This window comes from Aethalodelphis obliquidens, unplaced genomic scaffold (assembly GCF_003676395.1).
Source record: "Aethalodelphis obliquidens isolate GAN/ISIS:26980383/991018 unplaced genomic scaffold, ASM367639v1 scaffold17, whole genome shotgun sequence".
NCBI lineage: Eukaryota > Metazoa > Chordata > Mammalia > Artiodactyla > Delphinidae > Aethalodelphis > Aethalodelphis obliquidens.
The window spans coordinates 167,049-294,770 of NW_020837961.1; the positions used below are offsets into that span (position 1 = coordinate 167,049).

Consider the following 127,722-nt stretch of genomic DNA (forward strand, 5'->3'; position numbering starts at 1 on the left):
CTCCTCCCAACTTGGGCTAATATTGTCATACATTTTATTTCTACATGTGTTATAAAGCTCCCAATGATGTGTAACTATTATTTTTGCTTTAAACAGTCAATTATATTTTAAAGAGATTTAGAAATAGAAAAAATATTTTATTTTCATCCACATATTTACCATTTCCTCTGCTCTTTATTCCATTGTGTAGATCAAGATTCCATCTGATATCATTTTCCTTTTGCCTGAAGGACTTTTTTAACATTTTAATTTATTATAGTTCACGTCTACTGGTGACAAATTTGTTCAACTTTTATATATCCGGAAAAGTCAGTTTGGGGGCATTCATTTCCTAAAGATATTTTTGCTGGATATAGAATTCTAGTTTGACAGTTTGGGTTTTGTTTTTGGGTTTCTTTATTTTTCCCCTTTAAGAACTTTAATGACTCTGTGCTACTTTTTCTGACTTACATGGTTTCCAATGGAAAGTTCTGCCATTCTTTGCTCCTCTGTACCTAATTTTCTTTTTTCACTGAAGGCTTTTCAGTTCTTCTTTTAATCACTGTTTTAAGTCATTTAATTATGATGTTCCTTGAGATAGTTTTTTTCATGTTTCTTGTACTTAGTACTTTGAACTTCTTAGATCTGCATTTTTATAGTTTTCATTAAATTTGGAAAATGATCTGTCCTTATTTCTGCTCCCCACCTATCTCTTCTCCTCTGGGGACTCCAATTAAATATATTTTAGACCAAGTGTATTTTCATCTCTCATATTGTTTTTTCCTCTCTAGAAGTTTTAGAGGAGTGTTTTTTTGTGAGTTTTAAATATGTTTTTGGTTTCTCTTCAACATGTTTCCTCTACCTTCCTGAATATATGAAACAGAATTATAAGTTTACATCTACTAATTCCATCATCTGGGCATTTGTCAGTTTTGTTGTTGTTGTTGTTGTTGTTTTTGCAGTACGCGGGCCTCTCACTGTTGTGGCCTCTGCCGTTGCGGAGCACAGGCTCCGGACGCACAGGCTCAGCGGCCATGGCCCACGGGCGCAGCTGCTCCGCGGCATGTGGGATCTTCCCGGACCGGGGCACGAACCTGAGTCCCCTGCATCTGCAGGCGGACTCTCAACCACTGCGCCACCAGGGAAGCCCCAGTTTATTTTTATTGATAGATTTTTGTCTTAGCTATGGATCTGTATTTTTCTGTTACTTTGTATGTCTCTCACTTTATTATTGATATTATTTTCTGTGCTAGATATTTTTGTATTTCTATCAATATTCTGGAGATGTGTTCTGCAGTGCAGATAAGGTCCTCCAAAACAATTTTAAACTCTCAGTTTTCTTAGGTGGGCCCAGTGTAGCCTATAGTCTAAGGCTAATTTATCTTAGTATTGAGGCAATCCTCTCCTAAGTAACATACCTTGTGGATGAAAAAAGCCTCCCTTCTCTGGCAGCTGAGAACAAGCTCTTCTCAGCAATTTGGGAGCTCTGAGGGTCAGGAGTGGTTATTCCCCCGTATCCAGTAAAGCCCTCACATGCATGACCTGACGAGTATTCAGCCAAAAATGAGGAGACGCCTCCAGCCTCTGTAATTCTCATTCCTTCCAAGGCATCCCCAGGTGCCCGCCTGTCTGCCCAGCCTGGGGAGACCACAGGACCCTCTCCTTCTTCCAGAAATCACTCCCTGTGCTGTCTGATCTTAGCCTCTGATTGCCAGTATTTCATATACTCTCTTCTGTGTATTGGTCATTTCTGGTGGGAGAGTAAATCTGGACCATCTTATTTCAATTTGGCTGGACCATGTATGGTTTTCAGAGTGTGTTTTTAACACTTCGAAGTAATCTCTCCCTATTTCACTTTATCCGACCTCTATAAGGTGTTTAAAGGGAGCATAATTATATTCACATTGAACCTTGAGGAAATCCATACTATCTATGATCACCCCACTCCTTTGGTGGAAATTCCTGCTCTAGAACCCAGCTCCCTGCATCCAACCACATGTTTTCTCTAGACAACCATGTCAAAAAATAGCACTTGTACTTTGAAAGTAAATAGCTTTGTATTTTTTTTAAAAATCATTTATATATGAGGTGATTATATGCATAACCTTTTCTTTAATGCTTTTGTTAAATTATTTCTTCTAAACACTGTTCCCATTTTCTTTTCACATCAAAGATTGAATCATACTCATCTGGAGCTAAAAATTTCCAAATGAGTTGGAAGATATATGAATATAGAATTGACAGTATGTTATTAATGTCATCTTATCAAACACACCGTTCACTCTGAACTTTCTGCAGCTATTTTTTGGATTTTTGGTGTATAAATCTACTGCTATGGTTGATGTACAAAAATCAGACAAAATTTCCAAGGTCAATTTTAAAGGAGGAATTGAAAAGTAAGTTTGCCAAAATATTATCCTCAGTAATGTTTCAGGAAAAGCAAGTGATTTTTTTCAACAAAATAAAAAAATATTATTATAAATACAATGCATCTTGTTAAAAAGATTAGAAAATACAAAATAAAAAGGAGAAAAGACTAAAATTACCCATAATTTCAGAATCAGAAAACTATCACTAACATTTTGGTATATTTCCTTCCAGTCTATTTTTCTCTATTGTATAGGTCTTTGTATGTGTACTTTTATTATAAAATAATGTAATTAAATTGTACATATTTTGTAAACTTGCTTTTTCTTTTTCTGTTTTAACTCAGTTAACAGGCTTCTAATAGCTTCAGTTCTCCCTTTTTATAATTTAATAGCGAAGTTATGCTTGCATAAACATCTTTCCTTTTTAAAAGCTAGATGTTTATCACTGGCTAATATTACTAAGCCTAACAACTGAAAGGAGCGAGTCAAAAGTTTATAAATAGAAAAGTCATTTTTATTTACAAAGAAAGAAACAGACACAGTATCCAAAATTTTCATCTGCATTCCAAATAAAACATTCAGGATGAATATTTACCTTTGGGTAGTTATTTCTGGAACCTCTTTGTGGTGGACAATTTTTCTAAAGCTTTGTTTCAGGAACTTGCCCTTTTGGGTTTTTCACAAGGGGCTGGTAAATGTGTTAGGCCTGCCAGGGCCCTGGGAGATGTCACTCATAATGACAGCTCTCGCTGTGAGTGCCAAGTGTCACAAGGACTGAGGCAGGATCCAGGTGGCAGCAAAGCCTGTCAGAGCCCATAAGTGTCCCGACTTTACAGGAGCGAAGAAAACTCCTGTTACTCGGTAATGCGTGAAAGAAGACAGTATTCACCACATGCTTTCCAGCACAGATGGAGAATGAGGTATTCTCATAAAGAGAAATACACATTCTTTGCTTCTGTGTTTCCCAATCAGCCTGACCTAAGTAGTCAGCTGGGGCCCTTGTTACAAATCCAGATCCCTCTCTGTTCCAGAACCACTGAATCCAAGTCTCCAGGGAAGATTCTACCTTTAACAGATTCTTCCCCAGGCAACTCTAAAGATGTGGCCAGTTTGGGGGGGGGGGAAAGCAGCACTCTATATGAATCTGCTTTTCTCAAAGTATTAAACTTCAGCAAATAATGTCATCCTAGAGCTGTACTGAATGCATTCATCTCTGCTGAGCCAGAAAAGGCATTTCACAATCCTGCTGGATTCCTAAGAGCAGCAATAAGAATACACGTTACAAAACTCTTGCAAGAATGTGTTTTATGTTACGTGTCTTTTGGCCACAATAAAAAAAAGAACATACATTATGATGGAATTTTGTAGGTTATAAGAAATAGAGTGTCCTGTTCACCAGGTATTTTTAATAGAAATTCCACGTAAAAATGCTGTTCAGGTGACTTCGGGGTGTCCTGTAGCTGTCACACTTGACTTGATGGTGAGCAAACACGGTTGTTATCAAGCTCTAAGTTAGCTTGTGTACATTTATTTGCAGCAGTGATGCGAATCATGCATTTTGTTTTAGCATCTCAATTATTCCTGCCATTTCTTATGAAATAGCTCATTACTTTCTTGCTGACTGAGTCAAAACTCCTTCAGGGAAAAGCCAGTTTCTCTATAAAATAAGGAACCCCTGAAGAGAACACCATAATCAGATTTACCAAGGGATGGAGACAGTGGCAGGGAAAGTAAAAAGGATTTGCCAGGGCTTCCCTGGTGGCGCAGTGGTTGAGAGTCCGCCTGCTGATGCAGGGGACCGGGGTTCGTGCCCCGGTCCGGGAGGATCCCACATGCCGCGGAGCGGCTGGGCCCGTGAGCCATGGCCGCTGAGCCTGCGCGTCTGGAGGCTGTGCTCCGCAACGGGAGAAGCCACGGCAGTGAGAGGCCCGCGTACCGCAAAAAAAAAAAAGGATTTGCCCATCGGGGTAAGGGAAAGGTACAGAAATACCTGTTGTGAGATAAACACCTCACAATAGTGAATATGTACAATAAGAACACAGGAAAAATGTTCTCTCCCGGGAGAAATTTGTCTTCTTCTAAGGCTCCCAGATGGTGGCCTTGGAATATCGCGCACCGGCAGCCCAGAAATCTGGACCAGCTTGTTGCTAGGTTGCCTGGTTACTAACAATTCAGGCAAGCCCAGTAATTCCCGACTGCAATTCACTACTTTTCCTGTTTGAGGATTTTTGGGGTTTTTTTGACCCTTTAATAACCTTACCTATTCCTACATTTTCGTCCTTACATAAGATTGTTTTCCATTCCAGCCCTTTTAATAATTATATGTCGATATACAATATAGTAATTAATAAGTAATTAGTAATAAGTGATTGGTAATGTTTTTGTTAAAATTTGCTCCCGTTTATTTTTTAAAGTGCATTTTACTTCATAATACAAAGAGAGAAGAGCGTAGCCGATTTTTCTTCCAGCAAGGAAGTAGCTGTGTGGATAACAGCATTGGTGCAGAGCAGGGCAGGGTCTAATCTGTGTAATGTGAAATGAGTTGCCAAATTTGGGGACACACGCTTTGAGCTTTCCTTCCTTTAATCAGTAAATTGACTAAAAAGCAAGCGCATGTATGGTCCTTGAGATAAGCCTTCGAAACACTGCAAAAGAACAAGGAAGACAAATTCATTAAATGTCATTTCTTTCAGTCTGGCAGACAGACGATAAGATTTCTGTTTTCATGAATTATAGAGCATGTGTCCTGCTCTTGGTTTTGGGAGCCTGAAACAGTCAACGCTTCCTCTCCATGAAACTTTATCCTCATCCTTAAATATCCATGGTTATTTTCATTACCTGTTTACTTTCTTTCATCAATTCTTTCAGTGTAATAGCATCAATGACCTCAGCAGCTGTTTTACATATAATGTACATCAGTACTTGTTACATTGTTATATTGATACTTAGTATATACACTGGTACATGGTCCATTCTCTCCCATTGTTTCGGGGTATATATTTGTGATATGGTGACTTATAAGAGGAAATATATATTTAGCATTTTGTCACAAAACCTTCGGGATTTCCTAAGTGATAAGAGCAACAAAGTTGTCTTTTATTTGTTGATGAGGTGGGTTTGGGACTGACCTTAGGTAACCTAAATGTGAGGACTGGTGGCCAAGAAAGCCACCTTGGGCTTCAAGGACTGGAACTTTCAGCCCCACACCCTGGCCTCCAGGGAGGACAGAGGGCCCGGAGTTGGAGGGCACCAACAGCCAATGATCTAATCAATCATATCTATCTGACAAAGCCTCCTAAACACTCAGAAGGACGGAGTTCAGAGAGCTTCCAGGCCAGTGAACACGTGGAGATTCCAGGAGAGCGCGTGCCTGGAGGGGTGTGGAAGCCCCATGCCCTTTCCCCGAGCGTCCTGTGCGTGTCTCGCATTGGTTGCCCTAGGCTGTATCCGTTTATAACAAACCGGTAATCTAGTAAATGAAATGTTTCTCTGAGCTCTGTGAGCTGCTTTAGCAAATTAATTAAGCCCCTGGGAAGCTCTAGGTTACAGGCAGTCGGTCAGAAGTACAGGTAACAACTTGGGCTTGCAGCTGGCAACCTGAGTTGGATGGCGTTGTGGGAACCTCCAGTCCGTAGCCAGTTGGTCAGAACACAGGTGATGATTTGGGCTTGCAGTTGGTGGCTGAACTGTGTGTGTTTTGGGGGTGGGAGGCCTTGTAGGACTGAACCCTTAACCTGTGGAATTCGATGTTCTCTCTGGGTAGATAGTACCTGAATTGAGCTGAATTGTAGGACACCCAGCTGATGTCCAGACCATTGCTTGTTGGAAGTTCCCCCTCGCCCACCTGTTGGAATTTGGGTGCAGAGCCATTTTAGTATCAGATTGTGCTAAAGTTTTCAAGGAATTCTTATTTTGTCAGGTATAAGACAAACCCTCGTATATCATTGTGACGGCACATTTTCTGTCAGGAAAGGACTACACAGGCATTGAATCCGTTATTTCTACAAAGCTATTTTGCAGTATTATGCATCGTAAATTTTGACAAAAAGTAACTCGCCAAACTCAAATGAAACTAACCACATTATTGACCCATACTGGTCCCCAAAGCCTTCCATAAACGTGACTGGTGGCCAGGGTGGGGGTGAGAGAAGTGAGGGAGGGCTGGGTTCCTACAGGGTGAACTGTGGAAGGACCACTAGTTATGAATTCACCAGCAGACCCTTCCAAACACTGCCTCACCTGCGAAAGAAAACTCATTCTGAGAGATGGAGATCATTCCCGCTTTACTGATAAAGTTACCAAGCGTAAGCGAAATCAGATGTGGCAGTGCGGGGAACTCTTCTGTGAGAGGGATTGGATCACAAAACTCTCTGCCTTGCACTTACCCATTTTACCAGATCACACTCAGGACGTTAAGAAGCACTGTTTTCTTATCAAGCCACGGTTATTAATATCCAATACTGCCCCTCGGTCTACATTGTGAAATACGGCCAGTACCATTTAACGCTCAAAACGTAGGCTCATTCATTTCCTTAATTAGGAAAGTGACTCATCCTATCATATCATGAATTACAAAACCACAAATTGGAGTTGGAGTTGACATCTCCAGTAGCAAAAGTTGATACGGCCTGCCATGTTTTAAATAAAAAATAAATTAATAATAATATGATATTCACTTCTCTATGTAAAACCAGTATGGTTACCTAGCAGACATTCGTATTCAGTGGCATGGTAGAATTACATTATATTACGAATTGAAGTTTGTAATTTATTTCTATTAGGAATTTTTAGGCAATAGCCTTTTACCAAAAGCATCCAGGTTAAAAAAAAAAGACTGCCTTGAATATAACTCTGAATTTCTTTACATGAATCATCCTTAGATAAAAGGCACTAGGGTGAATTTTAGATGTAAGTCTTCTGAAAGTCAACCTAGCAGCGTATCACAGTATTGGAATTCTAGGACTGTTTTTGAAGATATTCCTGGTGAACTTTCCTCCAGATTTAAAGAATCGATTTCTACCCTGGCTCAACTCACAGCTCCTGGAGGGGCCATCTCAAACACATCTGCCCTAGCCCACCATGACCGCGGACCCTCTGTACCCCCTCTCCCACTGCTGTCTCCACGTTACCAGGCTTCAGCCGGGGTTGCCCTTTTCCCTCTCCCACCTCCTTCTTCCTCAGAGACTTTTCACAGGCTGTTTTCTCTGCCTCTAAGGCTCTCTCCAGGATCTTGGTAAGGCAGGCTCCGTCTTGCCATTTGCACCTTGACATCACCTACTCAGCAAAGCCATCCCTGACCGCAACCCAGAGAATCCCACCATTATTTGTATTACCTTGCCCAGTTTTTTTCCTTCACCACACCTGACTTCTTAACAATTCTTTACAGCAAATCTTCACAATATTTCCCAGGAGTAGCAAAAGGTCATAACAGTGTCACAAAATGTAAGAGCTGGAAGACATTATCTACATCAAAGACCTCAGTGTCAGGTCACGAATCTTAAAGTCCTAGATGCAGAAGTAAGTAGGTAATCGAACCTCACTCTGTTGGTCAGTGTCAGTGTCAGACCAGCAACCAGCCTGCTGCCTCGCCTTCGTATAGAAAGCGCTGAAGAAACTGAAGCTGCTCTAAAGGGAGAAAAGGAGAAACAGCCTCTGATGTAAACTCTGCTTCTTCTTCAGTGGTTTGGCACTTAGAACACCCACCCAAAACCCATCAGACCCTACTTATCCTATTAGGAATCCTCTAACCTGTACAACTAGGGGAAAGGGAGGGATTAAAACCCTCAGGACTGTTAAAAACTGCAGATCATGCAAATGATATTGAAGAAAATATGAAGACTGGAAAACAACCAGCTGCTCCAGCTCTGAGTGCTCACAGACCTCAGGAGTTACAGAGATCTGTCAGCGTCAGACTGGAAGAAGGAGAGGGTCGGGACCAAGAGAGAGGCGAGAAGTTTCCTTCCTTGCCAGTAACCAACCAAAAACTATTTTTAATCAATAGAGTTATCAGGTCATGGAAGAAAGTATATTTTCAAATGTATATTGTGTTTGCGAGGTATATTGAGTATCACAATCACATCTACAGCTTCAACCTTTCATGAAAATAAAAATAAAACTCAGAAGTGGTGCACACGCTGATTCCTGTCATTCAAGACTTTTCTGCCTAATTAGGCTAAGTTGGAATCGCTGGACCAGAGTCCACTCTCATGATTTTGTCAGTGATGGGCGAACAGACAGGTGATTCGAGGGGCAGTGGGTGACGAAAAAGGAGCAGCTCAGGCCGAGGTAAAACGGGAGGTCCAGGTCCAGGAGGCGCAGAAGGGCCAGACTGGAGGGCGTGAGCACGGAAGCTGTGTTTGGACTCCCTCGTGGGCGGAGGTGCAGAGGGCTGGGAAAGTCCTGAGCTCACCGTTCTCCAGCGCTTGCTACCTGCCGTGGTTATTCTAGGTGCTTTACGGTTCTCTCTCACTTATCCTCACAGCAACGCAGAGAAATGGAAAACTCAAGCTCAGAGGGCTTCAGTCACCTGTTTGAAATCCCCCAGGCTGAAAGTGATGGAGCTGGTGTTCCAATCCAGTGGGTGTTCCAGTCTGGTCTTGTGCTTCTCTATTCAACACTGTCTCTCAGGAACGGAACCAAGAAAGAAGGTTGGATTTTCATGTCCTCAGTGCCGACGCCAACATGGTCTCAGTCAGCAGCCACTAGAAGAGGAAGGAAGAAAGGAAGGCAGGAGGGATGGACGAGGACGTGCGGCGAGGAGAGTTAGGGAGAGCCTGGCAGAACCATTCGGGCAGCACAACCCAAGGCAGGGCCACACGCAGGCCCGTCAGGTCATAGCTGCTTTCCCACGATCAGGACTTCTCCTCTGGGCCTTAGCTTGCAGATATGTGTTGTTTCTTGCAACATTTATTTCATTACAAGTCCCAAATTCGTGATTTTTCTAAGTATCTCGTTCCTTTCACAATTATTAGTTGGAATACTTTAAAAAAAAAAAAAAAAAAAAGCAAACCAGCAACTGGTACTATTTGGTAACTGGAACCTTTTGAAGGGGAAAAGCAGAAGAAGCTTAGAATTTCGTGCTTTCCAGGTGACTGGCCCGGGGCAGTGGGTGCTTCCCGGGTCCTTTGACTAAGCAGACCCCTCTGGCCACCACTCCAGGGAAGCCACTGCGGCCCACCCAGCAGCCCCAGGGAGTCACATCTCTGACTCAAGCCACAGAAGCTGGGCGTACCCCTAAATACGCCTGAGGTCTTGAGGCATGGCGGGAGGCGCCGTAACTTTGTATAAAGCAGGCAGAATAGAGGATTGTGGAAGAGCTGAGTAAACAGAGAGGGCTTAAACATGCTCACCTCCCCGTGAGCCACCCTCATTCTGTGACGCATTCATCAGAGGAGCCCCGCACTCTGGTGGCCCTTTGGGAGGGCACCTCAGTCTAACCCTGAAGCCCAAATGGGACCCAGTGATGGGTACGATTTCCCCTTCTCCAAAATCTCCACGTCGACGGAGATGAGAAATGCAGGCCTCCCCTCATCTGTGGAAATACACTTCCATCATGCCTTAGCCCCAGCTGTCGGGAAAAGTGAGACTCCTTTTGTCCTAACAGGACCCAGCGTCTCTTTCTGATGCAATCCCTGTCATTCATAACTGCCGATTCACGTGGACCTGGAACACCGTTTACGAGATGACAGCCTTCTTTTCTGAGTAGTGCTTCTGACAGGAGAGAACGCAAATCCAGCGTCTCACCACTGACGTTAGAATCCTTAAGTCACGCCCTGCTCCCCCACCCGACTCTTACCGTCTACTTCTGTGTCCGTCACTGGTTATTTTGAAATAATGAACTTAATCCAATGGATCTGTTCTCAGAGATGACACTTCTGGCCAGAGATGATTTTGAACATAGCTTCTGTGTCCTTGGTATTAATAAAAAAGTAAGCAATTCACAATATTTAAATATCATCCTAATCTTTTAATTTGAATACAAATTTCAGATGTGGAATCATTAATAATCAAAAGAATGTACAGGGATGTATTTTTGGTGAGCCATCCATCTGAATTCTTAGTAACTCCATGCACAATTTGAGGACCTAGTCCAAAATCATGGAGCAATTGTGGTTCGTAGACGTTTATGTTATTTAACATCTTTAGTTCTCAGTTTCCTCACTTTTAAGATAAAGAAAGAGAATCCACATTTCCCATGTAACCATGACTCTGTGATCCGCCTGATCTTATGAAAAGCTTATCAGAAGCTGCATTTTGTATCTGGGCTTAGATGACTATCGTGAAGGAAACGCGAGGTATCCGTTTATGTGGTCTGTTCTCAGAATTAATGGGAAAGACTGAAGGTGCTCTCGTTACTCGCTGGAAAGCAAAGGACACTTGGCCTCACTTTTCTGTGCCTGTAGGTCCATGCAGGCAAGAGGGTTGTTGTTCGCAGTACAGCGTATGCAGAGAGGACAAGAAGGTAGATCAGCACCTGTCAGTAAAAGGCTTTGAAGGGAAATGATTTGGGGAAGATTTGTAAGTCCTGGTAAACACCGTATAGTTTAGGAGACACACACAAAATTCATCCTAATATGAGTTGTCCATGAAATCCAGACGGCTGTGCTTGCGTGGGTGGTCGCAATGTCTCGCTGAAGTTTGAACATGGGCACAGACGGAATTCAACACTGCCATGCATATGAGCTGTTACCTTTCTCCTTTTTTTAAATGTTATTTAATTTTATTTTTTTATTGACGTATAGTTGATTTGCAATGTTGCGTTAGTTTTAGGTGTACAGCAAAGTGATTCAGTTATATATATATATATATATATACATATATATATATTTAGTTCAGATTCTTTAAAAATGTACGTTTACTTTTCCACATATTATTTGCTTAAGATTTATTAATTTAAAAAAGGCCGCACGTAATGACTATAATTTAATGTCATTAAAAAATTTTTTTCCTCGCAAGAACTAATTACTGTGAGAAACTTTTGTTAATGCTTATCAGTAAATCAGACTAGACGAGAATGTCATTTTTTTGCTCGCCAGTGCCAAAATTCCGGATCGTAGATACATGACAACTGTTATGTTCTTATGCCAGAGTTTGAAAATCTTCTGTTTATTTTGTTTTCTCAGACTGATCAAGGCCAAGTTCTTCATGCAAGAATAAAGGCAACTTGCCGATGATGAGTTTTGGATCTAATGTGTTTTCCTGAATTTGGAAAGACCTTTTATGGACACTGCAATGCCTACAGCACAGAAGTATAGATTATGGATATCCATAAGTGTGTTTTTAGTTCTTTACTGTTAAATCCTTTTAAGATGATTATGAATATTACACAAACCACAGTAAAAATGAGATACCTTTGCCGCTCGTTTGCAATTGCCTTCTCCTCTGCTTTTCTCCAGAAAGGGACACCTGACACGTGAGGGCAGACGGGAGGGCTCAGGTCTCAGCTCGCGCTCTCCTTGGCCATACGAGAGGTTTCCTTCTCAATCCAGCAAGGTTCCTGGCGACGGAGCACAATCTTTCAGCAGTGCTGCAGCATACCTGTTCAGCTTGAAACATGCCTGTGAGGTAGGCGCCCAGACCTCGGGGCCCAGGACAGAAGGCCCCTGGGGAGGCAGCGCAGGCAGAGACACCCAGAGGGCCTGGGAGCAGCCATGTCATCACAGGAAGGGACCAGCCCCCAGGGGAGAGAGCACAGCTTCAGCCCACAGACAGCTAACCACTGGCGTCTAACCGCGCGCGGCCTCCTTATGCTTCTTTCTTTCCTTTCCTTTTCTCCTTTCCTTTCTTCTTCTATGCATTTTCTTCTTCCAGTTCCCTTCCCTTTCTCCTGAGCACTCGTCCCTTTCCTCTGGCACACCTCCTGAGCGCTTCTTCTCTCTTTCTACTCCTGCTCCAGCTTAGTTTTCTCCCTCACAGCCAATTTTCCCTTTCCTTTCCTTCTCTTCTCACTTCACCCACTGTGGAGAAGCTTATGTCTTTCCAGAGACCTGTGGCTCCTCCCAGCAGGCGCAACATGCCCAAAAGACATGCTTAGGGTGTCCTGATGTTTCAGTGTGGTTACTGAAAATTAACGGTAGGAGTCAGAGGATGTAAAGGGTAGGGTTCTAACTGTTATGTTCTGCTAGGAATTTGCTTAGTCCTTTTTAATTTTTAACATCTTTATTGGAGTGTAATTGCTTTACAAGCGTGTGTTAGTTTCTGCTTTATAACAAAGTGAATCAGCTATAGATATACATATATCCCCATATCCCCTCCCTCTTGCATCTCCCTCCCACCCTCCCTATCCCACCCCTCTAGGTGGTCACAGAGCACCGAGCTGATCTCCCTGTGCTTTGTCCTTCTTACTCCACTAGGTTACTAAAGTTTTCTCCACCCGATGCTATGGGACCTTCACCTTAGAAGCAAATCTGAAAGACATGGGCCATGACTGTTTCTGAGGGTCTCGAGGTTTTCCACCAATAGGCAAGTCATAGAGACCCATCCGTCAGAAGAAGAATTGACGCGGTCTGTTAACTTTAAATTGCACATTGTCATTGATACCTTTGCTTAACAAGTCAAGGTATTTCCAACAACAATGCACTGAAAAATTAAACTACAGTTCACCCTTGAGCAACATGGGCTTAACTGCAGGAGCCCACTTATATGTGGACTTTTTAAAGTAAAACAGTTCTTTAGATTAACAAAGTGGCGGGGGGTAGTCTGCGTCTGATGAGAGATCGCAGTAAGTGGAATCAAAAGAACTAGGGTTTGAGTCCTGATTCTAACCAAACCGTTTCAGCTTCTTGCCCTGGGGCGAGTCCTTTATCAATTCCTTTGCTTTTGAGGCAGACACGGAAGTTTGCACATTTGCACCTGTGAGGGGTCAGAGCCCCTAATCCCCGGTGTGTTCAAGGGGCAGCTGTATGGTAGTTCCATCTGGCACTGACATTGGAAGAGGATCGGTGTGTATGGTCAGAAATGAGATTCAGAGACTGCAAGTTCAAAGCTTCTAAGTGAATAGTTTCCTTTACCGGCTTCTGTGTATTCAAGAACAAGATAACAGCTTCATGTTTGTCTCAAATTTTCCATTTAAGGAATATCCTGTTTTAGCACTGTCACCTGCCTCAATATAACACCTACTCTGTGTTGTTATAAAGTTTTTTGGTTAAAGTTAATGTTTTGTTTGTTTGTTTGTTTGTTTTTGCGGTACGTGGGCCTCTCACCGTTGCGGCCTCTCCCGTTGCGGAGCACAGGCTCCGGACGCGCAGGCTCAGCGGCCATGGCTCACGGGCCCAGCCGCTCTGTGGCATGTGGGATCTTCCCGGACCGGGGCACGAACCTGTGTTCCCTGCATCGGCAGGCGGACTCTCAACCACTGCGCCACCAGGGAAGCCCAAAGTTAATGTTTTTTAACTCTGTCTTGGCAGAGATTTTAATGAGGAATAGATATTACTCAGGTGGCAAAGAGTTGTTTATACTTCCTTCTAAAGAAATTATATTTTTCACAAGAACGAAGTAAGAATGCAAACCATATAGACTGATTTAATTTTCTTTGACTATCATTCAAAGTACATTTTGCCTTTTGAGGCTTAAATTCCTATACTGACTGAGGATTATTATTTCTTTCTATCTTTACAAAAATGACAAAATTAGAAGTCAATTATCTTTTAAACCCTATGTATGAAGTGTATATAAATGAATTGTACAAAATCAACACACAAAAAGGAAATTGTCAGTCAGATTCTCTTATGAGTTTCACACCTGCTAGAAGAAGCAGCATTCTCCTTTTAGAATGAAAACAGTCCCACCTTCTGTACTTTTCTACTTGATAAGAGAAAAACAGATTCCAGACAGTTAACTATAGAATTCACCACATTACTTTTCTTCTCTCCACCTAACTAAAATTTTGTTTCTTCCATTTCTCTTAACTGAAGTTATTAATTACATCTAAAAACATCTTTATACCAGAGTCAATGAGTCCAACCTGAAATTGTGCTATATGTATTTGAGGCTAATTGTAAAAAGTCAGATCTTTTTGCACCTTTTCCAGAGCAGTGACACGTGAAGCCAAAATTAAACATACTGAAGGAAGATTTTTAGTACGAAAGTGCCTGGCATGTTCCTTCGCATTAAATTGTTGACCTAGGGTCTAGTCGCAGCTCCACACTCACTGGTATTTCTGTTTCCTAACTCATGGAGAACAAATGACAGGCACCCGCGCTTAGCAAAGAAAGAAAACATATCCAATCCTTTCCAGAAACATCCTGAACTTCCTAAAGTAGGCTGAATGGTCCATGGGGAAAATTTATTTGCTGTTGGTCAAAGGAACAATTAATCCAAAACAGATTTAAATCAGGGCAGCTGTAAGGCATTGGGCTGGAAAGAGGAAAAGGAAAAGAAAAAATTGTTTTATGTTTCAAGAGAGTTTAGGAGATTTCTCTCAAGTCTAAAAATCACAACCCAAAGAATACAAAGCTTAACCAAAAATAACAGCATTACAACTCTTGGCAAAGAATCAAGACTTTTTTCATAAAATAATCAGTACATCTGAGCGATCTACTATACCAACAATCCAGTAATATCTATATTGATGTTGCAATATGGAACAGTGTATATACTGGACCAAAGTTGTTTTAAAATAAGGCAACACAGCACATGTCTGACCACAGAGGAGTTATTTTACAGTGTAAGCTTCCATTAATAACAACATACATGCATATCCTCAAACTGACACTCGACGTAAATGGAGCAATCGTTCCCACAGTCTGGTTTCAATAATTTCATATTAAGTGGTTCCATTTTAAGTCAATTTCCTACTACACAAGACTATCAAATTAATGTAATTTCAAGTAGAGAACATATTACATATTTTATTTTATTTTTGAATCGTCTCTAAAGATTCAATGAAACCATGATATTGTGCATGTATAAAAATGCATTAGGGGACTTCCCTGGTGGTCCAGTGGTTAGGACTTCGCCTTTCAATGCAGGGGGTGAGGGTTCGACCCCCGGTCAGGGAGCTAAGATCCTACATGCCTCCACGCCAAAAAAACCAAAACATAAAACAGAAGCAATATTGTAACAAATTCAGTAAAGACTTTAAAAATGGCCCACGTCAAAAAAAAAGAATCTTAAAAAAAATGCATTAGGGGCTCTTTGTGTAATGGATATCTTACGTTTTATCTGAAAAATATGATGTCTATAGAAACCATACAAATGTTTGCAAAAATATCTTCTAACATTAACTTTTTTTACTTTGTAAATATCTAAACCATTTGTAAGAAAGAAAAAACTTCTTTGTGTTTTATAATTATCTATATCAGAATTTCCAAATTAATAGAACAAAATAGGAAAAAAGAACTTGAAGCCATAAGTTATATTTAGTTATTCGTCAAGAAGCCAGATTCCATTGGTTTTGAATATCTGACCCTTTGGCATCTTCCCACATAATCAACCCTTTAACCCAGACTTGGAGTAAAGGGAATAACAGTATTTTTTTCCCTTCTCTGTTTAACTTGGCTTAACTTTCTGTAGAAACTCCTCTTTCCCACAGCCTAATTCCAAACAAATTGTAATGTTAACAATACCCTTACCGTGGTTATTTCTGTCATTTTGCCAGTTAACCTGATGAAAGGCCAACATTACATCATTTCCTTTTTAGGTGAGAAAGTAATTGGGAATTTCAACCTACGATTGACTTGTATTCTTATTACTGAATTTCCTTTTTTTTCTTTCATTGCTTTTGAGCAAAAATTTCCAGTCATGGAGAGATCTTAACAAAAAAATCATGAGGGAGATAATATCAAATGATCTAGAAAAATATACCTTTCCCTTCCCGAGTAACCAATAAGTAATAGAATGCTAGAAAATGGGCCACAGACAAATCTTTGAAATGGTCATTTTTTCCAGGGAAAATTTGAGAGGGTCAGATGTCGTGTTGCTGCTTTTGTAAGCTTTAGAGAGAAAATATACAGATTTGAGAAATAATTGTTTTCTAAATCAGGAAAGAACAACGTAAAAAAAAAAATCTGCGATGCTTTTGATAGAAATTAAATAGCTGGGGGCTGAAGAATAAGCCAGTTTCACCCTATGTGAGGGGGTGGACGTGACCATAGGGACAGGTTATTTCAGCTTTGTTCATCTGACAGAAAAGCAGGAACCAGGACATATGAAGAAAGTCTCCCTTCCCGGGGCCAAGGGCATTCCAGGGGCTGCAGAGCTGCTGCACACGACACTGGGCCAGCAGCTGGCTACTCTGCGTCCACGTTTTCTAGGCCAGGGGTCACTGGGGCACTACGGCCCCGCCAAGCGTTTACAGGATGGCCACAGTGGTAGGGACGGAAGGTCGGGGTAGCAGCGTTAGTGATTACATATGATTTAGAAATGCGACTGATGCATTCATGGCTTGAACATTCAGTGTTAAATAAATGCTTTAACTTCATCTAATCCAGTGCTGCCCACCTTGATTTCAGTAAAGAACTTTCCCTTCTGTCCCTCGCAACAGACACACACACACACACATGCACACACACGCACACACACATCATCTTTCACAAACCAGAGGACATAGGTGTCCTAAAAAAATGCGTTTTAGTCAATGATGGTCTTCACTGTTACCAGTTGTCTGAACAGAGGGTTGGGCACATTGGTGAAGATGTTTGAAAATACCAAGGACTTTGGAACTCCCGGGACATATATTCAGCCCTCCTTACCCACGGATTCCTTGTCCTCAGATTCAACCAACCGTGGATCAGAAATATTTGGGGGAAAAAAATTCCAGAAAGTTCCAAAAAGCAATACTTGAATTTACCTTACACCTGGCAACTATTTACGTAGCATTTACATTGTATTTGGTATTACAGGTAATTAGAGGTGATTTAAAGTGTACGGAGGTCGGGTGTAGGTCACATGCAAATACTACACTGTTTTATAGGAGGGACGTGAGCATCCATGGATTTGGGTATCTGATGGGGTTCCTGCAGTCAATTCCCTGTGTACACCGAGGGAAGACTGTTTTCAGTGGTCTAACACTTGATGAAGGCTAAGCTCAAAGGACTGAAAAATGAATCACGTAGGAGCTTCACATTCAATCATTTAGAGTAGTCTGTGCCGACCAGCAGGAAAAAGGAATCTTTTTCTTCGTTCTGTGTATCTAAAACAGGCATCTAACAGTCTTACTCAAGGTTGAGTAGACATGGGGACCAGTCTTTAAAGACTTTTCTTCCTTCCTTTGTTTTTATAGTTAGTTGACTTTAAGATCTCCTCAGGCATTAGATACTTTCTAGAACTGTAGTTCCTCTCCTTTCCCATAGAAAATTAATTTTTCTCATTTAGATAGGATCATAAGAGCAAAACCTAACCCTTATTTCAGTCATGAATATTCTTGAATGCAATTGACGTAAGTGGCATTTTTCGTTTAATAGAGTACATAAAAATGAAAACCCGGCCCTAGAAAGATTTATTGGATAAATCTTGCCTCTTCCTACACACTGTAGGAGGAATAAATGTCTGAAGAAGGAAGAATTGGAAAGATATTGAAGATATTATGATGTAAGGAAAAGTGTAACCCATGAAATCTTTTGAAGGACTCCTCTGACTTGGAAGTAAAATATTTTATTGCTCAATCCTGTAGCTTCCAACAGTTATGAAATAGTACATCCATAAGGTATTGTTTGGGGTCATTTTATTTTTTATGTGATCCCTATACTCTGAAGATCTGCAATGTGTCTAGGAAATAGACGACCCTTTTACTAGTAACAAAAGTATCCACTCTCTATTGGTGTTGGGGGAAACCAGGGGAAACATACTTAATGTCTTTCTCCACTTAATATGATGACCTGAATACAGCAGTCCCTTAATGATACTGTTACGATTGTATTCCATTGCTGGAAGGTGCTAGGAGGCTACACAGCATAAAAGAAGAAAATAAGGTGCATATAACGAACATTTATTTAGTAGGACTCTGAGTATTAGCCCCTGATTTGTTTCTCTATTAATTCTGCAACTGATATCAGGTCAATTAATCCTTCTGACATTCTGACATTTTCTTTCTGGACTAGAGATAATATCTCCCATCTTAGGACATGTGGTCTGTGGAAATTTCATCATGATGAAACATATTTTGAAAAATGCAAGTTTCTATATCTCTTAAGATAGTATTAAATCATGGCTCTTCCACAAGTTTAGAACCACACAAAACGGCACTTTTTCCTTTCCCTCCATTTTTCTCCACATATCTCTTGACTTAGTTTGGTCAAATGATATCACAATTTTTAAAATATTCAGTTCTCAGAGAATAAAAGCTTTTAAAGGATGTAAAGAAATGTGTTCAGTCTCAAAATCTTCAAAGTCACACATTTCTTTAGGTATAGGGTCCTGGGTCATTAAATGGTAATTGTCACGTACAAAAACAAGTTGCTATTATAAAAATTAGGCTTATTCTAAGATAAGCCTTTCTTGTTTTTTAAAAAAAAAAAGCATGGCTAATTTTATTAAGAGCCTACAAGAACCTTAAGCAAGTTTTTTTAGCTTCAAATATATTTACAATTATGTGTGTGTGATACTATATATATATATGTATATATATATACTAATGCCCAAAGCATCCTGCTAAAAGATTAGCAATGCATGCTAGGTGCAGAGATTCTTAATGTTAGTCTGTTTGGTAAACAAATTTCACAGTTTTGTAGAGATAAAGAGATCATACTCATTCCATCCCTGGAATTTTTGTATAATGAGTTGAAATTATAGAAAAGGGGGCTTCCCTGGTGGTGCAGTGGTTAAGAATCTGCCTGCCAATGCAGAGGACACGGGTTCAAGCCCTTGTCCAAGAACATCCCACATGCCGCGGAGCAACTAAGCCTGTGCACAACTACTGAGCCTGCCCTCTAGAGCCCGCGAGCTATAACTACTGAGCCCATGTGCCAAAACTACTGAAGCCCACGCGCCTAGAGCCTGTGCTCTGAAACAAGAGAAGCTACCGCAATGAGAAGCCCACACACCGCAACTAGGGAAAGCCTGCACACAGCAACGAAGACCCAACACAGCCCCAAATAAATAAATTTTAAAAAATAAAAAAATACATTAAAAAAAGAAATTATAGAAACTAATTACATATAAGTCATGTAATGAAGCTATTTTCTAAAGCTACCATCTACCCATTCATTTATTCACTTACTCACCAATATTTATTGAGAATTTCACGTGTGCTGAGGACAGAATGGTGAGCCTTTCAGAAGGACTAGGGCTCCACGAAGCCATGGAATCCACTCTGTGTCTATGTCCACATATGTTAACCTTTCTTGTCTAGAAATTAGCTGAAAGAATTAATGTCCCCTTTTAGGATTTGCTTTCTTGTAGACTCTACATTTGATAACTTACTTTTTTATATTCCTTGGACTTTAGAGTGTCCTTACTTCAAATTAATTCAAACTATATTTGAAACATAAAAGCGAGCAAGGCTCTTCATGGAATTAACAGCAACGTTTCACAGATTTGTTGAAAGCTGAAGTTTGCTCGAGATCCCACACACAATATGGCTGATTTAGCTGTGGTAACAGCAAAGGAAGAAGATGAAAGCTATTCTATATGTAATCATATTGCCTCGAATGCTATATGTGACTAAAATATGATTTCTGATGGAAAAATAAATGAGGTCTGCTAAAATGTCAAGAAACCTAATCATTGCATTAAATAATGATTTTCATACACTAGTTGGGCATATTTCTCTAATCCCACACAGGGGGTTTCCAGATGTCAAAAGTGTTTCACAATTTAGGTATCTGGAAGAACTGGTAAAAATTACCCTCTTAAACAATAATTATCCTGCTTTCATTGATGTTTGGGTTATATCAAAAATAGGTTAATGGGAGCAATTAGTTGACTTTTTCCTGGTGTAATGTAATTTATCTCACTTGTGGTATTAGTACAAATGAGGAAGATGATAGTAAAACCCATCACATTAAAATTTAATGTGTGTAACTTACTCTATTTGCCTCAGCGGCTATAATGCTTCTCTCTCCACCTTCGGTCACCCCACTCCCACCAACACACTTTGTCATGTGTTTGGTTGATTTACCCCAACTCCGCCGTGCTCGATTTTCTCACAGTGATGTTTGAACCCCACCACTCATACATGCACACCCTCTCCATAACCGAACTTGAAGACAATAATAATTTCAGACTTTTCAAACTCGTCTGTATTATGGCCTCCTTTAACTCACCAGCTACTCATTCCCTGACCCCTACAATGTAACATCTAACCTTCCACAGACCATTGAGTCTGACCCCCTTAATATCTTCAAAGACCTTTTCATCTTTAAATATATCCCCTCCTCCATCCTTGCCACCCCCAGTGCTACTGGCAGAAACCATACCTCTCTAGGCTCCTGGAAATAACAGGAAGTCACCCTGCGTGTCAGACAAGGTGTTTTGTTGCAACAGAAACTGGCACTGGCCATCTTCAATAGAACAGAGAGGTTGTGCACCGTGATCAAGTAGGATTCATCCCAGAGATGCTGGGGTGGGTTGACATCTGCAAAGTAGTCCATGTGATGCCCCACATTAACGAAGCACAGTGTAAAGATCATACGATCATCACAAGAGATGCAGAAAAAACATTTAACAAAATTGAGCATACACTGATGATAAAAACTCTTAATAAAGCAGGTGTAGAGGGCAGGTACCTCCACATCATAGAGGCCATGGCATGGCCAGGCCACTCACGAGGGCTGCTCTTGTTCTCTGTGCATCCCCTGCCCGACCAGTCCCTGTCTGATCCACACCCACTCACATGCCCGACCCTCCCTCTTAATCACAGAGCCCAATCAGTAGCTGCCTGTGTGCTCGCCCCACCCTTCCTCCCAGCTAGTTATTGATCCACTGTGATAGTCTATCAAAGGGAAAATATCTGCCTATGTTGGTCCTTACTGTGAGGGCTACGAGGGACATTTCCCTCTGCTGGTTTCCCTGGAAACCCATGAGCCAACCTGATGTCAACTTCCCTTATAACTGGTAACCTCCCTCTCCCCCCAGTAGCAAAGACTGCTGCCATGTCCTGTCCTGCCAGCCCGTCCACAGCACACTGGGGGGTGTCGCTCCAGGACCTTGCTTCATATGTGTAAGATCCCCTGTCCAATAAACCATTGATGTTTCTGTCGCTGACTCTGGACTCTTTCATTGGTCTCAAAGCTGTGCTTCCAGGCCTGCGGGGTGCAACCCAGCTGTCATAAGTGACAAGTCCACCATTAACATCATTGAAAACGAAGTATCAGAGAAAAAAAGATAACAATCTTCTTTACATTTACATCCAAAAAACAAAGCAAAATACCTATGAATAATTTTAACCAAGGAGGTGAAAGACATTTATATTGAAAACTAAAAGACGTTAATAAAAGAAATTGAAGAAGACACAAATAAATGGAAAGATATTTCATGCTCATGGGTTGGAAGAATTAACATTGTTAAAATGTCCATACTACCCAAAGCAATCTACAGATTCAATACAATCCTTATCAAAATTCCAACGTTGCATTTTTAATGGAAAAATAAGAAATAATTATAAAATTTGTATGAAACCAAAAAAAAAAAAAAAACCCAAATATCTAGGAACTAACATAGTATGTTACTGGCATAAAAAAAGACACATAGATCAATGGAACAGGAAGAAATCCCAGAAATAAACCCACCCATATGCGGTCAATTAATTTACGACAAAGGAACCAAGAATATACAATGGAGAAAGGACAGTCTCTTCAATAAACGTTATTGGGAAAAACTGGACAGCCACGTGCAAAAGTATGAAACTCGACCACTATCTTATGCTATATACAAAAATTAACTCAAAATAGATTAAAGACTTGAATATAAGCCCTGAAACCATAAATCTCCTAGAAGAAAACATAGGTGATAAGCTGCTTGACATAGGTCTCGAAATAATTCTTTTAATCTGATAGCAAAAGCAATAAGAGCAAAAATAAACAAGTGGGACTACATCAGACTAAAAAGCTTCTGCACAGCAAAGGAAACCATCAACAAAATGAAAAGGCAGCCTACTGAATAGAGAAGATATATGAAGAACACATCCAACTCAATAGCAAAAAAAATAAACAATTTGATTTAAAATGGGCAGGAGATATGAACAGACCTTTTTCCAAAGACCAACATGCAGATGGCCAACAGGTGCATGAAAAGATGCTCAACGTCATCCATCATCAGAGAAATGCAAATCCAAACCACAATGAGATATAACCTCATACCCGTTAGAATGGCTCTTGTCAAAAAGACAAAAAAAAACAACCGTTGGTCAGGATGTGGAGAAAAGCGGACCCTCATGCACTGCTGGTGGGAATGTAAATTGGTGCAGCAACTGTGGAAAACAGTATGGAGGCTCCTCAAACAATTACAAACAGAACTGCTGTGTGATTCAGCAAATCCACTTCTGGGTATTTATCTGAAAAAAATGAAAATACTAATTTGAAAAGATCTATGCACCCAATGTTCACTATAACACTATTTATAATAGCCAAGATATGGAAACAACCTAAGTGCCATTCGATGGATAAGTGGATAAAGAAGATGAGGTGTATATAGATATAATCAAATATTATTCAGACATAAAAAAGAATGAAAGCTTGCCATTTGTGACAACGTGGATGAACATGGAGAGCATTATGCTAAGTGAAATAAACCAGACAGAGAGAGACAAACACCAATATCATTAAGATATCTCTTACATGTGGAATTTAAACCAAACAACAACAACAACACACCCAGGGTCCTAGATACAGAGGACAGACTGGGGGCTGCCAGAGGCTGGGATGGGGATGGGAGAAATAGGTGAAGGGGTTCAAAAGGTTTAAAAAAAGTAATAATGATAAGGTCAGATAAAATAAACAGATAAATCATTCATATACATTACTTGTAATCTGCCTTACAAGTTACGGAGACACACCAGAATATTAAGTCCCACAGAAGTAGAGAACTATTTAATACAAAACTCAGATTATTATCAGTCTTATCCTAAGGAAAAACAGTCAATTTTTAGCAGACAGGGGCCCCATAGGCAATGGGAAGCTGACGAGCACAAGTCCTTGTGGCTAGAGCTGCTCTCATACTGCAGACACTGTGCACAGTTCCACCTCCAATCTTCTGCAGGAAGACAGCAAAGTCTTCCTTCTTCAAATAAGAGCGAACCTCTCCCAGGCTACCTCTTTTATCAACCCGGACATTTCTTCTTCTTCTCATCTTTTTTTTTTAATCTCCACTGCTTGACAGATGTTTCCACTTGGATGAATTACTGTCATCCCAAATTCAATATCTTTAAACCGAAACGCATACTCTTCCCTCTCCTCTTTCCTAAAAATCCTTAATGCCACCTTATCCCAGGCACATCTGTACTGTCAGCCTTTTACCAGGCTGAAAACCTTGAGTTATTTTTAATTCTCAGTAAACTCCTACTCTGGTTCCTATGTTCCCATCCAACTTGTCCATCTGAGATATCAGTTTATTTAATTTATTCTCCACTAGTGACCCCGTGTACAGAAAGCCCGGGCTTTGCAACAGGTCCCCTGCTAGGCTTCACTTAAAATGTCAACAGCAGTAAGTCCAATGAGGCTCAGAAACTATTTGAGAAATAGTCACTGTTAATAGAAAGAAAGGAAGGAGGAGGGAAGGAAGGAAGGAAAGGAAGAAAAGAAAAGATGAGATGGCATAAATAATAGAGCACTCAATAAAAACTTAGGAGACCTGGGTTCTACTTGCACACTTTCCACTAATTAGCTCCAGTAAACCAGTAAACCATTAAACATGCCTTGGTTTTCAGAGTCTTCACCTATGAGATGAGGTATTTGTCTGTGTGGCATGAGATCTTTCCTACTCCTGACACTTTATGACTTTTCTTCAGAAATGCCTGTTTTCCAGGTTGTCACATTCAAGCTAAACTATCAGAGAGCCCTGAAGTCAAGTAGAGATCCCAGCAGGACTCCAGAGGTGCTCAAGGCTCCTGGAGGGGAGCCATGAGCATGTGATTCTCCAATTTCCCCTCCTAAGAAATCAGGACCTGAAATGTTGAGCCAGGTCCAGGTGCAGTATCTGGGAGCCTGGGTCAACTACAGTACAGGACATCTCTCACTTGTGGACTACAAGGTGTGGTGCAGAAGGGTAACCCAAGACATCATCTTAGGAAGACTGAATCAAAGCTGACTGGACCACCCAACAAATCAGCAATCTAAGGGGCTTAGGCACCAAGACATGGAAACAGCCTAAGTGTCTGTGAGCGGACAGAGAAGATGTGGCACATATATACAATGGAATACTACTCAGCCATAAAGAAGAATGACATAATGTCATTTGCAGCAACATGGATGGACCTAGAGATTGTCATACTAAGTGAAGTTAGTCCGACAGAGAAAGCCAAATATTGCATGATATCACTTATATGTGGAATCTAAAAAAATGATACAAATGAACTTATTTACAAAACAGACTCTCAGACATAGAAAACAAACTTATGGTTACCAAAGCGGGTGGGGAAGGGTTGGACTGGAAGTTTGGTGTTAGCAGATGCGAACTATTATATATAGGACAGATAAACAACAAGGCCTGACTGTATGGCATGGGGAACCATATTCAATATCCTGTGATAAACCATGATAGAAAAAAAAATTAAAAAGAATATATATATATGGCTGAATCACTTTGCTGCACAGCAGAAGTTAACACTACATTGTAAATCAACTATACTTCAATTTAAAAAAATAAAGGGCTTATGCAGACAAGAGAAAAATATCAATGAGGCAGAGAGAGATTCTAAGAAATTTCTCTTAATAGAATTTTGTCATGGGATGATCATGACCTCACGTTAAAACTGTGACCTGGCTGTGTGTGCGTATGTGTGTGTGTGTGTGTATCTGTCTCTGTGTGTCTGTGTGTGAATGTCAGTTTGAATGGAGTCTGAAAGGTAAAAGATAAAAAAGCGATGGGCTAAAATGTGAATAAGATATTAGAGAATGAATGTGAACAATGTAAATTATTCTGCTATTGCTTTCAAGATGTTTGATAGTGAAGGGAAAGTCTAAACAATAGTCAGAGGAGAGTATAGACTGAAAATAAATATTTGTTGAGAACCTACTGCCTGTATGTCACTAAAGAGTCGGCAACATATAATGCAAATATGCACCTCAAGCTATGCAGTGGTTTGAATGTTAGACTAAAATTATACTGTCTACCATCCTGGATAAAAACACACATGATGAAGAAGGAAGCGTGTCCCTCAGCCGAGGTAAGGAAGACTGATTTGCCGAGCCTCCTTGCCTGCCTCCGGTAGGTCTGCCTTGGCATTTGTGCTGGAGGATAAACTGCCCACCGAGGCCGTGGGGTCATCACGGGGCGAGACTGCAACAATGACATCGAGCACGTTCAGGGGATTCATGGGACAAAAGCGTAGCTGAGGCTATAGTCTACGAATAAAACTTTCCTCCCAGCTCTGTACTCTGCAAATGTGTGAGAACAGAGAGTGAGGCTAGTGCAGGTGAGAGGTCAGTGATGACAGGTTTTCTTTTAGCGTTCCGTCTGTCACTGCAGCAAAAATCCCCGAGTATCATTGCTGCTCAGGCAGCTCTGAAGCTGAAAACCTTCCACAAGATTTGCATGTGAGAACCAGTTTACTCTTTCTTTGTTGTTTTGGGTTTGTTTTTTTTTTTTGAAGTATAGTCGATTTACAATATTGTGTTAGTTTCAGGTGTACAGCAAAGTGATTCAGTTATACATACATATATATCTATATTTTTCAGATTCTTTTCTTTTACAGGTTATTACAAAATATTCAGCAGAGTTCCCTTGGCTAGGTCCTTGTTGGTTATCTATTTTATATGTAGTAGCGTGTATGTGTTAAACCCAAACTCCTAATTTACCCCTCCCCACTTTCCCTTTGGTAACCATAATGATACACATGAACTTATATACAAAACAGAAATAGACCCACACAACTGGTTTACTCTTGACTACTTTTCCTCCATTTATTTATTTCTCATTCATTCATACAACATAGCTATTGTGGAACACTTATGCACTAGGTACTAAGAGGTGGAAATAAAGTGGTTAAGAGCAAGAAAGGAGCTGTTCCCACAAAGAGGCCAGTGGGAAGCAGCCGCATAGCACAGGGAGGTCAGCTCGGTGCTTTGTGACCACCTAGAGGGGTGGGATAGGGAGGGTGGGAGGGAGACGCAAAAGGGAGGAGAGATGGGGTTATAAGTATATGTATAGCTGATTCACTTTGTTATACAGCAGAAACCAACACACCATTGTAAAGCAATTACACTCCAATAAAGATGTGAAAAAGAAAGGAGCCCACCATCTAGGAGGGGATACAAACAATGACAGAATAACTGCGATGCAGTGAGTGTTATTGTTATGCGGAGTACACAGTGCTATGGAAACATAAAAGCTGTACCCAATCGAGGACTTAGAAGTAGATTTGGAGAGAATGACATTTCACGTGAGACAGTGAATGGGGGGAGTTAGCTGAGCCAAAAGGAGAAGACTCTTGCAGACACGTGCGTCACTCAAGGAGGCTAAATCATGCCGAAATAACAGAAAAGACCTCCAGGTCTCTGGGCTTTATGTGTCCATCATGGGTTGGCTGTAGCTCTGAGACAGGCTGGGACCTGGGACTTGGGACCCTTTGCTGCACTACTGGCACCTGGACACACCTCTCCTGGAGCAACAAAACACAAAGAAACCATAAGGGACTAAAAATAACTGCGTGCATGTGCACTTGGGGCAAATTATGGACAACAAGATACAAAAAGATCAAAAACCCAGCCGCCACTTCTGAAGAGCCAGGAGCAAGAACAGGGCACTGCACACGCCCCCTGCACTCAGCACCACCTAAGGGGTGGGCGGACCACCTAAGCCCCGCCTCCTGCCCAACCCCTGGACACGCCCCTGCCCTCACCCCATGTAAGGAGGCAGCTTGCCCCGCCTCGGGGGGCGGGGGGGTGAGCAAGGGCCCCTGTTGCTTGTTCTGGCTCCCCGCTCCTGCAGCAGCGGCCCCAGTTAAGCCTTGCCTGAATTTCTTGTCTGGCCTCTAGTCAATTTCCTTCTTTCTTTCTTTTTTTTTGCTTAATTGGAGTATAATTATTTTACAATGTTTTGTTAGTTTCTGCTGTTCGGTGAAGTGAATCAGCTATGCATATACCTATATCCCCTCCCTCTTGTGCCTCCCTCCCTCCCCCCATCCCACCCGCCATCGCATCCATCTAGGTCACCACAGAACACAGAGCTGAGCTCCCCGCACTATACAGCAGGTGCCCACTAGCTATCTGTTTTACACAAGGCAGTGCACATCTAGTCCATTTCTATTGATTAAGGAGGCCAAGTACCCCGTTCGGTATCAGCTCTGCTGTGCTCCCTGCCTTCTCTTCTCCAGGACACAAGTTGACAGGTCATTCTTCATCCGGGACATCGCCTGTCTTGTGGCAGAAGGCAAACATCGCGTTGAAGCACAGAGCTGTCATCCCAAAGTGACACGTGCCACTTCTTCTCACATCTCACCAGGCAAAGTAAACCATACGGCCAAGTCCACCAGGCAAGGGTGTGTAATTTCCAAAGGGCAGGGAGGGACACCACATTGTGAACTGGACTTGGTAGCAGAAGAGTGAGACCACCCATCAATGTTGTAAACAAAGCAATAGAACGAGGATAGAAGTTGGAACAGCCTCAGACTTACACTGATTGCAGTGTTGAGTGATCTCAGATGGTGAAACAGAAAGGGACAAGGATGAAGCCGGGTCACGTAGGCTCTACAGGCCACCTTAAGGAGGGAGAATTTCATCACAGATGCACCAGGTAAGATTTGCTGGGTGATTGCAGTGTGGAAACTGGATTGGGGAGAAGCCAGATTGAAGGACGTGTGGACCTTAATCCAGGTGAAAATTTATGAGACCTGAATAAAGGCAGGAGGAAAAAGACAACAGAATTTAAGAGGTGTCTGGAAAATTGAATCAGCAGTGGTTGGGGAATTCTTGTATATGAGGGATTAACAGGGAAAGATGTAAAGATGCAGCCAAGTTTTGGTTTTTTTTTTTTAATATTTATTTATTTGGCTGCACTGGGTCTTTGTTGCTGCGTGTGGGATTTTTCGATGCGGTACGGACTTCTCTCTAGTTGTGGCATGTGGGTTTTCCCTTCTCTAGTTGTGGCTTGGGCTCCACAGCATGTAGGCTCAGTATTTTGCAGCACGTGGGCTCTCCAGTTGAGGCGCACGAGCTCAGTAGTTGTGGCGTGCGGGCTTAGTTTCCTCGAGGCATGAGCGATTTTAATTCCCCGACCAGGGATTGAACCCGCGTTCCCTTCATTGGAAGGCAGATTCTTTACCACTGGACCACCAGGGAAGTCTCCCAAGTTTTGTTTAGTTCCGAGAAGTAAGGTGTCAATCCCAACATAGAAATACAGAGCAGGGTCAGGTTGGGGAAGAAGATGGTGAACTCCATCTGGGGAATTTTGAGTCTGGCTCTCCTGGAAGCCATTCCAGCAGAGGCATCCGGTAGATGAGTATATACTTAGGTCTAAAGTTATGAAGGAAGGGAGATCTGAGCTAAAGTTGTATGTCCGGGACTTATCAGGATGTAGGATCAAACTGAGCTGAACGATTGATGTCATCTGGGCGATGTGTGAAAGAAGAGGGGAAAAGCTGAAAAGATAAGGCAGCACAACAGAACCATTTTTCCTGCCGAGATTTTCTTCGGCCTTTATTAAGCGCATACCTCCCCCTATTTTTATTACTCTGTCCTAGAGGAAGGGCGATCGTTCCCGAGGAAGAATCCCAGGTTTTCCCACCGCCCTCAACATAACATGGTCAGAAGAACAATTAAATCATGAGTCAGGCAGCTTGGGTTTCAACTTCCACCTTCACTCCTAGCAACCATGTGTCTGTGGAAAACCCCTCAATCAGCCGTGTCTTAACTTTCTCACCCTGAAACAGGGGTGCTAACACCTCGACTCCCTCCCTTAGGAGATTGTCAGGGCTGGGAAAACTGCATGCTATGGGTGAAAGCTCTTTGAAAACTGAAAGTATCTTTTAAACACAAGTTGGTATTACAGTGTTCACCCTAGGAGGGGAAATTCCAAAATCTATTTTGAGATCTCATAAAATATGAAGAAAATAGAAAGCCCTTTGCCAAATCTCATAAAAGCAAAATTGACAACATTTTTGACATGACTCATTCTCTCTTTGAAAACCAGCTATCAGATAAGGGTCAGCTCCGTTCAAAAAGAAACTTAAGGAAAATAGAACTTGTTGGAGTGAGACTGTTGTTTTTCACATTGATCATTTTCAAGGTGTCTATCATTATTAACATATGAGTTAGCCTGTGGCCTTAACTCTAACCCTAATATATGTATTTTTCCCTTCAGGCAGATACATTTAAATTGTGGAAAAATAGTTAAATTTTCCAATTGGATTTCAGTGATCTTTTTTATGGAGCTCTCGGTATTAACCAAAAGTTCTGAACCTCCACATACTTACAAGAACATTAATTCTAGAAGATTTGTCTAGAGATGAGAAGCCAGGAATCAGAGCGTTGACACTGCCAACGGTCCAGTGACTCTGTTTTCTATACCTTACAATTTCAGACAGTAATTATGATCCCCTTTCAAACAGTTTTTACTTATTTAAGATTAGAGCCAACCTTCATCGTCATTGCTTATGTGTCTTGCTCTTGTAAACTCCAATTTAAAATCACTCTAGTGCCCTCTATCCCAGCAGCTTATGGGAAATTTTGGATTATTGGTTGTATGTCAAGTGTTATTGTAAATACTTTGTCAAGAGTGGGGCTTGTGCTTTCAGCTTTACTACGTTTGTTTCATTTTATCTTCCCAACCAAAAGGCACCCCAAACACGAAAATGTTATAAAATTTATCATATACCACAGAAAGTACCAACTATGATTTAGAGATTAAAAGAACTTAAACCTTCACCGCACATTTAATTAAATTTCTTTAAGTTTAAATGTTGAATATATGTTCAGGGGTATATAAGTAATAGAATTAGTTTTGTCTTTGAATTAATTTCTAAGCTATACAACCTCTAGGGGTAATAAATATTAGGTATATGGGCCATCAATCACCACACTCACCCCAAACATCACTATCATTATATACTTTCTCAGTCAGTCCTCAGAATCTTTCTCAACACAATGCCCCAGGAAGCCCCTTCAAATCACTTACCTGTTTGCCACCCTGAGACCAGCAGTCTACATAGGTGATAAATACCAATAATCAAATGTATTTCATCCTACTTTATCTAAAGGAGATGTATCTTGTCCATAAATTTTATCTTTGAACGTAAAAAATCTTCCTCAGAACTTAATTTATGCTATAAGCACTAAAGCTATAGGCAACAACCTATTTTTTTTACAGGTATTAACACTGCTTATGGAATGATAAATTATTATTGTCCCACCAGTACTCTCTCTGTCACCCTTCGCTACCATCCAAGAATAATGAAGTGTTTGCTAATTGTGAATCACTAAATGCTTATTTAGCAATTATTCCTACACTCATTTCAAATAAACTGTTAATTTAGGAAGGAAGGAGTAAGGTGATTTTAAATCTTATGCAAACGTTGTTTTATCACTTCCATGACTACAGCCTATTTTCTCATATCTCAGCTAATCTTTTCATCACTGTTTTTAAAGCAGTAATAAAATGGACGTTTATTGTGCACTAATGTGGAAAGTTATCATTATTCTTCTAGAACACATCCTTTTGCCTCTTACTGAAAGGGATTTTCCTCTTTTTCACATTCTTTTGGACTCTTCCAGAGGAAACTTCACTAATTGTATCGTAAAATCGCACCATGTAGCTTTTGAGACCACGCAGATGTGTGTTGACAAAATAGCTATTTCAAACTTTGTACATGGCCTTGAAAAAGTGTTTTAATGACTAGGAAAGGAGATTTGTTCAAGTCAACAAGTTGACAGTAAGCAGCTGTTTCTGTTTTATACATTCCGTCTGTTGGACCACATTTTATATCTGCCCCCTTTTCAAGTCAAATTTTCAACAGATTCATCTTAGTTATCATGTAACGGTCGGTGTCTGGGCGGCTCCAGTTCTGACGCTTGTCGTGAGCTGCTTGGTGAGCATTGCACTGTATCCCCTGGCTGGGAGCCTTTGGCAGCTTTACTGTGGTGCACGGTTCTTAGCAAACAGCATGGAATCGATTTCCAACTGCCATGGAAAAATTCAGTAATGTCTCATTGTCTATAGCACTACAATGTGAGATCTTAAAACTACAGCTCCGGTAAAAACACATCTGAAGGACTTCCCTGGTGGTGCAGTGGTTAAGAAACCGCCTGCCAATGCAGGGGACGCGGGTTCGAGCCCCGGTCTGGGAAGATCCCACATGCCGCAGAGCAACTGAGCCTGTGCGCCACGACTACTGAGCCTGCGTTCTAGAGCCCGCAAGCCACAACTGCTGAGCCCACGTGCCACAACTACTGAAGCCTGCATGCCTAAAGCCCGTGCTCCACAACAAAAGAAGCCACCGCGATGAGAAGCCCGTGCACCGGAACGAAGAGTAGCCCCCGCTCGCCGCAACTAGAGAAAGCCTGCGTGCAGCAATGAAGACCCAAATCAGCCAAGTAAAATAAATAAATAAACAAACAAATAAATGTATTTATTTAAAATATAACACCTCTGAAAATATTGGCTTCAGAAGCGTGTTTGGTACCGGCACATAATATGTCTCTTTGCAGAGTCCACACTTAAAACTCACTTTGAATCAAGTTAATAAGTCTTTGATGGCTAATTATAAAAGCCTCTTTATGTTAAAAAAAATTGCTATTTGTTGATTTTGTATTGTACATGTGGTATAATTGTGACTGTATAGTCATTAAAATATATTTAGACTACACAAGTCACTAATTACACACCTTGAATAAACTTGTAGTTTCTACCATAGAAAATATTCTGCTGGCCCAGAAAGGCTCCCAGTTCACGGGCTAGATCATAGCACTGTCAATCTCTTCTGAATAACCACATATTTCAAATGAGAATTAAAATGACTTATGCTAGAATTGTGTGGCCTTGCTGACCACCAGAGAGCTTAAGAGGCGTAACCTCTGTGACTGAAGCGTACTGGTCGGGGAGAATGAGAGTTCTGCCCCTGGAACCAGAAATCAATGATTTGAGGTTTTCTAAATTAATTATATGACATGCTGTTAAGATTTTACTAGATAACAATAGAACTATTAAAATGTCACTCCACAGCAATCATTTAAACAAAGAGCTATTTAAAATTTAGAAGTTTTAATACATTCACAGATATATATGGGTAGACCATAGCTGACAATTTGATTTCCTCTCAAATAATATTGTCATCAAAAGACCACAGAAAACTAATCTAATGAATGGACTTAGAAACATCTGGAATGCACTGTTGGTAAAGCAGTGATCAGTAACCTGGTATTGACACATCACATCCTCCCCTAGGAAGAAGCCACAGAGACTCTGCAACCCTGAGTTAAACCGTACAATTGAAGGCTACGTGTGACTGGGGTTCTGGAGCTGTGCAGGGTGCAACTCTCACGACGCTTGGAGCCCTGAGAGCCTGTAAAGGGCTTAATATCAATCTTTGGATCAGTAGTTTTGAAGATTGAAAATGGGATAGTATGACTATGATATGACTCTCAATTTTATGTCAAGATTGTCCCTCAGTTTGTTAAGAGAAGATTTACTCAGTCTCATTCAGAGAACTTCTAAGTCACGGTTTGTCAAGATCAGCTTTTTATTTTTTTAAAAACTTTAAAGACATTTATTTTATTGAAGTATAGTTGATTGACAATGTTGTGTTCATTTCTTCTGTACAGCAAAGTGATTCAGTTATACATATATATACACCTTCCTTGTCATATTCTTTTCCATGGTGGTTTATCACAGGATATTGAATAGTTCCCTTGTGCTCTACAGTAGGACCTTGCTGTTTGTTTATCCATCCTATAGGTAATAGTATGCATGTGAAGATCAGTCTTGAAGTGTGTTCAACATTTTACTTTTTAGTAAAGCACTCAAGTATGTGCAAGATTTTCTTGAAAAATAAGTGACAGTAGACCCAAGAGTCAAGATTCTCCCTACAGCGGTGTCCCTTAATTCGTGTGGCAGTGTTTCCTTGAGCGGGAGATGAGGAATGACAGCACCATGAGTGGCGTAAGGCTCTGTGAACCGTGTCCTCGCTGGTCTCAACCTCATCCCTCCTAGACCACGAGTGTGTGGCTCGGGGCGCGTCATTCTCCGTGTGGGGCAGACAAGGAAAAGCATCTCTACTCCGAAGAATAAATTCCACGCTCAAATTCAGACCAGTCAAGGGAGCTCAGACCTCAAAGAACTTGTAGTCAAGTAGTGCAGACAGGGGTGTACAAATGCTGCAATAAAGCAACTAAGTCCTAAAAGCTCATATGAGCAAAACAGACAAGACGCAGGCTCAACTTGTGTTCAGGCTTTGGGCTTCAAAGGGGAAGACCTCACACATGAAAGAAGTGAGAGCGGGCGAGGGAGCTGGGATCCAGGACGGTGTCAGCACCACTCTTGGCCTGTCTGATCTCTGGAGGGTGGGAAGAAGCCTCCATGGAAGGGTCCGCAAGGCGCTGCAACTGGGGCTGCTTGCAACACATCTAGGAGGTGGAGATGCCTTCTGGGGAGAAGTACAGATGTATAAGAGAACGGAGTACAAGCAGGGTCCAAAACGGGTGTGGGAACAACAGAACGTGGTCTCTGACTTCTCCCTGGACCACAGATTGAAGTCAGAGGATGCTGTTCTCATGCATTGCCTAGGCCACCATTTCTCCATTCGGTCTTTTGTCTCTATTCCTTACTCCGTTCTAGTCTCGGTTCTTTATTCCTTTCAGCCTCCACACCAGCTACATTCATCTGCTTTCAGTTCTCTGACATGCTGCACTTCCTGTCCTCAGGGCGCTCGCGTATACCGTTCCCTCTGTCAGAAACACTCTTCCTTCCCCGACACTCTGTTCTGTTCCCACACACCCTCCATATCTCAGCTCCAGCTTCACCCCCTCTGACCACTACTCCACCTTCCACCTGCACCTGCAAAGATCAGGTTCTCCTTTTCTCATACTTCTCTGCAATTTTTTTTCATAGCACTTGAGCTGTTTTTAATTGTATGGCTGTTGCTTCCCATCTCACTAACTATGGAGCAATCGGCAAAGTATTGAACTGTTTTGCTCACCACTGTATTTTGTTAATGTGTACCTGGTCTCGACTTTATTTAATAAATAAAAATTATCACTGACTCAATCTGAAAAAGTTATCTTTGACACACTCCTCCCCTGTGTCTCCTGTGATATTCCCCGTTTCTGAATCTCAGCATGGAATGCTCAAAGCAGATGTTTTAGGCCTTTTCCACTGCACCCTCTGTTCTATAATCTCAAATACCCAAAGGGAAGCGATCTTGGCTTTTTCAAGAGCAAGACTTAAGAGAAAAATCCTTAGTGTCCACTTTTTCATCTTTGCCGTTCTTTTGATGTATCTAACTTGACAGTGATAAAAATTTTCTTCTGACAAAGACAAGCGCTCTGAAGCGCAGGCCTTTCTAATGTGGGGCGTAGGAAATCTCTGTCATAAACAGAGGAAGTCAGATGTTTCCTTTTCCATAACTTCTAAGAAAATTATTATTGTTAACATCTATTCTCACCTAGGAATAAAAGTAATTTAATACAAATCCAAGAAAATGCCTCATCACAGAAATTGGTTAGCTCCATCTAGAGAAGCAGATGTTAAACCACAGTCTCAACAGTTTGATGGGGATATTTGCAGTTTGCACACAAGATAGACAAGCATAATTTACTTATTGACAAGACTGTTATTTTCTGATAACCCAAGGACATGATTTTATATTTATCAAATATTTGGATCTTGTAATGATAATAGATAGTGAGTCTCTGCAGATGAAATGAAGGCATTAAAGTCAAACACTTTTCCAGGGCTTTGTAACTGCAGGTGCTTGAGTCTTCTCATATAACTTATAGTCCAAACCAAGCACTTTTGAGAGTGCAAGAGGATACTAAAAATAACTGAAATTATATAAGTTTTGAAATGTTCATTTTTTTCTAATAAGACAACTTTTGTATGTTATGAAGATATGTATTTTTTCAAACGATGTCTATTTTCAAAACATTTTCTTCTTAAATTAAAAGTAACATATCTGGACAAACTAAAGAAGAACGGTATTTTTTTCTTTTGTATATTGACTATCTTGACTGTAACATAAGCAGAACTTTCAGCCTCAGCTCTGACAGCTCTAAAGAACTTAAAAGTTATCACTCCCGTCTTTTCAAGAAGAAAATGCTGACCTGGACCAGGGTGAGTCCACGGTCTTCAAAGGATCCCCACGCTTTCGTGGATTTCACATCTAGGAATCCTGTGAAGTTCCAAGGAAAATGTCCTCCCAGCTGTGGTTGTGAAACACGTCCGGTGTCTTCTCGAGGGAAAAGGGTTCACCTGCTCCTTATCTCCTCTGGAGGAAGGGCATTCCTCTGACTTCCACCTTCCGGCATAACCCAAGGGAGCAAACAAAAGCTGTGCTGCTGGAGATACACTTGTGCAAGTCCCATCCCGCTACGGGGCTGAGATTTCACCCTGAGATTATAGAACACTTCTCCTCTCCCCCCACTTCACCACCACACCAACAGGGCTCTTGTACAGCAAGAGTGGATGACAGTTGAGATTTGCTGCAACATGCAGCCCAGAATCAAGAGGAGATAAAAACAAGAACGCTCAAGGAATCTGAAGCCTCTGGCACCTACAGCTAAAGCAAACATCAAGAAAACCCCAGTGTTTCTCATAACATAAATCCTCACACTAAATGCCTGTTTTCTTCTGTTTCTATTACTCAGTACAACATGTCCAGCTTTCTCCAAACAATTACAAGGCATGCCAAAGTCAAGAAAAAAGTCGGGAGAAACAAATGAAGTATCAGAAGCAGACTCAGATATGACACAGATGTTGGAGTCATCAGAGCAGGAATTTAAAATAACTAAAATTAGGACGTTTAGGTGTCTAAGGAAGAGGGGACAACATGTAAGAACAGGCGGGTAATGTAATCAGAGAAGTGGGAACTCTAAGACAGAATCAAACAGGGTACAAATGAACTTATCTATAAAACAGAAAGAGAGTCACAGATGAAGCAAACAAACTTATGGTTACCAAGGGGGAAAGATGGTGGGGAGGGATAAACTGGGAGATTGGGATGGACATATGCACACGACTACATATAAAATAGATAATAATAAGGGCCTACTGTAGAGCTCAATACTCTGCAATAACCTATATGGGTAAAGAATCTAAAAAAGAGTGGATACATATGGAAGTATAACTGATTCATTTTGCTGTACACCTGAATCTAACACATTGTAAATCAACTATGCTCCAATAAACATTTTAATAAAAGGAAATTATAGAAATCCAAAAGAGTGTACCAGAAATGAAGAATGCTTTTGACTGATCTATTAGTAGAATATGACTTAGCCCAGGAAAGAATCAGGGAATGTGAAGATTAGGTCAATGGGATCTTCACAATGTAAAGGCAAAGGAAGAATGAACAAAAAGAATAGAACTTTTAAGAACTGTGGGGAGGTTTCAAAATGTGTAATGTGTGTATAATTGAATGCCAGAAGGAGAAGAAAGAGAGAACAGAGCAGAAGAAATATATGAAGTCATAATGGTGAAGAACATTCCAGAATTAATGACAGACACCAAATCACTGATACAGGAAGTTAGGAGAGCACCAAGCAGAATAAATTTCAAAAAACTGACACCCCGGGGCTTCCCTCGTGGCGCAGTGGTTGAGAGTCCGCCTGCCAATGCAGGGGACACGGGGTCGTGCCCCCTTCCGGGAGGATCCCACATGCCGCGAAGCGGCTGGGCCCGTGAGCCATGGTCGCTGCACACTAGATAAAACAGAAGGAAGGGCCAGTGAGCTGGAAGGTGGGACAGTGGAACTCATCCAGTTAGAGCGGCAAAAAGAAAAAAGCACGAAAGAGTGAGGATAGCTTAAAGGACCTGTGGGACAAGGTCAAGTGGTACAGCTCGAAGCCCTTGAAAATATTAGAAAAAATAGGAATGCTCTTTGCCTGTTTTAGAAAATACAATTAAAATAAAATAGCTTTTTGACATAAAATACAGAATAAATGTAAATTAAACTTGTTACATGCACACAGATATAGAAATATTTTCTAGCCTGAACAAAAGGCAATGTTTATCCAGTGCTTTCTTTACCTGTTCTCAAAGAACTAACATCAATAACTGTGTTATTCTTCTGTTAAAGGTGTCGTTTTTGAAGTTTTACCCTCTTTTCTTAACCTAACTTTAATCAAGGTTAAGTTACAGGTATTTGAGCTTAGAATTTTAATTTCTACTTAATAGATGACTCCTTCTTTTGGTTTATGCAAGCATATTTCTAGTACATATGGGAGAAAGGAAAGAGAAGATGGTTTTCTGAATTTTATCCCACACCCTAACCTTCCCACGATGCTTATATGGTTACAGATTGTAACAGGAAGAGCTGCAGAGATGACGCAGGCCCACCCTCGCCCCATGTGAAGGGGAAGCTAAGACACGGGGTGTTAGAAAGCGTATAATATGCTAACTGGGTCTCTTTGACAAATTGGTGTGACTGCTGTATGTCGAGCCGCTAACCATAAAATAGGTGTAGAGGAGGGCTCACAAGGAAAATGTAAAAGTTTTGGAAAAGTAACTGAGCAGCTCAAAGTAAAGCACAAACGATTTATTGGAAATTAATGAGTATCTGAGGAGGGTACTAGTCTGCAGCGTTCCAAATTACAGCGTTCCAAATTACCGGGAGCATGGAAACTACGGTTCCCAGAATCCTTCACCAACAGGGCTGAGACCGGCCTGTGATTTCACGGAGGCTTAGACGGCAGAGAGAAGAAGCAGGCATCTGGCATCACTGATATCTTCCTCCGGTCCCTACACTCCTCGCCAAGGCCTTCCAACAGCTCTGTTTAAAATGCATCAAGGGTCAAGTGATGTCTGTTTTCCTGCAGAAACACAATCTGACGTAGGGGTCATAATAAGACTGAGATATTAAAACAACATCCACGACTTATTGGTTAGAGCCGGTCAACTCCCTCCCCTCCCACCTTCCCACCCCCGGCCCATCATGCTTCTCTGCTGTATTTTTCTCACACCCCATACCACCATCCGATGTCCTATATTTTTGTTTGTTCATATTTTTAGTTGTCCGCCATAGTGGAAGCACCATGACAACAAAAGTCTTTGTTTTACACACTGTTAAGTCCCCGGTTTCTAGAACAGTGCCTGCTGTGGGGTTGGTATTCAATAAAAATATTTGAATGAATGAGTGATTCTGAGGGAATGTTATTTTTTTCTGGTGAGAATTTGTGTTTGCTTCTGCCAGGCTCCTGCAGTGCTCCCAACACAGGACCACTTTAAACTCAGGGTTCTTCCTGCGAGTTTCAAGCCACTGAATGTCTATGCGTTTCTGAGCCAAAACCGTGCATGTGCAGGAATACTTGGGAGAGACTGTGTTCTCCCCATTCTGAGTCTACACTGAAGAGAGAAAACACGCCTGCAGGATTTCTATTGTGGTATCATTTCCTGTCCCTGCTGGTTCTGTCTTGTCCCCTTGTACCTGCTTCCACTGGCCCAGTCCCCTGTCCACCAGCTACAGGTGATGACAGCCGAGGAATTCCAGCTACTCTGCTTCCTACCAGTGAAGCCTTTTTTCCTCTCTATTCCTGGCTGCAGCTTGTTCCCCTTCCTGGACATCCGGCCTGCTTCAGCCCTAACATAGTGCTTAAATGTTATCCAGCCCTGCCAGGTGTTCTGTACTGGGGAGGGTTTCTCTGTACATCTCCTGAGGTGTTGGAAAGGGAAGCCCCTTTTATCACTTGTATCACTTTTATAATCAGACCAAAGTAGATCCTCTGGAAAGGAAGGAGAGTTTGGTAAGACACTACTTCCCCTAGGTCATATTGTCAACCGTTCAAACACAGTATTTTATAAATATAAGAGAAGGACCCATACCTGTCATTTTCAGAAAGTGAGATTTCAACAAGTCTGCCTCTGCATAATTTGTGTTTCCTTTATGTCAAAACAGAGTTCTCTCTACGTGGAAACTTGAGTCAGTTTCTTGTTTTGAACCAGGGCTCAGGATATGCCTTTGGGCCCCGTCTGGCAAGGTGATCCCTTAAGACCATCTTAGTCTCCTTGGCAGTTTTGAGGTCTATGTGCTTCGTGTTTGCCAGAAGGAGAAGCAAACCTGGAACACTTATGAGCAGGGATCAAAGGAAACATCTTGTCTTTGGAAGTAAAGAGGAAAACAAAAGCGACAGTGGCACCCGTGGGTTAGATGTTTCTGGCACAGACGCACTGGCTTGCACAGCGCATCATCAGGCCGAGTGAACAATGGAGATTAGCAGGCCTCCCTCCCCGGGGACTGCTCAGTGAGCCGCATCTTACTTTTCTCATACCATTTTGCAACTTTAAATTATGCAGTATTATACTGGAAGCAGAAACATGTTTATCTGTTACAATATTTGAAAGGAGAGAGGGCACTTTATTGACTAGACTATACTTTTCGTTCCTTTCACCGCTATCTGAAAAGTTGCAAACGTGTCTTTCTACACAGCTGGCTCTTTCCCGTAGGTTAGTAGGTCGTGTGGCTTTGGAATGTTTCTCTTAAAACTTAAGGGCTCATAGATTTTCCCATATTTGTATTCGCATATAAAAACTCTCCTCATTTGGATTAAATGCATTCTTCTAAAAGTGATATGCTTTTAAGGCTGTGATGTTTTTAACTCTGTTTCAATTCAGCTAACGCAGGACCCCCTGAAATAGGAGACTCGCATCCTGGCGAGGAAGATGCTTGGGAGCTTCACCTGCAGGAGCTCTGGGGTTACTTCCAAGTCCACTGACCAGACATGGCAGGTGCTAAGGGATTTTCAGCTCTTTGTAAAAGGCATACACGTAATTGATGCTTATTTTCTAATATGCTTTGCCATGAAGGGAAGCAGGGACCTCTCAAGCTTTATGATGTTTGAAGAATTGGGATAAGGTTACCTGAGTGTGATTTCCTTAATATTTTCTTTTATAAGCAGCTTTACGAATATACTTCCAATGCCTTGCCTACCTGCTTCAGGAATCTTCCTTCCCCCCTTCCTTCCTCCCTTCCTTCCCTCTCTCTCTGCCTCAGTCTCTCCCTCTCTTTCATTCTATACATGCATAAATAAATGGAAATGTGTTACTACAATTTAGCTAACCTTGCCATTAGGAAATAAAGCTGTTGAAACTCATGTTCTCCACTGCTCACATGTAGCTTAAAGTCAGACAAGGAAACTAAAGGAGTATATAAACAGTTTGGAGTGCCAATGTTGAGAATCCCACTGCATAACGGTGCCGGGCATGTGTCCCCGCCCAGGCACTTTTTCACTAAGACAGCTTTACTACCAAGATATATTTAGGGTTTCTCATTGTGATCCTCAAATATCAGAATGATCTACACATGCTTGTTAAAATGTAAGTTCCTGGGACCTGCCAGTACCCAAAGAATCTGATCTAATCAGCCTGAGCTGGGGTTTTTTGTTTGCGTAATTAGCAAGCTCTTTGCAGAATGACCAGAGGCATTCCCACCCAGGGTTCCCAACCAGGCCACCTGAGTTTGAGCCCTGCTTTTGCTACTTGCTAGCTGTGTGATTTGGGGGAGATTGCTTAATTTCCCTATACCTCAATTTCCTTGAATGTAAAGCTCACCTCAAAGGATTATTAGAGGAAAGGAGTGACCAAACACATACAGTGCTTGGAATAGTGTCTGATACATAATTACATCTTGCAGTGCCAACTACTATGGTTCTTTCCTGACAACATTTTAGAACCCCCGAAAAAAATTCATTCATCCTTCTCTTAATAACTTTGCTTGTTGTTGATGTTTTCAGCTCTCATTTTAAAGCCAACTTTATTGAGATACACGTACATACGATAAAACATACCCATTTTAAGTGTAATATTCGATGAGTTTCGATAAACGCATACACCCTCATCGCCCCTACCACAATCATGATGTGGAACATTCCCAGCACCAAGAAAGTCCCTTCTGTCCCTTTACCAGCAATTCCCCACCCTGGGTCCAGGCAACCAGGGGTCTGCCCTCTGTCACTACCAGATTGGTCTTACCCTTTCTAGAATGTCATGTAAATGGAAACATGCCATATGTACTCTTTTGTGTCTGGTTTTTTTTCCCTCAGCACAATGTTTCTGAGATTCATCTGTGTTGCCGTGTGGGTTAGTAGTTTCTTCTTTTCCTCTGCTGAGCTCTACTTCATCGTATGCATGTACCATAATTCGCTCAGCCACTCATTTGTGGCTGGGCATTTGAGCTGCTTCCAGTTTGGAGTTATTATAAGTAACTCAGATGACTTCTTTGTTGGCAACTAGTGTAGTTTTTCTATTTAAGAAAGAGTAAAGTCAAGGACTCAGAAAACAGAATCTGTCTTCATATGATCAATTCTGGAAAGCCTAGAAGTCTTGCAAGAGCAAGATGCAGGGGAAGAAAAAGCAACATTGAAAACTACGTGTATTTTTTAACTAAGTTAGAATGAGCGCTTAACCTTAGCTGTGGACTTCTTTTTTTTCTTCTCTCTTTACAGAAAACATACCTGTTTTTTTAAACTTGTCAGTTTTGCTCGTGTGAAATATCTTTTACTGGATAGAGTAAACATAGTTACACTCAATAAATACCTTTGAACTAGTTTGTCAGATCTTTATTTTGCAGTATCCATTAACCCATTCATCTTCGGAACTTTCCATGTCACTGTTTCTACCTTATGCTTTCCTTTCAATTTCCTCTAGTCAATGCAGTTGTAAGTTATTCCTATGGGGGGAGCACTTTAAAAGCAGTATTAAATATATTGAGATCTATAGGATACCATTTTGGCCTCCTTTTTTTAAATTTTTGTTTATTTATTTTTGGCTGCGTTAGGTCTTCATCGTGGTGTGCGGGCTTCTCATTGCGGTGGCTTCTTTTGTTGTGGAGCAAGGGCTTTAGGCGCACGGGCTCAGTAGTTGTGGCTCACGGGCTCAGTAGTTGTGGACATGGGCTCAGTAGTTGTGGCTTGCGGGCTCGAGAGCGCAGGCTCAGTAGTTGTGGCGCACAGGCTTAGTTGCTCCGTGGCATGTGGGATCTTCCCGGACCAGGGCTCGAACCCGTGTCCCCTGCATTGGCAGGCGGATTCTTAACCACTGCATCACCAGGGAAGCCCCTTGGCCTCCTTTTGAAGCACAAACAATTTATGAATACCAGGGTTATGTAGTGATATCAGGGCCAAAAAAGTCACTATAATTATTACTCTAGGACATCAAATTAAAATATGGGGATCTGTTGAGTCAATATATTTAACAGATTTTTCAAATATGAGAATTAACAAAACCTGTCGGGATCGCCAAAGCATAAGTACGTTATGTTTACCCAGAAAAGGGTGGCACGCCATGCTTAAGCATCCAGATAAGCTGACGATTTCCCAACTCACCAAGTCCTGGTTCCTTTTTGCTTCCCATCTCTTCCTTCAAGCTGTCTCTCTCCTCTCACCTTTTACCAGAAGCAGCAAGAGGAAACCAGCCTGTGTCTTCAACACATTGCTTAGAACTGGCCTCTGGTAAATACCTAAATATTCCCTGTTCCCGCATACCTGCGGACTACAATTCTGCTGAGTTTCTGCCACTGTATAAGGATCTCCTTTCCCCCGTTTTCCAATAACGGGTTCATTTCCAGCTGTGCCTTCACTGGCAGTGCTTTCACCACCCCTGCTTCTTCCAGCTGACCATTTGTGACCTGTTAGGGATGCTCTGAGATGATGGAGGTTTTCTCTGCCGTGCTTCTGACTCGTTGAGAGAAGAGTGAACAGCCGTATGTTTACTAACAGTACACTCAAAGCAACCTAGGCTTTCTAAAAAATTATTCTCCGCGAGATTCTTCCAGCCTGCCCCCTCCAAAGCTACTTTCACATTTTAAGGTAGTTTTTAGAACAACACCCCACTTCCCAGGACCAAAATCGGTATTAATTTCCTATCGCTGCTGTAACAAATTGCCCAAATCTAGTTACTTAAAACAATGCACGTGTATTGCTTCACAATTCTGGGAGTCAGAGGTCTGAAATGCGTCTCGCTGGACCAGAAGCAAAGTGCTCACGTGGCTGCCTCTCCTCTGGAGGCTCAGGAAGAAGGGCTTTCTAGCCTCACCCTTGTCCAGATGCCGCGCACATCCCTGGCTACTCGCCCCTCTCCACCTTCAAGCCAGCGATCGCTGGGCAAGTCTTCCTTACACTGCATCTCTGTGACTCTCTCTGCCTCGGACCCGGACTTTCTTGCCTCCATCTTTCATTTATAAGGACCCTGTGATTGGGCCCACACGGGTAATCTGGGGTAATCTTCCCACCTCAAGGTCCATCGGTTACAATCCTAATTCTGTGTGCAAGCTTAACTGCCCCTCGCCATGTGCCACGAAACATAAGCTATTCACAGGTTTCAGGGATCGGGACACAGCATCTTGGGGCCGGGGTGCAGGGCGTGAGGGCATTATTCTGCCAACCACCCTACTGAACGCTGACAAACACCACCTGTTTTGAGAAAATATAATGAACTCTATTTCCATCCCCACTGGAATCTCTTAAAGTCCACGTTGCTTCCTGAACATGTATGTCAGGGCCAGAAATTTAGGGACTCCGACCTCCTGCGTTCTGCTTTTCTTAATTAAAACCTCACATTCCAAAAGAGACGTGGGATGCTAATGTGGTCCCAATGGTTGATCACAGGTTACCAGGGCAAAAGACATCTAACTAGGTGCGTTTCAAACAAATTGAAAGTAAATGACCTTATGGAGGAAAAAAGAATAATAAAGAGAAAAACAAAGATCATGAAGTTTGACAAGTTACCTTGATGGGATAAACAGTACGGGTAATGGTCTGTTTGCTAAAAAGTAAAGAGAAGGTCTACCTCTGACATATTTTTAAAAAGTACCTGTACACTAGCGTACAATTTCCTCACATTCCTTCCCTCCCACCCTCTCCCTTTTCTAAATTCCCTTGGTCTGTGAACTTGTGGTTTTTGTTTATGAACTAGACCGAGAAGCCAAAAGGATGAATCCATTAGTCCCATTAGTTGATTTGAACTGATACGGTAATAACATCCCAGAAAAAAAGAGCGAGCCTTGCCCTAAAGATCCCCAGGTTTAAACAGATTCATAAAACCCACTTCCAGGTGGAGCACACTTAATGAGCCGACTGCAGACCAGTGGTTCCAAAACTGTAACACGCATACGAGTTAACCAGGATTTTGTTAAATAAAGTTCTGATTCGGTAGGTGTGGGGTGAGGCCTGAGGCCTGTACTTCTGACAAGATCACAGGTCACGCTGCTGCTGCAGACACACAGGCCACACTCTGAGTAGCAAGGAGTCAGATCGCACCTCTGATTGCCATTGTCATCTGCAAATGCGAACAGAATACACAGCTGAAGGCCTGTGTGCTGTTGCCAGTTGTGCATACAGGAAAAACGAGGCCTCTTGAGAAGAAAAACTTGAGCTTTTCTGCCTGAGAGACAAAGTTATGGAAAGTCAAGTCGCTTTAAACTGAATACTTGTCCTTGTTAACATTTTGATGAAGTTGTCATGACAACTTTCCTATTCTCAGTAAAGTGGAGGCAGGTAGGTTTTAACCTACACATCATCTGTAAGACAGAACAGATCTCAAAGGTGATGAAATATCCAGGTGTTCATTTATCCAGTCAATGATCTTACCGAATCCCTCCTGTGATCCGTGTTCATCGCTAAGCACTTAGGCTGGAAAGATTACTTCCCAACATCAAGGAACTCTTAGTAATTTTTCAGGGCATATCAGTCATCCAGATTAGAGACTGTCTCTCACAATCACGCTTTGGTGGTTCCTGTACCCCAGGCTGGTTGCTTTCCCCACACACCCTATAGAGAATGGGGGAGGGCCACAGGAAGACCCTTTTAGTACTTCCCTTTATTGCATTTTTGTTAGAAATTGAAGGCTTGTGACAACCCTGCATCGGGCAAGTCTATCTGTGCCGTTTTCCCACAGCATTTGCTCACTTCATGCCTCTGTGTTACATTTTGGTAATTCTCACACTATTTCAAACGTTTTCATTATTGTATTTTGTTATGGTGACCTGTGATCAGTGATCTTTGACTTACTACTAAGACTCGCTGAAGGCTCATTGATGGTTAGGATTTTTTAGCAACAAAGTTTTTTGTGTTTTTTTTTTGCGGTACACGGGCCTCTCACTGCTGTGGCCTCTCCCGTTGCGGAGCACAGGCTCCGGACGCGCAGGCTCAGAGGCCGTGGCTCACGGGCCCAGCCGCTCTGCGGCATGTGGGATCCTCCCGGACCGGGGCACGAACCCGTGTCCCCTGCATCGGCAGGCGGACTCTCAACCACTGCGCCACCAGGGAAGCCCAACAAAGTATTTTTTTAGTCAAGGCAGATACATTGTTTTTTAGACATAATGCTACTGCATACTTCATAGACTACAGCGTAAATGTAACTTTTATATGCACTAGGAACAAAAAATTTGTGTGACTCGCTTTATTGTGATATGTGCTTTATTTTGGTGGCCTGGAACTGAACTCACTGTGTCTCTGAGGAAGTGTCTGCACAGGACTCTCTACCTGAGAGCTACCCTTGGTGAACCTGGGTAGGTCCTGGTAGAAAGTACTGAGGTTCAATGTAGTCCTTACCAAGGAGTCTGTGTGCCTTAGAATTTGAGGCCGGTAAAGGCAAGAATGAATGGGTCAAGCAAGTCACGATCCAGGACGAAGGGTATGTTGAGAAGAGTAATGACAGTACAGAAAAACAAAAAAGGAAACCACAGGTTTTATATGAGGCTGCAATGCAGGACAACTAGAAGGCGGGCAGATGAGGCCGTCTGGACTCAACTTACCTTTCTACCTCATCTGCTTATACTTTTTTTGGTGTACTTTGCAAATGACTCCCTTTTAAATTTATTTTATTGAAGTATAGTTGGTTTACAATGTTGTGTTAATTTCTGCTATATAGAAAAGTGATTCAGTTATATATATACATATACATTCTTTTTCATATTCTTTTCCATGATGGTTTATCACAGGATATTGAATATAGTTCCCTGTGCTGTACAGTAGGACCTTGCTGCTTATCCATCCTATATATAATAGTTTGCATCTGCTAATCCCAAACTCCCAATTCATCCCTCCCCCACTCTCCTCCCCCTTGGCAGCCACAAGTCTACGTCTGTGAGTCTGTTTCTCTTTCCTAGATAAGTTCATTTGTGTCATATTTTAGATTCCATATATAAGTGATATCACATGGTATGTCTTTTTCTTTCTTACTCTTAGTATGATAATCTCTAGGTCCATCCACTGTTGCTGCAAATGCCATCATTTAATTCCTTTGGATGCTGAGTAGTATTCCATTGTGTACATGCACCACATATTCATTATCCATTCATCCGCTGATGGGCATTTAAGTTGCTTCCATGTCTTGGCTATTATAAATAGTGCTGCTACGAACATAGGGGAGCATGTATCTTTTCGAATTATAGCTCACTCCGGATATATGCTCAGGAGTGGAATTGCTGGATCACATGGTAGTTCTATCAATATTTTTAGTTTAAGGAACCTCCATACTGTTCTCCACAGTGGCTGCACCAGTTTACATTCCCACCAACAGTGGAGGAGTGCCCCCTTCTCTCCACACCCTCTCCAGCGTCTGTTATTTGCAGAAACAGTGGCCTTTCCGACCCTTGTGATCACCACTCCCTTTTTGAACAGCAGGGTCCTACCCTCCCACCTCCAAGCCTTTGCTCACAAGTTCGCCGCTGCCTGAAAAACACAAAAGACAAAAACTTCCTCTATTTTATCTTTTCCCAGATATGATCTGTGCTTTAAGGCCTGACTCTACTGCCATCCTGATATGAAATAGTCTCCCGTCAGACGGTATCTGTGTTTCCTCTAAGCTTCAAATCATTAGCTTTATCTTAAAATACTATGAAATCCTCTTTCAACTATGCGATACTGGGTACTTCTTACTTATTTGTTTCCTCCTAGCACTTAAATTCTCTGAAGACAAAAGCCCTTTTGACCTAAGAGATTATCATGCATCAGATGTAGAGAAACAGATGGTTTCAGAGATGGCAGAGCCAAAAAATGCACTTATAGCTCTGGACTAGTTGCCCGATACTAAGGCAAATTTTAGTTAAACGCCCTTTTTTCTTATTTAAATGTATTTTTTCTTATTTAAATGTATGTTTATTCTGACTGATGTTTGCCTGGAGGACAGCATAGTTGTCAAGGCTGCGAGATGAGTCTAAAATGGAGAGATTTATGTGGGTAAGTTTGGGGAGAAATATACGAATTGGAGATAACCACGAACAATGTATCTCAGAGTTCCTGGGTTTGAAGAAAGATCGCATAATAATCATGACTAATTATGAATTCAAAATGAAACAGCATAATGAGCTTTTTTGAGGTCGGAAAGGTGACTCAAAACGCTTATATAAGAACTTATTTTTCTGTTCTGGAATACACACACACACACACACACACACACACACACCGCACATCCAACAAACAGAACTAAATGTACCGAACCAAGCAGAATCAGGACCTTACTGGAAAGATGTAAATGCTCGGCAGCCATAGAACTGCATTTGCAAAGGAGCAGATTGGCTTTAACCTGAGAACCAGGGCACGAAAACCATCCATGCAGAGACATCAATTTCCCAGCAGAAATGCTGGAGTTTCTAACTACGGAGAACTGAGGTTTTTCCGGCCCAGTGCATAGTGGAAAACATTGTTTTTTAAGTCGGCCAAATTTTCCTTGCGTTCCCTCCCTCTTTCTCCTTTCTCTTCCTTTGTCCCTGTTCCCTGGTCTCCGTCTCCACACAGGAACTGCTGGGAAGGCGACTGGGCGGCTGGAGGACTCAGTCCCCCTGCCCTAGTATGGTCGCAGTGGGTGACACTCAGCCCCGAGCTGGCTTTCCAGGAGCAGATTTCGGTGTAGTTTCCCTACACTTTGGCTGCTAGAGTCCACGCAGAAGGCAGGGAGCCGCCGCGGGAGCACACCCGCCCCCCAGGCGACCGACACTTGCGGGGAGGGCGTGCCGCGAGCGGACAGGGGCCCGGCGTAACCTCTCCATGGTGCGTTTCAACCGGGGCTTTCTTTCTCAGTCTTTTGGTGCAGGGAAGGGGAGGGGTTCCGAAAAGACCGCAGGGAGAGGCGCTGCGAGGGATCCTTAGGGCTGAGAGCGGGGGGAGGAGACAGGGAGGGAGAGAGGGAGAGAGAGCGAGCGGGAGCCCGGGGCCGGGGCTGCCTGAGCGTGGGCGCCGCGCGGGAACCGGGTTTGCTGCGCGCCGCGCCCGCCCTGCCTGTTGAGCGGCAGCCGGGAAGAGGCGCGGCGGCCGCCGGCTGTGGGGACACCGGTGCAGGGACAGGCAGGTGCCGCCGCCGGGCCCCCCTCTGCCGCCCGCCGCCCACTCTCCTCCTGGGCGGGCGGCGCGGATCTGCGAGGCGCGCCCGGAGCTGCCGGCGAGCCGGAAACGCAGCCCGAGGTCGAGACGCCCCCGAGTAAGTGGTAGCCGCGCGCCCTCGCCGGCCCGGGCTCCCGGGGGTCGGCCCTCTCCGCCGCCCCCAGTCCGGGCCCTCGCGTGCCCCTAGGAAGCCCTCCTGCGCTCCCGGGACCGGGCCCGGTTCCCACGCCGGGGGCAGCACCGCGCCCCGGGGCCCCGCGGCGGCCGAGGGCGGAGGGCCCGCGGGGAGTGAGGCCGCGCCGGCGTCACCGCAGCCTCGTCCGGCCACGCTGCGCGTGAGCGTTTCGCGCTCCTGGGGGCCGGGCGGCTGCGACCCCGGGATCGCTCAGCGGGGCCGCCGCGAACTTCCAGGGGGGCTGCCGGGCTCCGCCGGGGAGTGTGCGTGTGTCTGCGTGCGTGTGCGTGTGTGTGTGCCTGTGCGCGCGTGTGCGTGTGTGTGTGTGTGCGCGCGCGTGTGCCTGTGCGTGTGTTCGTGTGCGCGCGCGCGTGTGTGTGTGTGTGTGTGCGCGCGTGTTAATTACTGCTTGGGGATCCGATGCCCACTGTGACCGCGGCGCCCTGGGGAGCGGTTGGCGTCGGGCCGGTGCCCTCAGCCTGTCCGGGGTGGGCCGAGCAGCCTTGCGGCGGCACTTGTGTGGGCGCTCCGCTGCGAGCGGTCATGTGATTTCAGGTTATGCATTCCGTGCGTCTTTCCTTTACTACCTCGTTTCGCAGGGTTGCGCCTTCATTTTGCACTTGGTGAACAGTGTGTATCTTCTGAAGTAAGCCAGAAGGTTGAACGTGTCGCTTAATTGTGACCGGGGCGTCTTGGTTTCCAACACACTGAAACCCCCTGGAATTTTAAGTAGAACGGGTCATATATACAGTTTAAATTAGAGCTTGATTTATAACATATCAGGGTCAGCCCTGTGATAGTGATTTCATCAAATGCTTACCTCCTAACTAGAACTGCTCTTGGGAGGAACATCGCTGACCCTCTGATGACACGTGGATAAGCGTTAGAGCCTTCAGTGATGGATGTAGCTTTTTATACCTTGGTTCCTAGTGTGGAGCTAATCTGTTGCTTTTCCTTAGACGGCTATGTTTTTTTGTTTTCTTTGGGAGTTGTCATTTCAGGTACTATATTATGAAGAGTGACAAAAATCAATAATAACAGCAATTAACAGAAATATGATGTCTAAAATTTAGAAGCAAATCTTAATTTGTCAAAAAGCCATGTTAACAGTGTTATGCTTTTGGTGGAGTTTGCCCGTGCAGTCTGTGCTCTCTGTTCAGTTATTACACAGCTCGGTCTGTGGATTGCTTCCGGGGTTCCTGAAATTGTATTTAAACGTTTGAGTCTCTGCATTTTTAGGGTGATAATCCAGAGTCCTCAGATATCTAAAGGGATCTATGACCCAACAGAAAAATAAGAAGCTCGGAGTTAAAATAAATAAGCTGTACTTTTCACGTCAAAACAGTAGGCTCTATACATAAAGCCTGTAGACATAAAGTAGTAGGGAAAATTCTAGAATAATTATTGGTACAGTAATTAAACATCTCATATAAAACAGACCCACTTGTATGTTTTTAAATGTATCAGCGAGGAAACTTAAGTAGCTGGAGTTTATTTAATAGAAATTTGTAATGAATAGATGGGTATTCTGTTTTTCCTTGTGCTGTAGGATCTTTTTTCTAATGTATGACAGAGAAAATAAATTTTATTTTTCTCTCTTTGAGACCCAACACAAATAGAAAGTACTTATGCTTGGTGTGGTGTTTCATAGTGTATGAATATAAAAAGCCCCTTTAAGTCCCCGCTACTAGGTACCCGGGTATAAAATAACATGTCCAAGATACTTTTTTTGTCGTTCTTGAGAATGTAGAAGGAGGCGTAGCTTCACAAGGTCTGGTCCTCAAATCTCATATAACTATGGTTTATAAAATGATCTTGTGTTAAAGCATTATTTTAAAAAACTTTTTAAATTAATATTGGACTAAAGACTAAAGAAGTAAGTGATAACTCAAATTGTTATTTCCATTAGGAATGTTAGATTTTCCAGGAAGTTGCTTAACTTTCCTTTTATTTGCTAGGATATATAACTTTTGTATCATTGATTTTTATACCATTTAATTATAAATATTTACCCAAGCAACTCTTCTTATACATTACAGTTTATTACTTTTCTGCATATTTGTAGAAACAGTTGCTTTTCTTTCTAAAATATCAATAATTTCACTCGTTTTTAGTCCCTAGGCCATCTAGATGTTTTCAGTAAACATTCGTTAGGTGCCTGTGCAGCAGTTTTGGTTGGGGCTCTCCATCTTGATACAAGAAAATCTTCTGGCAAGTTTTAGGTCTTTAGATGAACCAATTCAGCCGCGCATAGATTAGTTGACTCGTTTGGCATTGGAGTGATTTTTTGGCTATCCTGACTCACATTGGCTTCTTTTGTTTCTCTCAAACAGTTCAGAAGCATCTGACCTAGTTCATCTACTCCTCTCTCCCCTGAGTGCTAGGCCCACAGGCTTGTTCTTCTGCAGCCTTCAGGCTTACAGGGTATGAACAGAGTTATTTGCCAGGACTGAGGAGCTTTAGGCCAGTCCCCGCCCAGCAGCAGTAGGAGAGTGACGCCCTTATGAACCCTGAGGGGCTTTGGGCCATGATCCCCCCTCCCCCAGGCCCAGCCACAGAAATGTGATTATCAACTGCGTGTAGATGCTTGCCTGGAATCCTTTCTGGCTGTTAATAATCTTTTTATTAAAATAAACTCTCCCTTTCAGAAAATCAAAGGCAACTTAAGTTAATTCACTCGGGCACCACTTCTTCCTTCTCACCACAGTAGGAATTAGCAAGAAGCCAACAGAAGACAGTGGCTTTGGGAGTGAACACCCCAGGAAAGGGGTCTGGGCACCCCCAGGAAAGCTTCTTAATCCTGAATTTTTTCCAGGTCTGACATAGCTATGTGTCCCCTTTCACTCTGCTACCTTACATTAAAAATACCTTTTTAGGGACTTCCCTGGTGGTCCAGTGGTTAAGACTCCACGCTCCCAATGCAAGGGGCATGGGTTTGATCCCTGGTGAGGGAACCAAGATACTAATGCCGCGCAGTGCGGCCAAAAAAATTAATTAATTAAAAATAAAAATACCTGTTCAGACAGGGAAGCCAGAGAAAGATAAATATCATACAGTATCACTTGCATGTGGAATTGGGGAAAACAAGATACAAATGAACTTATTCACAAAACAGAAACAGACTCACAGACATAGAAAACAAACTTATGGTTACCAAAGGGGAAAGGGGCGGGGAGGGATACATCAGGAGTTTGGGATTAACAGATACACACTGCTGTATATAAAATAGATAAACAACAAGGACCTACTATATAGCACAGGGAATATCTTGTAATAACCTATAAGGGAAGAGAATCTGAAAAGATTTGTGTGTGTGTGTATCTGAATCACTTTGCTGTACACCTGAAGCTAACACAACATTGTAAATCAGCATACTTCAGTGGAAAAACAAACACCTGTCCAGATGTCTGTATTGCTACCAAACCCAGATCTCCCTCAGGGTATTCACCCTTGGATTCGCAGTACCTGGCACATAGTGGGTGTCTTCCTAGTTATTGATTTAAGGTTTTTGACGCCTTGGTGCTGTAGGTATTCTGTTCGACGATACCATGTCAGGATTAGTATCTGTTTTGCAAGGAGCCTACGTGGACTGTTGTGGTCCTGGTCCTACACACATGCCTGTGCTTTTCTCCCATGGGGCCCGCAGGCTGTTCAGAGCTGCTCCTAACTGTTAATCCTTTCAGCATCGCCCAGCTACCCCGGGTCTTTCTAAGTTTACACCCTGCATGGGTGTTACCCTCTCCCTGTGACCAGTGCTTGTTGACTTCCTGAATATTCCACTTCCCTTGGGAACCTACGCTAACAGAGGATTTGCTTCCCACACTTTGGTCAGCTGTCATTGCTGAGAACTTCATTCAGCATCTGCGCGCTGGGTCCCCAGGACCTCAGCCTGCGCTGCTTCACTCTGGGAATCCACTGGTGTTCGCCCCCCGCCCTCCGGGCCTTCCCATCACTCAGGGCTGCCCAGCTGAAAAAGCTGAGCCTTCCATATTCTCTTTCTGACCCCACCTCCTGTCCTTCCAGTAAGCCCCTCACTCAGCACCGCACACACCCTCCTGTCCTGTGACTTTGCACCTTGGCCAGTCCCGATTTTCTCCGGTTTTCCTCTTTGCTCAGCGCACTGACGTTGGACAGCCATGTCAGCTCTGCTCCATCCCTTAATCTCTTGCCACTAGGCCTACCAGCACCTGATTCACTCCACCTTCAGCTTCAGGGATGGTTAACATTGCTCGGAAGTTATTCTATTCTTTCCTGGATAATTTCTATCAAATTCCCCATAAGACATGTTCCAGAGTTCTCCAGGTTTTCCAGTCCAAATTACCTTTATTTTTTCACTTTTAGCAGATGATCGTATTTCCAAATTCAAGGAGAATGTTAAGATCAATTTAGGCGAGCTGTTGATCAAGATTCATCTTGAACGCGGGAGGCATTCCTTTATTTGACCTGCTCTGAGCCTAAGAACTCTTTCCTTATAGTGAACTGTACTATTTGCCTCTATAATATTCATATCCCAATTTTTACCTCTTAGAATACTTATACAGAAAGCTTTTCTACATAACAGAGATATAATATGTCTGTGATCTCTATGGTAATATTCATGTTGTCCTTCAACTTGTCCTTAATTGGCATAGGTCGAGAATCCCATTATCATCAAGGAATTTCTCCTTTGGATGAATTCCTGTTTTTCTGAAAGTGTGGTCCTGAGAGCTGAGCAAACAGGAACGGACTAACATCATTGGACTTGTCTGGCTGTCTCCTCGGTACCACATGGTAAATCATTCTAAAGTCAAATCTGTCCTCTCCCCTTCTATATTTTTGGCATCCATACTGCACTGTTTAATGAGGCATCCTTTTGCATACTTCTCTGCAAGTATACTTCCTGTGGGCGGGGCGCGTGCATTCTGTGACAGACTCAGTCAGGTTCCTCGCTGCACTGCATTTCCACTTTCTGCAGAAGAGCTATGAAGTAACCCTGTAAAAACAAAAAGAAATAGCCCTGGGTTCCTTTGTAATGATGGGTTCCTTTGACCTCTCCCTAGCTGGTAGGTAACAACACTTCACATTTTGGGCGCTTACAGATGATAATGTTAAGAATCTCGTGGGAGGCGTGCCTGGAATCAGTGTCTAGCTCTCAAGGCTAAAGTTGGAATCCACCTTCTTTGTTTTGAAAATTGAGACCATGGCTGGCTTCTTTGCTCCCTGTCAGCCCTCCCTTCACGGAACATTTTAAAAGATGATTGTAACTGTTCCCTTATCACATCCACACGTGCTTTCAGTACTTTGTGATGAAATTTTTCCCAATTAATGGATTTAAACTCATTTAGGACATTGAACATCATACTATGGCTTGGGCCTTAAATTTGTTACTTGACTTTTATCTTGCTTTTGCCGTTATAATGATACGTTCTCGAGGAACTGAGAGGAAGCCAAACCAGCTGGTCCAGTCAGTCACCTTCATCTGAATTTCTTCGCCCCCCGCAGTCAGTGTGCTCTCCTCTATAGCTAATAAACGCCGTCAGCACCGCTGTGCCTGGCAGTAGTAACAAGAATTAAAAGAATTTGTTTTCAATTTGTAGTCTTTGAAAGCTTCAGCTTACGTTATGTTCTGTGACACACTTTTCAGAGGTTAGTCACTTTTCTGTACCTCTCAGGATGAAGTGTATTATGGATTTTGCGTGTTACTGAGGAAGATGCAAAGTTTATGACATTCCTGCCTGAAGGGGCTCAAAGTCTGTGCGTGGAGATAACCACCCAGAAACAGCCTTGGAATTACACATGTCAGCACGTTACCAGGAGCTTAATATTTGTGCTGCAGTTTTAGAAACTTCTCAAGAACTTGAAAAGCCAGCGTCCCACAGGAGGGAAATGCTGAAGAAGGCTTTCTAGGGAAGGTCTGGCGCTGAGCAGAGATTCGACAACAGGATGAGGATGCCGGACTTTGCAGGACCTGTGGGATTTAAAGAGTGGGAAGAGCGGGGTGTGAGTGTGTGTGACAGTGTGTGTGTGTGTGAGTGTGAGGGGGTGTGTGAGGTTGTCAGTGCCTGTGTCTGTGTGTGAGGGTGTGAGTGTGTATCTGTGTGAGGGTGTTTGTATGAGGGGGTGTGTGAAGGTGAGTGTGTGTGAGTGTGAGGTCAGTGTATGTGAGTGTGCGTAGGAGAGTGTGTGTGAGGTCAGTGCGTGTGTGTGAGTGTGAGGGGTGTGTGAGTGTGTATGAGGGTGTGTGTGGAGGTGAGTGTGAGAGTTGTGTGAGTGTATGAGTGTGTGTGAGTGTGTGTGAGGTTGTCGGTGCGTGTGTGAGGGGCTGTGTGAGAGTGTGAGTGTGTGTGTGTCAGGGGGACGAACCTATGGATGGAGAACCGGCAGTGCCACTTCTCACTACACACTCTGCAGCATCCCTTTGTGGGGAACACGGCCACCTCCCCTCCTCTTCCTGATTCCCTGGCCCCTTGCTGGGTCTTCGAGGGGCCGGTACCTACTCAGACATTATATCTCAAGCTAGGCTCTACTTCCTAGAAACTTTCCCCGCTCTTCCGGGTCTGAATCGAGGGCACTGTTATGTCTCCCTGCACCTCCCTGTTCATCCCCTATGCTGCTATTTATCCTTGGCTATAATTGTTTTATTGAAGTATAGTTGATTTACAGTGTCGTGTTAGTTTCAGGTGTCCAGCGAAGTGATTCAGTCGTATATATATATGCATGTATATATATGTATACTCTTTTTGAGATTCTTTTCCATTACAGGTTATTAAAAGATATTGAGTAGAGTTCCCCGTGCTATACAGTGGTCCTTGTTGATTGTCTGTTTTATACCCAGTAGTGTGTATCTGTGAATCCCAAACTCTTCGTTTATCCCTCACCCCTTTCCCCTTTGGCAACCATAAGTTTGCTCTCTGTGTCTGTGCGTCTGTTTCTGTTTTGTAGACAAGCTCATTTCCATCACTTTTCTAGATTCCACTATAAGCGATGTCATATGGTACTTGTCTTTCACCGTCTTATCTTCCGCTGTAATCACTTGCTGAATTGACTGTTCTCCCCAATGGGAGGAGATGCCATTTCAGTTTAGCTCCCATTCTGTTCACAGACACGTAATAAAAGTGCTCCAGGGATCACGAGCGTTCGGTCGGAATGTGTGATGTGAAGTGGGCATCTCAGAGCAGTGAGTGCTGGGAAATACCGATAAACAGAGTTAAGGTTAAAAGGGGTTAGGTGACACCTAGACCAGGCTGTCCACTGAACCTTTCTTTGTTAGGTGACTCGGAACCATTTAGTTGTTTAGAGTTTTGGGGAAAGGATGTGTGGCATCTGCATTACTTTTCATTAGACCTTCATAGTCAATTCCAACCCTTCAGGGTTTTAGCTGCATCTCTAGACTTAGGGAAATTGTTTGAGTCCTCACACTGCATCAGGAGTTTCCATCCATGAGGCTGACAAACCCTAGGACTTTAATAATGCTTTTTTTTGTGTGTGTGTGTGGTACATGGGCCTCTCACTGTTGTGGCCTCTCCTGTTGCGGACGCGCAGGCTCAGTGGCCATGGCTCATGGGCCTAGCCGCTCCGCGACATGTGGGATCTTCCTGGACTGGGGCACGAACTCGTGTCCCCTGCATCGGCAGGCGGACCCTCAACCACTGCGCCACCAGGGAAGCCCAATAATGCATATTTTTATTAGAGGAGTTTGGTTATGTTACCAGTCTACTTTTATATGAACGCACTGAAATTGCTAGCTGCTTCTTCTCATTCATTCTGCAGCTTCAGATATCCTCTGTTACAAGTAGTTAAAGGATACATGGCTCATATGATTAACTTAATTCAACATAGGACAAAGAATTTCAACGTTTCACTGGTATAATATGAACTTTTAAGTTGTGTATTGGTGAATATAAAACTGAATCAATATGGGTTAACTCAGAATTTCGAGGATTACAAATGTAACGTGGAAGATACTTGGATAAACACAGTCACATAGTCGAGACTTGATAGGTCAAGATTTGAGGCAAGAGATTCTTACGCTGGATCAACGCTGTACGTTTCCAAATGTGCTTAGCAACAGGCAATCCTCCCAGTGCAAACTCTGGGTAAAATTTCACTTTTCAATGTCTTAAAATATTTGCAGTCACTAATGACTAACACTCTTCTTTGTTTGTCTCTACTCCAAGTAACAACGTGCCACAGCCTCTATTGTGGATCTTTTCTGTGGGGACGGTTTAGAGTAATATTCTTAAGCTCTTGTTGTGCCATCTTGTGCTGAAAAAGGTTCCGGGTGGTGTGTGAGAGGGCCGCGATGTTGGCAGAGCCTGTTGCACAGCAGGCCGTCCTAAGTGAAGCTGCTCTCTTCTGGTGCTTCTCTTTCCCCGCGCCCTCTGAAGCTGGAAGACTTGATCCTGACTTAGGCTGCATTGTCACCTGCAGCTCACCTGCTGGCTTGGCCAGGAGCAAGAAGGTTGTGTACCGCAGGTATCGTGAGGCCACACCCCACAAAGGTTTCTCTCCCATCAGCCCTGCCCTGTGGCCAGTTCAGTTGGATTGATGCGGTCCCGTGGAGTGTATCTCTGGAGGCCACGGGGAACTGTTTTACCCAGAAAAGCAGCACAAGCTTGTTTGTCCAAGAGCAGACGTCACTTTGATTATGTTGCCTTCTGCCTTCAATCAAGACCATGGTTTCCTGAATATAGACTTTCAAAGTCAAGAGAAAAAGGAAAGTGGTAGACGTCGCGTGTGGGGCTTAAGAAAGGCAGGTGAGTCGGGTGCCTCGGGCAGCCGGGCGCTTAAATAGCGAGGAGGCCCGGGGAAGCCCTGGGAAGGGCTGTTTTTTCACACGTTTTCTTCCCTGTTAGTCTCCTTCGTCGCTGGTGAAGAAACGTCTTAGCTGGGGATGGTTAGAACATTTTTGCTCACCAGCCTTGATCATCTGTCTAAATCCAACTGGAGTAAAATCTGTTTAGTTATTCCTGTCTTAATCCTGGCTCTGTTTCAGTGCACAGTGGGTGTTGGGAGCTGTGTGCCGTCAGTCTGTTTTACACACAGTAAAATGGCGTTTGGCTGTGGTTGTCTGCATTAGCTGTCTTTGACAAATGAGCGTTGGTCACTGCTTGGGTACCGAGAAGCGGTGCTGCGCGCTGCGTGTCACACGCGTGTAAACTGGTGTAGAAACGGCGCAGCGCTCACAGCTCCCACTGGGTGATCTGACGGCCGCACTTCACCTCTAACTCTGCTCCCATGTCTCAGTCACCCTCCTACTAGAATACTGTGTCACAGCCATGTTGTCACAGCTGCAGTTTGTCACCAAACTCTTTCTTGTTTTGTCTTTCTCTTTTGCGCCTACTTTTCTGCTCCTTGGAATAGCTTTTCTTGTTTGTCATGCCTTGTTATTTCTTACTCATTCAACAAGGCTCAGCTTAAGAGTCATTCATTTGAGGAAGCACTTACCAATGTACCGTGTCAGCATTTGATGCAGATTTTCTGTGTCCCCATCACAACATGTCATGGTAGTTCACCTTCACTGAATTTGTGTGTTTTTATCCTGTTCACCCACCAACCCCTACATGAGACCCTCCTTTAGGGTCTTTGTATTTGTTTGTTTTTGTTTTTAATTCCTGAAACCTCATCCCTTAGAATGTAGTAATAGGTGCTTAATAAATAATTTGCAGGATGTATGAACAAATGAATAAACGAATGGTTGGATGGATGGGTAAATTCAGGAATTCAGGTAGACAGAAAGATTAAAGATTTTACATAGGTAGAATAATTAGAAAGAAAGGGCTTAAAGGAAGCATCTGTGATGGAGTCCAGAGCAGAATATCAGCTTTAAAGGAGAAAGCTATGGTCTTGTCCGGCATTGGAGAGAAGTGTGCGCTGCTGGATGGAGAGCAGTGTGATGTGAAGGTAAAGCGGTGGTGTGTCCACACGGTTAGTGAGATTAAAACTTAAAGTTTAATATCTGTGAGCAGTAACTATGCATTTGGTAGAAGAACCCACAGTCAATATACAATCGTTTGAAGTGAAAAGGAATATGTTTTCTATATTTAACACATTCAGGTTGCTCTAGTGGAAGTATGAAAAAACCAGCCTTACAGTGATGCATAGTTGAAAAGAGAGGAGGGGTTTAATATGTTTTAAGACAACTGTAGATATTCTTTTGGTATAAAAAACTCAAAATTTGAGAAGTGATCATTTCATCAAGGTTACTTGCCACGTGGGATCTGAAACCATTAAAATCCATTGTTCTGTGAATGGAACCTTTATTCCTGCATGAATTTGGAACATCGTGGTCGCTGGAAAATACTGGTTCCCCTTGTTTTGCAGGTCTTCCAAATGTTGACAAACTTTACATTTTATATTATACAGTATCAAAATAATCACATTAATTAACATCACCACTGATCTCATCAGTACTGGGAAGCTGTCAGGCTACCATGGCAGATGTACATGGTGCAGCTGTAGGTTGAGGAAATTTTCCAGTTCCCTCTTTTTAAGCAAAAAAATCTGTCTTTAAGTAAAGGAAAAGTATAAATAATTTTTTCTTTACATTAGAATAAGTATTATTGAATTCTAAAATAATAACTGTTAAAATAAAATTTTTAACTTTAGAAAAGCTAATATAATATAATATCACTGCAAAACAAAATCCCAAGGTGTAGTTACTTCTTGTATTTACATGTAGATATAAGAAGAACCTGGGAATTTCAAAATAATGATTTTTGGGGGCAATAATGAGGTTACAGAGATCAGAGCAAGTATAACGAATGAAAGGGAGAAGGACCACAGTAGAAGTTCGGAGAACAAACGGGGTAAATAACCTGAATATACACATTCATACCCTAAACCTACTACGTAGAAGTAGGGGCATGCATTTCATTAGCTGCATAATGATGACCTTGTAGATGTCGTGTTAACTTCCAGAAAGCTGCTGTGTACTTGAGAGAGAATGAGGATGGAAAGGACACATGGTATCCCAGTGCTGTTATGAAAGCAGTTCTGACCTTGCATCTTGTAGGAGAGGCTCTCGGGGCACCCCAGGGTGCGCAGAACTTGGAGCCCTTTGACAACTACTGCTTTGTTAACCAAGCCTTGAACAAAGTAGCATCAAGGGGCTTATGTAAACCTAATTTCAGGTCATAATAGTCAACATTCATTAAGTACATACTATATTCCAAGCATTGTTAAAACGCAATTACCTTTCTTGAAACCCTTGAGAATGTTCTACCCTTATCATTTAATTTAAGGTCAGGAAACAAAGTCAAGAGTAGAAAAATAATTTGCCTAAATGTCATACATTGAATTAGTGGTGGAACCAGTCTTTTTAGCCAGGCAGGGTCCATCCTCTAAAAACTATGCTTTAGGACTTCCCTGGTGGCTCAGTGGTTAAGAATCCACCTGCCAATGCAGGGGACACAGGTTCAGGCCCTGGTCCAGGAAGTTCCCACATGCCGCGGAGCAACTAAGCCCGTGCGCCACAGATGCTGAGCCTGAACTCTAGAGCCCGCAAGCCACAACTACTGAGCCTGCGCTCTAGAGCCCACAAGCCACAACTACTGAGCCCACGTGCCACAACCACTGAAGCCCATGAGCCTAGAGCCCGTGCTCCACAACAAAAGAAGCCACCGCAATGAGAAGCCCACGCACCACAATGAAGAGTAGCCCTCGCTCGCCGCAACTAGAGAAAGCCGGCATGCAGCAATAGAGACCCAATGCAGCAAAAATAAATAAATAAATAAATTAATTTAATTTAAATTTAATTTTAAATTTAATTTAAAAAAAACTATGCTTTACCACCTTAATGGCTTACATATCAGTTTTTCTGTTGGTTTGTATATGATTTTACATATAATCAGTAGCATTTGTTTTTAAAATAGATTAGACTATAGCATTATGAGCTTTAGAGTTAGGTTTTGATGATCTATGAACTTCCAAATAAAACACATAAAACCAGAAAAAAATTAATACATTTAATACAAATGATAGAAATTCAGTTAAATTAAAGTATCTAAATTCTCCACCAAAGTTATGACTGTAGTGTTTAGGAAACTTCTTTTTTTTTCATGTTAACTCGAAGAGTATTTTGTTGGATTTATAATTTAAGGTAAAGAGGGTAGTTTTCTTCTTTCAGCCCATACGTTTTTTTTTGCATTATCTGCTATTCTCTATTCCGGAGAAAAGTAAGTAAAAATCATTTACTCCCTCTTTATTATATTTCTTTTTTTCACCTCTGGATGCTTTTTGAAAGTTTTCTTTTTATCTTTGAATTTCAGAGGTTTGATAACATTATGCCTAGGTGTAGTTTTCTTTGTATTTATCATGTGTGGGGTTTAATGAACTTCTTGGATCTGTGTTTGATGCTATCATCAAATGTGGAATATTCCCAGACATTATTCAAATATTTTTCTGCTTCCATCTCCTCTCTTTTTTTCCCTGGACTCTAGATACATGTATGTTAGACCTTTAGATATTGTTCTACAGATTTCAGATGCTTTTTCATTTTATCACTCTTTGTTCTCTTTGTGTTTTTGTTGGGGTTATTTCTGTTAACCTGACTTCATGTTCACTGATCCTTTCCTCTGATGGTAAATGGAATTCTTTATTTCCCTTGCTGTGATGTTTCATTTTTAGCATTTCCGATTGCTTCTTTTTCTCTATGTTCGGTTTCTTAATGGAAGCTCCCTATTTATGCCTGCTATTCAACTAGGCCACTGGATTCTTTAGTATGTTTATCACGGGTGTTGTAAAGTTCCTGTCTGGTGACAACATCTTGGCCACTTCTTGGTCTCTTTCAGTTGACTGTTTTCTCTTGACCGTGGGTCACATTTTCTTCCTCTTCTCATGTCATCTATCAGGTGTGTGTGTCATGTACCACATACACATATTAGGCTGCGAGGTGGAGGACCAGCCCACCTTAGCTTCAGGGTCCTTGGTGATCTAATCTCTCCTCCAGCAGCTAAAAGTCTGATAGACATTTAACCAGCCACTCTTGACCCCGGCCTGTGGGAGATTCTGCCAGCTTCCACCACTTGATCTGGGATGAAAATAGCCCAGGTCTCATCTCTTCCATGGCTTCTTATTTATTTATTTTGGAATTTAGTTCATTTAGGTTCTTTTAGTCCTCCACTGAGTTGGTTTTTTTTTTTTTTTTTTTAATGACCTGGCTAAGGTATGACACTTAAAATAAACCTCAAATACAAAAAATATACGGTTGGATAAGATTTGACAGGTGTATACACCCGTTAACCCATCACCACAATCAAGATAGAAGTCGTTTCCGTCACTCCTAAACAATTTCTTGTGTCCTTTTCCAATCAGCACCCCTCCTCTATCTCCAGGCGATCGTTGATCTGCTGTCTGTAAGTCTGGGTTTGCTTGCAGTGTCTTGATTTTATACAAAGTACTGTTACAGTGTGGAGTCTCGTGTGTGCAGTCCCATCACTCAGATAATGATTTTGAGATTTATCTTCTTTGTTGCATGTTTCTGCTGGATAACAGTCCTTTGCACATATGGCTATACAACATCTTATTCATTCACGTGATCGAAGACATTTCAGTTGTTTCCAGTTTTTGATTGTTACAAGTAAACCTGCTTCATGAATGTCTGTGTTCAAGTCTTTGTTTGTATATGTATTTACCTTTCTCATGAGTAAATACCTAGAAATGGAATAGCTGGGTGGTATGATAGGGTGTGTTCAACCTTTTAAGAAACCACCAAACTGCTTTCCAAAGTGGTTTGCTCCTTTTTACTTTCCCGCCAGCAGTTTACGAAAAATTCCCGTTATTCCGTATCAGCATCAAGTCTTGGCATTGTCAGACTTCTAAATTTTAGACATTCTAATGGGTTTTTGTCTCATGACTTTTGTCTCATATTATTGAACATAAAGAGATGTTTATTGGCTAGTATTAGGTTTAGGTGGGGGTGGGAGTGTTGCCGAGTCCAAGCTCGCTCCGTTCGCCACACAACGGGACAATACATCGAAAGACGCGGTGTGGACGCAGGCGATAGGGACTTTATTCGGAAAGCCTGCAGACTGAGAGGATGGTGGACTAGGGTCCTGAAGAAGCATTTTAACCAGGTTTGGATGCTAGTTTCTTTTATAGAACAAGGAGAGGGAGGTGAGGAGGTAAAGTACAATGAAAAAGGTAATAGGTTGTTGCAGATATTTCCGCTTCAGACTCCGGAGGGGATGTACGAATTTCTTCCTTGCTGCAGGTGTTCACAGGTGGGCCTGTGAGCTGAACAAAGTTGTTTTAGCTTAATGCTCATGACCTGGGAGGCCGGGTTCCCAGAGATGGGCCATTATGGATAATTTAAGCTTATAGGCAACTTGATTATAGCGATTACCTTGTAGCAAAAAGCAACAGAACACAAAGGTTAAAATAAAAGAAGCAGCTCCAACGCGGAGTCAGACTTGTTCTTCCCTGTTACAGGACTTCATGATGGGGTTAAGTGCCCTTTTAAGAAGAGATACCTGAGAACTATCGCGTCTCTCTCCCTCTCCCTCTCCCTCTGTCTCCCTCTCCCTCTGTCGCTCTCTCTCTCCCTCCCTCTCCCTCTGTCTCTCTCTGTCTCTGTCTCTGTCTCTCTCTTTCTTCTCTCTTGCCCCCCTCCATGTGACAAGGTAGACATCTGCAAGCCACAAAGCCAGCTTTCACCAAAACTCGTCCATGCTAACACCCTGCCATTGACTTCCAGCCTGAAGAACCTGAGAAGACGTGTTAAGGTTGTCGCGGGCACCCAGTTACCCAGTTTGTGGTGCTGAGTTACAGCAGGCCTGGCTGACCACCACACCCCCCGACCCTCTTCGGTCTCCCAACAAACCCCTCTGTTTGAACGTGTGTCCTCTTCTTTTTCATTCTCAGCATACTTTTCTGATCTCTGCTTCTCCATCTGAGTCCTAACATCCTTCTTCAATTCTTAAGTACAAATATTCCCCAGTCATCCATGTGGCCGTTTTATCTCCCTTTTGCGGCCCTTTGACATTGAATGGTTTGAGTTAAAGTCCCGATTTAAACGGCTTCCTCTATCTAGAGGACACAGATTCATATCTCTAATCTGTTTTACACTCCTTAAAGACTTCAGTTTTCAGGTGCCTCTCTACCCAGATGTCCCGCTAAGAATTCAAGGTCCACGTGTACAAAGCACAGCTGACCATCACTTTGTCAAACTGGCTTCTGGGGCCTCTTTCTATCAATGGCCCAACATCCTTCCAGACAGAACCTGAGTCATCCTGCTTCTCAGACCTAGTCATTTGCCACTGATGCCAACTTTAATTTTGTAGTATCTCTAGCACCACCCTTTCCTGCCTTTCCCACAACTTCCTGCATTCCCCCCGCCCCGTTCACCTCGCTGTACTTCCTCCATGGTGTGCCCTTCCGCTCATGGCTTCATGTCCAATCTCTTGTCATTTTCAAATGAGCTCAGTGAATTTCATGCATTTCTATGTGTAGTGAGATTCTTCCTTTCCAAAAAAGGTAAACATTAAATAATAAAATAATGAAAGTGATAAAAAAGAAAAGGAAAATAATTGGACAAAAATAGTAAAAACGAATAGGACAGCTCATACAAAATGATAAGATAGAAAAGGAAAATACGTAGGAAAACTTTCTGAAAATGATTTCTTCTCCAGTTGTGTGTTGCTTACATATGTGTATTTGTGCTGCACGTACAGAAGGATCCAGGGAAAATAAAGGGAAAAGACTGAGTGAACCATATAATAAGGACTTAATATATCTGTATCCCATCCACGTTTATACCAGATGACTCCAAGCCGGTAGTCCTGTCTTTTAATTTCAGCATAAAATTAACTTACTAGGAGCCTAAAGTTAGATAAATCGTGATCTACGTTGGCTAGTTAGAGTAAGGCTGGAAACGTACCTAACTTTCAATTAAGTGGCAAAGACAGGGTAATGAGTAAGTCAGGCTATTTAGAAAATATGTTTAGGGAATTAAAAAAGGACTAAAGATAGCTTCTTGAGAAAGTGCAAAGGTGATGAGAAAATCGTGGAAAAGAGCCTGGGGAAATGTTTCAGAAACTGTAGACAGCCAAGCCAGTTTAGCAGCGAGTGTTGGTGCTGGTGCGAGGTGAGAGCACGGGTGACCCTCCGACTGGACGAACGTGGAGCACGTGTGGTAACTCTCAGATCAACAGGGGTGGGACTCGAACTCAGAGGACGGAGCGTGGAAGTGTTCTCGAAGCATCGCAGCCCTTGCGGGGCCTCCACGATGGCGGGGGCGTCTCTGCCTTTCAGCTGAGGAGGTGACCAGAGTGTGTGGAGTGATCACGTGGCCTCAGCTGCTGAGCGACCTCTGTCCCTCAGGAGCTTTGGGGTTTGGGCCAAGTCACGAGAATCTGGATTTCTGTTCCGCCATCTGTGAGTGGGAAGGACTGCAGTTAACAGCCTCTAAGGTCTCCTCAAGTTCTGAACTTGTATCATGTAAGTGCCTGTGTCCTTATGTTGACTTCTGTGTAAAAGATACTGAAATGCAGGAGACACATTGTTTGTGTTCACTGTGAACAGGAAAGTTTCTTCGGACCCTCCCTGTTTTCAGTTGGTCCGAGATGAGAAGGCCTTAAAACAATGTAGTCGTGGTTTGGGGTTTAATGGGAAAGAACCTGCTCTCTCAACATGCCCCTTGGGGTGTCCAGACACACGCCTGCAAATCCGTGTTCAGAAGCCAGGTGTCATTTCTGGTAATGATTTCTTCTGAACTGATCCTAATGTAGAAACTCAGAAAGAAGTGAATTTCTGTTGGAATTTGCTGCATTTCTTCGGCTGGCCTGGTTCCAGCATAAGCTTCAAGGACCGTGTCTCAGTGTCAGTGACAGAAGACCATTTTCTGTCTCAAGAATCAGAAAGAGCTGAACGGAAAACTCTAGAAGGCCCGTGACTGCCCGGCAGCCTCTAACCAGTCAGTGGCCTGTGTACCCCACTCCCCCGGAGCTGCCAGAGAAACCTCTCTCCCCCCGCCCGAGGTCTCCAGGACGGGAGCTTTGGGTGAATCACAGAAGAGGGAAGATCTAACTCAAAAAATCTAACTCTCTTCTGTGTCAACATTACTCTAATCCAGCTCTGGTTTTTTTTTCACCATTATTAGCCTTTTCCCTAGGATTTTAAAAGAAAATTTCTCAGAAAAATATACTTTCCCATAATTTATTCCTCTCCTTTACAATAAAGATGCTTTAAGTGTGTCAGAGACAACCACAGTCTTTCTAGTTGTCTTTTTTTTTTTATAAATTTATTTTTGGCTGCGTTGGGTCTTCATTGCAGTGCGCGGGCTTCTCATTGTGGTGGCTTCTCGTTGCGGAGCATGGGCTGTAGGCGCACGGGCTTCAGTAGTTGTGGCTCGTGGGCTCAGTAGTTGTGGCTCGCGGGCTTCAGTAGTTGTGGCATGCAGGCTCAGTAGTATGTGGCTCACGGGCTCTAGAGCGCAGGCTCAGAAGTTGTGGCGCACAGGCATAGTTGCTCCGCGGCACGTGGAATCTTCCCAGACCAGGGCTTGAACCCGTGTCCCCTGCATTGGCAGGTGGATTCTTAACCACTGCGCCACCAGGGAAGCCCCTCTAGTTGTCTTCTGATTCTACTTTGATTCCTAAAACCAAAGAGGCTCAAAGTGAAATTTTGCACAACGGGGTCTCCTTAGAGTTCACGGGGGTCCCAAGAGGGCCCCTCCCACCTGCGTTTCTGGGATGTCTTCATTCCCTCGGTCCCAGGCCCAAAAGTCTGACCTTCCATTTTAGCAGATAAATTTAACCTTTGTTTTCCCCGACTGTATGTACTGCCAGAACAATTTGAGTAATAATCACTATGGTATATAAAAGTCCCCCATTTTTCAAAGTCACCCCAGAGCATTGGCTTTATAACCAGATGGACCTGGGTTCACCTCCTGTTTCTGCCACTCACTAGCAATGACCAAGCACAAGTTCCTTAATCTACATTTGAGGTTCTTCTTGTGTAACATATACACACTCGCTCCCCGTCAGATGGTTGTGAAGATTCGATGAGATAATGTATATGATGTCTTATAAGGTCAGCAAACGGAATCTATAAAGGACCAGACAGTAAATATTTTAGGCTTTGCTGGCCTTGGGTCTCTGTCACAATTACTCAGCTCCGCCACTGTGTTCCAAAGCAGCAGCCTTAGGCCACAGGTAAATGGATGAACTTGTAAACATTGAAAAGCCCCGTCTTCCTTCTTTCATCAGTACTTCACTTCCGACAGCAACTGTGTGTGTTTCCTCCCCAGGAAATTCCCGACGCCATCTGGGTGTCCTACAGTTTCATTCAGTTCTGAGACCGTATCCCATAGATTAATTAAGGGCTCAGCCCCACAAGGCCGCCCCAACTTCAGAGCCTAATCTCAAATTCATGCCACAACCAACTCTAAGTGGAAGCTTCCCACGGCCCACCCTTGAGGTCCACATTATGCTAGAGGAGCTCACAGAATTCAGGAAGCAGCTTCCTTACTATATTACCCGTTGATTATAAACGGATGCAATTCAAGAGCGGCCAGATGGAAGAGGCGCACAGGGCAGGCGTGGGGAAGGACCCGGAGCTTCCGTGAGCTCTGGGCGCATCATCCTTCTACACCTCCACGTGTTCCCCAGCCCGGAGCTCGCCCCTGCGCTTGGGGTTTTCTGCGGAGGCTTCGTTATGTAGGCATGATTGATTAACTCATTGCCCATTAGTGATTAACTCAACCTCCAACCCCCCTGCCCGCCTCCGAGAGATCTGGGAGGGATGCAAAGTTCCAACCTTCTAATCTCAGGTTGGCTTCCGTGGCAAGGAGGCCCCGTCCTAGGCTGCCCAGTGGCCTCCAGCCACCAGCTACCTGGTTTGCGTAAAAAACACCATCCCTCTGGAGATTCCAAGTGTTTGCGGAGCTGCGAGCCAGGAAACAGAAAAGGGCGAGAGTGGGCAGAGACCAACTATGTTTCTTATTATGGCAGAACAGGGCTGTGTTCCAGTGAAGCTGTATTTGTGGACACCGCAATTTGAATTTCATTTCGTGCTCGGTCATCATGAGACGTTCTTTTGGCTTGCCTCCGTTACATAATGTGAAGACCATTCTTAGCGCAAAGCCTGGACGAAACCGGGCAGTAGGCTGGACCTGACCCACAGGCCGACCCCACGAGTGCCCAGCGGCCTGCTCAGGGCTGGCTTAGCTTCGTCTGACCCTCCCGTTGGCTCGCCACCCGCGCCTCCATTGCCATGCATTTCTTCGGGTCTCCTTGGTTTTCTCTTTGTTGGTGCCTGTGTGGCCAGGCGTACGCGTCTTGATTGATTTGTTCGTGGTGAGGCTGGGAAGGTTCTGTCTCCAGCAATGCTCACAGATCTTACGTTTTTATGACTCTTAGTTTGTGGTCTTTCTTCTCAAGGATCTTGGGAAAAGTTCCAAGGGCTGGATTAGAAGAATCCAGAGTCATTGTTGTGTCTTCTTCCATCATCTTCCTTCCAAATATGACAGGTTAGAGCCCAGATGATTTGACATTCTTCCACCATAGAGTGAATTCTGTGCTCGTAGGGTCACCCTTCCTTCCCATCAAGGAGAAGCCACCTTAATGCCTCCTCGTTGTTCAAAATGTTAAATCAGATGCTCCGCAGATATGACAGTCAATCCCAGAATGTACTTCTAGGAAAAGAAAATCAGATGCCATGGAATTTCTATTTTACCTTGGTTGTTATGAGTTTATTTTGTTTAAAAAATTTCCACATTGGGAATAATGTGTATTTATTGAAAATGGTGTGAACTCCAATGACATAATATTTGCTCGATTGATATAACGAGTTTGGTTTAATGAGTGGAAAAAGAGATTTAAAATCTAGCATAGTTCTTCGATGTTTACTCTAGTATTTTATTAAAGAACTTTGGCATGCAACTTATTAGCTGATAGAATTACATAAGATGAAACCAGAATGGCATCTTAGTGCCCTGGGCTGTGCTGTAAACTCTACTATTTGGTAATTCAATGAAAGGAGCCCTAACTATTGACATAGATAACAACTCTCTTGGTGTGCAGTCGTGTTCTTCAAGTGGAGAATGTTTTTTATATTTGTGGGACACCAAGCACCTGATATAAATCAGAGTTCCCTTGGCTTTGAAAAGTGAAGAGAAAAAATGTCATAGCTTGAAAACATTACCTGTCTTTCTGAGAAGACAGAATACATTTGTCAATCATGTATTTAGTGACCTTCTGTGAGTGTGATTGTTCTGTGGAAGGCCTTTACATACATTTTCTCTGATCCCTCGTATGTCCCTGTTTCATACCATGTTGCCGGTGAGCTAACAGAAGCTCAGTGAAGTTGAGAAAATGGTTCAGTGTCACACGACTGCTGAGAAGGCAATGTGCTGGTTGGCATTTATTCAGCACGTACTGTGCTAGGTGCTTTCCTAAGTACTTTACATGTTTACCTTCACAACACGTGGATGAGATAGTTGTTATTAGGATCCCTATTTCCACATGGAGAAAGTGGAGGTGAAGTTAGACTAAGAACTTGACTCACGTCACAGAGCTGGTAAAGGGTAGAGGAAGAGGCAAAGGTGGAGCCTCTGGTCCCGGAGCCCCACTCAGCTCCTCACATGGGGTCCATTTGGAAAGTTTCATCAGGGTTTACGACCTAAGTCATAACAAGATCTGTAGAGTCTTAGAGAATGTGACTTTATTGGGTTTTCTCCCGTGTAGTTAAGTAGGCTTTTCAACTTACCTGTTATTTTACTTTATTTTTTTGGCTGCACAGCTTGGGGGATCTTAGTTGCCCAACCAGGGATTGAACCTGGGCCCTGGGCAGTAAAAGTGCCAAGTTCTACCCACTGGACCACAAGGGAATTCCCGCCTTACTTGTAAATTTAAATCAAACATTGCTGAGAGGGGCTTCCCTGGTGGCGCAGTGGTTGAGAGTCCGCCTGCCGATGCCGGGGACACGGCTTCGTGCCCCGGTCCGGGAAGATCCCACATGCTGCGAAGTGGCTGGGCCCGTGAGCCATGGCCGCTGAGCCTGCGCGTCCAGAGCCTGTGCTCCGCAACGGGAGAGGCCACAGCAGTGAGAGGCCCGTGTACCACAAACAAACAAACAAACAAACAAACAACATTGCTGAGAATATAGGCACTTCTTATACAACATAACTTCCTAAAAAGCTGTATGTTGCAAAACTACACACTAAAAATGAAAGGATTTATGGGAAGAAAATATGTTGGGGTGAAACCAGTCAGCACTTATGGACTCTAACAAAAGCTATAACAGTCCTAACAAATATACAAGATTAGTTTAAAAGACAAGCCGAATTCTGACGAATACCGCGCTACAGTAATTATAGGACTGATCTAAGGGGAAAAAGGTAGCTTGATTGGAAGGGACTATATTATAGGAAAGCACAGAGCCTGCTGAGACAAGGAACCAATAAAGGAAACTCTGTGACAGGTTTTTCCAAGACAGGGTGTGTGTTCAGACTGAGATGAGGGTACCTGCAGGGGTGGGTGGGCGTCTTCAAATGTGACCGCTACTTTACACTGACATTATTCCCCTATTTATTAGTGTGAGCCAAACCACAATACAGAAATACACAGTGTTTATCTGCAAATAGATGAAAACAAGATGGCTTTTCATAGAATAAAAAGGCCTTACTCGTCTCCCTTAACCCTTCTCATAAGAATCACTATACTTTCTGTAAATGTTTTTTTTTTTTTTAATTTTATTTTATTTATTTATTTATTTTTGACTGCATTGGGTCTTAGTTGCTGTGCACGGGCTTTCTCTAGTTGCGGAGAGAGGGGACTACTCTTCGTTGCCGTGTGTGGGCTTCTCATTGCGGTGGCTTCTCTTGTTGCTCTAGAGCGCAGGCTCAGTAGTTGTGGCGCATGGGCTGAGTTGTTCCGCGGCATGTGGGATCTTCCCGGACCAGGGCTTGAACCCGTGTACCCTGCGTTGGCAGGCGGATTCTTAACCACTGCGCCACCAGGGAAGCCCCTGTAAATGTATTTTAAATGACTATGTCTTTGTAAGGAGCTGTTTGAGCAGTATAACTGTGATAGGGATTAGAGGAATAGCTGGAGATTATTTCATGTGTTAGAGGAACAAAATATCGAAATGTTTATCTGATTTCCTCGTGACCTGCCATAAGTGGGAATGATATTTAATTTGAAGAGATAGTAACTGTACGCATTCAGATTTCAGTGGTGATCGTTAAAAGCACAGATATTCAGGATTTATAGTCCCAAAGGTTTTACTCTTTAATTAGTTATAAAGCATCCTGTAGACATTTTGCTGTAACAATTGAGAATCAAAAAATGATCATTCTTAGAGTTAGAAACCTCCCTACTCTAGAGTGCACTAAACTTCGCTCTTACTTCAAACTTGTCACTGAATTGCCTGCTGAATGCAATAAGAAAGGTATGGATCACAGCCACCTTTTTTCAAGAAAGGATTAATGTAGTGTGTTAAACCTAAGTTATGTCCCGTAGTGTAGCTTTAGTGAGGCAGTTGTTTCCAGTGGGGGATGCTGGAATTTTGGGTCCCCAGAGCTGAGGTCGCCGTGGACTTCAGAGTTGACCTCTTAGTTTGGGGGAGGGTGACCAGTACTGGCTCTTAGGAACAAAAATATTTAAGAAAAGCAACCTCTACTCTTGCAGAGAGCTAGAGACGCCTTGCCCCGGGAGGGTGAGTCCCTGGCCTGGAATCTGAACGGCAGTCAGCTTGCCCACGTCTGGGCTTTTGAAGAAGGAAGAATTGCTTCCCTAAAGGGGGTTTCAGTAGGAGAGTTGAAGCATCCAGCCCCCACGAGGGGTTACGCAATATTGAAAACTGCACATCTGGGCTTAGTGATGGCCTGATGACCAAATCCTGCGAAGTGAACTGCAGACCGTTTTGGCGGCCGTCCCTGGACCCTGGTCTCCCCTCCGCGGGGCTGGGGTATTGAGAAGGTGAGTCCGGGGACTCTGGGCTCCCTTCCCTTCATTACCACGTCCCCGCGGGAGACACAGCCTGTGGGTTCTGTCTCTGAAACACTGCAGGGGTTGATCCACTTTTTATCCTCAGGGTGTCTCCGTAATCCCACCCAACTCTGATGCAGCCCTCATCCTGCATTTCAGATAATCTTTTAAAAATACGATCCCGATCTCACCTCCTAGTCACTCGGCTGATTGCCCTCAGAAGAGAGCGGTGGCTTACGCAGCGTGGATTACACGCTCGCATCTGGACCGTCCTGGCCTCCCCGGGAGCTCCCCGACCGCTTGCTCCAGCCGGGCCGGGATTGGTTCAGTTCCTGGTACGTGTCTGGGTCCGTCCTGGCCTCCAAGCGCACTGTTCTCTCTGGGGCTCTCTTCACCTGGCTCGTGGCCCCCGTTCAGCTCGCGGTCTCTTCCTGCTGGGACTGCGTTTGGATCCCTCGTGTCCCTCCTAGATCGCAGTGTGCCTGTCCTTTAATAGCACACATCACACTGGGAACTGTCGTGTCAGGAGGAGTTTCCCTAAAGGAAGCCCTCCTACATTGCTGGTGGGAGTGTAAATCGTTGCAGCTACTGTGGAGAACGGTATGGAGGTGCCTTTAAAACTAAAAATAGAGTTGCTGTTATGACCCAGCAATCCCACTGCTGGGCATCTATCCGGAGAAAACCATAAATCAAAAAGACACACGCACCCCAGTGTTTGCAGCAGCACTATTTACGGTAACCGGGTCATGGAAGCAACCTAATTATCCATCGACAGAGGAATGGATAAAGAAGATGTGGTACGAATATGTGATGGGATATCACTCAGCCATAAAAAAGAACGGAATGATGCCATTTGCAGCAACATGGATGGACCTAGAGATTATCATACTGAGTGAAGTAAGTCAGACAGACAAAGACAAATGCCACGTGATATTGCTAATATGTGGAATCGAAAATACGGTACAAATGAACTTATTTACAAAGCAGATACAGACTCACAGACATAGAGAACAGACTTGGGTTACCAAAGGAGAAAAGGGGTGGGGGAGGGATAAATTAGGAGTTACAAAAAAAAAAAGAAATAGTTTTTCTACTGGATTGTAAGCTCCATGTGGCTGTGATGTCCTTTGTGTGTGGCTCTGCCCTTGCGTCTGGAAGAAGGTCCCACACAGTTAGGCCATCCATAAACGCTTGTTGAACAGAATGAAAGTGAACAAGTGGAGGAATGACGTAATGAAGCAGGAAGCAATCCAGAGCATCAGAGAATCCGTGGGAGCGGAGGTTATGAAAAGCAAAATGCCAGCAGCACGGGGAGTCAGGTGTGTGCAGAGCTTTAAGTTTCAGGAGCGCACGGTTGAATTTAGCCAACGGAGGTTTGAGTGACACGGTAGAAGCAAAGCCAGGGCCTCGTAGGCACAGGAATAAATCTCATCTGAGGGGGTGAGCGCAGCCCAGGGGCCGTGACCAGAAGGGGAAGCAGAGGGGACTGGGGAGCTGGGAGTGGGGCCTTCGCTGGCCCTCCCTCTGCCCAGCACTGCCCAGACTTGGAAGTTCTCACCAGCTTTTCTACTACTTTGTCCTGCTGTCCTGATCTATCGCAGGGGAAAGTTCTATACACATTGCTTACTGCCAGGTGAAAAGAAACATATTTTAAAGGCCTGATTTTTGGATTTTTATTTAATAATTTTTCAGCTTTTAAGGAATGAAAACGTTCGATTTTCTGAACATGAAGCTGTCTTCTTGACGTTTGTTTATGAAAATGGTTGCTACAGCTTGGGCTGGGGTTGGTACACTTTATCCTTCCCGAGGCAGTTTGTTTTGAAGTTCTCTCTTCTTTCAGCTACTCTTCAAAAGCTGGACTTTGGAATTTAATCTTAAAACACTTTCATTTCTTGAATCACAGGTTTCGGCATGGCTGGGCGCTAAGTCTGGCATATGACCTGCTGTTGGAAAACAGGCTTTCTGTGTGATGGAGTATGCATAGGGTGCTTTCTTCAGGTTTTCTTTTTACATGTGGAAACAAGGGTTTGGGGCTTCATTCTCTGCTAGAGGTTCATGATGGAGAATCCCGTTACCTGCACAGCAAGGCATCCTCATCACTTTTCTAAATTGTTATTGGAGTCTAGTTGCTTTACCATGCTGTGTTAGTTTTAGGTGCACAGCACAGTGGATCAGTTATACACACACATAGATCCACTTTCTGCCTCCCGGTTATTAATTTGAGGCCAGTACTTGGGTCTTTATTCTCACCCTAGTGGAGTTAATCACTTACCAGTAAAGGGAGAGAGCAGTCAATGGACTTGGAGGCCGTTTAATCATCAACCCTGGGGATGGCAAATACCCCTCCGAGTTTCTGAGAATCTCTCTCCCACTGCTTGCCAAGGCCTTGTCACCAAATTTATCACTTTGATTCACTTGTTTTTTCCTTCCCCTGTCACTACCATCTCTACACCCAGCTCTGTACTGGATTCAGGAACTGACCCAACCGTTTCTGAAGTTGCTGCTAATGTTACACGTAAAAATCATCGTTCGTTCTGTTGAAGAACATAGTCTGTCTTCCCGGCAAACCCAAGACAAACACGGGTTTCCAAGGTATCAGCACTGGGTGCATCTGTTCATAGTGTAATCTCATCAGCTGAGCAGAGAAGGATGCTAATTAGTTTGTTGATACATATGTGATTTAATGAGACTAAACACTTAAGTGATCTTGCAGTATGCACAACTTGTTTCCTGTCGCTGTTTTTAGTTTAATAAAAAAAAAAACCACGTTAGGCACATTGGCTGGAAATTAGAGCATTGCGCCATCTCGGAGAAGAAAGAATTTCCAGGAACGTTGACTGGTCAGTTGTATCCTGCTCTAGTGAGATTGAAGAGAAGATGAGGGTAAAATATTGGGTTTGGGGACAGGGGTTGAAATCCAATTTAAATGAGAAGATTAAGCATAATGGAAGAATTTTCATAAACTACATTATGTCAAACTCCTAGGTCCAATACTAAAATTCTAATAGGTACCAGGATAACTTGTTTGAGGAAGAAATTCCAGACCTGCATCGGCTCCAACATATAATCTTGTGTTTTTTGTGGCCTTCTTTTTTTTTTGAGTGCCCTCTTTTCTAGTTATCGTATTATATGTTTACATAACTGAAACCATGGCATTCAATTAATACGGTCCTTCTTCCTAAAAATTCATATGAAATAATGGTATTATAAATTTTATGAATGAATATTTACTTAATATTATCTACTATACTCTCCTTTATTATCTCCAAGTTGTACAGAACTGGCTCCATAGAGGTTCTCTATTTTAGGAGTGGGATGGGGAGAAGAGGTGAGGAAGTAACTCTGACCCTATAGTCAAAATTATATTTGGATTTAAATGCTTCAGTTAATTTGCTCAGCTTTTTGCAAACAGCAGTCAGCACACTGTGGCCTGTGGGCCCAGTGCAGCCTGTTTTTATGGGAACACGTCCATGCCCGGCCCTCTGTGTATCTGCTGTGGCCGCTTTCCTGCCAGCAATGGGGAGTGGAGCCACTGACTGCAAAGCTGAAGTGACCTGTGGCCCTTTACGGGAAGGTTTGACCCTGATCTACGGTGTGTGTGAGGACAGGAATTAGTAAACAGTAACAGTTATGTTGAGATACATTAAAGACTGAGAAGCAGACACTTGTAGAATTGAATCTTAAACGAAGCCTGGTTGAGAGCCCTAGATCTGTAGGTTTTTCAGAATCCAAGTAGCCGTTCCTGCATCACCAGATTCCTTTGGGCCACTCAGCAGCCCACTGACGGAGACAGTGCCCTCTTCTCTGCCCGCAGAATAAGAATGACGTGTGATCGGGCTTCCCTGGTGGCGCAGTGGTTGAGAGTCCGCCTGCCGATGCAGGGGACGCGGGTTCGTGCCCCGGTCCGGGAAGATCCCACATGCCGCGGAGCGGCTGGGCCCATGAGCCATGGCCGCTGAGCCTGCGTGTCCGGAGCCTGTGCTGCACAACGGGAGAGGCCGCAACAGTGAGAGGCCCGCGTACTGCAAAAAAAAAAACACAAAAAAAGAATGACGTGTGATCACAGATTTGGGGTTTGACTTTAAGAAACAGAGAGTCACTTATATGTGGAATCTTAAAAAATGATACAAATGAACTTATTTACAAAACAGAAACAGACTCACAGACATAGAAAACAAACTTATGGTTACCAAAGGGGAAAGGCGGGGGACAGGGATAAGTTAGGAGTTTGGGATTAACATACACACACTACTATATAGATGACCAACAAGGATCCACTGTAGAGCACAGAGAACTCTACTCAATATTTTGTGACAACCTATAAGGGGAAATAATCTGAAAAAATAGGTATATATGTGTATAACTGAGTCACTTTGCTGAAACTAACACAACATTGTAAATCAACTGTAGTCCAATGTAACATAAAAATTTTAAAAAAGAAAAAGAAACAGAGAGTCCTGGCAGCTTCTTCTGGCCAGTCAGCATCCATCATCCTCCTCAAACCCGATAACCCAGCAACACCCCAGGGGCTGTCGGATGTGAATTTAGCTTCCTTATTTGTCCCAGTTTAGGAAGTGAATTGTCCATTGTTATAAGCTTGTTAGTAACTTATCTGTGACAAGTTACAAGCTGATGCTTATACATATTAGGAACATACTGAGAGCACGGAGGGGCATAGAAAAGACAAGAAAATAATCGAACTCCAGTTCCAAAGATGGAAACATAAGATTTTTTTTTTAACATCTTTATTGGCGTATGATCGCTTCACAATGGTGTGCTAGTTTCTGCTCTACACAAAGTGAAGCAGCTATACATACCCATGACGTAAGATTTTATCCCGGATGATTCAAGTACCACGAGCCAGTGAGCAGGAGAATTATGCTCTTGTTTGCTTTCTAATGTAAACAAAACCCGTATCTTTAAGATAAACTAATCCTACTGTATAAACTAAGCCTGATTACTTAGAAGCCAGTCTCACTTGGTAAAGTGAGTTTGGGTTCATCGAAAGGCAGTGGCCGTGGAGGCAGATGGACGCACATTTGAACCCTAGTTCTGGCACTTCCTAGCATCTCAAATGGAATGACCTAAACTTTGAGCCTCTGGCCCATTGGAGATAATAGTACCTATTCCCAATGGTTGCTGTGCGGCTTAAATGTAACTGTAACCAGGCACTTAGTGGGGTTAAGTAACCATGGGTTCTTTTTCACTTTTTTTGTGCTTTTTGATTTTCCAAGTATGGAAATAGTTGGTGGACCCAAGCTAATCAAGATCATTGTATTGTTTTGTTTTCTTTTGTTTTGTTTTTGCGGTACGCAGGCCTCTCACTGCTGTGGCCTCTCCCGTTGCGGAGCACAGGCTCCGGACGCGCAGGCTCAGCGGCCATGGCTCACGGGCCCAGCCGCTCCGCGGCATGTGGGATCTTCCCGGACCGGGGCACGAACCCGTGTCCCCTGCATCGGCAGGCGGACTCTCAACCACTGCGCCACCAGGGAAGCCCTGTTTTTGTTTTTAATAAATTTATTTTCTTTATTTTTATTTTTGGCTGCATTGGGTCTTCGTTGCTGCTCACGGGCTTTCTCTAGTTGCGGCGAGTGGGGGCTGCTCTTCGTTGCGGTGCATGGGCTTCTCATTGCGGTGGCTTCTCTTGTTGCAGAGCATGGGCTCTAGGCGTGCGGGCTCAGTAGTTGTGGCACGCGAGCTCCTTAGTTGAGGCTCGCGGGCTCAGTAGCTGTGGCTTGCGGGCTGTAGAGTGCAGGCTCAGTAGTTGTGGCGCACGGGCTTAGTGGCTCCACGGCTTGTGGGATCTTCCTGGACCAGGGCTTGGACCCGTGTCCCCTGCATCGGCAGGCAGATTCTTAACCACTGTGCCACCAGGGAAGCCCAAGATCATTGTACTGTTTATAAGCTGAATTTACAACCACACGGTTCCACTGAAAAGTAACTAACGAGACGTGGGTTGCGAATTGTGTGGAGACTCAGTCAGAACATCAACAAAAACAAAAGTAAGAGGGAAAGTCGGCCAGAAGGGCCGTGCGGGTGACCTCAGGGACCCCTAGGAAGAGAGGCTTTCTTGGTTTACCCCGGTGTTGTCTGGATTCGGATCCAGAGACCCTGGCAAATCCAATGGCATGGTCTTAGGAATCAGGAGTTCTTTGAAAAACTATTACGTGTTTTTCATTTTGGTGATATTTTTAAGTTATTTTACTATTTATAGAGACAAGTATCTTCTTTGCCAGCAATCATTTCAATTAATTTTTTTCATGTAATTCTTTTCATGTAAAAGTCAGTGTTTCAGATCTAATCACATATACTTGGGCCTCATTATATATATTTTTTTCTTTAGGTATGTTTAGGAGACATTAGACATGCGATTCTGATTTTTCAGAAGAGACAGCACAATGAGAACGTAGCAGTACCGGCAGTGACATGACATAGATGGAGGCTCAGCGTCTGCCATAAAACCCTAGTGTTTCACTCTTGTGGAATCACACAGGACCAAATGGGCTATAAAAATGAGAATCAGTAGTTTGTGCTAAAGACATTTTGGAGAAAATTGCGTTCCGTTTGAACAATATTAAAATACTAAAAGGAAGTACTAGTATACTAGGATGCATCCGTATTAAATCAAGAACTTTACCAGATGTTCCGTCCATTCATTGACATTTGCACCAGAATTTTTCTTACTTGAAAGTGACATAGCACTGGATGGTCTTTGCTTTCTCACACCTGCCTTTCTCTGTTTCCGTAGGAATCCAGAGTCGCCCCTCTTTCTGTTCTGACCTTCTGCTGCCCCTGGACGCTCCCGTCACCAGTGTCCCTGGTCCCGTAGTGGCTTCTGTGGGTCGGTCCCCGTAAGAACAGCCGCCAGGAGGTGATCACCATGTTTTGCGCGAAGCTGAAAGACCTGCAGATCACGGGGGACTGCCCCTTCTCGCTGCTGGCCCCGGGCCCTGTCCCCAAAGAGCCCGCGGGCGAGGCGGCAGGGGGCGGGCCCGCAGCTCCGGCCGGAGGGCAGGGCCTCTGTCCGGGCGACCCCGCGAAGAAGCCGCCCGGAGGGCTTCCTCAGAGGAAGAGTAGCCGCAGCCGCGTCTACCTGCACACGCTGGCCGAGAGTATCTGCAAACTGATTTTCCCGGAGGTGAGTCCCTGGCCTTTCGAGATTTTACTGATATTTTGAAAATGGCAAAAGGATGTTTTCCTAAGGAAAATGTGAACGCTTGCTCTGTCACTTTCAAGGCTACAGTCGATGTAGACTGTTTTCTGGAAACATTTAAAAACATTTTTTTAAAGCAGTCATTTTCTTAAATTGTGTTTAATCTGAAAATGTTTAAAATCTTGCATGCTTTTCCAAAGCATCCTGCACTCTGACAGGCTTTATGGCTTCGAGCCGCTGCTTCACCCTCTGGCCTCAGCATCCGTACCTGAAAATGGAAATGCTCACACCTAGAGTCTGCACGGGCATTCGGTGAAACGATCCACAGCTCTCACCACCCACAAGGACCCGTTTTCTACTCATGGATGCCAAGCTAGTTTTTATGGATCCGTTAGCTGTATTTTTAGAACCGAATTCCTTGAAGAATAACTTATTCCCTGCTGGGTTTTCCTAAGAGCATCATCTGTTCCCTGGCAACTTGCTGAGCTGGGAAGACCGCCACATCCTGCTGGTTCAGAGTCTGAAGTCTCCACTCACGCCAGGCCTGGCCTGCTTCCTTGAGTCAGGGTCACGGGCCTGCCCGTGACACCCACCTGCCCTCAGCTCAGACACATCTTTTTTTTTTTATGGTACGCAGGCCTCTCACTGTTGTGGCCTCTCCCGTTGTGGAGCACAGGCTCCGGACGCGCAGGCTCAGCGGGCATGGCTCACGGGCCCAGCCGCTCCGCGGCATGTGGGATCTTCCCGGACCGGGGCACGAACCCGTGTCCCCTGCATCGGCAGGCGGACTCTCAACCACTGCACCACCAGGGAAGCCCCCAGACACATCTTGATGTAGCTCTGTGGGCTGGGCTGCACAGCCTGATGCCGTTTTGAGATGTGGAGCACAGCCCTTAAGGGAATTCTGGAAAGACCGATGCTGTAAGGTCTCACTTATATGTGGAATCTTAAGAACAACAACAACTCATAGAAAGTACAGACTGGCAGTTATAAGATAAATGACTACCTGACCCTGCTGTGTGATGTGTAGGAAAGTCATTAGGCAAATCCTGTGAGTTCTCATCACAAGGAGACTTTGTTTTTCTTTCTGTTCTTTTTACTGTATCTATAGGAGAAGGTGGATGTTAGCTGAACCTATCGTGGTAATTATTCACACTCTATGTAAATCAAGCCGTCGTGCTGTGCCCTGTAAGCTTAGACAGTGATGTATGTCAGTTAGTTCCCAATGAAGCGGGGGGAAAAAGAACCTGGGGACAGAGCATAGACCAGGTAAAATATCTTTGCAATGGATGGGGCATGTGGAGGGTCAAAGAGAAGAGCTACTGAAAGGCTTCGTGGTGCGTCTTCCTCCCTCTGTCAGTGTTCACGGTTTTATATAAATTCGCATCAACTGGGAGGCTGGGGATTGATGTGATCAGGCTGCAGCTCTCATCGTCCACGGATGAGTTTCAGTTGACTCCACACCACCCCTGTGCCTGTGTGGAGCACTGAAGAACCACAGACCGGTGACTTTTAGGAGTGGAAGGGACGTCAGAGAGAAACTTGTTTCACTCCCAAGAAGGACTAGAGAGGCTAAGTGACTTGACCAAAGTCACACAGCTTTGGAAGGATAGAGCCATTACTGCTGTCAACAATATGGACTCGAGTGACAAAGAAGAGACTTGAATGGAAGCTTGAAGGATGGATAAATTAGAGTTAGCAGGACGTTGAGGGAACTTATGTCAAATATAAAAAAACACAGTAGTACTTTGGTTCGTGGCCTTTGAGATGGAAATATTTAATTATTCTCTCTCTGCTCCAGTCACTAGCCAGCCAGCGTTGGCTGGGGTGAGGGATGTAGCCCTTCTCAGGCAGGTGGCTGGCATCACAGTCTGGGAAGCGGTTGGTACTCTCATTTCCAAGGACAGAGCGTGATGCACAGGGATGAACAGATGGTGAGGATGGACGGCTGGAGACCTTCCATGCTTTCCCTGGGTCTTGTCATTACCATGTTGGCGTCATTATTCTGTTTGATAAGTTTTGAGTTCCTACAATAGAAGTCATACACATGTTGGAACCTCTTTTCAAAACATTCTGAACACCAAACATATATGTTCCTGTTTTCCTTTTCTTTACTTAGAAGGATCTGTGTTGTTTGTTCGTGAGCTCACAGGAATAATCATCAAGGTTTGACTGCGCTGTCACGTAGGAGGGAAGGCGAGGACGTAGGCCTTCCAAGAGGCAGGAGGTGACCCTTGGCATCAAGGACCAGGACTCTTTTCCCACAACTGAGGCCATTTTCATTAAAACAGGGAACGTCCCAGGGCCATGTAGATTACTTCATCCCCTGTCCGAACATCTACGTGTTTTTGATTAAGTAGGACTTTTTTTTTAAGCCGATTCTTTTCAAGGGGACAGATTTAATGCTTAACCTACTGTTCAGTTTCAGTTCTATCAGTAACCCAAAGGAAGAGACTCCAAATAGTATTTGATGGTACCCTAGTTCTTGCTTTCGATAATCAGATTTAACTCCCCAATTATGTTTTATGGGGGGACAAGTATATCCTTAGCAGATTTAGGGTGGGAGATGGCTTTCCAGAGTTGTGGAATCGTAGGTTACAGAAGTCCTTTTGCTCATCTAATGCAAATTTTTCATTAGTTTGAAGAAATTGACATATAAAAGGCCACTTGCTTTAAGTAAAAGATAACTGAGGAGGAGACTGGAATGTTCTCTGCACCTCATTCGTAATCTGTTGCTCTTTCTGTTACATTGTTAGCTGATTTTTCTTGAATATTCTCCCCAGTAATCCTGTAAGCTCCTCAGGCAGAATGTCTTTAAAGAAATTATGATATGGTATTAGCCACAGTTGTAGCAAATCAGAACCCACTTCCTGAATTGAATCAATTGAGTCAGATATGCTTATATAAAGGATATCATCCCAAATCCAAGACCTTGTGAGACTAAGAGGGTCTGAGGGCACTCCTGAAGTCTCTAAATGTGCTGCAAAATATTGGGTTGCAAGAAGAAAAAAAGAGAAGCAGTTTTACAACATCCTTATGAGGGAAATATCCTTGGTCTAGAAAATCATTAAAAACTGTAGAAAACACCCCATCCCAGCTCCTGCCATACTTAAAACCTTTCAATGACTTTTCATTGCTCTAACATAAAAATAAACTTTCTTAATATAGCCTCCAGGCCAAAAAAAAAAAAAAAAAAACTGTAGAAAAGTTAAAAATCAACTGAAATAGCAACATATCCATAAACCAGACCGATGAAATTCCACTCAGAGTGTTCCCGACAATGTGTCATCAAACAGCAGTTGTACCTGAGGTATTAATACATGAGTATCCTCGGGGGCTGTGTTGCAGTGATTGATTCTGTGTCAGGAGGCCTGAGGTCTCAGGAACGTTGAGTCCTGTTCGTGGATTTCTTGTGAACTGCATCATCTCAGGGTCTAGGCTCAGGTTGTATTGTAGAAGCCCTCGCACCAAGGTAGGAAACTATGCACCAGCAGGCTTTACCAATGCGTGTTTTGTCTGCAAAACTTGTTGGTTTTGTTTTGTCTTGTTTTGAATTTATAACAGTTTTCCAGAGGTGCGGTGGTGGGTGATGGAAGTAGACAGGAAAGCCTGGTAAGCCACAGTATCAGCAGCTTATGCTACTGCAGCTTTGCTAGGACTTTGGGACTTTCTTCTTTAGAAAAGCAAATTCTTTTTTTTTTTTTAATTTTATTGGAGTAGAGTTGATTTACAGCGTTGTGTTAGTTTGAGGTGTACAGCATAGTGATTCAGTCACCCATATGCATAGATCCGTTCTTTTTCAGGTTCTTTTCCCGTATAGGTCATTACAGAGTATTGAGTAGAATTCCCTGTGCTGTACAGCAGGTCCTAAGTTCTGATTCAACATGGAAAGTCTGGAAGACACCTGTTCCACAAACCCCAGCAATGAGAGAGGGACCATTTCTCCTTGCTTACAATGGCAGCATATATGCTAGGAGGAAAGGACTAGAAAAAGAAGTTCCTGGTGGCAGTGGGAAGGAAATGATAGACCAGGAAGAATACAGACTGGCAAGGATAAAACCATGTACTTGGTGTTTTAACCGAAAGGTCAAGAGGAGGAGAGAGAAGGGTGGTGTCTCAACTAGCGCTCGGGGTGAGGAAGGAAAAAGTCTTTGGTGCCAGAATTGGATGGATTCTCTTTTCTCATTGCTCATGCGAAGTTCCTGGTCAGAGCAGCAATTCATATATAAACAAATGTAATCAAACTATTTTAAATTGGAAACAATCTAAATCCATTTTTGAACAAGCTGAAAGAGCAACACCTCTGTGCTGGCTTATATCTCCTCACTGATAGAAATGTTATAGACCAAGCCTTCAAGACTGAATAGCTGATGGGGGCACGGGGGTGATGGTCATTCATTCATTCATCCCATCACTGTAGTGAGCATCTCCCGTGGTCAGGTACTATCTAGGTGCTGGGCACGCAGTAGTGAGCAAAACAGGTATTCCCTGCCATTTTGGAGTCTCTATTCTAGTGGAGAAGACAGAAAATAAGAAACAAATGTCAGGCAGCAAATGCCTGAAAGACAGGCTCGTGCAGAGGCAGTGACCCTCATTACGCGGCTGACCCCTCTTCCCGTATGAATAGGTTTTACGGAAAGATGGATGGGGCGGAGCTAAACTGGCAGTCGCATATATAACTGATAAGAGTGCCAATTGCTACAAACTTCTATGAAATTAATTTGGAAAGAGCTACTGAAAATTAAAAATCCACAGACTTTAAGGGTTTCACTGAAAAAAATATAGCTTATGGACATAAAACGCAATATATGAGAGAAGAAAAAAGGCCCTCGAGAAACTGAAGATCCTTGAGCACCCCCGGCCGAGCTGCCTTGTTTACGGTCTCGGGTTTAATGTTCCCTTCCTCCTTCCCCGATTCAAGGGCTCTGAGGAACAGGCCCCCATTTCTCTTGCCAAAGCCGTTCCCCACCTGCCAGGCATCTGGCCCTTGGTCGGAATCTGCCCACTGTTCCAGCCCTTCTTTCCTCCTGAGGCAGATGTGTCCTCTCTCTCCTTACCGGAACCGTCAGATAAATGGTGTTCTACGTGGTAAATCTAAGTTCTCGTTTCTTTTCAGCCCTTGCATTTTCTTTCAAGAAATTTCACATTTCTTTTCTAAGCTCTATATGCTCTTTAAAAACCAAAAGCTTTGGGGCTTCCCTGGTTGCGCAGTGGTTAAGAATCCATCTGCTAATGCAGGGGACATGGGTTCGAGCCCTGGTCCGGGAAGATCCCACATGCCGCGGAGCAACTAAGCCCGTGCGCCACAACTACTGAGCCTGCGCTCTAGAGCCTGCAAGCCACAACTACTGAGCTCGCGTGTCACAACTACTGAGCCTGCGCGCCTAGAGCCTGTGCTCCGCAACAAGAGAAGCCACCGCAATGAGAAGCCCGCGCACCGCAACGAAGAGTAGACCCCGCTCGCCGCAACTAGAGAAAGCCCGCGCGCAGCAACGAAGACCCAACGCAGCCAAAAATAAATAAATAAATTTTTAAAAAACACCAAAATTTATTTTCATGACTCATTTTATTAAAACAGAAGCTTGGTCTATTTTGCTTAACTTTACTGTCTCACTTGACCAGTGGAAATTCCAAGAGAAATATAAATAGTTCTCAAGGAAAAAGGAATTTCACAACTTGGGATATAGCCAGAGAATTCGCCACTGTCCTCTGCGTAAACTACACAAAGCACTGGTGGCTATATACGCACATAGATACATATGATTTTTTACGGAATGCAAAGAAATTACCAGTCCTTTACTTCCCACTTATCAACAAGCTGTAAAGAGAGATTAATAGTATTGAAGCCACTGTTTAAAACTATGCAGGCTTATGTACAACTATTTTGCAATCTAGGAAGATTCATGAGATACTCAGAAATCAATAGAAGAGAAGAACACTGCAAGTATTTGGTGAAGATTATTCGTTCAAAGAAAGGAAATGAGTGCAAGTTCGGGGAAATCTGAGATTTGTTTCAATCAGTGATCAACCGACCTTGGTGACAGATTGGATTTAAGGGATAAAAGAAAGGGGAGAGACAAACTCGGGAGTTTTCTAGAGCAGGACTTGTAAACCGTACGTGAGACAGAAATGCGGGTTTGTGCGAAGGGTGGCGGTCACTGGGGTAGCTGGCGTGGGTCTGTGGAAGGAGTGTGAGTCTCTTGGCTTGAGCGCCCCTGAGACTGAAGTCCTGGCCACACACCCAAGGGGTTTCCGGCCCCCGAGGAAGGGGTGCCCGCGATTCCTCCACGAAGGCTTGACTTCGCCAAACCAGGTCTCCTGTTTGATTCCAGCTCTGTGGCTGTCAGTGAACGCCCACCGAGGGCAAAGCCCACATCCAGACTCAAGTGAGTCTGAGAGCTTTGCTTCTGCCCAAGTGTGAAAAGCCCATAGAAAATCTATCCCCTTTTCCACAGTGTCAGTTCACTGCACTTATTAAAGTAACTGCTTCTGCTTCTTCATAAGGAGCTTTCAGCACCAATTTTCTGTAAAGTATGTATCTTCAAGAATATGATTATTTAAGGGAATGTTTAAAACTTTTCCTTTCAATTTTCAGTTTGAGCGGCTGAACCTTGCCCTTCAGAGAACACTGGCAAAACACAAAATAAAGGAAAGCAGGTAAGTTGAATCACTTTCGTTGCATGAATCTCCAGTTGCAATCGCTGACACAGCTACTAATAACCACCACTGAGTGATGTATGCGTGTGTTTTGAATCATTTTGGTGTGCCGGGAACTGGGCTAACACTCATGTGAAAGCAAGTGTATTCATTTTTCACATTTTATATATCACTGAGCTCAGGTTCCTGTAAAATATCTGGGCTCGTAGAGCTGTTCAGGCAAAGGCAGAACTGAGTTTCAAGCCTGGGTTTTTCAGAGCCCATGATTTTAACCATGTTGCCCTGTGCTGTTGCTTTTAAAAAGCTCCCAGAAGGCCTGTTCTTTCCTAGCAAGGGATATTCTGAAATGTTACAAAGGTACGGCGTGGGTCAGAGCAGAGTCCTTGCTTGAAGGACACTACCGAGAGGCTGGGGCCTGCCTGTCCCTCCCCCGTAGCCTCGACCACAGGTTAAACTTTCAGCTCCTGCATCAGGAGGACGGGAAAGGATACAGGGGCAAGAGGAGGACCACTCAGGGGTTTGGGGCAGTACTCAGGGACGTGTTTCGGTATTTTCCTAACTGGTTCGGTTATACTGGTGTGCGAATACCAGTTCCGTTTGTATTTGTTCTTCTACTCTGTCTTTGAAATTTTCTTTAAGAAAGCTTTCTGTAGCCGGTTCATATATAAGGTAATTTTTTTTTAAAAAAACAACCTGACTTTTAGAGTTCATTTTAAAAATACATCTCGGCTCATTTCCTGCCGGTGGACAACTTGATTTGGCCTTGTTTTGGTTTTCCTGAAATCAAAGAATTATTTCATGTGCAAATAATACAATAAACACTTGAGTTCAAATTTTCAGAATCGAACTTGGAAGTTTTGCAAGCCAGTATCATTGTCGGGAATATTTTACGAGTTCATTCATCTGTCTGCTGCTCAGGAGTGGGTAATCGGCTCTGCGGATCATCAGGGCTGAATTTCCCTTGCTGACTAACTGGTCCCACACTGTAGGCAGCAGGCAAAGGCAAGAAGGGGTCAGAGACAGGTCCAAAAAGAGAGAGTGTGAACCTATGTGTCTGACAGAAGCTGTGTTTACAGAGTGATACGGAAAGCATTCCAGAACGCCTCTGACCTTAATTCTCAGGCAGGCTGATAAGATAGCCAACAAGTCCTGTAGCTGTGCTACTATGTCTGTCTGCCTAGGGCTTTGCCAGACAGTTTACTCAGAATTTATTCTCAGGGCCTTGTGTCCTGAAATGTGCCTCAGCTAGATGCAGATATTCGGTTAGGATGTGTTCCCAGAGACGTATCTCTTTAAAAAGAAATTCTCAAAACTTAAAAAAAATTATTTTATTTGGAAATTTAAAAAAATCTATGACCACTTCCCTGACTTCTTAGAGCTGCTCACACTTTTAAATTGTCCTCATCACTATTCCACTGTTGAAATAAGATGAAGAACCTTTTTTCTTAGGAGACTGCCTGCTGATATGCTAAATGGCTTCTCTCTGCTGTCTTTCTTTAGTTCTTCGGGACATTGGGCCTTTCTCCCCATCTTTCTGGCAGGTCAGCTGCTGTTTCTACCGCAGTCAGTTTGCTGCCCGCTGAGGGTACCTTAAATGCCCTGTCCGCCACCTCTGTGAAGTGAATGAGTTTTAGTACAACCCGTTATGATACCTCTTTAGGTTGGTTGCACAGAGAGCTTTGGGTGTGTTTCTTTCTCTAGGACCTTTTGATCACATCACAGCATCACGTGTGAACTTGTGGCTGGTGTGCGTGTCTCTGTGTACAATATATGCACATTTGCTGGTGTCCATGCAGGCTTACAGCTTCTCGTTTTTTTTTGTTGTTTTTTTTTTTTTTTTGAGGGTAAAGAGAGGGAACTTATTTTGTTTTTGGGGTTTTTTTAAATAAATTTATTTATTTTGGCTGCATTGGGTCTTCATTGCTGCGCTTGGACTTTCTCTAGTTGCAGCGAGCGGGGGCTACTCTTCATTGCAGTGCGCGGGCTTCTCATTGCGGTGGCTTCTCTTGTTGCAGAGCACGGGTTCTAGGCGCACAGGCTTCAGTAGTTGTGGCGCACAGGCTCAGTAGTTGTGGCTCGTGGGCTTCAGTAGTTGTGGCGCGCGGGCTTCAGTAGTTGTGGTTCGCAGGCTCTAGAGCACAGGCTCAGTAGTTGTGGCGTACAGGCTTAGTTTCTCCGCGGCATGTGGGATCTTCCCGGACCAGGGCTCGAACCCGTGTCCCGTGCATTGGCAGGCGGATTCTTAACCACTGTGCCACCAGGGAGGCCCAGGGAGCTTATTTTGAATCGCACTATGTGTTGTTTGGATTAGCTAAGCTTTGCTGGGAGTTAGCAGAAGAGGTCTCTGAGCAGCTTTGCTCTCCTTCTTTAGAGAAAAACCCAGAAGTTGCTTAAGGGAGAAGAAGGAGCAAATGTAAAGACTGAAAACGTAACATAATATATAACAAAGAGTCGGGGGGTCTCTAGATTCAAACTAGATGTAATTCAAACTATTTAGATAAGAACATACAGAAATATATATTTCTAGCAACCTAGTATTTTAAATAATTATAAGCAGTATACCTTTATGCAATCAAGTAGCCAACAGAGCAATTTCCTTCTCAAAAATATTTCCTTTTGAAACTTCTCTACATGTATCGAGCTTTACTGAAATCTTTTTAACATTTTAAATTCATGCCTGTTTCCTCTTGGCTTGTCTAATGGCAAGCTGAACCACACGTAGAACTTGGGTGTCTTTTAATCACTTCAGTAGTTTGGCAAATTTGGTCATAATCAGTCTTCACTGTCAGAAATCATCAAAAAACAATTAGGCAAACAGTTGAAATTACAAAAACCTATCAGTCAAAATGTATGCTGTTATATTATCAACTTTTGTTCTACGTAAGGCAGCGCAGAACTGAATAGGAATAGGTTTCTTTAGTTACTGACTTTTATGGAAGATCAAGGATAGAAGTTTAATGCAATGATGTCTGAGAGTTAAATATATAGGACCAAAAACTCAAAAGCAGGTTGTACTATGTATTTGCTTTAGAAAATAATTAAGAACTTACTTAAAAGTGAAATCCCTCAGTGCAGGGATTTTTCTTCTTGGCTGGGTTATCAGAAAACCCCATGCTGACTTATTATCATCTTTTCCTGGCCATTTCATACCACTGGTTTTCTGCCAGTACAGCCTCTATACTATTAGCCAATATGAAGTTAGCTTCAAAGGTAAATGTACTTTATAAGAAATGATGAAACACTCGAAATCAGGTATATTCGGGGTTTTTCCAGCATCGTTTTGGGTTTGTACATGTCACTGCTCCTTTCCTGTAAACTTGACAGTCAAGATTTGCCTCAGGAGTGGATAATAAAGTAAAAGGTAATTTAAATTATTTTCTGTCATCATTCCTGTATGTTATAATCTGAAATTTTAGCATTCACTTGTCAGTTTATAATTTAAGATATTGAAATAATTTCAGGAAATCTTTGGAAAGAGAAGACTTTGAAAAAATAATGGCAGACCAAGCGATTGCAGCAGGTAATAGAATTAAGTAGATGCAATTAGGAAATAATTATACTTGTAGAACTAATGTTTTACCTGTAAACAAAGATTTTCTATTCCTAGAAAATATTTAGCTGGAGAACAAATATTTTCTTTAAAATATTCATATTTGTTGGTAGCTCCCAGTGTGAAATGTTCAATATCATGTTTTGTGTTAACACAAAGAATAACTTTTTCGTACTGTATGTCTTTGTTTGACCTCAAACGTTTCCTCTTCTTACAATGTTTATTTGCTGAGAAGTAGATAAAGCTGCGTGGGAGGCTGACTCATAGGCGTTCACAGGCTTTGGTCTTGAACTTTAAGTGTTCCTCATTTATGCATGAAAAATTCTACTCAGCAAAGTAAAAGAAGTAATTTTTTTAAAGGGTGGAAGCAATCATGGGAAAAAAGGTGAGCAGCGCTCTCATAGTAATCCTAGTTTGGAGGAAACAAGCAGATGAGTGACTCTGTCATACTGTCCTTTCCAAAGTTTGAGTACATGAACCAACAGGTTAGATGTTTCTCAAAGTACCAGATATGAAGAACTTGATGATGATGATGATGACAGTGGCGATGGCTGACTTGTACTGAGCCCTTCCTCCGGGTCAGGCGCGATCCTAACGTGCCCGCCAACCCCGCCATGGCAGTGCTGTGGACAGGGCACTCGGGTTTCCCTAAGTCACAGATGAGAAGAATGTGGTACACAGAGTGTAAAGAACAAAGGACATTAGAGGGAGAAGCTGTGGAAAGTAGATAATATATTCCAAACACCTATTCAGTCAGGTAACATCAAACAAGAATGCTGTTTTACTGGAAAAAAATTACTTCATATCGTCTCTAGGGAAAAATGACAAAATTGAGTTTCACCACCAGTGATTTAGATTAATTCCTGTGTCTGATGCTTATACTCCAAGGGGGCCAAGACCCCTTCAGCAACATGTACCACTGTTTCCGTTGTTAACAAGGTGGGAGAGCTTTTTCTGAAATGGACTTGGTCCTGTGATTCCAATTGCTCTTTTATAGTTAAGCTTCAGGGAGATAAAAAGTCATATATTATACTCAGTTGATCATTCTTTCCTAATTAACTGACTTGGGATTCATATTAGGAGTTGTCCAAATTCTAGAAACTAATTTATGTAGATAATTTAAACACGGGTAGTTAATTTTGGTTGGAAATCTTACTAGCCGATATAAAGCAAACTAACTCGTCAGATAGAACAATATTAACACCAGTAACAGCACATCTCTGCTAAGATGGCGCATTTGATACGGCAGAAAATGTATTATGTGCTTTCAGGAGTCCCAGTGGAGATCATCAGAGAATCCCTCGGTGAGGAGCTTTTTAAAATATGCTACGAAGAAGATGAATACATCCTAGGGGTGGTCGGAGGAACCCTGAAAGACTTCTTAAACAGCTTCAGCACCCTTCTGAGACAGAGCAGTCACTGCCAGGAAGCAGAGAAGAAGGGCAGGTTTGAGGACGCGTCCATCCTGTGCCTGGATAAAGATCCCGATTTCTTAAATGTTTACTATTTCTTCCCCAAGAGGATCACTTCCCTGATTCTCCCCGGCATCGTTAAGGCAGCTGCTCGCATCCTGTACGAGACCGAAGTGGAGGTGTCCTCGACGCCCCCCTGCTTCCACCAGCACTGCAGCGAGTTCATGGACCAGCCCTGCCTGCTCTACTCCGTCCACGTCAAGACCCCCCGGCCGGCCCCACCCCCGGGGAAGCCCCCGTCCTCGCTGGTGATCCCCACCTCGCTCTTCTGCAAGACCTTCCCCTTCCATTTCATGCTGGACAGAGACATGACCATCCTGCAGTTGGGCAACGGCATCAGAAGGCTGATGAGCAGGAGAGACGTGCAAGGGAAGCCTCATTTTGACGAGTACTTCGAGATTCTCACTCCAAAAATCAGCCAGAACTTCAGCGGAATCATGACCATGTTGAACATGCAGTTTGTGGTCCGCGTGAGGAGGTGGGACAACGCCGTGAAGAAATCTTCCAGGGTAAGAAGAACGTTACACTGTTGTGAATATGGAATCCGTTGTTTCATATTTAAAGACTAGAAATAAAAAAGGTGAAAATATACGCATTACTTGAGATGTTTTAATACAGCATTTCTGTTTAAGACAATTCTAGAACACTTCGAAGGGTGGAATAAATTTAAGACAAGATTCTTTCTGCATTCGTTTGCTTACTTAAGCCATCACTGCACAGATATTTGTTGAATGCAGTCTACCTTTTACAATCTTTATGGAGTATTTTATAACTGCATTAGAAAAATATTGATGTAAAAGTATGGTTTCAGTCATCATGAAATAGCTGACTTAATTTGGAATGATAAGAGGGATTCTACAACAAAGAAACAACTTGTTTCTTACAGGCGGCAACTAAATGGATTTTTTCAATATTTAATAGACATGGAAAAAAATCAATAACTTGTTTGCTTAACTGTTAGAGAATGTGGGGGAAAATGTTCTGCTCTCATAATAGATAACCATGGTAATGATTTAGAAAAATGTTTGGGAAATCACAGCCGATAGTACAAGCGAACTCAAAGAAAGGCTTACGACGCGTCTAACTTCTGGACACATGTAAACCAGCAGACATGCTGTCTGTCCCCCCCAAATGAAAACAGCTTTATTACTCTTTATCATAAAAGTAGTATAGCTAAGTGTTTAAAAAATAGGTAATACTTAAAGATGTTCATTGCAAACTCAAAAACATTAATTTTACACATTTTTGTTTAAAACAAAATATACTATTTACAACTTTTTTTTTTTAATCACTAAACGATACCTATGGGCCTCCTGCCATGTCATTAGATACCTGTCTGTTCCACGTTTTCAAAGGCTGTGTCGTATCCCATCGTGTGGTTTTCCGTTTAACCGTTCACTATTGAAGGACACCTGGGCTGCCTTCCACTTTGCTGCCGTGAACACACATGTACACGTTTGTCTCATTCACACAAGTAACCCTGTCATCCAGGACAAACACACGAAGCCCCCTCGCTCAGGGCTCCTTGTGCCATCCTTTCTGCTGCTGTCCACAGAATGCAGTAGCAGAAGCATCAGCATGCCACATAGTGAGAAAGCCCTGAAGCAAGAATTTGGGGCTCTGTTGATTGAAAATCATGATTTCTGTGTAGCCTGTACTGCAGTGTATCCTCCGAATGTCTGCATGCATTTTAGAATTCATAGTAAATTGCAACGCTAAGAAAGCATATTGTTTTTGTTGACCAGTAGAAAAAAATCAAGTCTAAAAATAAAAGGAGGGACTTCCCTGGCGGTCCAGGGGTTAGGACTCCACGCTTCCACCGCAGGGGGCACAGGTTCGATCCCTGGTCGGGGCACTGAGGTCCGCAAGCCTCACGGTACAGCCACAAAAACCAAGGGGATTATCCCTGTACCCGCCTCACCTTTTGTCTCAAAAAGGTGTTGGGAACTTGAATAGGCCACAACGGTTGGTGCCTCTTCCTACGCAGGTGATGGACCTCAAAGGCCAGATGATCTACATGGTGGAGTCCAGCGCCATCCTGTTCCTGGGCTCGCCCTGCGTGGACAGACTGGAGGACTTCACGGGCCGGGGGCTCTACCTCTCGGACATCCCCATCCACAACGCACTGCGGGACGTGGTCCTGATCGGAGAGCAGGCCAGGGCGCAGGACGGCCTGAAGAAGAGGCTGGGCAAGCTCAAGGCCACGCTGGAGCAGGCCCACCAGGCCCTGGAGGAGGAGAAGCGGAAGACGGTGGACCTCCTGTGCTCCATCTTCCCCTGCGAGGTGGCGCAGCAGCTGTGGCAGGGCCGAGCCGTGCAGGCCAAGCGGTTTGGCGACGTCACCATGCTCTTCTCGGACATCGTGGGCTTCACGGCCATCTGCTCTCAGTGCTCCCCGCTGCAGGTCATCACCATGCTCAACGCGCTCTACACCCGCTTCGACCGGCAGTGCGGGGAGCTGGACGTCTACAAGGTAGGGGCCTGCGGGGGGCAGGGCGAGGCCGGGGGCCCCAGCCCGGGAGCAGGCGGCGTGCCTCGGCCGTGCGCGTGGCCTCCGGCCCGAAAGGGCTCCGAAGCCGCGCATTCCAGAAAGGACGAGCTTGTGCCAAAGAACAAGCACAGAGTGCAGGGGCGACAGAGCGAGGGGCGGGCCTCGGACCCTCAGAGAGGGGAAGTTTAAAGGACGGTGAGCCTGGGCTTCCCTGGTGGCGCAGCGGTTGGGAGTCCGCCTGCCGATGCGGGGGACGCGGGTTCGTGCCCCGGTCCGGGAAGATCCCACATGCCGCGGAGGGGCTGGGCCCGTGAGCCATGGCCGCTGGGGCTGCGCGTCCGGAGCCTGTGCTCCGCAGCGGGAGAGGCCGCAACAGTGAGGGGCCCGCGTACCGCAAAAAAAAAAAAAAAAGACAGTGAGCCTGAGCCTCGACTGTGAGACCCGAGATGAACTGTTAAGGTGAGATGTTTCAAGGTCAGCCTTGCACAGGGAGGACGTATCCTTTCTGTCTGCAGAAGGAAAGAAGCACGAGGACTGCACAAATTGTCTTCGAACGGATTCATTCAGTACAGGGTAACGGGATCCTTTTCACAGCCGGGGAAGAGAAACCCAAGTCAGCGGCTTAGGGGGTTACTGTACCCAGGCCGAGGGCAGAAGGAGGGCTGTCTTCCAATCTCCTTTACTGCCTTATTGGCTTTGTAAGCAGAGAAAGTTAAATAACCTTCCTCATTTCTGAAACAGAGGATATAATACCCTCCCACAGAGTTTATATGCATGAATAACATGCATTATGTCCCGTAATCTTCGTGAACACGACTGTTACAAAGATTACGGTAAAAAAAATAATCTGTCCTTCATCAGCCAGCAGGCACTGAGTGCCTGCAGGGTAGCAGCCATCATTCTAGGCTCCGAGGCTGCACGGAGATTGTCCCTGAAACATAATAAACTATTTTTTAAATGTAACTTTTGTTACTAAGAGAACCAATGAAGACACTTTGTGTTCAGCTTATTTCTTTAGAAGTAAAACATATTTTCTTGCTGATTTAAAGTATTTTACGTTGTCCTAAATACTGGCATAAGGAATAAAGCATGCTTCTCATTTCTGTGGCTTGAATCATCTTTTAATTTGCCACGTAAAATTCTGGCATTTCAGAGCTTAATGCAACATGAAAACAAATAAATGATTAAAGAGGAAACAAAAATGATTTATGGGACTCTATAAGCCCCTCCTTTGTTCCAATCTAGATGCTCGAAGTCAAACTTGCCTTTTAAAAAATTTGTAACAGGAAATTCCAGACAGAGCTATGATTCCCTTAGGAAAAAAGAGGTCCATGCATAATTACAGATAAAATAATTGGCTTCACTTAGGTTAAGCCTCATGGCCTCTTGTGGAATTCACTGTATTTATTTGTAGACAGTTTATGCCTTGAGAATATCTCCTCTCAGAACTGGGAGGTCTCCCTGTCTTCTGCAAACTGCTGTGGCTGCCCGCTGCTGCACGGTTCGCCCTGTTGAAACTTTAAAATATGGGTCATTCTCCCCAGTGGTCAGAATCTTGTACCTCACGATGAGGGTGCGGGCGCAGAGACCCCTGGGGGCCCAGCCGCAGCCCCAGCCAGAGAGTCTGCATCCTCGTTTCACCTGCTCTTCATGCCGACTCCGCGTGGAAACACCTGGAGATGCTGTGAACAAACGGGGGAGAGTCCTCACCTCGGAATAACCTTAAGATATAGAAAGTGTTCATCAGGGGCTGACCTGTGCCCGTGGTGGCTTCCAAGGAACAGTCAGGCTTGTTTATTCCAGGACCCGGCTGGACCAAGACTTCATTCAGTTACACTTCCTTTCTGTCTTTCAATCTCTCGGTCATTTTCTGCTTATTTGAGTGTGTATCTGTCTGTTGTTTCAGCACATCCTTACTGGTCCTCCAGCGTTGGCCAGCGTGGGAGGGGGTACAGTCCCTGTGAAAAGAGTCCACGGCAGGGGGCGGGCAGAGGAGGGACACACAGAGACGCACAGGGCAGATTCCCTGTGACACTGGGGACGCGATACCACTCTCACCTCTGCAGGGGCTGCAGCAGCACAGAGGACAGCACCCAACACCCAGTAGGGGCGAGGGTGCCCTTCTCCTACTTAGTAACACTTCCTGAGCCCTGTGACAGGTGAGCCGTTAGCCTGAGCGCTTCTCTGCTGTAGTGCTGAGGAGATGCTCTCGGGATGCCCGGCCGCCGGGCTGTGTCCTTAGTGAACAGCCTGGGCCCCAGTGATGGAGGAGTTGATGAGACAGACTCTGAGAGCTTGTGTCCTACTGGGAGAAAAGCCAACAAACGGGCATAACTCCAACAGCATCCCTGTTGGTGTGCTCTCCTGGTAGGAAATGGAGCCGGTACGGGCCGTGGGCGGGATCGGGCTTCCTCGCCAGGTGGGTGTCAGCAGGGCCCGAGGAGACCAGGGACACACCAGGTGGCCATCTGCAGGAAGACTGTTCCAGACCGAGGAGTAGCAAGTGTTTGGTATGTTTGAGGGGAAACAGGTGGCCACTGGCTTGGAACACAGTGCGCAAGAGGGAGAGTTAGGAGATGGATTGGGGACAGCAGAAAGGCAGGGCAAGAACTTGGGGGGGCATGTTAAGGGCCCCGGCATTTATTCTGCATGAAATAGGGAGTCACTGAAATTTGTCCCCATTCTCTTCTCCTCTCTCGTCTCCGTCCCCCTAGATTGGAAGCTCTGGATCAGAACAGTGATATGATCTGATAAGTTACAATTAATATTTAGAGGAGAAAAATGTACCTATTACAAATTGGTGGCTTACTTGTGGATTTAAAGTAACCATTAGCTTTCTGTACTCAGGGTCACCGACAGATAAAAATCAGGCATAGCAACAGCAATCATGACAATGATAGTAATGTACATGAAATTTACAGAAGAGCCTGATTTCCAATAGCTTCCAGTCACCATTGTCTGCCTCTGGGCTTGACACCTTGGTTTCTACACTTTGCGATTAGCGTTGCTATGACAACCCCAAATGTCCTTTTGAAAAGCTAAAATGACAGTTTTAACCAGGCACATCCTTAATAAATTCATAGGGCCTTGACTCAGTAGTGACTTTGTTCAGAAAGCTGTATTTTATGCTGAGAGGGTATAAAATCACCCAGTATCTTAAACAGTTTAGTATAAACCCAAAGTACGTCATTTGCTTCTACAAGGCCCTTTCACGTGGTGGGGAAAGGAGGTGGTGAGTCAGTGGCGATCCTGGGAGTAGAAGCCCTCCCGAAACTGTGTTCACAGCGCGGCACTGCCGCTCACCTTGTGCGTGTCCTGGGAAGGAAAGCCTTTTCCAAGAGTCTGCGATTTGCTCTGATGTTCCATTGGCCCTGAGCGCTGAGGTGTCTGCTGCATGATTCTTAATTTCTGCTCTATGATATGCCCTGTGGTGCTTCCTCAGCTTCTGCTTGTAACGTGGAGAATCTGTTGTGCGTAGGTGGAGACCATCGGCGATGCATACTGTGTGGCTGGGGGCTTGCACAAAGAGAGCGACACCCACGCTGTTCGGATCGCACTGATGGCCCTGAAGATGATGGAGCTGTCTGATGAAGTGGTGTCTCCCCACGGAGAGCCCATCAAGGTGAGGCGTATCACGTCCTGGCCAGGAGATGTCAGGACAGTAAATGCTGGTTAGTTAGATCCCAACAGAATGGTGCGTCCCTCAGGGTTTAGGGGCAGAGAGCGAATCTCCAGCTTGCTTTACTACGCGGTGTTAAATGGCTTACAGATCACTTAGAGACCAGAGACGCCACCCATGGCTTGAGCTTTGAAAACATGGTTCCCAAACCCGCACTTCAGAACCACAGCTTCCTCCGTGACCTGGAAGCTGGTTCCAGAACCACACAGCCACAGCCAGGCAGGGAACCACTGTGCTCGGAAAGCAGCTGCGTCCACTGCTGGCTGCAGAGGAAAGTTGCAGCTACTGTAATTGCATCAGCAGCGTGGAAATACCGCATCACGACTCTTCCAAAATGAATGACTGGCCACTGGGCTCCCTGCTAAGCAGGGGAGAGAGAACACAAAGGCTTCCCCAGCCGTGCTCACACCGGGAGTGCAGGCAGAAATGCAGGTTTCCAGAGCTCAGGCAAGGGCTTCCGATTCACCACACCTAAGTACATCTAGAACCTTCAAGGGACTTTGGAAAATGGAATGCTTAGTTTTTTGAGCCCTGCAGGGGAGGAATTACACGAGAATGAAGTGGGCTGCTAACCCACCAGTATTTTCCAGGACACATAAAATTCTAAAATTTCTAGACGAGCCATATCCCAGAACAATAATGTCTTATAGCAGATGAGAAAATAAAATTAACATGCTAACCATTGATTTAATAGATAAAACGTGAGTGGAATATCCTTATTTGTCCCACTTGAAGTGAGTCTGCCATAGAACAGTCTCAGTTGATGACCTTCAGAAATGGGTCTTTGAAGTAATATGGAATCCTATATGGCATGATATAAAATAGAGAGAGAAGGAGGAAAAAAATTAGAAGTTTAGCCAGGGCTGTCTCCACTGTTAATAGAAGCCGTATGTGTAAGCCTTCACAACTATCTTCTAAGTCAACCCTCATCCCAGTTATATACCGATGTGTGACACACTTCCCTAAAATTAGTGGCGTAAAACAACAGAGCTTTGATTTTGCACTGATTCTGTGCGTCGGAATTTGGATGAGGCAAAGCAGGAATACCTCGTCATTTCTCACAGCATCCGGCACCTCAGCGGTCGAGGGCGCGTCAGGTAGCTGGGATTACACCACTTGAACCAGAGCTTCCCTGGCCGGCCTGGTTCCCTGGGTGGGGCTGGTGGAGGGCGGGGCCCGGCTGGGACTATCAGCCCAGGTGCTCACCTGTCACGCTCTGCTGGGGCAGCCTCAGGGCCGTCCCACTTCTTACATAGGGGCCACGTCCCGGTGAACAGGTCTGCCTCCACTGCATGGCCTTTATGCCCTGGCCTGAGGAGATACACTGTGACACATCCATTTTGTCCTAATGGTCACAGCAACCCTAAGCCTGCCCACAGGGGAGAAGACTGAGACCCCAGGTTTCAATAGGAAGAGCGCGACATAATTTTCCACTGTGCTTGAAAAGTTTCACAGTATCTGACTTTTCCAGATGCTTAATTTCTATACTTTTTTAGAAGAGAATTATGTGTTTTTTTGTGTTTTGTTGTTGTTGTTTTGTCTTTTTTTGGTGAGGAAACTCAGAGCATCAAAGTAAAGGCTTAAAATATCCCGATTAATAATAAAACCAGTGATCTCCACATAAATGGATTTTGTAATAAGATGTGTATGTTTGGGGCAGGGGGGTTAGTGGCATGGGGGTTTTTTGATATTTGTAGAAATACACTTTTAGAGTTTTGCAATTGCAAGAATTATTTATAACTAGTTTCAAAGATAATTACCTGGGTGATAATAGTTTAGCTTTACTGAGCTGTAAAGTCAGGTGTGAAACCACCTTTTTCTTTGTATTGACCTGCAGTCCTAGGAAATACCTGACAGCCTTAGGGGCTACTCATGAAATATCACAGACGCAGAAGTGCAGAGTAGTTTCAGTAGAGAGAGAAGCACTAACGTGTATCACAGGGAGCAGATTGTGACTTAAGCATCATCTTATTTAAAATCTGTATAACAACATTATGAAAAGGCATCCACAATTCACTGCTAGACAAGAGTAGTCGAGCCTCTCACGGATGCCGATTTGGAGTCATGTGTTTCTTACCCTCCTGCCCCACGGCATGGAATCACAGTGAAAGAATAGGAAATATTTCCTTTTTTTCTTTACAAACTCTATGTTTTCTCCAGCGTGTCGTATGTACAAACCATCTATGCACTTATTCCTACCGACTTCCTCACTAACGTCCACCCACTGAGGCTTGGAAGACGGTGGGTGGGTGGACGCTATCTCATGATGGAGACCAGGGCCAGGCTGAGTCAGAAGATGCAGAGTGAACTCCGACACAGGCTCTGGGAGCCTCCCTCCCAGCCCCAGAACCTGAGTGCAGAGGGGCTACATCAAAAGTGGCCCCAAAGGGGAGACTCCCCAGCAGGTTTCCACTGGGGGCGTGACGGGCCTGTTAAACTTTGGACCATTATTGTGCTTGTAAATTTGAAAAGTTCCCGTATGAGGAAGCTTTGGGGTTGAGAGTGAGATTCAGGGCTGGGGGAGGGGAGTTGGGGGGCAGGGGAGGAAGCAGAGACACTGGCTTTGTCTGCGTTGTTTGGATGTTTACGAAGAGGAAATGTTTACGCATTTCCATATTAATTATGCAAAAGAAACAGTAAAACGCCATGGTAAACTTGTCGTATTAAAAGCTGTGACAGAGCGACAGAGAGGCACGGACATATATACACTACCAAACGTAAGGTAGATAGCTAGTGGGAAGCAGCCGCATGGCACAGGGAGATCAGCTCGGTGCTTTGTGACTGCCTGGAGGGGTGGGATGGGGAGGGTGGGAGGGAGGGAGACGCAGGAGGAAGGAGATATGGGAACATGTGTGTATGTATGGCTGATTCACTTTGTTGTAAAGCAGAAACTAACACACCATTGAAAAGCAATTATACCCCAATAAAGATGTTAAAAAAAAAAAAAAGCTAGAGTGACTAGGTACAAAGAGAAACTGATTTAACCAGAAGAGTGCCCAAAATCAGTAAAAACTTCTAAAATTCTGCCTGATATTTGTAAGCAGAAGAGAGCCTTTTGTCACCTTATTTTATGTGTCGACATTGTTCACTGTCATAGCGTTTACATATAGAACCGTAGTCTCCTAAGGAAGAAAAAGCCAGAATGTAATAGACATTTATGTTTTTCTGCTTAAAGTAAAACCTGGATGAAGAAGGAACTTTAAAAAGAATCCAACCCTGCATTTTTTAGGTGAGGAAAGAGTACAAGGGAGATTTGGAGGTTTAGAGAAAGTCAGATTACCAGATGCAGAGAAGAAACCAGTGGTCCCAGAGGGAAGCGGGTGGAGGAAGGGGAACGTGGGAGTGAGGGTTAGATGTACAGACAACTGGGTGCAAAATAAGTAAGTTACGAGGATGTCATGGACCGCACAGCGAGTACAGTTATTTTATGACAACTCTGCGGGGAGTGTAATCTATAAAATATGGAATAACTGTGTTGTGCGCCTGAAACTAATATAATATTGTAGGTCAGAGCACCAGCCATCAGCACAATTTTGGTTTCTAATACAAATTTCCTGATTCATGATGTAGGGCTTTTGTTTGAAAATTTTGCAGAATTCATGATTTGACATGTTATAAGCCAATGATTCTCAGAAGTTTCTAGACGAGATCTGAAATTAGCTGTAAAACTAGGGAGATCTGGAGTCTTCTGGATTCTAAAGGACATCTAAGTCACTGAGTACTTGGCCTCTGTGTACAATACGCACATCTAATAAAACTTGTTTCAAATGGTCAGCTAAACAGAACCGAAAGTAACGTGCACGGTATCTGGCTGTCATTTGAAACATCCCCCCTTTAACTTGCTTCGTTGCAGCAGTAATTTAAAATCTGTACCTCCTCTGAGATCGGCCAGTATTTGGAGCTCCCGGAAGATCCCACTTTAAAACGTTGTCTTAACCGCTCTCCAGATCATTGATAGCTTTCAGGGTGCCTCAGCGTTTGCCTCAGCCTATCCTGATGCGGCAGGACTCTCTGGTTTTCCTCGGGTCCAGATGTTTTTGACTGACGTGTGTGTAGTCACTGTGATGCAGGCGTCAGCAATGCCACCTTTCCGCTTCCTCCGTCATTTTCAGCTTAAATATTACAATTCTCTTTCTGCACCCGGTCATTTGAGTAGTGAGGTAGTGTTTGGCACAAAGGCCCTTTTAAAGCAAAACACCTAAAAACCCGCCCTCTGCATCCTGAGCACTGGCTTCTTGGCCCCCTCCGACCGCGTTGGGAAACAACTTCTGGGCGCCGGAAGTCAGGTCTCTCTCACCAACAGACAGAGCAGGTTCACGTCAACAGTCCACGGGCACTTTGGTCACCATGGTGACTGTGGTCCGTTCGTGGGGGGCTTCGATTCAGATGCTGAGGACGGTTGAGATAAAGGATGCTCTGTGAGCAGCGTGAAGAGGCGGGGCTGAGGAGGTGGCGAGGAGAGGGGATGGGCTGCAGGCTTGGAGGAAGGAGGGCTTGTGGGCAGAGCCAGGAGCCCGGTGGTTTCGACAGGCACGCAGCCGGCGCTGACTAGCAGCAGTGTTCGCCCGTGACCGGAACGTTGCGTTGCTCTTGCTTTCAGATGCGCATTGGACTGCATTCTGGGTCGGTTTTTGCCGGAGTTGTCGGAGTTAAGATGCCCCGTTACTGCCTTTTTGGAAATAACGTCACCTTGGCTAACAAGTTCGAGTCCTGCAGTGTCCCCCGGAAAATCAACGTCAGCCCTACCACCTACAGGTATGGATCCCGTTCCGTGCCTGAAGTCTATTTTCATTCATACGCAGTCCTCGTGTTTGTCTGTTGGTTTGTTTCATTCTTCATAACTTGTTCTTGCTTAGACCATCTTAAAGGAAGAGAAAGGCCATAACTTGTATCATCCTCACTTTAACTTTTTTTTTTTAAACTGCGCGTTAGCCTCACGGGAACTTTGATCTCCAGCCCGACCCATGATTCTCCACTGAGAATCTCCACTCGTAAGCTCTGACCTGTATTTCTGCTCGGGTGACTAATTGGCCCATTACAGGCAATGTGATCCTATTAGAACAGCTGATTCCCCCCCCCCCCCAACACCCCCACTTCCACCGGCCAAGCTCCATCAGTCTCCTGACTGGGTGGTAGAGGGCCTCCGTGCACCTGGTTCCTGGGACCAGCACCCTGGCATGCCCTCACCTTCCCCGTGCGTGCCCCGCCCCCGCTGCAGATGAGTGTGCTGCACGCAGCGCTACTCACACCCAGGCTCCCCTCCACGTGGTACCCATGTTCTCTTCGTGAAGCACAGGCCAGATCCGTCCCCCGGCCTTACAAGCCAGAACATTAAACGTGCAACCACGGACTCACGTGTTCCCTCTGCCCAGCGTCCCGCCAGACCCTACCACCAAGGTTTCTTCCACTCCCTCCTTATTTCATGGATCTCCTGCAACCCGGCCTCGTTTTTATGCATCACGCTCGCCAAACCGATTCCTGAATGGAGGATGCGTGCTTTGCGTTTCTCTCCCGGGTCATCCCCTGCTTTCCTCCTTCGCACATCAGACCTTAAGTCAGAGGCCGCGTCTTCACAGACACATTCCTCACCCGCCCTGGACACACCCTCAGGTGCTCATCTCAGCTCATCCTGTGTTTCTTAAGATCAGGACAAGTGGAGATTCTATGAGACGTTATACAAATATGAAAGGTAATTATTTCTTTGCAGAGCTTTATTGATAGTACACTGAATTCAGGGATGGCGTTTCCCAATACAATAATATTAGGAAGTGTTAACTTCCTTCATATATTTATGAAGCACATGTAACTTTAGGACACAGACTGCATACGCACAACCAAAACTATCCATTTCCTTCAAACTTCCACTTCCAGATTCTGATCAGTAATTTAGAATGTAATGGCAATTAGACATTCCTTTCTTTTAAATGTCATGAGGAGTTTCCTTCTAGGGGACAGTTTCCCGCATTTTTGTTTGTTTTTACTGAAGTGCAGAGAACGCAGACACTAGGTTCAATATCGTTTGAGTTTGGGGTCAGTGGATTAAAGGGAGGTTTGCGTGCAGTGATGCAGGATCATTAAAGACAAAACTGGCAGGTGCCCCGTGCGGGCGGGAAAGTTGACCAGTGGCACAGAAGCAGGACTTGAAGTCCACCAGGGAACGAGGAGAACAAGGGATTATGGGACGATGACCAAATTAGGAGAGTTGGTGCAGCTGCTTGCAGGAAACCGCGTCCGGTCAGGAGGGTAAAGAAAACCTCCCTCCACATGTGCGCGTCTGCCCTGGGACTGTGGCTACTATTCTTGGATCTTACGCAAGCTTTCTTCTAAATGGTTTTATTTTTCCAACCTGTTTTTCTTACAGATTTGGATCTTTTTAAAAAGATGATTTAATGAACAAAACATCTGTAAGTCTCTTTACAAAGCATGGGATTTGTAGGCAGAAGACATGTCCTACAGCACAGGGCTTACCAGATGTGCGATCTGGAGCGAGGCTCTTCATACATTCAAGCGATTGGCTTAAAGCCACTTCTGAATGCTCCAGATAGAAGAAGAAAACCAGAGGAAAATAGATTCCACCCGTTCCCTTTTACAACTTGCCTTCAATCCACTCAATACTATGTTTTTGAGATTTTTTTCTTGATGAAATATAAATCCAGTTCATAAAAATCTGGTTCATTTATTTACAGTATTCCTAACGCAGTGGTGTGCTGGTAAACCAGCCTGCGGAGTGAAGTGGATACTCCCTGACTTCTAGCTTTTACCAGTTTTTAAGGTGTAAATACTATCACCGTGGCAGGTTTCAGGCTACCGATGGTTTAACTGGCTTGCAGAATTCCAGAGTGTTTAACAGCTGTTTCTCACAAGCTGGTACGAGATAAATCTAGCATGTCCCCATATGTGCATGTGACATAATATGTATTCTAGAGTATAAATAAGCCGGTCTGTCTTCTATCCATGGGTAATTAGAGGATTGCCAGTTTTTCATTATTACACAACGTGATTTGATAAATATTCTTAAACATATGTGTCTAGATAATATACCTACGAATGGTATTCCCAGATCGTGGGCTATACCCAGTTTCGGCTTTACTAAGCGTCAGTTAGCTGTCCAGATTGGTTTCACCAATCTATTGGTATATATTGGTAATATGTACCAATAGAATCCACGGTGTCTGAAGGTTTCTGTTTCCCAGTGACTGATATTATCAGACTGATTGTTGCCAATATGACGGGTGTTATGTGATATCTAATTGATGCTTAATTAATCTTGTTCAATTTATTTAATCTTCACAGCTGTCTTAAGAGACATGTATTATTTTAATCCCCATTTGAAAGGCTAGAAATCTGACATCTTTGCTGTTATTCAAACCTACATCTACCAGACTTTGAAGCTTATACTTTCAATTGTGTGGAATTCTGTAATTTTTCATTATATATTACCAAATACTATGCCTTAAAAATAATAGGTACTCAAAATATTTACAAATCCATGACTAAAACTTCATTTCATTAGTCTTATAATTTTGCAGGCTACATATTTATTGGTGCACTGATAAAAATTAGCTGATTGAACACTCCCATGTATTCTGCTCGAGGTCTGTGATCCTCGAGACCTGCACCTCTGTACAGCGGTTTCCTCAGCACACAGAGGGGCGTCAGCGTCCCCAAGTCTCGTGCAGCATCGTCACTCTTTTCACTGCAGACTGGGGAGTGGAAGGGGAGATACGAGGAGAGATTTTCCGCAGAAGCTGGTTTACAGCCAGTTTCCATCCACGGCCTGAATAATAGATCAGAGAGATGCTTATTAAGTTTGCATTTGACAGAAAGCTAGGGAAGCAAGTGGGAAGAGGAGACAGTAACTTAATCAAAATGATTAGAGTTTCAAATGAGTTTATCATCATGGACAAATGCAGCAAATAATAAGAGCCTGTAGGACATCTGAATTTAAGGTGAAATTTAATTCTTAAGAATTTAAGAAGAAAATATATTGCAAATATCAGATAGTAAGTAGAGTGTCGATATATACAACTAAATCTCACTTAAGTCCTACTAACCTGGAATTCATAAAAATTCTATTGCGAGATCCCAAAGTTACTCTCACATTTTATATGTAGATATATATCTTATATAGAATTTTCTTTCACAAGGTCTTGCCCAAGCTTACTTCTCAGTAACATTTAGAAAAGGAATGAATTGACAATGTCTTATCTCTTTCAACTCCTCCAGTTCTGTAACATTATTTTCATGTATTATTAGACTTTTGGCATTGTTTGGGTTTTTTTTCCTCACTGCTGTGAATTGCACTGTCCTATAGATTATAGATGATACCTTTACAAGACTATTTGATAGTTATCTTTCCTAATATGAGTGAACTACAGTATTTGGTAGGGCTTTCTGTTACTGTGCATTGACTCCTTGCCGTTCTTCTGTGAAGATGCTTATAAACATCATTAGGATTTTTCCTGTCAGTGACACTGAAGATGGCTGGTTTATTAATATTCTCAAGAATGTTCCTTTAGTTATGTCACCTTTTCTTGACTAGACAGTTACGTCAGTCTTAAGTTTTATGATTAATATTTGTGTTTCAATATTTCCAGATTACTCAAAGACTGTCCTGGTTTTGTGTTTACACCTCGATCAAGGGAGGAACTCCCACCAAACTTTCCTAGTGACATTCCTGGAATCTGTCATTTTCTGGAAGCTTATCAACAAGGAACAACTTCAAAGCCATGGTTCCAGAAGAAAGATGTTGAGGAAGCCAATGCCAATTTTTTAGGCAAAGCATCAGGAATAGATTAGCCAAATACACACCCAATTGTTAGTCTCTGGGTTTGAGTCCTTGGAGCGTGTGTGGACCTTCTGAGAGCACACTGGGATGGCAGTGAGCTCAGGAGCGGTGGTAACATTTTGGGAGCTAAGTCACCACCTGCTTTTCCTTCCACTTAACATGACAAAAATGTATTCACCTCAATGTTCAACTCTTCAGTGAAAAAGAAAGAGAGAGGAGAGAGAAAGAAAGAAGGAAAGAAGGAAGCCTCAAAAAGTGACTTTGGGGGAGTATTTCTGATATATAAGAATAGCTTATAACCTATACTCAGAACTGAGCGCCTTGTTCGTATATCGGGCGATTGTAGTGACCTGTACAGCCTGGTGGAGTCGCCTGCCTTCTGCCCTGGCCAAACACCCTGGTTATCAAAGCGCTTCTCATAGTGTTGGTTGCCTTAAAAACGCTTTTTGAATAGAAACCATAGTCTGATACCCTAAGCTCCTTGAACCTTTCAAGTCTGCATTTTGTTACATTTCCTCATTTAACTGTTAGCATACATAACAAAACAGATTGAGGCTTCTTCTGTTGCACTTTTTTCTTTTTTTTAGAGAAAATAAGCCATTATGGGTTAGATGCAATATGAATCTAAAGTAGTTCTTCTGTAAATATCAAAGATGATTTTATAAAAATATTCTCCACAACGTAATGTGTCGTAACAATAAATATTTCCTTTTTTGACATTTTAAAAAGTCTATATATGGGAAAGGCCATTTTAATTCATAAGAGCAATTTCATTTCTATTAATTCATTTTTGTGTCATAACCTTCAGGATAAAAGAGGGTTACAGCCTACATTAAAATGCAATAATATTATTCTAATTTACTTTACCCAGAAGCAATATGGAGTAAAGGCAGCATTCAGGGAATGAATCATAACGTACAGCAGTAATTTGGACCTATTTCAGCAGACACCCTCCATTGCCAGGCTGAGCCGTATTAAAGTTCCATCAGGAAAATCTGAAGTTCAGAAGTGGGAAATAAGACTTGTTCTTTTTGCTGATAGCTTACTTTTTAAGTGTTTGTGTTCAACACTCTGGTGTGTATATATGTCCTTGGAACCATCAGGACTCTTTGTCTTACGTACACATCTGTGAATTTTTTATTCTAGTGAAATTAATTCAATGATCTTTTTAAAGAGGATGTTAATATGGATGAAGAAAATTATGCTGTGATTTCATTGTAGAAATTTCAAAACATTTTTCTGGAAAGTGAACTTTTAATAATGTTAGTCTAAGATCTCTGGTGAACTAAGTAACGTGCAGAGTTTGGTTGGAGATAAGGATCTGATTTTAAAAAGAACGCAACTTCGAAGCAAGAGAAAGCTGAACATTACAGTGTTTAAATCAGTATTAGCAGAGCTGTAGATACACTGAACTCTTATTTGGGGATCTGAGGGGTAAGTCAGCTGGAATTTTTAACCGTTCTCTCCACTAGCCCCCAGGCCAGTCCATGGTGACCTCGGGAATAAAGGCCATTACTGGCTGGCCTCTAGCATCCCTGGCGTATTACTATACATATCACAATAATTATTATTTACTCAGTGATGCTCCAGTGTCTCGAGGTACTGAACAGGGCTCATTAAATACCAATCCTATTATCGGAGAGTATCACAGGCCTCGGGAAAACATAGTCTCACAATTATATGAAGTTAATAAAAGTATTGAAAAGGAAAGTAAAGACTTAAATACATTTTTCTTTCTGGAAATGAGCCCTTATTACAGGGAAAATATTAGGAATTAAGGGAAATTGAAAAGCATAAAATAATGTGTCTTATTTATCACCTATTTAAGCAGACCCAAATTTGCTAATAATTTATGTTCCAAAAGTTGTAAATTAATTAGAATTCAAAAAATATTTTCTCTGTGTGTGTGTGTAAACACACACACACACACACAGAACCAATGGAGGAAAATGTGAACAATCTGGGCAAAAGCTCCATGGGAATTCCTCGTACTATTCCTGCAACCTTTCCATAAGTTTGATATTTTATCCAAATAAAAAGTTACCAAAAATGTATTTTCTCGAAAACATTAAGTCATCTGTGATAGATTCCCCAGACCAGCCTGCAAAGGCTCGTTAACTATGGGATACCTCAGAGCCCTTCAGCAAGACGGACATACAACATCTCCATGATGGAATGCACTCAAAATCTGCAACTTGGATGCTGAAAACTTTAAGGAATCCCTTTTCCATCTCTGTCTGATCCACTTTGGAGGGTGGAGGTGAGGGAGACGTATTCATGGCCAGACCACTGAGGGTAGGCAGGGACGGAGCCCGAGGGTATGTTCGCAAGGAAAGTGAGGGACCCGGACGGGGGCCTGAGGCTGGCGTGGGGTTGAGGATGCAGAAAAGGATGGACACAGGGGGTCTCTGACAGCGTTGGGAGCCAAGGGTTCCGAATCTTACTGCCAAGTGAACTGTCCTAAAATGTATATAATGTGGGTCCCAAGCCACCGGTTCCTCCTAAGAACGCCAGGAGCTGCTCTTCAGGTTCTGTTGTTTCCGTGACTTCTTGGGTGGGAAGGGCTGTTGCTGCGTTCTACTGGCCTGTCCTCCAAATCCCTCCTCCCTGACGTTGCCAGTCCCTCCGGGGCAGCTATGGTGAGGCACAGAGCAGGCTGCTTGGCCGGGCCGGTGGGCTAGCAAGGAGGAGTGACGTGGGGAGTGGCTGGGGGCAGACTCGCCCTCGCCCGGCGAGCGCCACCTGCGAAGCCCCAGCGATGCCTAAGGCTGCGTGCGGCTGGAAAGCCACGCCCAATGAGCCGCTGGATGCCTGTGGCTGTAAATGGTGGGCTTTACCTGGATAGTCGTCATTCCTCAGTGGAAGGGACTCTACAGGACACGGCCCTTCCCCGAACCACAGAACATAAAGAACTGTCGTGCCTGCTGGTGGGCTTGGGTGCGTTTCCCCGTGGAGCCGGCTGCGTGGGAACAAGTGAAGTGAAGGCCGGTTTGCAGGGTGAAGGATGCGGTGTGACACACGTGACACACGGGCGCGGGGAGGGCGGTCCGGAGGGGCTTGGGCCAGAGGGTTTGCAAATCCTGTAATGGAGGACGTAACACGTCCTGCAAAACCAATCCTCAGGTTGCTGCAGAGACGATAGGAAAGTGCGATCCCCTTGTCCAAACAGAGGCTAAAAGCAGGGACAGCTTGCTTTACTCAGCAGAGAACACCCAGAGGTAAATGTAAACCAGAGTTTACAGTGTTGCGACCTACATTCTCTGCTGGAATTCTTCCTCAAATCCTGGGAAATCTGTGTTCTCTTGTGAGGAGGGGAAGAATAATCGTCCCACTGTGAGAGGCGAGAACTTCTGGAAGGGATTAGCCCTCTGCAGTCCTGGCTGCCTTTAGTTTCCTTTTGCTCTTTGCCTGTTCGCTTCCAGGCTGCCGAAGTGCGGCTCCCTTTAATGCTTCTTTTATGGTGTTGGTGACGTGTACTCACTTGGTGTTCGTACTTTAAGCCGCCTGCAACATTTTACACTTTATTGCCACCTATATTTCTCCTGAAGCAGCCTTGCCCTTGACCTGTCACACCTGCATCTGTTTTGACCAACTCACACACACGCAATCCACACACTTTTACCTCTAAAACTGTTCTTCCTGTATTCGGTGCCTGCAAAACCAAGATGGCATAGGTTTCATAAACGCATAGCTTTCAAATTTTAAAACAAAGCCAAACGGGGGAAAATGTGATATTCTAAACGCTAGGCTTCTTTTACTATCAGTGCAAATTCATTTTCATCGTAATAAACTTAGTTTCAGGAAAATGTTAATATCTAAGATTTAAACACAGGGATCGAAATCAGGACAAAATTTAATTTGCAGATCTAGGACTTAAGCTCAGATATTTTGGAGATTAGAAGATTTTCGATAAGGTTGTGCTGCCTTTCAATTTTTTTAAGTATTTAATGTTGAGACGTTCTGCCATTTGCAACAATGTGGATGGATCTGGAGGGTATCAGGTTTAGTGAAGTAAGTCAGACAGAGAAAGACCAGTTCTGTGTGCTATCACGTATATGCAGAATCTAAAAACTAAAACAAACATGTATATAACAAAAAATCTATTAAATTGCAACTAAACCTTACAGATCGTGAAGAAGATCACTTGGCAGAAAACGAGTTTGCATAATGCCCAAATCTTATAAAGTATCAGCTAAGATGTTTGTTTAGTCTGAAAGGTTGCCAAACCCATCTGTATTGAGGGAAGAGCTATGAGGTCATCTCAGGGAAAATTACAGCAAAACAAAATGCTGTTACAGAAGTCGGACAATCCATCGTATTACACGCCCGAATAAAAAGGTAAAGCTGAACCTTTTGGAAAGTTACAGTGACAGTGCTCCCAGGTGCCTTTGGAAACAATGATGCCCCACGAGGCGGCATCCAGGGCTGTTCGATCACAGTGAGCTGCTTTCTTCCCCAGATAAGTTGTGTGTCGGAAAATTGAAGTGGATAAAAACGTTTTAGTCTTTGAGAATGTACTGTTCCTTCACCTCCTCCCACACGTAAATTAAAGATGCCCTGCAAGAGCTTAAGGACACAGCTTGATAGTAATCTAGAGCAGCGTTCTCCAGACCGCTGCACACCATTAGTAAGATGTTTAGAACGTTGACAATCTATTATAAGTATATAAAAATAAATTTTATCCTATAAGTATTATTAATATTTATGATTAATAAATATATAATATGTTGTTCTCAGTCTGAAATAATATAGTAATAAGCTTATTTTTAAGCAAGCATGAATAGGAATAGAAATTCTAGTATTTTCTTCACTCACCCCAGTGAATCTCCTTTATATTTGACTCTAGAAACTGTTACAACAGGCCAGTGGGTCTCCACCTTCACTGAGTCACAAATCACTTTGAGAACTGGATAAAAGATATAGGCCATCACCCTTCTAAAAATGTGCATATGCCCTTACACCCCAAGACTGATGTGTATTTCCAGAGGTTAGGGGATTCCCTGGAATGTACTCCTAGGCCACCGCAGGGAGGTAGCAGAGACCCTCAGGCTAATAACATTATCTAGAAGGGAAAAAACAGCAAATCCTACTTGAAATGAGAAGAGAACGAAGAACTAGAAGAAGTCTGTGAGTTTGGGCATAGATGTGACCCCTTGATTTTTGAGGAGAAAAGGGAAGAAGTTCTTTTGCTCCTGATTCTATGGAATGATTGATTCATGGGGCTTCACATATGAGCAACTAAAGTTTTCTTTTTAACAAATATTTAACATATCTCTCAATACATTTTCTCAAGTTTTTGGTAAATGTGCACTGCTCTTGGTATCCCACTTTTTCTTCTAGTTCAAGTACTTCTTTTCATTTTTCCTCTACGTGAAATAGGATAGCTGGTGAACCTCGTGTTGAAAACCTTGATACTAACAACACTTCTTTTATGATTACTTTCACAGTTGCTTTAAATAACACTTTATTTTGAGATCTGCTTCTGGCAGAGTCGCAAAGTCTATCAAAAATGTATCCTGTGTCTCAGAAGCTTGTTAGATATTGTTGCCGTATAAATATTGTAATAAAAGTGTTAAATAAAAATCTTCTTAAAATTTAAAATGAGTTCTGTTTAAAAAAAAAATGAGTTCTGTTTAAAAAGAAAATGAACCATCGAATCAAGTAAAAACTATTTAATACATTTGTTCTGTTGCGGGTCTTGCCGTTTCAGACAGAGGAAACCTCCAACACAACAGTGGGGAGAAAAAGGACCCCAAACTCTTAATTCAGGCCTTTGCTGTGTATAGGTCAGTGTATCCAAAATCCCTTTTGAAAAAGTTAACGTTGAATACAGTCCCGGTATAACCAAAATACATTTCTTTAGTCTGTAAAACTCCTATTTCCAACAAAACTCATATTCAAGTTTTTCAAATCACAAATAAAACCAAAGCCATACATTTTCTGAAAACCTACATTTGAGAATAAAACTGCGCTCAGCTTATCCAGGTGTAACGGTGAGTAGCACGAGCTCGGGGGTCCATTTGCTTTGGCCGCGGGTTGCTAGGAGACGTTTTTCCATCACTGCCTTGCATTTTGTGGAGAAGCAGGAGGACTGGCTGCCTTTGCTTTACACGATCTTTTCAAGAACGTCTGTACAGCAGGCAGCCTTAGCAAGTGAGATAATGCCCTCCCGCAGAGCAAAAGCGCAGCCATATTTCCTGCCCGTTACGCAAGATATTCCTAAGCTCAGGGCTTCTGTCCTATAATGCAGCCCACTGTGTGTGCAGAGATCACATTGTCCTCCGGAAGTGAGGGCCCAGGAAGCCAGTGCAAGATGAGGCTGGTTCTCCGTGTGTCTCTTGACGTCGTTTTGAGTGGTGAAGTCTTCTGCCTCTGACCCAGGGATCTCGCGTCTTCCGCCAGAATTCACGACACTACAGCAGTTCAACCTGTTACCTCACAAGTAGAGTAAAATCTCACTCTTCTAGTTCTTGACGGTTTGGCAGCAAGGATGGGATGCTGATGGAGGCACGGCTCCATAGAAGAGGATGGACGAGGCTCTTGTGGGCCAATCGACAGGATTTGAAGGAAGAGTCCATGGGATTCGGTAGCAAAGATGGTGACCAAGTTTCACGTTCCACAGGGTAGTAAGTGGTCGTCTGTTTTATTGTCTGCTAGTGAGGAAGGACTGGGGATGGAGTTTCATGTCACGCACCGGGCGGGAGGTGCAAATTCAGCTGTCTCAACAGTGGCTGTGTTCTTGCTGACACCCTCTGGATGAGAGCCTTTCTCCCCAGTCAGGTTGCCAGCCTTAGATGTATGTGATCGTCATAACCAGTACAAAGAACAGTCCTGGACTAGAGCAAGGTTCCAGCCGTCTTCAGACAACAGTAATGGAGAGGGACATTTACACTCAGTGAAAAGGAAGACAATCGACACGCCCTGTGGGCAGAAACCAGGTGAAACACGGAAACGTTGGCTAGTTCACCTGCGGATGCATCATGCTGGTGGGGAAAGGATGGCAACAAGGGAGTCTGAGGCTGAGCTCCTTCTGCAGACTGTCATGCCAACCTTAGATCTTTGCAGAGATGACAGTCAGAGGTCTTGGACTTTTTCCGTAGTCCTGGCTGCCATAAGGGAGCTTGGTTCTTTGGGGGGGATTGCCCGGAGACACACAAACTCCTGTGGAAACCACAGATAAGGCATTGCTGTGGGTTGAACCGTGTCCCCCCAGAATCCGTATGTGGAGGTAGACGGTGTCATTCCCTATTTGGGAATAGGGTCATAGCAGGCGTAATTAGTTGCGATGAGGTCACCCAGAGCATATAGACTGGACCCCTAATCCAATGACTGGTGTCCTTAGAAAAAGGGGACATTTGGACGCAGAGCCACCCAGGGAGAACCCACGTGACGCTGAAGGCATACATCTAGCTGAGGTTTCCACGGGTCACAGAATATCAATTATTGCCGGAACCAACCAGAAGTTATGTGAGAGGCCCAGGACAGGTATTTCTCATAGCCCTCGGAAGGAGCCAACCCTGCCGACACCTTGATCCTGGACTTCTAGTCTCCTGGGTTGGGAGACAGTAAATTCCTGCAGTTGCAGCACCTGGATACTCCGTTCTGGCAACCCTAGCGAAGTCAGGTAGGCAGTGTCTGGACCTTTCATGCCCTGAATTGGATTTACGATGCTGATTCAAGTGACTAGACAGGCTGACAAAGACAAATGACTGAGGTCAGACCCACGGCCCTGGAAGACCTTGCACATCAGCTGGGCAAGAATTTAAGGGTATTTTCTTAGTAATAGGGCAACTCGTGCCCCAGATTAAAATGATCCCCTTAAAAAGAAGTCACTGCTATGCAAGTCAGCCCCTCATCAGCTGGAATGAGCGAGCCCCACGGCCCAGGCTGGATTCAGCGTTGCTGGGCTGCTGAGAGCAGGGTCCCCAGGCCAAGGTGGACGGTGTCAGTCACGAGCACCCGGCCTCGTGCTCCAGGGTGCCGGACCCAAGGCTTCAGAGGCTCTCTGTGGAGCCACGAGCTGGCTGCAAACTGCAAGTGAAGGCTCCTTGCTCAGCGGGCTGGAGCGGCCCTCCCCCTCTGCATCCCCCGGCCCTTCCTACTCGCGCCTCTTTCAGGAGAGAGCCGGTTAGGGCTGAGGCCCAGGTCTCCCTGCCCCTGGTGTGTGTGTGTGTGGGTGGGTGGAGTCAGGGGTCTGAATACTGGGGGGTGGGGAAGGGAGAGTGAAGGGAATTGAGGTTTTACGACTGTGCTGTTTAGAAGTCGCCCACCCAGCTGGTTCCCCGGTGCGACGGGCATGTGAATTACATTAATGGGTTTAGGCAAGAATCACAGTGGAAAAGGGACGCACATGCGCCCCGTGGGGGGCCTTTTAGCTCATTCACTGTACTGTGGTTACACGCCTGTCCGAATGTCCGTCTGGAGTTGACCTGCCCGCCCCCTGCTTCCTTGTGCCTCAGCGCCCGAGGGGCTTCTCCTGATGCGACGTGCACACCACTGACTCAGCAGCTGCAGGTCCTCGGCTGCAGGTCTCTGGTCTGATAACTCTGGTGATTAGAGCCCTGACAGAGAGGCAGCCTTCGCCGTGAGAGTCCCCCTTGAGGGTCAGACCTGTCACCCCCGACAGCGACCTGCAGCCCCTACTGCCCACCTTACTGGTCTGCTGCTGTGGGTCTTCTGTTTAAGCCGAACGCCTGACCCGGAGGGCCGTGGGCTCTCCAGCCTCCGCTTCCATTGGGGCAGCTCGACTCAGTCTCAACAAGTAACAGGGTGGGAAGGGCCCACAGCCTCCCCTGGGAAGTGGAAATGGCTTGTTCAGGAACACAACTAGCCTGGCCCCTCGGCCTCTCAGCTTCACAGGAAAAAGTGGCAACTGTCACCTTGGGGGCAGCTTTACACGCCCTCGGCCACTTAACAGCAAAGCTACTGGTTCAACCGAGCCCTCGGTTCACAGGGGTTTCCAACACGTCTGGGCCTGGTTCACTGATGGTTCAGCTGAGCTGAAACCCAGGGTCTTGCTGTATTTTCCCTTATCTTTGGGTTGCTGCTAATACTCTAGCTCCTTCAAAAACTACACACCAGCAGACTAAAGGCTCCCGTATTTGGGGTCTTGACGATGGAAACAAGTCACAGTTTCTGATGCTATTTGCACCGCGTGTAGGTGCCTCTGACAAGGGCCTGTTCTCCGAGGATGCCGCCCGGACTCCCGGGGCTGAGTGAGGCTGCACGCACATTCCCGCCATCACCGCCTGGATCCGTCATCGTACCAAACGTAACACAGTTGCCATCGCAGGCCAGGCGCCAATATGGTTCGGAGTCAGAGATTACCCCTGCCGCTAGGCTTGTGATTCCCGCCGAAAGTGGCCCCACTTGTCTCCTGGTGAGAGTGGCCAAATGGCTTGGAGCACCCGCCCTCCCCACCTCCTGCAGACAGACCACGTCACACTTCGACACCACGTGAAGCCACCGGGCTGCACCATCAGTGTTGACACTTTTCAGGTCACAGTGCTTAAGTTCCAGGCAGATCGACTCACTGATGTCACATTATTATAGCCCTTGAAAGTAAACTGAATATCGTCTTCAGGTTTGGGGAACATTTACAATCTAACAATGGTGTATCTTTGTTGCAAAATCCACTCAGCTATGTGCTGACAGGTAAGTTCTTCAGCTGGTCTTCCTTGTTTCCTATACCCACCAGCGCCTGGGACTGCTGATCACGGGAACAGGCTTCTCAGAAATCGACTAAAATTTCTTTTGGCTCCACCCCCATCACCTCCTCCCGGTTTACACACTTTGATAAGGAAGCATGATTACTAAGTGCAGTTGTCTCAAGAAAGGAATCATCTCCCCTCGGCTGCTTCCTGGGTAGTGAAAGTGATAAGGATGAAAAGGATAACTAACTGTAGAGCTACTGTATGATCCAGCAATCCCACTCCTGGGCATATATCTGGAGAAAACCATAATTCGAAAAGATACATGCACCCCAGTGTTCACTGCAGCACTATTCACAATAGCCAAGACATGGAAGCAACCTAAGTGTCCATCAGCAGAGGAATGGATAAAGAAGATGTGGTACATATATACAGTGGAATATTACTCAGCCATGAAAAAGAACGAAATAATGCCATTTGCAGCAACGTGGATGGACCTAGAGGTTATCACACTAAGTGAAGTAAGCCAGACAGAGACAAATATCATATGCTATCACTTATATGCGGAATCTAAAAAAAAGATATAAATGAACTTACTTACAAAACAGAAACAGACCCACAGACATAGAAAACAAACTTACCAAACTTGGGAGTTTGAGATTAACATATACACGCTACTATATATAAAATAGACAACCAACAGGGACCTACTGTATAGCACAGGGAACTCTACTCCATATTTTGTAATAACCTATAAGGGAAAAGAGTCTGAAAAAGAATGTGTATATATATGTATGTGTGTGTAACTGAATCACTTTGTACACTTGAAACTAACACAGCATTGTAAATCAACTACACTGCAATAAAAAAGGATAATGGGAAAAAGAGACGTCATCTGAAAATTTTGGATTTTCCTCTGAGCTTTTCCACACAAGATGCTTCCTTCTGTCTCCCAGCAGAAACCAGGCCAGCACAGCTATACAGCCTCTGGGTTGGCAGCCCAGATACAAGAAGACCTAGAAAATTCAGACTTAATTCTGGTTCATCCGCCTGGGTTCCCTTGCGGGAGTGACCCGGCCCCAGATCACAGGGGTGAAGGGCTCCTGACTGAGCTTCCTCCTGTCGAGTCCCCGTACAGTGGCTCACCCGGGCACGAGCGGGGAATAGAACCCATGTCTCTAGGTTTTATAAAAAATGCCCTTGTGTTTCCTGTACCTGATTATTCCAGGTGAGTGGTCTGGGAGAACTGGGGAAAGGCTGAAGTTATGGCTACTGAAATAGGACCACAGATTCACGGTGGGTGGTCGAGGAGCAGCCATGGTGGTCAGTGGCCCCTGTGGGGGGAGCACCTTGACCCCAGGAGGTACGGCAGATGCGGCAGAGCGAAGGGTATTCATGGTCTTTACCATCCATCGTCAACCCTGGAGCCTTTCTCACAAAGGAAAAGGCCCCAGGGTGGCTACCCAAACTGTTTTAAATGCATTGAATTGTATTGATTGCTGGGGCTGCCGTTTCCTGCCAGACAACTCTGAACACGATTTAACTCCCGTTCCCCTTAACCTGACGCGTTCTATCGGCGCAGCAGGGCGTAGCTCCAGCTCTGCAGCGCCTACACACCTGTCTGTCTTCCCCACCCACTCCTGTAGCTGCTGCTTGGACTTTTCCGGGGCCAAATGGCTGTCTTCAGCTGCTGGTGTGGGTCTGTAGGGCATGCACGCAGGGCCTGCTGCCCTCGGGCAGGGCCTCCATCAGAAAAGACAGCTAAACCAGGAACCCTCACGCCCCCCAGCTTGCCGGGCAGGGAGGAATTAGGAAGAAACACCAAATCTTCAAGTGGTCAGTGCACCACCAGGAACTGATGAAGAGGCCTGGACATGAGGCCCTGGATCTCTCCAGAGTGAGGCTACTCTTGGCTACTCAGGGAGGGCAACTGACGCATTCTCTATGCATCTACTGCAGGTTGTTACCCCTGTGATGAGACGGCTGGTCTTAGCTGACGTCAGAGACACCACCCAGGTCCTGGAGGCGTTCCACTCAGGCTCAGCTCAGCGGTCAGGGTCCTCAGGAATGATGGCTAACACTGCCCTGGACTTTCCCCTTGCGGTCAGTGTGGAGTCTGAGCCATCACTAGCTGGGCCGGCTGGAGAGCGCAGGCTTTGGAAGACAGGCCTGGCGGTCGCTGGGACTTGTTCCGCCGGCCAGAGCATCGGGGGGCAGAGCGTGCCTAGGGTCAGCCCTGCAGGGTGGCCTAATAGCTGCTTGGACTCCTGTTGACAGTACCTGGACTTAAAGGCTGTATGAGGCAAATTGAACAAATCTAGGTGCAGATCTTTTAGTCAGATTGATCCAAGTGCTGTATTGGTAGACTTCCCCAGATGCCACGATGGTGTAGAACGAGGGGCAGATTTCATCGCGAGACAGCTCTCCACGGGCCCCTCATACGTGTGCACATCTCACGACCAGAGGCTCTGACTGCCTTTGGTCCACACTGTCTTCCCAAGGGTGTGTGTATAGCCAAGTACCTTGGAAATGGAGACAGTATCTCCCTCTAGAGCAGCGGGAGGGATGCTTACCATCCAGTATATAGGATTCAACTCCCTAAGCCCAGGGCTGCTATCCTGGAAGAAAGCCCGCTGCACGCACAGCTGTCCTCTGGCCTTCTTTGTGTCTCCCTGTGGGAACTGGGACTTGGGAAACTGACCTCTCTGGCTACTGCCATGGCGGTGAGGAATACAGTGCTTACCACCATTCTAGGAGTGTCGTGTCTTCTGCCAGGATCCTTGAAACAGCGTTAGGCTAGCTTGCTGGCTTGCAAGTGGGATGTGGTTAGGATAGGGTGCCAACATTTTTAAATGAGACCATTTTGCACAGAAGCCTCGATCACAGATCTCACTCGGGAATCTCAGTACCTTTGGCATCACTGTCCTATCAAGGAATATCTGTCCCTGAATCGCTGCTGCCGCGTTTGGGCTGGTAAGGCTTCGGCAGCCCACTGCAGTCTCCAACACTCCCTGTCGTCTGAAACTTGTGCTAGGGAAGAACAGACCCCACCTTGGAGCGGCTTCTTTTACTGTAACCTGTGTATTCCTTTGCTTTTGCTACAAGTTAAGAATGTTGCCTACAGCCTGAAATATACGAGGTAGCCTCTTCTCAAGGCTTTGACCTTTAAAGGTAACACTTTACATTCAAATAGAGATAAAAAATTGCAGAGCAGAGCATAACAGCTGCAAGAACAAAGGATTCGGACACCAGGAAGTTTGCAACGACTAGCCACACCCCCTCCCCTTTTAGTGTAAAACAAGCCTGAATGCTAACGTGGGGAAGATGGTTCTTTGGGACGAACCCACCATCTGCTCTGTCTGCTGGCCCTCCCAGTAACGGCGTTTTTCCTCGTGCCAACAGTTCGGCTCTCGATTTGTTGGCCTGTCCAGCGGTGACCCGTAGGAGCTTGGACTGGGTAACAGACCTGCCCACACTGCCCCATCAGATTCCATCCCCTGCAGCCCCGTGGGCTTTAGAGCCATGGTCTGTGCATACCTCCCTAGTAGAGCAAAACCTGCTCTGTGAGAATTATGAGAAAAAGGACTGTTCACCATGTCAACAGCCCTCCTCTGTCGACTCCCATAGTTCATATTAGGGTTGCCTTAAACTTCTCCCCTTGGCATGACTAAATGTGACCTGATTCATGGTCTTGAGAACTGTGTGCGTTGTCGAGAATACAGGTTCTGTGCCGTGAGGTTCGCTTGAACACAGTTCTGCCCTGGTACTGGCAGGAGACAGCTGTGTGTGTCTCTTTTGCAGATGCCGCAGTGGTGGTCGGTTTGCATCCTGGAACTGGCCATAGTACAGGGTTTAACAGCCCTGGGTTCAGTCCTCAGAGGGTCCACTGCTCGATTGCCGTGACACATCCCAAGCCCTCTGCCTGACGACTCTGACTGAGACCAAAGTCCCAGCTCACACCCGTGCTTCCTGCTTACGGAAAGAGCAGCCGTCCTGACTGCAACCTGGATCCCTAACGTCAGGGCAGGCACAGGCCCACCCGAGTCTGGACGGACAAAGCCTGGGGGAAACCCGGGGAGGCTGTGTGTGGTACAGAGAACAGCAGCATCCCTAGAGTAAGCAATCCTCCCTTTGCAAGGCTGCCAGCCGGTGCCGTGTTCACTAAGACAGGCAGATCCTCAAACAGACCCCCGAGGGCTGGCGCCCACAGCAGCCGTTTAGTTCTCACATAACCAGCCATTCAGGGCTTGACCGACGAAGCAGTGTCCCCCCGGGCACAGACACCCACCCCGTCGGCAGATGGGAAAGAAAACGGGCAAGCCCCTGTGGAGGGTTATGTCCAGGGCTGGAGGCGAACATGCCCCTCCGTTGGCTGGAACCCTAGGGCGTGGCCAGCCTCCCTGGAAGGGGCGCCAGGAAGAAGTGCTACACGGTACTGGAAGTTTCCAGAGAACCAGGAGATGAGTGATGTGGGCCGGACCAGGCCTGTCGTCAGTGCTGCCAGGAGCGGTGACACCCGCAGAGTAGGTGACAGAGAGAGAATCGCAACGTGGCAAAACCCACCCGTTCCTCCGCGGAGGGAGTTGGATGCCCCCCGCTCCCGCGTCAGGAGGCCGTGGACGCTGCACGCTGAGGGAAGTGTCTTCCCAGGATGAGTGTCACACGAAGAGCAGGGGCCTGCCAAGCGACTGCTATGCTAACGGAAGCTTATTGCTGCCAGGGCTGGATGTTGTCTGGTCGCCGATACGCCCTGCTTGAGAACCTCTTGTAGTTTTCCAGGGGGAGTTCCTGCCGTTAGTTTTCCAGCCTTGGCATCAAGGGAGAGAAGCCAGGAGAACTGAGCATGAGACGTACCCTGGGGACCGGACAGAAGACCTCTAAATGTGGACCACCTGCTTTAGAATCACTGGAGGAAGGGGGTGCTTGGTAAAGTTGCGGATTTGCACAAACAACCACAGACCCGTCAATTAGAATGGCAGGGTCGGGGCCCCAGAATCTGCATTTTAACCAAATGCCTCAAGAGATCTCTTTAATCAGAGTCTTCAATTCCAGGAGACCCCTGCAGCCCTCCTCAAAGGGCTGGGTAACTCTGCCAGTGTTTACCCACCGATGGCAGGGTCTGCTAACCGCAAATACCTCCCCAGCCACGTGGATTTTGCTATGTAAGCACTGCAACCCGCAGTTCCCTGCTTCCTGGGTCATAGCCACAGTCACGGAGGTGGAGGGACCTCAAGCTTTCTGGGCTTCTCTCCCCGGCTCAGTAGGTTAGAGGGATGTCCGCCTGGTCCAGTTCCCTGAGTCTAGAGCAGAAGAGATAGACCGTCCATGCTGGACCACACACCATCAGGAAGACAAAATGACAGTCAGTAAGAACCTGTGCCACGGGGTGGTCACTAAGCCACAGACCAAAGATGAAACAGTAGAACCAGGATCTAGAAATGCCAACCAATGGGTCCACAGGGGTTTCTTTCTGCATTTGTTCTCAATTGTACCATCAGTATCTTCAGCGCAATCCGTGATAAATCAGTTTTTGGTTTGTATTCCCAAGCTCATCCCTGAAACGTGACTCATTTCCTGTGGGTTTTTTCTCTGCCCCCAAGATGAAGACTTTCATCTGCTGCTGACCCTCTCTTTTCCCAGCCTTCGAGCTTCACTGCTGGCTGTTTCTCGGGATGAGCCATCTCCCTTTACATATTCCTGATGTTCAAATGTGATAATAATAATAAAAAAAAACAGTGTTTGGAAACAGACCAAGGATTTTGATGGTGAAAAGACAGGCAGGAAAATACTTTAGACCCTGTAATGCACCTACCAGCACAAAGAACTCCCCAAACCAAAAACTATTAAATAACGCTATATCCTTGTAAAAAAGTCACCCCCCCCCCATCCATATACTTATGTAATACATGCAACACAACTGACTCTTTTGGGTCACCTTTCAAGGAGGAAACGAGTAGAATTACACATAATTTACGTTTTCCCCACTATTTTCATAGTCTTCCTCGTGATTCTCATTATTCCTAAATTTCTTTTACATTTAAGTCAGCCAAAGATTCTGTTGCTTGCAGTACAGAACTCTGACTGATGGAGAGACCAAATTCCATGACAGTTAATCCTGGGGAAACATCCTTCTTTCAGAGAAGGCTGTGGCTGTCCATTCCAGGGTGGGTGTCCTACATCATATACAAGGTACATCACTGAGATGTACTTCTGAATCACAGCACAGCCAACAGGGGAAAAGAGACAGATGCACATAGTGACAGGACATGTGGAACAAGCGGGAGACCTTCCACTGCCATCCACACCTCTGACCTCTGCTTCTACCAGCACATCCTCCCTGGCTTTGACACCCCCGACTCTCTATTACATGGACTTTTGTGATGACACTGGACCTGCTCAGAAAGTCCTGGGTACTCTCTCCATATCAACACTCTTTTTTTTTTTAACATCTGTATTGGAGTATAATTGCTTTACAATGCTGTGTTAGTTTCTGCTGTATAACAAAGTGAATCAGCTATATGTACACATATATCCCCATATCCCCTCCCTCTTGTGTCTCCCTCCCACCCAACCTATCCCACCCCTCTAGGTGGTCACAAAGCACCGAGCTGATCTCCCTGTGCTATGCGGCTGCTTCCCACTAGCTATCTATTTTATGTTTGGTAGTGTAGAGATGTCCATTCCACTCTCTCACTTAGTCCCAGCTTACCCTTCCCCCTCCCCGTGTCCTCAAGTCCATTCTTTATGTCTGTGTCTTTATTCCTGAACCGCCCCTAGGTTCATCAGAACCATTTTCTTTTTTTTCTTAGATTCCATGTATACGGGTTAACATATGGTATTTGTTTTTCTCTTTCTGACTTACTTCACTCTGTATGACAGACTCTAGGTCCATCCACCTCACTATAAATAACTCAATTTCGTTTCTTTTTATGGCTGAGTAATACTCCATTGTATATATGTGCCACATCTTCTTTATCCATTTGTCTGTCAATGGACACTTAGGTTGCTTCCATGTCCTGGCTATTGTAAATAGAGCTGCAATGAACATTGTGGTACATGACTCTTTTTGAATTATTGTTTTCTCAGGGTATATGCCCAGTAGTGGTATTGCTGGGTCGTATGGTAGTTCTATTTTTAGTTTTTTAAGGAACCTCCATATTATTCTCCATAGCGGCTGTATCAATTTACATTCCCACCAACAGTGCAAGAGGGTTCCCTTTTCTCCACACCCTCTCCAGCATTTATTGTTTGTAGATTTTTTGATGATGGCCATTCTGACTGGTGTGAGGTGATACCTCATTGTAGTTTTGATTTGCATTTCTCTAATCATTAGTGATGTTGAGCATCCTTTCATATGTTTGTTGGTTATCTGTATATCTTCTTGGGAGAAATGTCGATTTAGGTCTTCTGCCCATTTTTAGGTTTCATGTTCTTTGTCATGTGAAGGAAGATCCTGCAAAATACATTCTAAATGCCATTGTAATAAATACATATGTTTGATAAACATACTAATGGGTATATTCAACACAGTTATTTTGCTTCAAATGTCAGTGAAATTGAGGAAGGTTTTTATCACATCAGCAGAGGATAATTTTCAATTTTTTTACGTTGCTAATAAAGCACCCCTTCCGGAAAAAAGCTCGTGCTCTATATGAATGGATTAATGGATAATTTGCTTCCTCTTCACTATTTTTAACTGTTGTTTGTTAGAAAATTCATAATATTATTGTATCTTTTAGTTAGGTTTGGATTTAATTTTTAACACAAGAGAAAAGGACAGAATTCAGGAGATGAAAGGTAGACGCAGCCGAGAGATCGTCAGATTGTCCCTTGTCACCCACTGCTTCCGACCTGAGTCCTCGGCTCACTCACTTACGAACTCCAGTCAGTAAGGGACAGAGTGGGCAGCTCCTTACAGTTTGTGAGACGCTTTCACACAGGTCTCCTTTGATCCCCCTGGCACCTTAGCCGAGGAAAGTGGGCCAGGCACTTTGGTCAGGTTATAAAAGGGGGGATTGCAGACCCCGGCTAACTCGCCAAGCAGGAAACCAGCCGTGCTGATCCAGATGCTCAAACCGCCAGGTGTCAGCTCTTTTCACTGCGCATCTGGTGCCAGTGGACACATCACACCTCTATAAGGTGGACACTATGAGTTTCGCCACAGTAGTGGTTGATTCTAGAAACAGCAATATTAGCAACAGCCAATGTCAAAAGCACTGTCAGCACAGTTTCTGAGCACTTCAGACCTGCCTTTCACTGCTCAGGCATCACACTTGCATTAAGCCATTTGCTGTTCACAATAAACCTGTGAGGCTGGTAATATTTTTAATCTTCTCAACACTGGAGTGTATTGATCTGTTATTTTCCCCCATTTGATAAGAGAGAAGACGATGGTTCAAAAAATAAAGTGACTTGTTCAGTGTCAGTCCTCTACTAAGTGGTGGGAAACGAGCAGTCTGACTAAAGAATCTGTGCAATTAACTACTACACTATATTTTGTCCCCAGAGCTGACCTTGTTCTTTTCTTTTTCAATTAAGAAAAGATAAAAAGTAAGGTATTCAAACAGTTGAATTTGTGGCTCTCATTCTCCCCTATTTCCTTTTGTATCAGTAATGCTCAGTTGTAACTGAACACAGACTAGATAGTTTAATGCGGTATCTAGAGGCTTCTTAATGCTGTGGACCGCTTTGAAAAAGACACACAGAGCTTAAGTGCTAGATTCCAACCACTAGTGGATGAGAAAAGAGGAAAGTATATTTAGCCCTGGCTTCATGGGAATCTTAAAATCCTCCAGGGCTTCTGAGGACAATAATTCATTACTTTGCTCATTATTACTTCTTAAATAAATGGCTGACATTTAAAATTTTCATTGTTCCCTGACAAAGCAAAGTGCATAGAGCTTTCCTGATACAGAGAAAGAAGGTTTTTACCAAATGGCCTTTAAAATAACTTTCCGAGCTCAAAGTAGATGAATCTTTGACATGTTCGTGGTAGATCTATTTCTATTTAAAAAACTCTGTAAGTATGGACTGTGGCCAAGGTAAGCTCAGTGAGTTTTTATTTTAATCAATTTGACTGCAGAAGCATATGAGAGCTGAATCTGGTTTTCATAAGCTTTTCTCAGAAATAAAATATATTTTATTTAATTACGTATATTTCAGTATAAATATAGGTGATGAGTTGACTTACTTTTAAGCTTCTAATTATTACAACATCAATACGAAGCATCATTTTAAATTCTCTTCAAATCTCTTTCCATTTATTTACAGAGTTCGAGCATTTTATGTGTATATATATATTCACGTATATATATACATATACGTGAACATATATATGTATATGTGTGTGACTGCATTTTTTTGTTTGTTTATAAATTCTGATGGCACTATAAACATCGAAAGGAATTTGGTACAGAAGAGTAACTTCAGAAAGTGCTTCTTTTAATATTCAATAATACCCTTTTCAGGTGACTAAACTTACAGTTAATTTGCAAATTAAAAGGCAATCTGAACGCCACCTCTTTGGGAATCTGAATTATTGAATCTCCTTTCTTCCGTTGGTCCAGAACCCCATCACATAACAGGCCATCCAGAACTTACTTTTCTCTTTGCTCATAAGCATTCTGAATTCTCTGCTGGAAGTATTGAAGTGGCTGTATTAGTGAAAATCACAGGAGGGGTGATTACTCTGCTTACCCAGCACTAAGCAGCAGAAGCTTTATGCAGGAAAAAAAAAAATAATCGGGCTCTGAGCCATCCAGATGAAAGAAGCATGTGAATTTCAAGCAAAACATTGTATAAGGAATTGTTGAAATTAAAGCACACGATGCTCTACGACATGATCCAAAAATAGAAGCCCTAATTCCCTGGTAGGAAAAAATCTGGAAAAACACCAAAGCATTGAAAAACAACGCACAGACCCGAGAACAGCCCCCGAAGGTTTCCTCTTTATCCCCAACCTAAGGTTCGTTATCTTCCCATCACTGGAAAAGCCTTGAGAACAATGCTTACAATACTCTTAATATTAACTTACCCAACGCATTTATTTTTATCAGCTGAAAATGTGAGTCATTTCAGCTGACATTTTGGAAAGCCACATATTGCCTTTTTACTTATTTATTTTTCATGCATTAGACAGATCTTCAAGTAGTTTGCATTAACTCCGGGGCGGGGGGCAGGCTAAGCTGTTCCCCAAGCACCTCCTTTTCCTCTGTAGCTGGTTCTCCTCAGTTTGGCCGTCCAGAAGGGAGCCCAGTAACAGATTGTTTCCGAGAACACAGCACAACCTACTTGTGACCCGGTTGCTCCGCTCCCATGGCAGCAGTGGCGACAGTGGGTAGGGCGCTGGCAGAAGCCTAGCGACCCGCTTTGGGGCTCTCATGGCCGGCAGGTTCCCTTCTCTCCCTAAATGTCACATCCTCTGTAGTACCCGTGGGCCAAAGGAACATCGGCAAAGTTTCCTTTACACTCAGGTGACTATGAGATAATTAGAAAAGCAGACAGTATAATATACTGACAAATGCAAATGGCTGTTGGACAAAAAGGTCCATGTGGGCGGAAGTGTGAACTTCAGAGAGGGAAAACAGTTGGCAGGGATGCTCATCCCTCACTTCCTCTCCCATCTTTCTCCAGGTGAACTTTCCTCATTTTCCACCACGACAGAGCAATGTGCTCTCCCTCTTACTTTCAGAGTCTAAGGTGCAGGACACTGCAGCATGCTCTGGACGGAGACACAACACAACTGTTGTTCAGAGGAAGACAGGTTGAGATAGAACAACAGGGCTTTTTAACACGTTACAAAAATATTACATCTGCATACTTCGATGATGGCTATTCTGACTGGTGTGAGGTGATACCTCATTGTAGTTTTGATTTGCATTTCTCTAATAATTAGTGATGTTGAGCATCTTTTCACGGGCCTGTTGTCCATCTGTATGTCTTCTTTGGAGAAATGTCTATTTAGATCTTCCACCCGTTTTTTGATGGGGCTGTTTGTTTTTCTGGTATTGAGCTGCATGAGCTGTTTGTATATTTTGGAGATTAATCCCTTGTCGGTTGCTATGTTTGCAAATATTTTCTCCAATTCTGAGGGTTGTCTTTTCGTTTTGTTTATGGTTTCTTTTGCTCTGCAAAAGGTTTTTAAGTTTAATTGGGTCTCATTTGTTTACTTTTGTTTTAATTTTCTTCACTCTAGGAGGTGGATCAAAAAAGATGTTGCTGCAATTTATGTCAGAGAGTGTTCTGCCTATGTTTTCCTCAACAGTTTTAAGGTATCTAGCCTTACATTTAGGTCGCTAATCCATTTTGGGTTTATTTTTGTGGTGTCAGGGAGTGTTCTAATGTCATTCTTTTACATTAGCTGTCCAGTTTTCCCAGCACCACTATTGAAGAGACTGTCTTTTCTCATAATTCAAAAAGACACATGCACCCCAATGTTCACTGCAGCATTATTGACCATAGCCAGGACATGGAAGCAACCTAAATGTCCATCAGCAGAGGAATGGATAAAGAAGATGTGGTACATATATACAGTGGAATATTACCCAGCCATAAAAAAGAACGAAATAATGCCATTTGCAGCAACATGGATGGACCTAGAGATTATCATACTGGGTGAAGTAAGTCAGAGAGAGAAAGACAAATATCACATGATATCGCTTATATGTGGAATATAGAAAATGGGTACAAATGAACTTATCTACGAAACGGAAAGAGAGTCACAGATGTAGAAAATAAACTTATGGGTACCGGGGGTAAGGGAAAGGGAGGGATAAGTTGGGAGATTAGGATTGACATATACACACTACTATATATAAAACAGATAACTAACAAGAACCTACTGTATAGCACAGGGAACTCTACTCAATACCCTGTAATGGCCTGTATGGGAAAAGAATCTAAAAAAGAGTGGATATATGTATATGTATAACTGATTCCCTTTGCTGTACACCTGAAACTAACAGAACACTGTAAATCAACTATACTCCAAAAATTTTTTTAAATAAAATATTATATCTGCATAGAAAAAAATTAAAAGGTACAGAAGGTCATGATACAAAAAGTAAAAATCTTGGTTCCTCCAGCCACTGGTTCTAATTACAGACAATAGTCATCTCAAAGCTTTCCTAGTCATCTTCCCAGAAGGTTATGTTTATAGCAATGTGTGTGCTCTTATCCAAATAGCACCTTACTCTATACAATGATTTTATATATTAAAAAATCGAAGGTGATTACATTCATGTGCCACGTGTTTATTCAACAATGCATCTTTCTTACCATTATGTAGCTAGCTTTTTTATGATTGC

The 127,722-nt window shown here is 44.0% G+C and overlaps 1 protein-coding gene across 2 annotated transcripts; it reads left to right on the forward strand.

Moving 5' to 3' along the window:
* Positions 1–48,765: 48,765 nt before the first annotated feature.
* On the forward strand, positions 48,766–106,452 carry GUCY1A1 (guanylate cyclase 1 soluble subunit alpha 1). 2 transcript variants are annotated; one of them, XM_027116796.1, is made up of 10 exons: positions 48,766–48,992; positions 74,434–74,569; positions 78,726–79,115; positions 85,726–85,787; positions 89,249–89,307; positions 90,609–91,318; positions 92,797–93,282; positions 96,779–96,922; positions 101,580–101,734; positions 105,577–106,452. In XM_027116796.1, the coding sequence occupies exons 3-10, from the start codon at positions 78,858–78,860 to the stop codon at positions 105,776–105,778; spliced, it is 2,076 nt and encodes a 691-aa protein (XP_026972597.1). In that variant the 5' UTR covers positions 48,766–48,992; positions 74,434–74,569; positions 78,726–78,857; the 3' UTR covers positions 105,779–106,452. The 2 variants fall into 2 exon arrangements, with proteins under 2 accessions (XP_026972597.1, XP_026972596.1); XM_027116795.1 differs by lacking the exon at positions 74,434–74,569.
* The last annotated feature ends 21,270 nt before the right edge of the window (positions 106,453–127,722 follow it).

Excerpts from the sequence above, each read along its gene's own strand:
- GUCY1A1 (XM_027116796.1), top strand. The coding sequence starts at position 78,858 with ATGTTTTGCGCGAAGCTGAAAGACCTGCAGATCACGGGGGACTGCCCC. Across the intron at positions 96,923-101,579 it reads CCCACGGAGAGCCCATCAAG|ATGCGCATTGGACTGCATTC; the intron begins GTGAGGCGTATC and ends TCTTGCTTTCAG. Across the intron at positions 101,735-105,576 it reads GTCAGCCCTACCACCTACAG|ATTACTCAAAGACTGTCCTG; the intron begins GTATGGATCCCG and ends CAATATTTCCAG.